The 119,218-nt window shown below is 40.9% G+C and overlaps 3 protein-coding genes and 1 long non-coding RNA gene across 24 annotated transcripts; 2 read left to right on the forward strand and 2 right to left on the reverse strand.

Annotated features, from left to right (window-relative positions):
• Nucleotides 1-7,357: 7,357 nt before the first annotated feature.
• On the reverse strand, nt 7,358-18,340 carry LOC110958129 (rho-related GTP-binding protein Rho6-like). Its single transcript, XM_022204489.2, has 5 exons — nt 18,082-18,340; nt 17,289-17,376; nt 11,987-12,096; nt 11,745-11,879; nt 7,358-10,851 (listed from the first exon to the last, which is right to left on the reverse strand). Exons 1-5 carry the CDS (start codon nt 18,199-18,201, stop codon nt 10,606-10,608), a joined length of 699 nt encoding a protein of 232 aa, XP_022060181.1. The 5' UTR covers nt 18,202-18,340; the 3' UTR covers nt 7,358-10,605.
• A 6,254-nt stretch (nt 18,341-24,594) lies between these two features.
• Nucleotides 24,595-33,623, forward strand: prim1 (DNA primase subunit 1). Of its 2 annotated transcripts, XM_022204488.2 has the most exons (13): nt 24,609-24,865; nt 25,553-25,710; nt 25,802-25,908; nt 26,003-26,076; nt 26,173-26,309; nt 27,357-27,415; nt 27,766-27,875; nt 28,016-28,107; nt 28,196-28,328; nt 29,435-29,504; nt 29,583-29,695; nt 33,132-33,230; nt 33,318-33,623. In XM_022204488.2, exons 1-13 carry the CDS (start codon nt 24,757-24,759, stop codon nt 33,335-33,337), a joined length of 1,281 nt encoding a protein of 426 aa, XP_022060180.1. In that variant the 5' UTR covers nt 24,609-24,756; the 3' UTR covers nt 33,338-33,623. The 2 variants fall into 2 exon arrangements, with proteins under 2 accessions (XP_051806015.1, XP_022060180.1); XM_051950055.1 differs by lacking the exons at nt 33,132-33,230; nt 33,318-33,623 and adding an exon at nt 31,672-33,125 and having other exon boundaries at nt 24,595-24,865.
• Nucleotides 33,624-38,823: 5,200 nt separating this feature from the next.
• LOC110972849 (cytosolic sulfotransferase 3-like) lies at nt 38,824-111,344 on the reverse strand. Of its 20 annotated transcripts, none has more exons than XM_051949532.1 (9): nt 88,666-88,777; nt 88,158-88,360; nt 61,488-61,626; nt 61,258-61,380; nt 60,978-61,078; nt 60,669-60,795; nt 60,480-60,577; nt 60,208-60,382; nt 59,583-60,114 (listed from the first exon to the last, which is right to left on the reverse strand). In XM_051949532.1, the coding sequence occupies exons 2-9, from the start codon at nt 88,335-88,337 to the stop codon at nt 60,002-60,004; spliced, it is 1,056 nt and encodes a 351-aa protein (XP_051805492.1). In that variant the 5' UTR covers nt 88,338-88,360; nt 88,666-88,777; the 3' UTR covers nt 59,583-60,001. The 20 variants fall into 20 exon arrangements, 17 of the variants coding, with proteins under 17 accessions (XP_051805492.1, XP_051805491.1, XP_051805489.1 ...); XM_051949531.1 differs by lacking the exon at nt 61,488-61,626 and adding an exon at nt 87,132-87,270 and having other exon boundaries at nt 88,666-88,771; XM_051949529.1 differs by lacking the exons at nt 60,669-60,795; nt 60,978-61,078; nt 61,258-61,380; nt 61,488-61,626 and adding exons at nt 81,846-81,972; nt 86,618-86,718; nt 86,898-87,020; nt 87,132-87,270 and having other exon boundaries at nt 88,666-88,689.
• LOC127534423 (uncharacterized) lies at nt 79,666-103,183 on the forward strand. Its single transcript, XR_007942594.1, has 2 exons — nt 79,666-79,918; nt 102,740-103,183. It is a non-coding gene; the product is annotated as an uncharacterized LOC127534423 (long non-coding RNA).
• Nucleotides 111,345-119,218: the final 7,874 nt, after the last annotated feature.

Genomic DNA, 119,218 nt, shown 5'->3' on the forward strand with positions numbered 1-119,218 from the left:
AAGAATGTTCAGAAATTTCCCAAAAATATTGAAAATGTGAGGCATCGGAAGTTTCACTGTTGAAAATGTATTTTTTCCCACATTTTTCAAACTTAAACAGGTCATTTTGACCCGCAGGATGGCGCGAGGGTTAAAAGATGGAAACTGCTCCACTGATCAGTGAATATTCACCACTTTTGAAGCCCTAGAAACAGCTTCTGCTGGATTCACATGATTGGATGGCACAGATATGACTGTGTTTAACTGTTCTCCAGATGTACGCATTTTATCGCTTACATCTCCCCTAACTACCCCCATCCCAGGCGCCCCATGTGCCCCAGCCTGGCTCCCTTCCCCCCATGCTCCTCGGTGCCAGGCGTGGTCGTCTAATTAAACTGCTAGAAGAGTGTTCACTCCTGACATGCCCTCAGGGTGTGCCACACGGTGCACGTATGTGTGAAGGAGCAGGAGGACGGGGTTGGATGTGGTGAAGGTGAGCAGCGCCATTAAATGGGTGTTTCAGCCAGAGGAGGAGATAAGGGGTGGGGGGGCACACGGTCACACCAGGGGAGTTTATTTACCTCTAGGAGGACACAAGGGGGCTTATCATTCCAGCAGACCTGAGCTGAGCGCCGGCTTGTGTGAACCTGGTTCACCTTGCAGCACTTGGAGCGAGAAACAATGCAGAGATAAACTACTTAGTATACACAGCACACACCGACACACATTCATACGCCAATTCACATGTATATATTCACACATGGAGGCCTGTAGCTGGCTAATTACACAGCTCTCAGAATACCACAAAATACTGATAATCAGCACAATTGGCTCCGTGACCAAAAATCATACTCAGATTTAAATTACAGTATTTGATTTTCAACATGTATGCGCTGTATGCTAACGCTAGTACAGTGGGTTAATATTATATGAATGTGCCCTCAGGGTTGGGACTATACTGTGCTGTCTGGTGAAGCCTGTGTGGCTGATTTAGTAGCCAAAAGCTCACAGACAGACAGGCTGAAGGCTGCCTTGAAGCCGTCACATCAGAGCAGCTTTGGACTGAGCAGTCAGACAGGGAGGAGGAGAACTGATTGAACAAAACTCACTTCATAAATCCGAACAATCAGAGAAATTCTGCCTCTGATTTTTTTTGGTGCCGGCGGCTGCTGGTCTGGTCTTTTGTTTAGAGGAGAAATGACAGAAATCAACATAACTGTGACACGAATACACAGGACAGTTTGTATTTGAAAAGATGAACAAGCTGCTTAAAGGAATAGTTTTGTAATTTGTCCTACTGTTGATATATACTGTAGATGAAGAAGATATAACCCAAGCCAGCAGGTGGTAAGCTTAGCCTAAACATTTGAAGCAATTGGCACCATAAAATCAAGTGATTCATCATTTCTAGGGGGGAAAAAACACAGCTCTTTGGTTTATTTAAGCAAACAGTCTGTTAGGGAGATGCTGTCAGATGCATATCAGCTCTTTCTAAGCTAAATCAATCAGCTTCTGACTGTAGCTTTATATAAAATATCTTGAATAGATAAAATAATTTGGAAGGACATCAGAGTGGCCACGTCTGTCAGACTATACTGAACTACAGCGAGGCAGATGTCCATATAGGCCACTCTACTCTTCACCCAGCTGAGCCTTTGACATACAATCCCATTTTCCATCCAGAGACAGGAGTTATGAGACTGTCAGAGCAGCTGTGGCAAGCTCACTGCCTATGAGGGAACGTAACCTAGATGTCAGTGTGCAGATAGCTCATCAGTAACCAGGCTGCAAAGCTTTTCCAACCCCATTCTCACATCAGCTTCCTCCTCTGCTGCTGCGGTGCGAGACACGACTGATAGGTTGATTGCACGAATGTGTGTGTGTGTGTGCGTGTGTGTGTGTTTATAGTGTGTCTGCCATGTCTGATAGATGGTGTGCTTATGTGGTAATGGAGAGCGCTTGTACAGCGACCATTTCTCGAACTCCCCGAGAGGGTTTCAGATGGCAGCTCTCTTTCTTCAATCATCGTCCCTCTGCTTCCTGATCCTGGTCCTCAGCAGCCTCACCGTCCTGCTGCAGGCTCCGATCCATCCAGCAGAGGAAAGACGGATGTCTAGACTGCACAGATCACTTGCTGCTGACCTGCTCATCATTTTACATTAAATATGTCAGTGCCACATATGTCTCTGTTGGCCTGTACAATCTATTTTCATGTTCAGGTTGAGTGCAGAACCTCCAGTAGACATGGAGGTAATTTTATCAATAAATCAAAAAAATTTGTGACTTAAACATGAGAACAGTCCAGGTATCTACCATCCATGGATACAGTGAACCAGATTTTATATAATATTTTGTTAAATGAGAAGATCCAAACAACTTTTATTACTGTATCTGCTGGGTGGCCAAAAGTTTGCTCGACACGCAACCTTCCATCAGATTACACAGACTGTTTCCACACTTCCACAACTAATATAACCTGCAAGATAGTGAGCTTTAGTCACAGACACTGGGCTCTTCAGTCAATATGCACATTTCTGTTAAAACTGCGTGTTTACTTGTTTAAACATGTAGCCTAAACATTTGCAGCCTTGAGATTTAATATTAGACAATGCATTTTGTTAAGAAATTTAATAACTACATGTTTAGGCTGTTACTGACTGTATCAGTGTTGCAAACTATACCAAGACTTTCTGGAAGTTCACTTGTTTCACTTTTTCTTGGTCAGATGGGGCAGATACAACATTACTAAAAGCAATAGGTTGCATTTTTATTTGTTATTGTCCCATTAATGGGTATATGAATAATAGAAACAGATTAATAGTTGCACTGTTGCCTGTGTTGTTAATATTAATTTACAATGCTGCACCTACACACATGTTGCATGGTGGTCATTGACATTGTCGCTTGATCTTATCACTGCTGTTTGCAAAGTTAGATCGGATCCATACTCAAACTCTCAGGATTTTGAATTACAGCACACTGACACAGTTTTCTCAACAGCAAAAGCCTGCATTGAATTATTGCATGAACTCAATCAGAACTTTATGGTACCAACTTAACTCCAATTGATTTGTTACATTTTATTCATCCTTCCACTCCACGACTGGGTCCATTGGATTGGAGGGCTGGATTGGGTGCTGGTCCAATCAGGATCACTCTCTACCGTGGGTTGGAGTTGAGATAGTGGAATAGACCACACCTTAGGAGCTAAAGTTAATCTTGTGCAAGGGACCACACATCCTAATGTATATATACATGAAGAAGTCAGATATAAGTCAGTCTTCCTCTTAAAAGAAAGCAGTTAAATAGGCCATATTTCCTAAATCGTGAACTTTTCCATGTTCCATTGCAGTGTGGGTTTTCCAAAGACAGTAACAGTTTGACGTTTCTGAAAACACATTTTTATTTTAAAGGGGAGCATTTGATAACCTATACGGTAAAGTTACAGCTACAGCTATCAGCAGGTTGTGTCACCTTATCATAAAGACTGGAAATGTGGGAAAACTACAAACTTATGTCTGTTAAAGTACAAGAGCATTAAAGGTGCCAGAATGTAGTTACTTTAGACAATGCCAGGTCTCCCTTTTTAGACAAGGAAACAATATTTGTCAGTGCCTGTAATGAGGGCAACAGAAGGGTTAAATATGAAGCTGCAGTCTGTTTCTAGTTGGTTTAGTATTCCTGAAAGACAGCTGGAGAGGGGGAACCTGGCATTGTCTAAAAGTAACTACATTCTGGCACCTCTAATGCTCTTGTCCTTTAACAGAAATAAGTTTGTAGTTTTCCCATGTTTCCAGTCTTTATGACAAGGCGACACAACCTGCTGATAGCTGTAGCTATCAGCAGGTTGTAGCTATCAGCATTTGAGGGATATAAATCCCCCAAATGTGGCAAGAAAATTCTTGTATTTTCCAAAATAAATACAATTCTTCCAAAAAAATCCCAAAAATATCTAAAATGATTACATGTATATCACTAAAACTTCAAAACAAAAAAATCAATGATTTTCTGGGTGAATGTTCTCAAGAAACATTTTTAACATCTTTTTTTCCACCCAAAAACTGTTCAAAGATTTTCCAAAAATGTTGAAAATGTGGACATCAGAAGCTTCGTTGTGAAAATATTTTTTTTACTCACATTTTCAGACCTCAAAAATGAGTCCGTTTTGACCTGCAGAATGACACGAGGGTTAACAGAAGAGTATCAAACTTCTCCACAAGAAAGCAGGTCAGTGCATTTACATACAAATGCAACCATCCTTGTAAACAAAATCTACAGCAAAACCAGAATGAAAAGCTGAATAGCTTCATGCTGAAAGGTGCAGTTTCTGTCAGAGAACCATGGCAGTGCTTGTTCCACATCCACTAGTCTGTGATTGTGCAGTATAATCATGCCTTGGAGCAACCTGCCATGGATGACAGGCTCAGTACGCCTTTGTCGGAGGGTTATCTGATTTGCAGAGACATGTAATGTACATGGGCCAATTTTTGATAAATGTGCAGGAGATAGACAGACAGACAGAAACTGCAGAAAAAGATAAGAGAGAGGAGTGTCGCAGTCAGACAGGCTGGCAGCCCAGTTTATCCAGCAGATGATCAAAACCACTATTCCATTTCTAGCTGTAGAAAATCAATGTGGGAGCAGCCAAGAGATGAAATTTATCTGAGGCTGCTGGTGCAGAGAATATTCCCACAAACAGTAAGGTAATCCTGTATCCTGTGTGTGATAGCTCAGCAATGGCAAACATTCAGGCACTTCATCCATGTCCTATCATCAGTGGGACAGCAGGACGCAGTCAGGGAGAACCTGATAACAGCCAATATCAGTCAAGTGACAGACTAAGCAAATACAGGGATGGAGGTCAGGAAGGAGGGGTAGTTACATAAGCAAAAGAAAAGGAAATGGCAAAAATAGCATAGCAGTGGAGACACCTTTTGAAAGGAAAGCTCAAGTTTTGAGTCTTGCTGGAATGTTTTGTCCTTTATGAAATCAGTCATTTCAACTAAATTTTAGCCTTTTAGTATAACATGATATTTAAGAGTAAGTAATTACACCAATTAACTGGGTTCAAACTTAGCTTAGTTGTAGAAAAATGGCTGTTAAGCTGAGATTTCGCACATTCATAAGTTAATAAAGGTTGCACCATACAAACTATATACAATGCCTTTAAAAAATTGTTAGGTTTCCTGACACTTTGCTGCATTCATTTTACCCTCTACCTTTACAAGCCCACCAGGGCCTACTCCTGAGAAACATCTCCACATCTTGATGCTGCCACCACCATGCTTCACTGTGGGGATGGTGTGTTTGTGATGAGCTACAGTGTTTGGTTTCTGCCAAATACTGCATCCAGACTGATGGCCAAAAGCTCAGTTTTGATGTCATCAGACCAAATAACCTTTTTCCAATTGATTTCAGAGTCTCCCACATGCCTTTTGGTGAACTGTAGTTGAGATTTAAAATGGGCTTTTTTCAGCAGTGACCTCTTCAAAAAAGTTTTGACTGGTGAGTTACAAGTGACAATATTGTATCTGTGGTCTCTTCTATCTCAGCTGCTGAAGCTTGTAAGCCCTTTAGAGGAGTCATCGGTGTCTTGGTGGCCTCCCTCACTACTCTTTTCATGCACAGTGACCCAGTGTTTGAGGACGGTCTGTTCTATGTAGATTTACATGTGCAGTATTCCTACCATCCAAGACCTTTTGTTAGAGTTGTTTGGGGTGTTCTTTTGTCTTCATGGTATCGTTTTAGCCAAGAGTACCAATTCGCCAGTAACTGGACTGTTCAGATACAGTTGATTGCTTCAGGTGCAATCACTGCAATCTGATGATTGCCATTTCACTGATTGTGATTTCTGGTGACAACTTTTCTAAATACTTGTCAGAAAAGCACAGTTAAATTGACTGTAAGTTGGTGTCAAATAACAAAAAAGGAAACATTTTCAGGAGGAGTGAATAATTTTTATATTCACTCTAAATTGTTAAATATTTACACCCAGTAACTAACAACTCTTACGTATGGTTAGCTAGCGGTTTTAGCTAACTAACATTAGCTTGCAAACAACTATAAAACACAGACAACATATGGGAACACGATTTAAAAAGCTATTTAATAATGACATAAAACTCTCAAATCACAAAACATAGTATATTCTGATATTCTAACTCTAAACTACTTAAATATTATGTATGAAATGCACATATTTTTCTGCGTATTCATATGAATATAAAAGCTCTCAAAAATGCTATTTTGGAAGGTTGATCTCATGGTACCGTCTACATAATCCTTTATTCAAGTAATTTCTTAATATTTAAAGGTGAAAGTCTTCACTGTATCCCTAATAAAACTGCCCAGTAGTTGTTAGGATCAAAATGTGGACCTAATTCAGTATATTAGTGAAAGATTTATGAATAGCAGGTGCATGCAAATCGGTTGCTAAACAAAGACACACTGATAATCTAACAACAAATGCATTTCCCCTCCAAATAATACATACAAAGTGGCAAGTTTTCAGAATTAATCATATTTGTACAGTAATGTATGCATGTGGCATTGGATGTGTGTTTGTGTGTTGGGGGTAGGGTTGACCCCTTAAGGCTGCGTTCATGCTTCGGTGGTATAACATCCACCGGCTTGCCGCCACACTCTGTAGCTGTCGTCATCGTGTTATTGTAGGCCACACAGTCCTCAGGGACCACACAAAAAGTTCACTGTGATTCCCAGAAATCCTTGTGAACTACACATGTTTAGTGCATTTTTTTTAGATTGCGTGGAGCTTTTATTCAGGCATGCAGTAGATTCATGTGCTATCAGTATGTTGGTATATCTTAGTGAGGAATGTAAATTGACCATGCCCTTGACCAGGAAGATATATTATCATTTATTCTTAAGACAAAATAGATAAAGTGCTGCCAAGTTATCATCCTTCTCTTCTCTGGAAGCCTTGAATTTGGTTAAATACACCCAAATAATCTTTTGCTTGAATTTGATACAGCTTCCAACACTGTGTGAAAAGTGAAAGCTGGTGTACTTTGACATGACTGAAGAGATAGAAGACAAAGTGTGCCTCCCAAGTTGAGGCTATCTCGCATTGAAAGTCTATAATAAATAATTAGTATGTCACTGTTACATGTATTTCCCCATTATCAGTGACTGATGGAGCCATAGCCTGTTGCATGTCTGTCTGTCATGGAGGAAGGAACCCTAATAAGTTGCAAGTATTCTTTCATTAATTTGCATAAAATGGGTTTTTGGAGAGTTTTTTGCATGTGAATTTGGACTGAAGCTATAAAAATACAACTGATTTGACTTAACACTACATCCACCAATGTTTAGCCTAACTTGAATCACTTCATCACAGAAATGAACACCAACTAGTAAATTAACTTCAGACATATTTATTTAAATAAAAGAATAAAAGAAAGTAGCATATGACAATAACAAATACAGAATTCAGTTAATAATTTAAGCCATGGTAGGCAACTTCACACAAGCATTTTTTTTTTGCTCCAGTAACATTCTTTTCAGGGATTTCTAATAAACAGTTTTAAGAGGAAGGATATGTACAACAAAACAAGTCTGTTTGCAAAAAAAACAAGACAGGAGGGAAACTGTGCCATGATGGTTGTATATCGGCCAACTTATTTACGGCAGGATGCTCCAGACAGGACGGAGAAGTGAAGGATGACTGCAGCAGAGCTACAGAGCCACACTTCAGATGTCATGTTGCTTCCAACAACCCACTCGTGGGATGCTGCTAGCATGGGGTTCTTCCAGCCAACGCAGACATCTCCAACAGTCCGCTGTTGCCTCATATGTCCAATCATCACCTTCGCTGTGGCTTCTGTTTAATGCTACAAATAAAAGGTGAGGCGCCCTCTCCGAGACCCATCCCTCCCTCTCTCGGAGAGGCAGGAACTGCCCCTGCTCACACTGTTGCTAGGCAACGCGTTAAATTCCAGTGTTCTGCACATCGCCGGGCTTCTCGGTGCAGACCTACAAATCATCAAGTCCTCCATTAGCCGAGCTGTCAACAGCTGCTAACGCCAGAAGACTCCAGTGAATACGAGACCAACATCAACAGCTACAAAAACACCAGTGACGGCCACAAGCAAGTAGAAAGAAACATCCAGCAGGAGGAAATTCTGTTTTAAAAGTGAAAAATGAGAATACTTTTTTAGGGTAGTTGCAAAATGAAATAAAACAGATCTGATGCATAAAAAGAGGAAGGGAAAAGACAGGACCAGCCTGTTTGTGTGGTTCACCTCAACCTTTCCCTCCACTGTATCCTTTCAGGGACATTTAGTCTTATTGTTTGATCACTGTTAACGCGTATTTTAGCTTGAAGGTGAACTCCACCATTTTTGCACATCGAGGTCAGTTAAAAGACTTGGGGTATATTACTGTTTAGGTGGGAAAAGTTGGATGAAGCTGCAGGAACTCTAAGAAAGTGCCTGAAATGAGGTCACTTGAGTCAGCGTGGGGTCTGTGTGGAGTTCAGAAGTAGTGATGAGCTCAACACACCTCTGTAGTGTGCTGCTCATCTTTAAGGTCAGTGGGCATGAATGCACTAAAGAGAGAGCAGATGAAAGCTTTTGCAGTGGTCACTTACAATTTAGCTAAAAAAAACTATCCCCATAGACAAAAATTACAAATGAGACGTCTGTAAAACTGTTGACAGGACACCTCCACCTACAAACAAGGTCAGATTTTAATCTTTTGACAATGATTTTTTAATCCTCAAGCGTTTCATTTTCGTACAACATCTGCAGCCTCTAAAAAAGGTCTCATTTGCTCCAATGTAAAGTCTGCAGGCTGAGCAGGAAAAGGTAATAACACATGCAATGAGCTGCAAAACATGGAGGCAAACCTGGAAGCTACAAAACTCACTGTGGCTCGTGCACCAGGTGAGCAATTTTCATTCAAGTGAGCATTCATCATTTTCTGCTATCCGGTGTCCTGAATACATCAATAGCTGCAAGGCTACATTAGCTGGATGCATTAAAAAGAAGTGGATAACTGATGAGATGGCTCCTCATTCATTAAAATGAAAGCTGCTCAGTGGTGCATTTGGATAAAGTTTTCCAAGTGTCCTCCATGAATTAGCCGGATGTTCTGCAGACATTCAACATTTTAGGCCCACAGACAAAGAGCATTAGCCTAAAAAAAATAATCAAACAGCTTTTTTGTGGAGTTTATAATGCTCAGAAGAATGTATTCAGCTCTATAGCCACTCCTTAAACAATGACTGTGTGGTAAAAATGTGTCATGTTCCAGTGTGCATTACGTGATGAAGTTGGAGTAACGTGGTTTGGCTGCAAAATCAAAGTCGGCACAGAGCCCAGGGCTTGAGCGTAACATAATTTGAATCTTTGATCAAATTGGTGTCACTTGAGATGCACTGTGGGTAATGTAGGAGCCAAGGATGAGCAAGTGTAGAAAAAAAAAACATTTCTGGTTCTGCTGAATCAATTTGGATTGTTCTTTTAAAAGTGTCCTAGCTGAGAACTCGGAGCTTGTGAAGCACTAATTTATGGTCCCAAGATGTTAAAAGTCTCTGTGGTACATTAACATTATTTAATCCAGAAAAGAAATCTTTGTCATATCTCTAAACAGAAAGAATGACTTCATTTTCACAGAGACATGCATAAAAAACTGTTCCATTCAGCAGGCTACAGAGATGATTCATCAGTGTAACACCACTGAAATCAAGGCTTATTGTTAGTAACACTGAGAAAATAAAGCTGCTGTGGTGATGGCTAATGGGAGGGAATCTTAGAAAGACATGTTCAGAGAGTGTTTAGATGGCCCAGTTTTGTGTGTGTGTGTTTGTTATTAACAGCAAGTCCCCCGTTTTGTAGCTCATGTGAGTGCTGAGTCACATTGCGCTCCTTGAGATGTGCTCGCGGTGTGTCCTCCCACTGACTTTGCAAATGAACACTGCTTGCCAAATCCCTCCCTTCTCGCCACCTTTTCTCCACTGTCAGCTTTAATTTCCAAACGAAATACCGTAAGGGGTCAGCCAGGGAATAATTTCCTTCAAGGAACGCTGTTTTAAATTCCGCGAGCCGCATTTCTGTAGATACCAGTTCCTGTCACTGTCAGATTTTACATTTCATCTCGTCACTCAGCCCATAGCGTGACCTGAAGCAGACATTCAGATAAAGAGATGGATGGGAAAGGGCACTGCTATCGGAATTTCAAACGGGTCTCATCAGTTTAATGCAGTCAAATGCAGTGTTTACAACCACTTCCTCCACGGTAAAGCGAAGGTACCGACCTTATTCGAGCTGACTCACTGCAACCTTTACGTGGGTCTGCACCTTAAAGTGCCTGTTACGCTCTGCTTGTAAAAAATGGTTTAACTGAACATCAAACAATTTCTCTCTGCAGAAATTGTGCGCTGGTGACAAGTCATAATGAAAACTTGAGCGTCAGAGCTGAATATAGAGAGTGTACTGATCTTTTTGGAATCTGGGGAGGATGCTGCAAAGGAGAGAGAGGCTTTGCAGAAATCCACATCAGGGCTCTCTCTCCGTTGCACACCCCACGTTCCCGCTGAACCAGCTACAGTATAGTTCGCTTGTCCTTTCTTTCTCTTTTTTTTCTGCAGCGTGGTCTCAGCAGCATTCACATGATGGAGCAGCTCTTGGACTTGTCCTTGCTGAAAGTGGAGGAGAGCAGCTCCGTCTTGCTGGGCAGGTGTAGGAGTCTCTTGGAGAGGCGGCGCACCGGGCTGGGTTTGCTGGCAGGCTGGAGTTTGTTCATGCAGGCCAGAGCCGCAGTACGGAAAATGCTGTGGATGCTCTTCTCTGACGTGAAGGCTGAACACTCCAGGTAGGCCTCCGCTCCGAGCTGCTTGGCCAAGGACGAACCCTGTGAGATGACGGAAGAGATGAGGCAAAATAAAGATGCAAGTTGAAGACAGGTAGTCCATGGGCCCGGACTCAAAATTTCCAGTAGCGGTACCACTCGAGGTGACCGATTCTTTTTGGTATTTTTAACTTGCTGTATGTCTCTAGTGTGCATTTTGGTATGATAGCTGTTGCAGACTCACAGCTTAATATCTGTTGTCACTCGTTTAATGGTCACAATGAAAGAGTGTGAGCCTAAAGTCCTATCAACGCGACGGGACGGAACTCGATAGGATTTTTCCTCATTACTAAAAAATAAGAAACGCCACATGCTACACATCATCTGTATTAATAACTTTGCAGCACAGAACAATACTGTAACATACTACAGACTGAGAAAGATTTCGTTGCTATGGTAACAAGATTGTCTGACAAAAGCAAGATACAAAATAACAAAGCAAGACATAAAACAACAAAAACAAGACACAAAATGACACAAATGAGACAAAATGTCAAAAACGACACAAATTACAAACGACACAAAATGACAAAAACAAATAAGCATGAAAGAAAGTACAGACAAACAAGAAATGTATTCATTTGGGTCTGGTGTTTAATTATTAAAACATATTACTCTTTCTCAGTTTTATTTGATCATTGACTCATATTACATGTGATCTTTGCATACGGTCCGATTTAAATGAATTGTGCCATACCACGGTTATAGTGAATGTGAGCGTTTCACAAAAAAGTGACGAAGCTGCCAGTATGGAAAGGCTATCACACTCTAATGTACTTAAAATGACTCAATGTACATTTTAGTACCACTTAGGTTTGGTCACCTGAGATGGTACCAATATCTGGTCTGGCCCATGGACTAAGGAGACACAAGGTCTCAACAGTCAGGAAACAAACCTGCTCATGGGAGATGGGAGCCTGTTTCTGATTGGACAGCTCCATGCGTGTGCATACGTCTGTGCGCAGGTCTGTCTTGCAGCCTATTAGTAGAATTCGAGTGCTGGGGCAGAAGTCCTGGATCTCTGCTTTCCACTGCAAAGACAAGAAATAGGTGTCACCAGAGTGAAAGTATAAAGAGTGAATGTGAAGGAGGGCAGATTATTGATCAGCCGCCTAGAATAAACTGCGACTATTCATACCTTTTTCAGAGCTCCGTCTACTGTGTCTGGTCGGCTGATGTCGAAGCATAAGAGCACCGCATCCGAGTCGCTGTAGCAGAGCGGCCTGACGTTGTCGTAGTACGGAGAACCTAGCGGGACAAAGAAGTGTCAGAATAAAGCTTTGGTTTCATAACAATGCAGTTTAGGACACATCTTTGAAAAGGCAAAGTTTTTTTTCCCCCTTTGTCAGCAAGCACAAATAGAAACAAAACTGCTCTTTCTCCAGCTGACACTATTATAATGTTCCTTCACAACCATCCTCCTCAAATTAACACGTTACAAACACATACACCCCTGCCAAACTCAGCAGAAAACAAATAATTTCACTCAGCTTCAAGCCTTCCCACGGTGGGGAAATTTTCCAAAAACTAAACTAACTAACTGAGTCAACCGGTGCAACTCTTTATTAGTCAGCAGCAAACTTTATTTACAAATGTTGACAGAAATCCTGCATGAATTATGCTCTTTACATTTTTACTTGTCATATGATTTCGATCAGAGCAAAATATGTGAAATTGAATTTGTGTTTTGAAAAATGAAAATACATATTGAAGACAACTAGATTAGGTCTCATACAACAAAAGCTTAAAGCAAAATTGAAAAGGGAGCTTAACCCCACTCTCATGTCTCTGTGGAAAATAGAAGCAGGTTAACTTGGCTTAAAAATGAGGAATTGCTTGACTGGCTCTGTCCAGCAATAAAACTAATTAACAGTAACAATTTCTGTTTTACGGTCGGTCAGTCCAAAGAAAAATGGCACATTTCTGAGGACTGTTTTTTTAGTTAGAAACTGTAACAGCTCTCTGCTGGTTGCCTGAAAACTGCATACAGTCCCTGTAAAACTGCATTTTTTACACAGTTGTCTTTGTAGGGATTTCACAAACAAAATAAAATATGTTAATTTGTGAGCTTTAACTGTAATTACAGGATGATTTTTTTTATCTACTTAATGTTTCTATAGCCTGAGCTAAGTTGAATTTCAAATTGCAAAGCTTCTGTTTGACAGTGCTAAGCTAACTCCTGCCCCAAGTCATTTTGCTAAATAAAACTGCTGTGACATGTAGCCACATCATTAGCACACACATATTAGACTGGTAGAAATCTTCACATAACACTCATATTCCCAAAATGTTTCTTTCAAGATTAATTCAGAAGTTGCCAATTGTTCCTAAGCTTTACATTTGCACATGCTGACAAACTTTCACAGCCCAATACAATGACAAGTTGTGCAAAATTGAATAAAAACCAGCACAGTGGGCATGGGATTACACTCATCTATGTGGAAATATCATTAAATTTTATAAAACCACTGGATGATAATGTGCATGTCGACCACATTTAGTTTGCCAAAACATCCTGATGTCATGTCTGAGCCACTTGTAGAAATCACACTAATTAGAAGCAAGAAAGTCATTCGTTGCTCCGTGTAAACTTCAGCTGCAACAGGGAAGGTGCATCTTTTTACATCTCAGACATTACTGACACACATTTAGCCACTTATAAACTAAACACACACCCTTCATCATCTCCTTCAGACAGTCTGATTATTGTCCCATAAATGCAACACCTTGGTTGTGAGAAAGTGAACTGATGGCACGCGGGAAACACACTTTGCTCACATTTCCATAAACAGCACAAGTTTATGTTTAACTCTCAGGAAGGCCCCTGTGCTAAAAACAGACTGACAGGATGTCCGCTCTCTATTGTCTTCCCTCTGCCACCTAATCACTCAGCACACCAACACCGAGATTTAATTTCCTACTTCTGTCCTCAGGGGCCAAATGTGCACAAGAAGCATTCCTTGCAAACACCATATGAGAGGATCTAATTGTACCAGGAATAGACACTTTCCTTGGGCTCCTACTGGGGCTGGCCAACAATCATGTAGTCTTGATGAGTAACAAAATGTTAAACTTCCATCAAAACATTGCAAAAACTGAAAATCTTACCAAGTCTATTTGTCTTATTTTTAGTCAAAATTTCTCATCCCATTTAAGATAAATTCACTGAACAAGTGGCATTTTTGCAAGATGGAGGGACTTGTTTTAAGACGATGCATCTTAAATATCTTGTTAGTTATCTTGTTTTGAGTTGTATTTTACAAGAAAACTCAAAACAAGTTTAATACATCTCAAATTAGGAGGTTACAAGAAAGCAAAAATCTATTTTTGAGTGAAAAAATGCCATTTTTTTTAGCATGTCTGGCTTATTTTAAGACACTTAAGCTTGATAATTCTGTTAAAATATAGCTTAAAATAAGTTTTCCCAGCTAATTTTAAGATCTCAATATTCTAAATATCGTATCTTATTTCAAGGATTCTTACCAAGCCATTTTTCGCTTGTTCTATTGGCAGTTTTTTTTCCCCACTTATTTCAAGATAAAAGTTCCTTGAATTTTTTTTTGTTCTTGTTTTGAAAGGGGCATTTTTTCAAGTGAACACACCGTTATTCAAGAAAACCCTTCCGGTTTGCTCAGCTCCTCTCAGTTTTTGACTGGAATCTGCAAAGTAGGACGACTTACACAACGACTATCAATAACATTTTCTTTTAGAGGGAATCAAAGCGGTCGTCACATAACCATACAGGGTGATGTAAGGCTTGAGAAAGAGGAGGCAGACGGATCTAAAGAGGACACAACTTGGAGCACCTACCACCTCCCACACACGAGCAGCCCCCCGCCTGGACACACAAACACACTCACACAAACACACGAGCCTTTTAGTTGAGCAAACATGAGCTGATCTGTTCAAAGTATCTGCACCGCTGTCAAAGAAAGAGCCGAACGTCTTCGTGCACCGACAGAAAGATGAGAGTGGCTTGATAAAAGATGCAACACAAACTGGAATACACACAATGGAGCTTTTTAATGTGAACAGGCTTGTTTTAAATGTTAAACTTTAGGTGAAAAATCATTGAGAAGGACGCTTAGAGTGATATTATTAGAGCTCAAACAGTCAATCAACAGAAGCTGAATGGACAATTTTAGTAATTAACTCAGTGATTTATACAAATTGTCAAGCAAAAATGCCAAATATTCTCAAGATACAGCTTCTCAATAAGAGTACAATATTTAAAGCCCTGACTGTTATAAATAAAGTCAATAAAGAAGGAGAATAAACCAGTAATAAAGACTGGTGGGAACTCTGTGTGCATATATGTGTGCTGCAAATGTAAATCCAGCTTATGCAATGTTTCCTCTAGAAAAGGGTGAGTGTCCAGAAAGTTTTTCCTTCGTGGGAGACAAACACACAAATCTACATTAGTTCAGTGCCGGTTTTGGTTACATAAGACTTTTTTTTCTTTAGGCAGCACACACCATAAGGCAGCGAGGAGGTCATGCATGTCTTCTCTCTCAGTGTCCCTCACTTGTGCCTTCTGTTCGCAGTCATTGCATGCCACACAAACACACACATAGTAAAACAAAGCACACGCACACACACACACACACACACACACACACACACACACACACACACACACACACACACACACACACACACACACACACACACACACACACACACACTCGATCGCAGACTTCCACCCCCTGCATGGACGAGGCTTCCCCCTCTCCCCTGTGAAACAACCCCTCTGCAGGCCAACTGGCACTGCTCGACTTCCTCCCAACACAAAGCCCGAGTCCACACTGTTACGAAACAAATCCATACAGCGCCGGACGGGTTTTTCCTATTGATCTCATTTACATAATTTTTCTGTACATTTAAGGTCAGTAGGCTGCAGTCATTAACCTACTCACCCACCACACTAGCCATCATCAAACAATATGATCCAAATATCAAAATTGATTATATAAATGATATAATTTTTAGTTAAACTGCATTTTTTTTGCCATTGATTAATCATTTCAGCTATAAAACATTTTAAAATATCTATTTTAGACTAGCATAGGTTGTGCTGACATTATATTTTGTGTCGTTTTGTTTGACCTAGATCCAAAATTCAAAGATTTTCAGTTTAAAATGATATGAAACAGAGAAAATCCTCACATTTAAAAACATGGAATCAGAAATGCATTGATATTTCCATTAGAAATATCCAAATCAAAAGATTATTTGTGTCTTAAAACAACTTCAGATTAATTTTCAGTTGATTAACTATTTGTTTTAGCTCTAATATGTGTTTATGTGAAGAATCATTTAAAACGGGGTGTGACTTAGGGCACATAGTATATGACAGCTTGATGTTTGGACTTGGAGCCCAGAGGTCAGATGAATTAAATGCAGCGGATAAGCTAAATCTGAGCTTTACTCACTCAGAAGGTTCACACCCTGATGTTTCTGCACCAATATAACCAGCATACAAAACGAAGACACGACCATTAACTCCTTCAAACTAAAGTCATTATAAAGGTCAGTTCATGCCACACCCTTGCAAGGACTGCAACAAATGATAAAGTTAATTAACAGGTAGACAGTTGATTAGTACTTTAAGTTATTCTTTAGGTCAACTTCTCTTTAAGATTTGCTGCTTTTCTTATCCGTATCCTTCTAAACAGGGTATTTCAGAGGTTTTGATGCCATCTTCAGCTTCTGGAAATGATAATTTTTTTTTTGCGTTTTATTAAGCAAAACAATCATGTTACAAAAAATAAATATTAGTAGATTAATAACAAAAATGCTTATAGATCCAGTAATACTGATTTATTCTTATTATCACGAGAAAACAGTAAGATTGCTGTTGGATAACTTCACATAAAGTCATGAATCAGATCTTTGATCCGATTTTCCTGTTCCTCAAACACTCGGATCCCTTTTTTTTTTAATCCAGATCTGGATCATTACATGCAAAGCTGTGGATTTCAGGCCCCAGATGTCCTGAAGTTAATCCAAGCAGGCTTATTTCTCAGGCCTGTGGTTCTCTGCTTTTACCAACCCACCAGGGAAGATCTCTCAGCAGATTCCACAGTAGTGAAAAGCTGCTTAACTGCATCAAAACAGGATGGACAGATAGTGACGTCTGGGTAAACAGCCCTAATAAGACTGTAAACAAAACAATGGCCCAGAGGTGGTTTCATTTACAGTCATTACCGACTCCAGGCCGGCTGTGATGTTGGGAAGGTAAACAATCCCCCATCTTAACTCATTAACAAACACTGAAACCGACTGCTTTGACTCGACGCTGGACCTTGGATGTAAAGGTTTGGGGAGCATTTTAGACTGGCAGCGAGTCAAAGACTGAAGGACGAGGAGACCACAGCTTTCCATGACATGCAGCTGCAGTGAATTCAGATTAAAATGGAAACGCAGATCTTAACCCTCACCTGATGTGTCCCAGAGGCTGAGCTCCACACGCTGGTCTTCAAGCTCCAGACAGGCTGTGTAGTTCTCAAACACAGTAGGGACATAAGTCTGGAAATACAGGCAAACATACAAAAAAATGATTAACTTATTCACCATTAATAGTCAGAAATCCTAAAAACAACATCACTAATGACCACTGACGGACCGTATGAGTCTGGTCATCCTCAAAATGTGTGAAATACGTTCAATGTAGACAGCATTTTAGGTAAAAAATGTCTGTATTCATCAACATTTCTGATTTTTTTTCTGCTTTTAAGGGAATGTTTTCACCATGTCTCACTAGTCACTTTGCATTTCACTGCTTGTACAGTCTGAGCATGTGGCAAATAAAATCTATTAAATCTTAAATGTAGAATTATTTGGCGAAAAGGACAAACAGATCTGAACAGTTGTGTATTTTTCTTTAATAAAAATCAGCTTTTTTTCTGTCAAATGTGCAGCTCACCTGGTGTCTTTGGATTATTTTATGTGTTTAGGATGTAAGATTGGATGAAATTAAAGCTACATTTACTATTAATATTGCATCCAGTAATTCTACAGGCTCTGTATTAACAATGCTTACAATATGATTTAAATACATGTAAATTAAGGGGCAATTACACCTGAAAACACCAAAAAGTGTAATTTACTGCAAGAATCCTCTGAGTATTCTAATTGCATTAAAATCCTACAACACCAGCTGTATATTTATAATGATTTTTCACTCCTGATGCTGAAATGACTGCAGACAGGATGTGAGCAGGAACCTCGTACCTCTGGGTAGCAGTCCTTCACCAGGACCTGGAGCATCGCTGTTTTACCGCATTGGACGTCCCCGACCAGCACCAGCTTACACCTCGCTACGAAAGGCTGCGGGAGTCTCCTCTCCTTCATGGTGACGGAAACAAACACGTTCAGGGGCAGAAAGCGGCGGAAAGTTTCGGTAAATCCTCCCGGTGAGCGGCTCGGTGTGACTCTGCGCTCGGTGAGTCGGTGCTGAAGCGGATCAGCGAAGGAGTCACTGCGGAACTTTATATTGTGGCGCCAACCAATGAGCGCTGCGCAGAACGAGCACGGAGGAGGGACGTGCACGACGCCCTGTTGTTACTAACAGGGCTGGAGGAAGCATTCACCTAGCAAACTTCAGAGAAAGTACTAATAGTGTGACCACAGACTGTAGATATGACTTTACATACAGTCTATGTATGACTTTTCAGATGTATATTTTCGTGTGGCTATTATGTAGAGTTCTTTATTATACAGTAAATAAATAACATTAACATTAACACCTCTTTTCAGCCATTTTTAATCTATAATCACATATTCTTTATTTGCCAAGTATCTGCAAAACAACAATATTTGTACTGATAGAAATAAAGTTTTTTAAAAAAGAAAGAAAAGAAAAGAAAAAGGGAAATTGTAATCGTACGGTCATATGTAAAAAATAAATAAATAGAAAATGAGCAATGGTAATTATGTTAATTATTAACCCTCATGTTCTCCTCATTTACAGGCACCAAAAATATTGTTTCCATGTCTGAAAAATAAAAATAAAAAAATTCAGCGAAAAAATCCCCCAAATTTGGCAAGAAAATTCTTGTAAATATTTTCAAAAAAATCTATAAAAATCTTCCAAAAAAATCCTAAAAAATATCTAGTGATTCCATATATATATCAGTAAAATTTCTAATATTCTCTTAAGAACATTCACATACAAATCAACCAAAATCCAGCAAAATTCTATCTATCTATCTATTTATCTGCACACACACACACATATACATATATGTGTGTGTGTGTGTGTGTGTGTGTGTGTGTGTGTGTGTGTGTGTGTGTGTGTGTGTGTATGTATATGTATATATGTATATACATGTATATATATAATGAATATATGAATGGGAATTTGTTCTTTTACAATGTTTGAAGATGAAATTCCATAATGTTTTTAATTTTTTAATTTTTTGCAAAATATATAATTTTTTACAAACTTTTGCCAGTATTTAAAAGAAGCATTATGCATATTACTGAGTGGAAAAAACTGAGTCATTTCTAAGTGTTACTTTACAGATGTTCCTTATTTTGCTAAATTACAAATTTACAAATTTAATATTTACACATTGACTTTAAAAAATAGACCAAAGATGTACATCAAGTCCAAATCAAATCCGTTTTTTTAAAACAAATAGTAGTGTGTTATATTTTTTAAAAATGCCTATATTTTTACTAGTTTTACCATTTTTGAACACTGTATTATTTTATGGGATCCTGGCTGCCAGATTTGGATGTTTTTTAGTGGAATTTTAATGTGCATTTCCTGATTTAATGAATTACAGATAAGCATTAAACAGCGTGATTTAGAGGCGCTGCTTGAAAGATTTTTATTACCTTTGAACAGATTCTGGCCAGCTGCTTTCCTGTTTCCAGTCTTTATGTTTGCTAAATGTGTCAGGGCTCTACCAGCAACAAAGCAAATAAGTGACATCAGTGTAATGTTTGCTGAAACTATTCCTTTAAATAAAGACTAATCTTCCAATGACAGTATCAATGCACACGTTTAAGGGGATTTTTGCTGTTTCATGTCCTCTTCTCTGGCTGTAAGCCGGAATCTAATTCTGTCACTCACAGATATATCTCAACAACCTTGCAGGAAAATGTGATTCATGTAAATTTTTCTTCCTCTTCTTCCAGCAGTTTGTGTAATTTGAGCAAACAGTAACCATCACACAGCACTTGATCCACTATCTGACTTGTGTCAATAGCTTTTGGAGTTTTCTGTTCTGAAACATTGTAGTATCTCAGGCCAGAGGTCAGCTGGTCTGTAACTTTAGTGTTTCTGCAGGTAAACTGAATGTGTGTGCTACAACCACAGGAGGACGGATTCAGTTCATTGACACACAGAACACATGAGTGACTGTATGTGTACATGTGTTTATGTGACTCTCAGTGTGGAGCAAACAGGGCCGAGCGCCGCCTGCCAAACCCGACCAGATGACAGATGGCTTCATCAATCTGAAGTATAACACAGAATTCAAGAGTGTCAGCCATGTGGAGGGTAAATGGAGCATGGTGAGTTGTGCAGAACATAAATGGAAAAAGCCGCTCAGCTGTCACAGAGAGCTTTTAATTCCATTAACGTAAAGTGTGAGAATCTGAATGGACTTGCTGAGTACAGAGAGAAACAAGGTAGACATGTCCCGTTGGCTTGCTTCATTAAAGTTTCCGTCTTCCTGCTCTGTTCTCTGCCCTCAAACGCATATACAGCATACAGTATTAACAACTCTTAATGCTTCAATCCTGTGACGCTCCTTTTCTCCCTCTTATGGCTCTTAACATATCTTTACATGAAACACTTTCCATATTACTGCATCAATCTGCGTTTGCAAGATTTTAGAAAATACCGCTGTCAGTCAGAGTCGAAACTCTTCCCACATAGAAGACAAGGCGTCAATCAAAGTTTTATGTGCAGTTTTTGTTAAATGTATCACCCTTTGTTAGAGCTTCAATTAAGCTTCAAAGACTTCTGCCCTGAAATTCTGTTAAAATTTGGCCTCAAAATCCTCCAAATTTGAGGAATTTCCTCTAAAATAATATCGAGAAATCAGACAAAAACAACAATATGTAGCTGACTGTAAACTCCTCATTAACTGCACCAAAAGACATACAGTGTTAAGAACTGAATGTCTTTAATAGCAGCTCTGCATGAACATTGTTACACACTTACAGGCTCACATTTGTTCATTGTTTTCAGATTTCCTTTCCATCTGCGTAAAGCTGTTTTTTGAGATTTTGCTTTTGGAATGTTTGTTGTTTTGGGGCTCTTATGACAGTGACCGTGAGCTTTACATGTTATTCATTATTTACAATGGACAGATGAGAGAGAGTTTACTGATATAATCTATACCACCCTCATTTATGTACTTCAAAACACTGCTAGAGCTTAGGCACACTTAGCTCAGTTTAGCCTAGCTGTAACGGAGTTAAAATTAATCACATTGATTATTATTTTCAATTCATGTTTGTTGTTGTTATTTTAAATATTGTTGAATTTTATCTCAATGAGTTGTTTTAATTTGCCATTATTTTATTGATTTTGTAAATATGAATTGCTTTTCCGCACCTTGCTCTGTTGGTGCCTTCTCAAATAACGTTTTGTCATTGTTCACTGCACAAAATTATCAGCAAACCACAAATTACAAGTTTGCTCCTGCCCTTTTTTGTTATGTCAGCAGTAGCAGTATCACAAACAGTCACCTGATAAAAATCCAGGAAATTTTGAATTGCAGGCTATGATTATGCTGAGAAGAAAGCAGACAAGCATGGGAACAATTTTAAAATCTAAGTAGCAAAATGTCTATAGCATAGAGTTCTGGTAATACCTGTGTACATGATGATTCAATAAAGATTTTCTTTCCATTTATATAAAATCAATAATTACAGTAATTCGACTTGAATTCGTTTTCATCTTTATGATTTATGGAATTAGTGGTTAGGTATGTTCCAAGGCTGCATAGACTTTTCTGATGATGGGACTGCTGCAGAATTCAGAAAGGTTAACGTATGCTGAGCCACTCAGTCATATTTGGTCTTTAGCGTCACAGCAGACTGTTTCGTCAAGGTTTTCTGCTGGCCTCTGTGTCACCAGTGTTTTCCTGATGAGAGGTGACAGTGCTCAGGGAAGGTGGCACACTTTGGTCATCTGAAGATGCAGTGACTTTTATCTGATCCCCGAACTATGACTCCTTGTGTACAGCTAACATGGTGACCTATAGTCTGGCCAACGTGCTGTCTGGGCACCTGACGGCGGTCTGACCCACATTTATCTGGGTAGTCGCTGCTGAAAGTTACATTTTCACCCCATGTTTCCTCCTTACCTAACTTGCCCCACTGACATTTAGTGTTGAGTGTGCGTGTGTGTGGATAGGTTCTAGTGGTATTTGTCTACATGCATCATGAGCCACTGGGAGGCTAAAATAAACCACTTTCGAGAAGGACAGACAAGCTTCAGATTAGGCTGCTTGTGTATGTAATGTGGACAAATTTGCACCTTATTTGTAAAGACAGGGTGGGAATGTCGGTAGAAGAAGACACACAGAGGGCATAAATCCCTATTCTGATTTGAATAATTTTAAGGAAGGACTCAAAAAGGAAAAATCCATCCCATCCAATGTGCTTTGCAGTGAAAAATTTGCATAATTCAAGTAAGATGAGGTTGAGAGCTCTTGCGTTATGTAAATCAGGGTGTGATGAAAAAATATTAGCATAAACACGAGTGCAATCATGAAGTGGAAATGTATTGGAAATGCCTGTCTATTAATTGTTCACTGATGCTGCAAAGATGAAACTAGTTCATTATCATAAATCTGGAGTGCAGGTATTTCACATACTGTGCCATATTATGCTAACAGCTGTATAATTGCAGTGGTGGAGCGTAGTCGTCCCTCTCAGCATCTCAGTGCCTTTGACAGGGGAGCAAAAGATTAAGTGGAGTGCACATGAAGGTGTTTTGGTTTATCGAATGTGCACAAAGTAACAAGATTATTTTCCCTTAAAAGCTTCCTGTCCATGTCAGAAGTTGCAGGTTAAGTTTCCCTTCAATGAGAGAAGATGACTTTTGATTTAAAGCACCTGAGAGCAGCTGCACAGACATTAAAAAGGGTTTGCGTCCAAAATGTCTTTGTCCTTTCTGAAATAAACACAAGATGACAGCAGACTTACAGGGAGGAAAATCAGGAGATACGACGGAGCGAATTAAATTACAGAGCCAGTCATATTTGATGTACAACAGTGCAAAAGAGGAGTGTTATTTCAGATTAGAGGTACAATAGCTGACGAGGACTCTCATCACTGCACAGCTCTCAACCTTCAGTGTGAACAGTGCCTCTTCAGTCAATGGAGTTTGAGACTCGCTGCATGAAAACACAACAGTGAAGCCACAACATTATTGAGCAATGAACTGAATGAACCATCCCAGAGTAGTGGGCAGGACGAAAGGGGCGCCACCTCTGCCCCATTTTCTTCTCTTGAAAGCAAAAGTGCCCTTTTCAAATGCCAAAGTTGTTCTTGCACACAGTATTTGAAGAGGAAACGACTTTAAAAGGACCAAAACTAAGACAAAGGAAGATGCTGTGTCTCTGTTGGTCTGGATCTTGTATCAATAGTTTGGTCCACACAGAAAACCAAAGTGTCTATTTGAATTATTCCTCGTCTTACTTTAGCCCCAAGAAACAAAATAATGGAGTGGTTAACTACATCTGATCTGCCATGAGGAAAACTACCCTGTGGTTTCCTGAGATGCGGCTCTCAGTGACAACCCTGAAACTGTACTGCCCTCTAAAGGTGTAGGGTGCAAATTACACCCAGAATGAAAGAACAGGGTGCAATAATCGATTTATTGCAGGCACACGTGTCACAGAAACACCATATTTCTACAGCTGCAGCCTCAGTAGGCAACACACTGCAGCCACTCTGCATTTACAGCAAAAACAAGCTTAATGTTTCCCATAAATTTGCAACAAAAATGCACTCACTGCAAATTAGTGTCAAGAGATATATTGTGTTTTATTATATTTATTTCATTATATAAATGAAATCCTGGTCTCTTCATTTAAGATATTGTCTTTATGCCCAATTGCAAATTTTCTGTATAGATATTTTCAAATGATTCGCAGCAAAAGCAGACAGTTTTTGTGGAAAGCAGTGGCCTGATGTCAACATTAGCCCTTTCTTTAGCTGTCAGATATTTCAAAGACGATAAAAATGTAAAATTGAGTTGAGGTAAACAAAAACAATGGACTACTGAAGTAAACATATAAAGCACACATTAATCATATAACTCTTTGAAGATTTACATTTTCACTATTTTTTTTAAAGGTGATTGCAACGAGGGAACCTTTACACATTATAAATAAACTTCTCCAGAAGTAGCGGTATGGAATTTTTTTTAACCAAATTACTAAATTTTTACATATACTGTGTAATTTTATCGACTTTTGTCTTAGTGACCTCTTAAGACTGTTTGTAATTATTCTTAACAAAAAACTACAAGTCCCGCGAGCCTCCCGTTGTTGGCGTCACTTCCTCTTTTAAAATCGCCGTTGGACAAATATTACAAGGTTGAGTTCATCTTCGAGGAAGACAGATGTGTAATACGAACAAACTGAGCGTAGTAATCACTCAAATTCACCTCATCCGTTATAATTTAGTGTTGTATTTCCTTTCTGTCGACCTAATAGATAAACTAAAGTCGGAAAAATCAGATTTCCTACTAACAGACTTCCTGGTTCTGGCTACGTCATTGTCCTTACTTTGTCTCATTGGTCGTGTCTGTTCCTTAAGACTTTTCCCGCGCTGCTCTCTGTAAACCAACATACAGCTGTCAGCTTGTAGATAGCTAACGTCTCGGCGATATTTTAGCACGACGTTGCATCGGTGCCGGAGCTGTAAGTCATAATGCCGTCCTCAGACTACGACCCGGCGTCTCTACCCGACTTATTACCGCTGTATTACCGCCGGCTGTTCCCCTTCTCACAGTATTACCGCTGGCTCAACTATGGAGGAGGTGAGTCTCCTCAGTTCACTGCAGAATTAATGTTAGCAAGCTACAAGACAGTTGCTGTTAGCCAGCTAGCTGCGAATGTTTACAAAACTGTGTCCTGAACTATTGTTGGGAGGTGTATTTTACTTGAGTATTTGTTCTACATTACATACTTGCTCCACTATGTTTCACAGAGAAATATTGTACATTTTACTGCACTGAGTTTGTTAGCTGTTACTGTTCACATTGAGATTTCAGATGAATGTGATTATCTTAAAACCAGCTACAGCAATGAAATGCTAGTTGTGCATAGGCACTTCTGAGTGGTGTTGATGGTCATCCAGTTCTATTGCCCCGACTGTTTTATGTACAATCACGGATTGTTTATTAGGTTTTTGTCTTAGAAAACAATCAGATTTCCTCATTGTTCACTACAGAAATTCAAAAGTAGAGTAAAAAGTGTTTTTTTGTTAAAATATTGTCCTCTGACACACAAATATAGATTGATGGCATTATATAAATTGTATAAATCAAAATAAGGTAATATTTGTCATCAACACGAAAAAGGGAAGCAGAAGAAATACACAAATGTTAAAATCAACAACAAAATCTAACCAGAACTAAAAAGAAAAGTTGATAAATCTGTCTTATACCTTTCCAAACAGCTCAGGAAGGCACTGATGTATTATTTTTTTCCTTCTGCAACCTCAGTGCAGAAGAACTACTTTCAGAATCGAGAGTTTTCCTTCACGCTCAAAGACGACATCTACGTCCGCTACCAGTCGTTCACCACCCAGAATGAGCTGGAGAAGGAAATGCAGAAAATGAACCCTTACAAGATTGACATTGGAGCGATATACAGTCACAGGGTGAGACTTTGTTCTCCCGCCACACGCCTTAGAGAATCTGTGCATCACTGCAGACACATGGAGGAACTTTTTCCCTGTTTGTTGCTTACAGCCGAATCAACACAACACTGTGAAGTCAGGGACCTTCCAGGCTCTGGAGAAGGAGCTGGTGTTTGATATTGATATGACAGATTATGATGATGTCCGAAGCTGCTGCAGGTAAGTGAATTACATTGCTGATTACTGTGATTACTGGTGTAGTTATTCAGAATATCCTGACAGTCACATCACTGAGATAAAACTTTAATTTCAGCGCTGCAGACATTTGCTGCAAGTGCTGGACTTTGATGACCATCGCTATTCGGATCCTGGATCGAGCTCTTCGAGGTTTGATTGTCACAGATTTAGTTTCAGGTTTCTGCCTGTATTGATTGTTGGTAATCAGCATCCAACACTTTGGTGTGTGTTTTATGTCATTTCCAGAGGACTTTGGTTTCCAGCACCTACTGTGGGTTTATTCTGGCAGAAGAGGAGTGCATTGTTGGGTTTGTGATGAAGCAGCCAGGAAGCTCTCTGTAGCAGCTCGCTCTGCTGTGGCAGAATATCTCAGCCTGGTCAAGGTAACAATATTTTAGCTTTTAATAGATATTTGTAGCCGAAAACCTCTATTAAAAAGTGCAGCCAAGCACACTAAACAGGAGCACAGGGAGTTTTCAGAGAACTTCCTTCTACTTTCTTTACAGCTTCGTACTTCTAGACCTTATCTTTTTTTTATATTTAATAGGTGATATTGGGTATAACCACAGTGTTTTTGCGTGTATTAATGCGGCGATTCATTCATTAAGATAATTTTTCTTTATCTCCAGCTAGAAATGTCTGAAGAAATCAGTGTCACTGCAGTTAACAGCCCGACATAACAAAACTTTGAAATTTATCTGAGACTCATGAGTTTGTTTGTTTTTTTAATCGGTGTGTTGTTTACAGCAAAGTGGTCACAAGTGAGAGTTGGTGGAATGGTAAATGCTTAAACATAAATAGTCATCAAGTCAGTAAATCGGCTTGTAAAACGATAGCTCGCGCCAAAAACACCGTGTTTTGGCCCGAGCTATCGCGCGATTTCGGAACGAGATATGCTTTCTAGGGTCCCGAAACTTGGATACAGACCACAACAAATAGCGATCTCCAAGTAATGTGGAGGTTTTCGTTCACTTCTCATCTCTAGTATGTTGTGGGACACTCGTTGAGACTATCCGAACTGGTCAGTGTGGGAAAAAAAGCACGTTAGGGCAGACTTTGACGCGGGGGGGGGGGGCAAGTTGCCCCATACCTTTCGCTGGCTAAGCTGCTAAGCTGCCTGCCTGGCGAAATACTGGAGCTATGTCGAAAATTCATTTCTCCATCACTCACATGTATGAAATGACATATGAAAACAGACCCCAGGTTGAAAAAAAACGAAGTTCCCCTTTAATAAAGCAAAAAAAAAGCCAAACAGAAAAGCATACAATAATCAGTAAATAATGTTGGCACAGATAAACTTAAAAGAAACTAGCATTAATTAAATCTGGGAAGGCTAACTGATATAAAAGTAAGTATTGATCTTCTATGTAAAAACATCACTGTCTTTGCTTGCCTTGTGTCAAATGTGATGTCCTTATTCTGTTTTCTAGGGTGGTGAAGAGACGGTGAAGAAAGTAGTGCTGACGGATCCAATTCACCCTTTCATCAGGTATCTGTGTACTCAATGCTATTTTCACATCTGTCTCTAATTACAACAGCTGTTATTCTCTATTCTATCAGGTAAGATCAGTAGAGAACAATTTCTCATTTACAGTGACCTGGTAAGAGGCCCCAGCAGGAAGAAAGATAACAAATAAACAATACATATACTCAAAAGAACACACAAGTGTTTAAACGGAGATTAAAAACACCCTAAATCAGTGCTAGCAATTCAGTGAAAACAGCATGTGCAGTGGTCAGCTAGGATCTGCTGCAGCTTCTGCTTAAAGATGTAAAAATGTTCTTGTTGACTGCCTGTGGTTTCTGCTGTTTAATAGTTTGTACTTGTCATCTTCACAGAGAGTCTTTAGCAGTGGTGGAGCGCTACTTTCCAAAATATGCACTACAGGAGCAGGACATACTCAGCCACAGGGAGTCTGTAGACAAAGTTCTGTCGCTCGTCCCTGAAGATATCCTTTTCACAGTGTGCTGCATAATAATCTGATGAATACATGCAGTAGGGCTGATAGTTGCTGGCAAAAACTCTCTGATGTGATTAAATATGAGTTAAAAAATGGACAGAAATACTTGTCCTTAACTCATCCATTACATGTAAGAAAAGAGCTACAGCAGGATTTCCAAAATGAGAAGAAGCCAGAGACTCGTTGGAAGCTGCTCAGGGACCAAGCCACTAAGAAGCAGGTGGGGAATCTGTTCATATCGCATCAACAGTATTTTACACATTACAACATTACAAAGGCTTATGGCTACAGTCTTTTATTTCCTCCAGGCTACTGCCAAAAAGGGCCAGTACTTCGAAAAAGAAGTCATGCTGCAGTATTGTTACCCGCGGCTCGACGTGAACGTCAGTAAAGGCGTGAACCATCTGCTGAAGAGTCCTTTCAGCGTCCATCCCAAAACAGGTGACTATGTGGTTCAAATCTATCCAAAGTAGTTTAAATCAATCCACTGGACTTTAAGAAAGTTCCTTGAAGACGTTTCACCTCTCATCCAAGAGTCTTCTTCAGTTCTGGTGGTTGGTGTTGCCTCAGCTTTTAAACCTCTGTGAGGTGTGTACAGAGCTGTTATTCCAACGACCGATACCAAAAGTCATCTGTTGGTCGTTGGAATAATAGCCCTGGACACACCTCACAGAGGTTTAAAAGCTGAGGCAACACCAACCACCACCAGAACTGAAGAAGCCTCTTGGATGAGAGCTGAAACGTCTTCAAGGAACTTTCTTAGAGTCCAGTGGATTGATTTAAACTACTTTGGATAACCATGACCTGGATGAATGAGAACCTACACAGAAATATGTGGTTCAAAGATGGAAAAATCTGGAGTGCGTTCATTTTTAGTGAAACTATGGCCCCTTTCAGACATACACTCTTTTGTTAGTCATTCTAAATGTTATTCATTATATCTGCACACTTATTTGCACATCAAAGCACGCTCTCATTTGTACATTTCTGGATCATTCTTGTAAATTTTGTTAATTTTTTTTCTTTCTATAGTATACCTTCACTTTGTACCTTCCTGAAATATTCTGTATTATCTTATTGTTTACCCCCTTGGTGAATATCCAGCTGCTGTAACAACAGAATTTTCCTCTGGGGATTATTAAAGTCTCTCTAAGTCTAATCTGACAATATCTGAATGTGTCGGCTTCATGCCTGAATGAGCACGCCGGTCACTTTTCTGTCAAAAGTAATCTTAGGTTGAACCTAGTAACATTTCAATATTATTATCAACTCTGTACAAATCTGTACCACATGACTCGATGAGTTGTGTGAAGTTGAGGAAAGGATTTTCCACATTGCAGCAACAATACATTTCCAAAAACCGCAGAATAAAGCAAAGAAAGACAGTTTGGATTTTTTTAAAAAGCCACAATGTATCAGTGTTAGCCATGTAAACTTCTCATGTAAAAGACTTGAGGTGGGCTGGATTTCTTTCCCTTCTTGGTTTTCAGGTGATCATCAGGTAAACAGTAAATACACCACTGACAGTCTCACTGTGTCTTTTCCAGGACGCATCTCTGTTCCCATTAACCTCAAAGAATTGGATGTGTTTGATCCTTTTGCTGTACCCACAATCAGGTAAGTGATCATTTAATGATTTTTTGCACTATTGTGTGATCCTCATGACAGCTGTAAACTTTTTTTTGTCTTTTTTAGCCTGATTTGTGAGGAGCTGGATCGGCCACGGGCGGGCGAAGATGAAGAGAAATCAGAAGAATCTAAGGACAAGGAAAACGAGAAGGATGCAGCAGAGAGGCGGAAGATTCGAGGTACTGAAGGCTAGGTTTTTCCTGTCTCTAAATGAGATGAATGTGGCACTGTAGCAGTAACCACTAAAGTAGTTACGTTTGCACCAAGTCTGTTTTCCGCAGTTCGTCTGAGGAAATCATTAATTTGAACAAAACCTCAAGGAGACTGATTAAATTGAAGTTTATCAGTCTGATGTCTGAAAGTCTAGAATTCTGATTAAACTGACCTCAGTTCCACACATAGAAATGCATGAGACTGTGACTTGGTCTTAATGAAAAACATTTATTAACTATTCTACTCAGACAGGTGAGCTATATACAGTGGAAGATATAGAGTGTGTGTGTGTGTGTGTGTGTGTGTGTGGTGAATGAGTAGAATCAGCTTAAAGGAAGGAGGATTATGGTGAGATGAGGGTAGATAGCGAACGATATATCACAATGAATCTGTAATGTAGGTTACGATCGATACGCTTAGGAGTGAATAAATTTAAATATCGTCAAGTTATTAATAACATCGACCCAAAGCAGGAACAGATAGAGGGTAGCGTTTCCTACTTCGCTCAGCGCTGATTAGAGTTGGAGAATCCGTGTATCATTCGTTCATTCGTTTTTCAAAATAAAACCAAAACCAAAAAAACGAAATAACGACTCGTTTTTTTCAATATTTGTTTCCAGACCCAAAACGAAAAAGCGGATAACGAATCTTTTTTCCGATTTTGTGCACAATTGGAAAATGGACAAAATGGATAACAGGGTTCGAATAATAACTCTAATTTAGCTATTATTGGTACCCATTTCCCAATGTGCTTTGCTCACGCAACAGAGTGAACGCTGCTCGGGGTGCTGCGCAGCGAGAAATACGGCCGCCCTCTTGGTCCGGTCACCCACTCCACTCAGCGCTGTTTGACAGCGCATTTAATCCATCTTAACTCTGAATATTAAACTGATTTTCACGCGTTTTTATTTTTGTCTGTCTGGCTTGGCGCGTCGTGTGGTCGCTAGGCAACGATATCTGCTGTCGGAGCTCTCAGCGCAGTGTCAGAGGTCTGCCAGCCGACGTCTGAGGTGTAGGCACACAGGTGATGAGCGTCTGGTCAAAGAAGGAAAAAATGATTTCTATTATTTCTTATTGAAAAGCAGATTAAAACATATAAGCTCAGGCTTGTGATGAAGTTGAGCAGCGTCTAAATCTGTCGCAAAAATAAAAAGGTGACAAAATGAGTCAAATAAAAGAATGCTGAGACAAAATAAAATTTCAGAGGCTGGAAAAGTTAAAGAAACGACACATGTCTAGACGAGGGCAAACTGAGATGAGACGTCGAAGCGGCGTTCTGGACAAGAAGGAGAAGCTAAGAGTGAACAAAGGCATTGTCCGACCTTTTGTCCTCTGAGTGGTCTTCTGAGGGAGGAGGGAAAGTTTCCCGTGACTTTTAGTAATCTGATTACTCTTTCTTTGTTGTCCAGACAGAGGACAATCTGCATTTGGTAAATCGGATCAAAACATATGATATTATACGCACAAACACAATCTGTCCGTCTGTCACCATGATCCATCAATAGAACATAAGCACAAATCAAGATTATACATTTTAACAACTAATTGAGTTACCTTATTCATACAAACTATATATCAGATGTGCTTTAGATATTAAAATATATGGTATTGTGAGGATATGTGCTACATTTCATGTGTACAGTTATGAATGATACCAACTTCACATTTTACTCTCTTCATTAATGATGATACAATGGTTATTATAGATTTTGTCCCGACATCATTGAAGGTTCAGATGTCACCAGGTGGCGCTGTGGGTCCATGCAAGAAATGTGTTTATTTCATTAAAATCTTGTCTTTGTACCCATATCACCAAACTTTGGGATGCATGAAAACATAAAACAGATATCAGAAAACCGTTGAGTCCATGTATGTCTCAGTGTAAAATCAAACCAGGCTCTTCTCAGGTATGTGGCAGAAGTTTTATGACTTTTCTTATCAGATGTCCTCCCTGCAGAGGAGATGGGGGTGCTTGCATTCCTAAGAAGAGGTGGGTTGAACTTGAATAAAGTATTGATTAGGAACATTCACTGCTGCATGAGAGTCACTGTGTCTTTTAAGTTGTGTTCCTAAAACTGTTAATGTCCTGGGTGAAGCTTCATCCCGCCGTAAGAGGTCTGAGATTCACACTTATGCATCAAAAGAAACAAATGTGGCAGGATTTGCTCCAGAGGACTGTAGATGGTGGGGGGAATCACAGCGGTCTTGCCTCTTGACACTAATTTAAGAGTTTCTTCCTGAGAACAAGAAGGTTGTTCGTCCTGTGTATCATCCAAAGTGACAGTTTGATGTGGGCTCTCGGTCCACAACCTAAACAAAAAGATTATAATCTGGTTTGGCCTCTCCCTTGGCATTCCAAAGAGCCAAGCCGTGTCTACTACAGCACATTCACTATGACACGCTGGAAATCAAGCGATTCTTCTTAAATTGATATCATCTTTAACACGCTGCATGTCCCGACCAGAAGCAGGATTCCTCTTTTCCCTAAAACACCTGTAATATGATAAGATAGTAATTGCTAAATCAACTGAACCAGTGCAGTTTATTTTTCATCTAAACAAACTTTGCCCATTTTGCACTTGGGAGTGAAAAATCTTTGCAGTTTTGTGATTCAGACATTTCTCCCTAATGCAGTGTAGTTCAAGATGGACATGTTTCGAAGCAGTTCTAAAGTGAACACAACAATTAATTACCTGTGTGCTCTGGGATGCAATACCCAATCTGATAAAAGGATTTTCCCCAAACTTTGCTTCCATATAGTTTAATTTCTCTGAAACTTTCACTATGTGGAACCTTTCATATCTCCAGTAGACATTTACATGTGACACTAACAATAACCTGTTGTGTTTAGAATCTATAAATATCAATAAAATGATGTGAAATTAGGAAAAAGGGAGAATAATACTGAGAATAGTGGAAGATCACTCGCTCATAAAGGGAAAAGGGTGAAAACGTCTTGTAGTTTGAACAATTTAATCCCACACTGACTAGTGTAGACAATTAAGATGCAACAAAATCATTACTATAAGACACTGAGGGGAACAATTGATGTAACATCATATCAAATTTGCAGCAGCTGCATATAGTAATCTAGAACTACTCCATTCTGAATTATTCAGTCACACTGAACATGTATGAGTAGGTATGTGCTGCCCCTTTAAAGTCGTCTTCTAAGATGAAAACACAAGATTAGAGTATAATAGAGTATTTTTAAGTCAAAGCAGATTTCATATTTAAGGTAATATTAGCTCAATCTTTCCTATTTCATTTTACCAGTAGGGTTAAAAGTGATGTTTTATCTTTCTTTAGACTTCCAACTTTCCTTCCAGCTATTTGAACAAAGATGTAAATTCTTAAATATGTCTCTGAATGTCTCAGCTATTGGATTCTTTTTCTTCACAGATTACAAGCGGACTAGCTTGGCGAAGTATGTGAAGTACTTCGATCAGTTTCTCGATGCGATGGCTCGTTCGTGGAAAGGAGAACTTCTCAGAAAGAGTGGTAAGTTTCAGTTGTTTTAGTCTCAATGAAGACAGAGCAACTTTTGAGTGTTTATAATTTAACCAGTTTGCTTTCTGTCCCCTTCAGATCTTCAGAAAGAATTCTGAACTGGACCAACAATCAGAAAATGGTGCCTAAAGGGAGACTGCTTACAGCTCTTTGTTACTTATTGGGCTGATGATGCAAACTTGGGCTTCATTTTATGGTGTAATTGTGATATTTTTCTCATTTATAATAATTTCATCCAAGTCTGTTTATTATCGTGCTCCCATTTAACTCAGTAATTTCATACTAAAATGACAGTTTTATATTGTTTTTCTACCCGTTGCCTTCTATCTGCTGTTGTACAGGCATTTGTGAAAATAAATTTGGTGTCTTGTAAAAACTTGTAAATGCTTTATTTTTTTCTTAGTACAGATTTTATGGATTTTGTTTTTCCACTTAAATGAGGTTATTATTTCATCAAAGTCTGATTTCACCCAAATCTTCAATAAGGAAATATTTTTATTAAAGATAAAAATGTAGAGTATGGATTCTCTTCATGGTACCTGCTCTGCTACATGTGGCACTTCATAATGTATATACACTAAAGGTTTTAGAGCATCCCACTTTTTCCATTTTTTATTGAAATTCAAGTCGCTCAAGTCCAATGAATAGCTTGAGTAGTTTGTGGAGTTCTTTTGCTCCTTTGTAACTTCCACAAAATACTCAGTTTAGTGGGGGAAAATATGACACATTCACAGCTATATACTATTAATAAATATTCAGAGATTAATTGCATAAAGTGGGATGTGAGTTTATTATCTCCTACCTGCAGTCACTTCACTTGAGCCTGATGACCTGTAGCCCTGGTTGGTCCTTTTCTTCTACTGTTTTCTGTTGATCCCACTGATCTCTGCTTGGAATAGCTGATGAGTTTTAAATAAATCAGATATTACAAATAACTTACTCAGGTCATTTTCTCAATTATTGTAATTCATTTTCACAACTTATTTTTCCACATATTTAACCTTTGCACACAAAAATGATTAAATCAGAAAAGTTATGTGTGAATTTCAGGGCTGACTCGACATTGAACCACGCAACCTGCTGCTCTGTTCTCTGTGAAATAAAGTCTTCAGCTGTATTGTACATCTGGAAAAACATCACTGATTGTGTTCAGAAGCATCTTCCTACAAGTGTATCACAGTTATTCAGTAATGATTCACCTTTTGGAAGTAAAAAAAAAACAGAAAAATCTAATTTTTGAATGTTTTGGAGAAGAGTTTACGTGCTGCTGATGTATAACTGCTGTTGGAACCAAAATATAATATCTTTAGTTTTGATTGCTGTGATCTGGGATCTTTCTGCATGGAGTTTGCATGTTCTCCCTGTGCATGCGTGGGTTTTCTCTGGGCACTCCGGCTTCCTCCCACAGTCCAAAAAATATGCTGAGGTTAATTGATCACTCTAAAATTGCCCGTAGGTGTTGTTTGTCTGTATATGTGGCCCTGCGACAGACTGGCGACCTGTCCAGGGTGTCCCCTGCCTTCGCCCGAGTCGGCTGAGATCGGCTCCAGCACCCCCTGCGACCCTCGTGAGGATAAAGCGGTGTATAGAGAATGGATGGATGGATGGATGGATGTTGTGAGTGGGGTGTGACTGTGTGTAGGTGTGGCTGTAGGGGCTGGCTCACCTATTACCTGCTAATGAGTAAATGAAGGCAGGTGTGCAGTTTGGGTAATAAGCCAAATAGTTTTCAACCGTGCGTAAATGCTGTGTCAGGCAGGTTCGTGTTCTCAGTTTGTATTTTTGGTTCATTAGAAACTTAATGTGTGAAGTGAATGATAACTTACCTGCAACTACCCTAAATAAGAGAGCAGACACGCTGTTTTAATTTGAAGAGGCAGGCCTCAGATTAAGCAGACCTAACTGGGCCTCGCAGTGACTCCGGATAAAGTCACTATATGAAGTGGAAAACTGGCTATTGTTGAGAACATGAACTATGAAGCTGAAAGCCAGGAAGAGGATCATTGTTGAACAACTGCTGGTCGCTGAGGACAACGTTGGAGTCAATTGGAGCTTGAATGTATTGCAGTTTGTGAGGACTACGCTGTTTGGTTATGCCGTTTACTTCATTTACCCCCATGCATAGTCAACCGCGATAGGTGCTGTTTTGGACATGGACAGTCAGCACATGTGGACAAGAGGTATGTTGCACGCTACCAACACAATACATGACCGTAATAGACTATAAATAAGCATGTGCATGTAAAGGATTAAAAATGTTTATTTCAGAGATGAATAGAAATACAGTTAAAAGGTTAAATGTCATATGAGAAGGTTAAAAAGTCACTGAGACTGGTACAGCTAATTGCTGAAAATAAGTTATGTTAAAAATGTGTTTAAAAACAGATACCCCATATATAATTTAAAAAAAAAATATTTCATTGTGTTTACGTACCTGTAGCATCAACCTATGTTAAAAGACTGAATTTCATGGTGTATTACTGGTTTCTGTGTCAAAGCGATTTTCAAACAGGTCACTAGATGGCGCATAGTGCCAGAGAGGAGCATAACACCACATTGAGACACTTGCTGCAGGGTAAATCCTGCAGCAGAGCTGGATAACAGTTAAAACGTGGTGTCTCTTTGTTTATGCATTCAGGTGGGTTTATATTCCTCAAAACCACATGCATCTACCCAAGAATAAGGGCATATTGTGCTGTGACTTCGTGGATATAAGGTGCAATGTTTAGAGTTTTATTGAAGTTATTTCTTGAGATGCAGCTGTTTTGCCGCGTGCGACCATGCTAGGCTAGCGGACCTGTTGCTAGTAAGTTGCTAACACAGAACTAGTTAAGTTTGACACTGTTAGTTCATAGGCGTCAGTTTAGGGGGGGACGGTGGGGACGTGTGTGTGTCCCCCCCCCACACACACACACACACACTTTTTGTCAGGGGTCATTTTGTCTCCAACACATTCAAATTCTTCACATGTAAGCCGTTGTAAACCCAGTTATTTTCAGTAGTATAGAAAATTCCGATGCTCCTGAACGCACCATCCGCACTCGGCCAAGAGTTGCTCAGACACGCAGCACACCTTCGTGAGGTTAAAAAAAACAAAACGCGCAGATGCTAAATTTGCGCCTGTGCCAAGTGGAAGCTCCGACCAGAGGTGTGCAGGGGCAAAATTTCGGCCCGAGAGAATTACTACTATAGTGGCCCACAGACCCCTCTACCTGCATGTACCAATAGCTTAATAGCTTGAGTCTCCGCCTTTAGTGCGGTGGTTGTGAGTTCAATCCCGGCATTTTGCCGCCGTTCTTCGACATTTACTCAAAGTGCTGTGGTCTCCATCCCCCCCACTTTTAAAAACAAACTGACGCCCTTGTGTTAGTTTATATATGGTTTCATGTGTAATTTGGTGACAGAGATAAGTTTGCATGGAGAGATTTGGTACATTTGTTTTGTTAAGCCCACAGTTGTCTATGATGTGAAATTAGAGGTACTGTCTATACAGTTGGTGTACTTTGCACAATTAATAGAACATTTTGTCATTATTTGCTTGTTAAAGAAAGCAGAATAAATCCTGCACCCGAGCTGGACAACAGCTAAAACGTGGTGTTTCTTTGTTTATGCATTCAGATACAGGATTTATAAACACACCCACCTGACACCTGCTGGGCCAGAGGGTTACATGCACACACAGGAAATTTAAAGGAAAGGGAGAAATCCAGTGCATTGGTGACCAACTGAACTCGCAAAATAATTGTGATGTTCTATCTGTGAACTGAAGTGTGTTATATTTGTGAAGGTATTTTTGGTTCAAACTTGAAAACAAAAGTCTGGTGTAACTGATCCAATGAAAAGTGCTGTTTTTTACTCCACCAAGGAAATGGCAGAGACTACAGTTCCAGTAAACGGTTTCAGAAATGGCTTCCACAAGTCATCTGTATTGAGGGAGACAGGATGAGTTGATTTACAAATCTGTTCTGATCAGCTCCCAAGTGATATTTTAGACACTTGTCTTCGTAAGCTTGTACAAGTTAAAGTAAATGTCACCCATAAATTTACTTTGCAAATGATTAAAGAGAAGTTTTGAAAAGCAAACAATTTACTGCCAGTAGAGAACTGATGAAAAATTTGTCATTGTTGTGTTTATTGTATTTCTGACAAACAAGACAATATATCAAAAGACCAGCAGTAAAAACAAGCATTAAAGTATAAATAAAACGAGGAAACTTCCACTTCCAATAACTTCCAGGTTTAAGATGAGCAAAGTTCAGTCGTTAATCAGGAAGTATGCAAATGTAGACTAGCAGAAAATTGTCTGTGATTGACCTTACTTTGATTTTTTTTTTTTTTTTTTTTTTTTAACTGCAATTTGTTGTAGTGCAGCACATTTTGGTGCGTTTCCTTCAGTACATACCTATTGTCAGAGACATAAAACACACCATGTTGAATCTGTACTTTTTTTACTCACTACTGACTTGTCAGGAACGTGCAGATTTAAGAAACGGTTTGTTGTCAAACTCACTGTCAGGCTGCACAATTTCCTGCAAAGAGTGAGTCCATGCAAACTGTGTTCAAGTCAGACAAATCTGGTAAAATCAGGTCATCCAACATCAGCATAGATGTGACAGTTTCACAAAATGGGCTTGATAGAATACAACCAAATAAGAATGTGAAATAATGAAAACTCTGAATACATCTTACATTTAAACGATTAAAACAGATTGTATGGTGCTTAAATATTGGAGAGACAAAGCTTCACTGGAAGTTCAGTCGTTCACAAAAGAGACATCGGTATCATCTGTTGATCTTCAGTTTATTCACAATAAGCTCCAGCAGTTCTACTGTGTGATGCACATTCTAGTACACAGCTTTAATTCATGTCTGATTAGTTATAAGTAGCACCCGTACGACTCTCCAGAAATGCCACATTTAGTCAGTAATGAACCTTCTATTTACACACAATGTATCTGGCTGTTTAGATTGTAGTCCGGAACTGAAGTGTGGGATCCTTCATCTTTTGCTTGTAGTCTTCATCAAACGCTTCACTCTGGGCCACAGTGAAGTAGTTCTTCCAGTCACCAACCTTCCCTGCAGGACCACAGAGAATTAGTCAGGTTTTTAAATGGAGCTCTGATTTTGTCACATATATTGTGTATCATTACTCACTTCACCTTTTCTGACAAAGGAAGACTTGTTGAAATTGAGCCCTTTGAAAGTTGTGTAGTTGACCATGGTGTTGTCTTTCATGGCACTGAACTGCACTTTGCTTCTGATACTTTTCTTCTCTTCAGTTGATAGAGACAAACCCAGAAAGCTGCAGAGTTTGTCTATTTCTCGTTCTGTATCCTGAAAATGTGGTCACAAATAATCACACTGTTGCCTCTTTGGTAAAGTAACTTTAACGCCCCTCTCCAGTGTCTGATCCAACCCAAAAAAGAATTTTATCAAAGTTGCATATTTAAGAGAGATTAATAGATGCCTTCATAACAACACAATGCCTCACTTATAGCCACTAAAAGTAAATTACCTCAATCAGATCTTCATAGAACATGTAATGAAGGTTTGAATAAGTGTGCATCTTCTTCCACCAGCCATTCACGTGGTCGTACCAGGATCCAAACACCACTGAGGTGACAGAATCATACAGAAATTAAAGCTCTTCAGTAATGCATGAAAACCCTGCATACAGTTCTATTGTGGGATTTAATACATACCCTTTCCCTCCATGAATCTGTGGAGGAAGGTGTTCCAGTCTCCAGGCTCTGGGTGAATTCTTATTATCATGCGATTCAGGTGAAAATATGACACCACAGTGTCTTTGGCATTGCGGCCAACATAAATGATCTACAGAAGAAGAAAACACCAGCATGTCACAACAGGTTATGTGATTTGAAGTGAGTTAAATGCAAAGGCTACATTACTCTGCTGTTTTGCTCCCAGAAGGACTTTGGCACAAACTGGACTGGAAGATGGGTTTTAATGATTCGAGGAGACGTGAGCAATTTGTCTGCCAATTCAGTTCCTTTTATCAGCGCTTGAGTAGAGCCTTAAGAAGCAGAAATTCATGGACATGGTTTATGGAAGTATAAACATTAAAAAGTGCTTTTCCATTTGTGACATATGCAATACTTTAAGTATGGTACTGTTGATTCAACCTGGCTGCTTCACAGGGAGAGTAACCTCCAGAATAGGCACTCTTGAATAAATAGGGATGGTTTCCTGATGCTCTTGACATTTCTGGCCAAAATGCAGCAATTCAAGGATGTAGGAGGTCCATGTATTCCCTAAGAAACAGAGGGAGGAAGAGGAAAACAATATTCCAGATGCTCCAGTCCTTCATCAACCTGCATTAATTCAGAACAAAACATGTCCTGCTCATGCTTATGGACTGACCTGCTCTGGGGTATGTTGCAATAAGTATATCATTTGGTCTGGACTGAAAGTTCTGAACTCCATCCCAGTTGTCGGTGTAGTAGTGAACCATTGGGACTCCGAGGAAATTGAAAAGTTCTGGTCTCGACAATGAATCCATCTAGAAAAGAAAACAAAAAGTGAATATCCTAGAGATAGATTTTTAATGTCAAGCATAAGTCATCTTTGCTGAGGTAGACAAGATGGGTTGATTTCCAAATCTGTTCTGATCAGCTCCATATTTCTTCTTGAAACAAGTATTAGACCTCACTTGAAAGAAAAGCCTAACATTTCAGTATGTGGAGGTCTACCTGGTGAAAATCAGTGATCCTTCAGTCTGTGTTGTGACTCTGTGTTAGGCCTGCTGAAGCAGGCTCTAGATGGGGCCCCTCCTTCCCTGTGTTTTTTTTTTTTTTTTTTTTTCTTTCAGGTGCACTGGGTGCTGTGGTGCCAGGTGAGGCCAATCACTGATTGCAATCAACTGAAGCAGGTGCACCAGTGCCACTCTACTCATCTTGCCTCACAATATAACCAGGCTTCAGTCACCTCTTGGATGCTGGATTGTAAACATCCATTGTCAGTTCTCTGCACATGGTTTGTTCGGCTTTTCTCTATGGAACCTCAGTAACTGTTTTTGTTTTTTCCTGTCACCCTTCCTCCTGATCTGACTCACCTTCGTCTGGTTATCTGGTTTTGTCTACGGCCCAAACCCATTCCTCCCTCTGGACACGTTGCGTGATTCATCTCCGTCATCTTCACAGCTTCCAACCCCATCAGCCTTCCCCTGCTGTTGCAGCCCCCTCCACAGCTCCTTGGGCCCCAAGCCCCCCTCCAGCTTCCCAGTTTCCCTAATCTCTGGTCACAGTAAGTCATGCCTCAGTCAGGGCGTTTAATTGTTTATAGAAGCCCAGTTTACGAGAAGTTGTAGAATTAACCCTTGCCACCCGAAAAACGCTCTGGAGCGTTTTCTTGTTGCGCCGCTGTAATCAAAACAAAGCAGGAAAATGAAGCGTCGGCGAGTCTCCCTTTAAACGTGTGCTGAAAGTGCAGATTTTGGACTTTCTACCAGTTTTTGAATCATTTTGATCTGCCAAGTAAAACCAGAGATATGATCAATAATTAACGCCACATTTTTTAGCGAACTTCACCAGAGCTATTGCCAGCATCTTTTATGCATGGCCAAACTTTGAACTTTGGACTCAGTGGAGAGTCCTCTCTGCTGAAAGCATCTGGCGAGAAACACAGACCTTTGGAGTTATGCTTGGTGTAGGAAGGAAAATGTGGACCAGATTTTCACAAACCTGGCGTTCTCTGGAGTAAAAACGCAAACTGGATTTCCCCAAAGGTGACTGAGAAACTTGGAGCTGAGTGACAGAGACGCTCTGAGGGGGAGCGGCCGCACAGACACGCCCCCAATCTCTGTTCATAGTAAGAGAGTGGAATATTCTAGAAATACACAGAGGAGAGATGGCCAAAGTGTGGATTTGGAACTTTCTATCAATTTTTTTTTTTTTTTTTTTTTTTTTTTTAGTTAGGTGATAGTTATAACTCTTTGGGAGAGCAGCACGTCCTTCACTGGCTTTGGCCACAGATCACTCTCTCTGCTCGACACCAAAGATGCACAGAAAATGAAGATTTTGTTTCAGATGTAGTATATTACTACTACTACTAACAATAATTATAATAAAAATCTAATAATAAAACAACAACAATAATAACATTCATAATAAACATATTCTAGCAATGGAGAACACCAGAACTCTGGATTCTCCCTGTGGTCCTAAAGCCTGTTTCCATTGTTTTTGTCATTGTATAGATTGTGGCGGACAGAAAAAGCTTTTTGGAATGGTACAAATTCATTTATGTAAAATTTTTATTTTGACTCCTCATGATTTTGTAAATAGTTGTGCAAAAACGCCTAAAAAAATTCCTGCATTTTAGTGCAAATAGTGGTATATAACTGTGTTAACTGCTAAATTTGTACATTATTTTATGACAAACAATTTATATTTACATTATAAGTTCTGAAAAAGATTCATTACACGTTTATGGTGTCCACAGCAAAAAAAATCAAACTTTTTTTCTACTCGGACTTTGTATTTTTTCTGCTATTTTAGGTCAAGTGTGTCCATACATTATATCAAAATGTCTAAATAATTACAGAATCGCACAGGTGAGGTTGTGCTGAAAAAAGATACCAAGCAAAGCAAGATCAACAGCTTTTAAGGTGAAATGTAAAGGTAAAATCAGAATGTCAAAAAAACGGACCTAAACCCACCCAGTTTTATAGAATTTTGAGATTTATCCTACAGTTATCGTCGCCCTGGCACTTCCTTAGTTTAGCCCTGTACAATCTTGTGCTGTTTTTGCCTTGTTTTTTGAGACCCTCCTATTATAGCGTCCTTGAGTATTTTCCTCCCTTTGAGCAGTAGTTCTTTTGAACTGCTCTCTGACCTTAGTTATAGTATCAGCACAGTTATAGTTCCTTGTATAATTCGAGTAATCGCAATTAGCTCAACCTTAGTTTTAGTATTATTTTGTGCTAAGCATTCCTTTCCAGGTTTTACCTGCTGAATGTTTTGTTTAGGGTTTTTTTTGTTTGTTTGTTTTTTTTTGCCCAACCCCTAGGCACACCATAGTTTCCTAAAGCCCATTGAGTTCTGTGCCTGGGATTTTCCTATTACTAGGAATTGTAGTTCTGTATCCTAGCCTTTTGAGAATAAATCATTGTTAATACATCACCTTTCTCTTCCGCTCTCTTCTCCTGCATGTGAGCTCACTCTACAAAAACCTAACACTTGGTCCGCCTGCTAAGGGTCAGTGATGGTCAGGCAGCTTCTGGATCACAACTTGGAGTCTTCAAAAAGTTTTCAAGAAAGAATCTTCAGAGTCTGATGCAAATAATGTTTTTTCAATACAGAGGCTGTAAGAACAAACGAGCAAAATCTGGAGATTTTAAGTGACTACACAAAGTGTTGCATTGTCTTATATCCTTTATAACCTTTCTCCTAAACACTCCTTTTCTGTTGTGGAAGCCACAACCCATCGTCTCAAGACCCAATCAGGATGCGTATGAAGTAATGGTATCAAAAGTTAGATCACCTCCTCTTTTTTCATTTCTGCTAGGTTGGCATTACTTCAGCTTAGATCAGCGTGATTTACATTTCAGCTGTCTAGTGCAGATGGAGAGGGCGTGAACTCCCTGTCTTATATCTTATATGGGCCCCATAGGCTTCCGTTGGATTGCCGCTTTCCACAGGATTATTTGGTGTACTTATAACTTCAGTTGACGTGTTTGGTCTCCAAATCTTATCATTGTTGGCTCTTAAATTTGATTCACACGTCGTATTTGTCTAATTTTATCATTTGTTCATTCTTGAAATTCCACAACATGTGCTCTCATCATTATTTCTCCTTTGTTTGTTGCTCACTATTTTTTACCAGCTCTTTTAAACCTCTGGATTCGATGGACTCCCCAGAGATGGACAGATGACCACATTCATGTGTACATTCCACTGTCACAGAAGCTAGTCAAAAAGCCATCACAGGCAGACTGAGGAGCAAACACTGTCTCCAGGTGGACATTGAGGAGAGACTTATAAAAATGTGGTTTGTTTTACTGATAAGAAGTTGAAGCTGCTCAAAAACTGCCAGGTTAGACTACCTGATATCAGGCGAGTCATGAGGTGAACAGGAATGGAAAACGTTCGTGACAAAGTTTTCAACTGTCATATCACTTGTCCAGGGGTGGACCAGGCATTTCCATACCTAAGAAATGTACATCTTTTATGCTTCAGCCTCAATTGTGCTTATGCAAGTTCACCTACAGTGGAAACACCTATTGATGTTTTCAAAACAGTGGTAATTGTATAGAGCACATTATATAAGTAAAAATGTTTGTCCAACATAAAATGTTTATTTTTCCTGTGTATGGAAACTTCTGACCCACCCTGTATAAATGTGGATTTCAGAATCTAATATTCAGACAACCCTGTACCTTTGTGTGAGGTTTGTCTCCTTGTTGTAAGAATTAAAGAAACTGTGCTTTGACTTCAGTCAAAATCTATCTCCAGTGACTGTGAATCTTCCAGAAAATTCTCCTGACATCGTGGTCCTTTGAACCAGATCGCATCAGCCTTTCCCCCATCCAGGATCGGAGCTGAAAAAGTACACAGCTGAATTGCTGTTAGGCAGAGGCCAGACGGCTCTGGAGGGGGAGGGGGGAGGTAATGGGAATATAGGAAACCGAAGCACAGATTCTCTGAAATTGAGGTAAGGGAATTCAATGCAAAATTCAAAGAGAAATGTTATGTAAGAGCTGTGAGATACCAGTGAACATAAAAGGGTAGTCTTTAACAAGATCCTGGTTAATAGTTTTATGGAAGACCTGTTGAAACCAGTGTGTAGCATTTAGGACAATGTTTGATCCAAACGAAGTTTCTCAAGCAGTATTGGCTAATGATCACATCTTGTCTTGAGTGCATAGAGAGAACCTATCTGAGCTAGGGATGGGAATTTCGACTAATTTCCGAACCGACTAGTCGCTAATTTTATTGGCGACTAGTCGGTTCGGAAAACTTGCAATTTAACCCTTTAAGCGCCAAAGTCGCAATATTGCGACAAGCAACATTGCTGAACATAACAAGCCATAGTTTCAAATATACTGCCTCGTGTGCCTCATGTACTGTACACCAGGAGATGGCGGACATCTGGAGCTTCAATCTGAGCATCAGTTGCGAGCGTGTTTTCATTCAAAGTTTTGGAGTTTAGAGTTTGAAAACCGAGGAGATGAGACTCGCCGTCGGAGCACATCAGAGCGCAAGACGGCACATTTTAGAGTGAGAAAACTCACCATACCGAGAGGTCTGGTCAACGCTGACAAAGTACTTTGTCAAGTAATGGCTTACTCATATTCTGAAGTGGAATATTCACCCTCTGATGAAGATGTTCAGTTGTCCACTGAGACAGAAAGTGCCGCTGCGTCTGTGGATAACGGCAGCGGGTCGGTGCGCTATGACAGTCCATGATCAGCACATACTGGAGCCGATGCTTTGCTTCGGGGTGGCAGGAGGGGGCGTGGTGGGTGTAGCTGGAGTGGTCAAAAAACCGCTAATGATGAGGGGGATAGCGGGGGTTGAAAAAGAGACAAGCATGTGTTACTGGCAGGATCAACCAGGTAGCCCAGACGGGACGAGCGTGCGGCGCACGCCCGAGCATAGAGCTGCATGGCGGCGCCCTGTCAGGACCGGGGGCCGCGAAGCGTGGCTGTGCCGGGGGCGGGGGGCACACTAGCGTTTAACCGACTAGTAAAATACTAAACGTTTAATAAATGAGTAGGCGGTTAAATGATTAAACGACTAGTCCGCACATCCCTAATCTGAGCAGACTGTGTTGTCTAAAGTACAGTATGTCCATGTAAGCTTTTAGGGGAAGACATGATGCAAAGTTTAAACATTGCAACAGTTCCAACTGAGAGAGGCATGAAAGCTCACAGGATGATACAGTGTCTGGTAGTAGAAGGTGAGAATAAACTCTACTATTGGTACAGCTTAGATCCAACAGCAACAGGGCCTAGCTCAGTTACAACTGCTCTAACACAGACAGTGAAAAAGAGATTTCCCTCTGGCACTGACACAGTGAAGGCTGAGGATTTGCACTGCACAATGTATTAACAATACATGTCAGGGCAAGATGAGGAGCACTGAGGGAAAGTTTTTCAAACACAAACTGCACCTCCAGACTTGTACTGGGATGAGAAAGTAAATTGTGTTGCTAGCTGTACTCTCAAACCAGACATGAGGAACGTGGATAAAAATTCGGCCATGGCAACGTTATATGTTTTGCTCTTACAGAGCTACGACATAAAATGGAGAGATCTGTGGAAATTTGTGAAACGAGAGAAAGGAGCCCTAGATTGGAAGAAAATTAATGATGGCTGTTTTTACAGCCCCTGCTTGAAAGTACATTTTTGCTGACTAAACTGGACAACACATGCAAAAAGCGGTGTACACCTGAGAGAAGGACCAAGGTCAAGATACTGATAAATACTTGCATGAGCAGACAAATAAGAAAATGCCTTCGCAAAGGTCCCACAGCAGCTTTGGCCAAAAAAGAAATCAGATGTAGAAGTAATGAAAAGAATGGGACCAATCCACATAACTTCTAAATCATCATTTAGACCTCATCAAAGACATAAACCACAAAGATCTTATTCTGTTAGTATTAGGTGTTGTATATTTACATATGTGTAAATGTACAGCGCACACAGGTAAAAATGACCCTGTCTCACGTGGTAATGCTAAAGCAGACACAGCAGCTAAACAAGCAGCCTTTAAAGAAGTGCTAAAGTTGAGACATCCCTAAATTTGTAGATCAGGAAGTGCTAAAAGATATGCAGAAAGTGTCTCCCACCTGAGAAAAACAAAAATGGATAAACAAAGGAGGAAAACAAGAAGATGGCATATACAAATGACCAGAAAGAAAACTCATCCTATGAAACAACCTTTCTAGATTTGTTGCACTATTGAGCCATGGACTAAGACATGTCTGAAATGGAGGCAAGGCAAGTTTATTTGAATAGCACCCTTCATGTCCAAGACATTTCAAAGTGCTTTACATGAAACGGTAAGAGCATTAGTGTTGGAATTCAGCCTATTCTACAATTAACCAAGCCAACAGAATATGTGTAAGGCTATTTCCACCCAGTTCTTTTGATGGAGTAGTCAGGAGACTTTTTCTTAAAATCGAAAGTATTTATTACAGCAAAATTGAATGTGCGATACAGAGCTCTGGGCCTGAATCCTCTGTCCCTAACCAACAAGTGCTCGGTCAGTTCGGATGGAATCGGACCGCTAACTGTACCTGGCCAGTCTTCTTATACTCTAACAGCGTATGTAGCTATCTAGGTCAAGTTGCTGGCCGCCCCCTCCAGTACTGCTTTGGTCCATTCTCCTCTTTCACAGCAGATGTTTTGTCATTATCGCTCACGTAGGAATGACTTCACCCCTACAAAGCAATATTAGAAACTGCATACACAACAAGCTTATGTTCTTTACTGATTACGGCTGATGTCAAAAACTGTCTGTATTTTTATTATCAAAAACTGTCTGTACTTTCATTATCAATCACCTTATGTCTTGATCATTCTTGCATTCAAACACATGAGTAATAAGTAAAATAAAGCTGGACTTTTCTTCTTTGTTTCATTACAGTCACACCGTGGTAATGATGCTCTTGACCTTCCTATTCCTCAGAACCAATACAACTCTTTAATATGCACTCTTAGCAAATTATAAAACACACCATTTCCCACAACAGTGATGTGCAGATAGTTAAACAATATTGTGCAGATTTCACGGACAGGCGCATGAGAAAAGAAATGTTTTTAACCTGAATTTAACAGTGTCTACATTTGGTGAAAGTTTAATGTCCACTGGCAGTTTGTTCCACTTTTTTGCAACATAACCGCTAAAATCTGCTTCTCCACATTGATTCCGGACTCTACCTGAAAGCATCTACAGTGATAATGGAAGGAATTTTGTCAATAATGCAATATAATTGATGGCTCAGAATGTTAAAATAGAGCTGACCAATCACTGTGTTTATTACCCACAGTGTGCACGGTTAGTGGAGAGACACAATGACATCCTGAAAAACAAATGAAGGAAAACCATGGAAGAGACAGGAAAGAACTGGGTATATTGCCTGCCCTTAGTGGTCATCAACATGCAAATAATACCATCCACAAACAGACTAACACCTTTTGAACTGATGTATAGCAGACGTTATATCCATCCATCCATTCTCTATACACCGCTTTATCCTCACTAGGGTCGCGGAGGGTGTTGGAGCTTATCTCAGCTGACTCGGGCGAAGGCAGGGGACACCCTGGACAGGTCGCCAGTCTGTCGCAGGGCTACATACACAGACAAACAATCACACTCTCATTCACACCTACGAACAATTTAGAGTAACCAATTAACCTCAGCATATTTTTGGACTGTGGGAGGAAGCCGGAGTGCCCGGAGAAAACCCACGCATGCACAGGGAGAACATGCAAACTCCATGCAGAAAGATCTCTGGTCTCTGTGGACTCAGAGGTACTGAAATGTATTGCAGTTAAAAAAGAGAGCTAGTCCACTTTACATTTGCGTACTTCCTGATTAATGACTGCTTTAGGATAAGTAACTATAAGAATATGATGTGGTCTTGATTTGAAGTCCCGTACATTGTCCCAGTATTTGTTCAGTTATTTTACTCAGTGACTTTTTAACCTGGTGGTATCTTTTTAGACCAACCTCTTAGAACCCAGGCCCACACACAAAGAGCAGACTGAGACTGACGGAGTATTCAAAAAGATTTACCAGAAACAAACTCAAACCAATTCAGGTTGGGACAACTAAGTTCTGGGGAAAACTGAACCAAACATCAGTCAAAATTTTAAAAAAAACAACAAAAAAACAGGCAAAACTACAACAGCTTCCAGAAACTCTGAACTAACAACATAAGGGAAATCTAAGAAAACCTCTGATGTAAGAACTTAACTGAGCTTACAAAACAGGGTACTCAAGAAAGGGAGCTGTTGGGGGACCAGCAGGAATACAGGGTGAACATGTCTATGGTCTGGCAGAGAGGGGATGAATGAAGTGGGCTTTTATGGCACATGGTGATTGTTCACAGGGGAGCCAGTCAATCTAGCTGTCTCCAATCCCTGCAATAGTCTGAACAAGAGGAGAAAGACAGACAGGGGGCTGAAGCGTAGTTCCTGACAAATAGTTATGGTTTCCTGACACTCTTGATATTTCTGACCAAGATACAGCAAGTCAAGGGTGTAGGAGATCAATGTACTCCATATAAAACAGAGGGAGGAAAAGAAAACAACTCTAGATGTTCCCAGTCCTTGACCAACATGCATTAATTCAGAATATGCCACGTCTTGCTCATGCTTGTTGCAATAAGTATATTATTTGGTCTGGCCTGAAAGTTCTGAACTCCGTTCCAGTTGTCTGGGTCGGTTCTGGTCTCAAAGGCAAATTCATCTCTATAAAAAAATACAATAAAATCTGATGTTCTGGAGATTTAAGATATCAAATGTTATGCATTCAATTTCTATTGAGTTTTTCACACGCAGTTCCAGTAAACAGTTTCAGAAATGGCTTCCACAAGTCATCTGTATTGAGGGAGACGAGATGAGTTGATTTACAAATCTGTTCTGATCAGCTCCCAAGTGGTATTTTAGACACTCACTTGTTGTCATTGTAAGCTTGTACAAGTTAAAGTAAATGACACCCAGGAAATTTGGTCTGCCTCCACCTCCTCTCTGCACTCCTGCAATTTCTTTTGAGTTTTTTGATTTCGTCATTATTTCTCCACAGTGGTGTAGGTTTTGTTTTTATGGTTTTGGTTAAAAGTGGAGCAACTGAGTCCAGTGTTGTTTTCAGTTTGCTGTAAAAATTGTCAACAATAAAATCACAAGATGCAGGTAAAATTTCGGCAGGAGTGCTCTTTAAAATCTCCATAAAATTTGCAGCCACTTCAGAAGTAACATAGCGTTTCCTCACCGTTCCCACCGGGGCCACCTGGTGGTTAAAACTGGTGATGTTAAAATACACACAGTAGTGGTCAGACACAGCCAGGTCTATGACAGAGGACACACCAGTGGACAGGCCATAGGTTATGACCAGGTCCAGGGTGTGTCCTCTATTGTGAGTCGGCTGTGTGACGTGCTGTTTAAAATCCATGCAAGTTAAAAGATTTAAAAATTCATTGGACATTGAGTCAGAGCTATTATCAACATGTAGATTAAAATCACCAGATATTAAAATTCTGTTATAGTTGGTGTGTATGATTTCCAATAGTTCAGAAAATTCACTGATAAAAGAGGTAAAATGATGGTGGGGTGGTCTGTAAACTGTGATGCAAAGAATAGGAGGACTGCTAAAAACAAAGGCATGATGCTCAAACGATATATAACTGTTAAAGGAGACTTCATTTGAGTTCAGTGTGTTTCTCGTGATAGAGGCAGTTCCACCCCCTCTTTTACCACCCCTGGTCGAAAATAAAAAATTAAAATTTGGTGGGCAAGCCTCGGTGAGAACAACTGATGCGTCAGTGCCAAGCCATGTCTCTGTTAAAAAGATGCTGTCTAACTTGTTATCTAAAATCAGGTCGTTTATGATAAAAGTTTTATTTAAAAGGGAGCGCACGTTCAACACGGCCAGCTGGAAGTTCATGGTGAACGTGCGCTCTTCATCACGGTGTGAGGAGGTTGAAGCAGGTGTGACAGGAACTAAGTTATTTCGCTTTTTTTGATCTGTGATGGGTGGTGGGAAGGTGAGATTGTCCTTGTTTATAGTTCTGATGCTGCGGCAACTGGGTCTGAAACTTTTTCTGTTTGTGATGATGACGGGAATTGATAAGTAGAGTATGTCACCGGTGAGACTGCAGGTGGAGCCAGTTGTGTTGTGAGTGGTGGTGACAGTACCTGGATCGTGTGGCGTCTGGAGTCAGGAACGTGAAGAAGAAGGTGGTAGTGACGTGAGTGATAATAATCCAAGCTGAACAGGTGGATGGTGATTGACCATGTGGTTATTGAGGGAGAAGTGAATGTTGGAGGAGAGCAGCCAGGCGCCACGGGAATTCAAGTGGAGGCCATCCTGTCTAAAAGCGTCCCTGCGCTCCCATAAAAGATTAAAATTGTCAATAAAAAACACACCGTGCTGGCGACAGGCGGTGGAGAGCCAGGTGTGGAGGCTCAGGAGCCTGGAGAAGCGGCCGATCCCGCGGCCGACAGTCGGCACAGGACCAGAGATGAAAGTGAGTACATCAAATTGTTTTAGGGCCTGAAAGAGCTGGGTGAAATCATTTTTAAGGATTTCTGATTGTCGTTTCTTTGTATCGTTTGCGCCCACGTGAACGACCACCGCTTTGACAGAGGGGTGTGCCTCCAGTACTTCGCGGACCTTGGTGGCGATGTCATTCACTGTGGCAGCGGGGTAGCACAGTGTGGTGGAGAGGCGAGACCTCACATGTCTGACGGTGAAGTCTCCGATGATCACCCGGCGATGTGGACTCCTGATGGCATCCGGTGGCCTTTCGGCGGTGGCCTTTCGGCGGTGGCCTTTACCGGAGCGGGCTGAGTGGCCGTCTGAAGGTCTGGTAAAGTTTCTCCTGGGCTCCTGCTCCTGGGAACCCGAGGGCAGGATGGACCAGACGCAGTCGGGTTTGGCCGCGGGGTGAACACAAAAGCTGCCGGTTTTCGGAGAGTAGAGTGAGCCGCTGCCGAAACTGTGCTCCGGTGCAGCGCCGAGGGGCGAGCAGACCATCTTCGCCCGGGCGGGCACAGCGAGTCACGAGACAATGGTGGAAATTCCTCTTCATCCAGGACAGCAAACCTGTTTGACAGGCAGATATCCTGGGCTGGTGGAGGAGGACAGGGTGGTGAGAGCCTCAGTGATCCGCCGCGGCGGTGAACTGGGCGCCATGGGGCCGGCTGCCCCGGAGTAGAGCACCGGAGAGACTTGGGCTTGGCTCCTAGAGGTGCCCACTGGTCCCCGGTGGGCGAGCCGGTCCACGGCACGGTGTCGTCCAGGGGTCCTCCGGCAGCTCCAGCAGCGCTGGATCCCTGCGCTAGCATGGAGTCAATGAGGCGCTCATCTTCTCCGATCTGATGGAGAAGGGAGACCCTGGTTTCCAGTTCGGCGACTTTTTGACTGAGTCGAAAACAGCCATCGCAGGAGCCAGGTGGAGAGGTGAGTGGTGGCATGCTCCGTTGTAAGTAGGTAGCTTGTTTTGCTTTTGCTAGCGAAAAGTAAGCTCCGCGGCTAGTGCTAGCAGGGGCCAACGACAGCTAACGCTAGCCCAGTTGACAGAGCCAAATCGTTTGCTTCACTCTCGTGCAAAGATGTTTGCAAGTCCTTCGTGTCTCGGCAATCCCTTTCCAGCAGAAAAGATCTGATTTATCCTGTGTTTTTGCTGTGTTGCAGTGCTGGACCACGGGGACCCAGCGAGTGTAGAGCTACTGAAAGGTCCTGGAGGGGTTGGCTTTACTTTGGAGAGAGGAAAGGGTTTCAAAAGAAATTGCAGGAGTGCAGAGAGGAGGTGGAGAAAAAACAAACTGACAATTCACTATGAAATATTACGTGAACAACTGAAAATCTACAATAACTCAGTCAAATTGGCACGAATCTCTCATTTCTCAAGACTCATCACAGACCATAAAAATAACACCAAATTCCTGTTCTCCACCATCGATCTTTTAACAAATAGTAATTTTAAAAAATCTTACAAACCCCCATCAGATGACCTCTGTGAGGACTTTGCAGACCACTTCAGAAGTAAAATCGATAATATCAGATCCAGTCTTTTACCCCAACAGAATTCATTTTTAACATGCCTGTACCACCACTTTTACCTGAGGAAACACTGGAGAGTTTTGCCCTGGTGGACGCTAGGACACTTGGTCGAGTTTTCTCCCAAGTACACCCAACAACCTGCCTTTTAGACCCAATTCCCACATCACTTTTAAAAAAATTTTATGGCTTTTTTGAGGAACAGATTTTAAATATTGTAAATTACTCTCTTCAGACGGGTGTCTTCCCCGCCGCCTTTAAAACATCAGTGGTGAAGCCCCTTCTGAAGAAGAGTAATTTAGACCCCAACATTTTTAATAACTACAGACCTGTGTCCAACTTACCATTTTTAAGTAAAATTTTTAGAAAAGCTGGTTTTTAATCAAGTAAATGATTTTTTAAATAGTATCAATATTTTAGAGAAATGCCAATCTGGTTTTAGGATGAACCACAGTACAGAGCCAGCCCTTTTAAAGATTTTAAATGACATTAGGCATAACACAGATTCACAAAAACTTACAGTCTTGGTACTACTGGATCTAACTGCTGCCTTTGACACAGTAGATCACCACATTTTATTAAACAGACTGAGAAACCTTGTCGGCCTCTCTGGTACTGTTTTTAACTGGTTCAGCTCCTATCTCACAGATCGATATTTCCGTGTAAGTTTGGGCACATGTTCCTCCAGAACTCATAAAATAAATTGTGGGGTGCCCCAAGGGTCAATTTTAGGTCCAATTCTTTTTAATCTATATATGCTTCCCCTTGGGGACGTCATCAGTAGGCACGGCATCAGCTTCCACAGTTATGCAGATGATACACAGTTGTACATCGCCGTGTCTCCTGAAGACACAGGGCCAATTGATGCTCTTTTTAGCTGTATTTTAGATATTAAGTCATGGATGGCAGAGAATTTCCTACAGCTCAACCAGGACAAAACAGAGGTCTTAGTCATTGGCCCTGAAGGCAAGAGAGAGAAACTTTTACCAAAACTACAAGATTTTAAACCAACACAATGTGTAAAGAACCTGGGCGTCATTTTTGACTCTGAGTTGAATTTTATTCCACATATTAAAAATGTAACAAAAATAGGTTTTTATCATCTTAAGAATATAGCCAGAGTCCGCCCATTTCTCTCTCAAGCTAACACGGAGGTGCTGATGCATGCTTTTATCTCCTGTCGTTTAGACTACTGTAATGCCCTGCTCTCTGGTCTCCCCAAAAAGACCATCTCAAATCTGCAGTTACTACAGAACTCAGCCGCACGTGTGCTGACGAAGACCAGAGGGCGGGCTCACATTACACCGATTTTAAAATCGCTGCATTGGCTCCCCGTGTGCTTCAGGATCGATTTTAAGGTTCTTTTATTAGTTTTTAAATGTCTTAATGGTCTTGGGCCCTCTTATTTATCTGACCTGCTTTTATCATATCAACCCTCGTGGGTCCTGAGGTCCTCCGGCACTGGACTTTTAATTATTCCTAGAGTAAATACAAAAACCCACGGGGAGGCTGCTTTCAGCCATTATGGCCCTCGAATATGGAATAGCCTCCCGGAGAGCATCAGGACTGCAGAGACTGTTGATGTTTTTAAAAGGAGGCTCAAGACTCATCTTTTTGGTTTGGCTTTTAACTGATTTCTTTTAAACTTTTAATTCTTCTATTATGTTATTTTTAGTTCTTATATTTTTATAGCTCTTCTGCACTTCTGGATTTTATCAGTATTATATCTTAAAACCTAATTATTATTATTATTATTTATTTACTATTTATTTATTATTTACTATTTATTATTTATTTATTTGTCTATTTTATCTCTACATTTTTAACTTTCTTAAAGCTTTTAATTTTTATGCATTATACCTGCTTTTTTTTTTTTCTCGTTAGTCTTTTAGTTCTTAGCTTCAGTGTTTCCTCATGGGAGGCCTCCACACTGGGATGTATGCCCGGTCTGCCCGCGGGGGGCGTTACCCTGGAGGCCTCCTGGGCCCGAGGGGCTGGGGCGGCTCTGCATTTAGTGCGGGGTCTGCCCCTGCCCATCGGCGTCTGGGTGGTCTCTGTGGCGGCGCTCTCTGTGGGCTGTGGCGCATCTAGGTGTGGAGGGCTCCAATAGGTGTTTCCCCACATGGTTCCTCAGTGCCCTGCCGTGTCTCAGCACCGTGTTGTGTGTGAGTGTGTGTGTGAGCGCATGTGTATATACATTGTATATTGTGTATGTGTATGTATATATATGTATATATATATATATATATATATGTATGTATATATATATGTGTGTGTGTATATATATGTATATATATTGTTGGTTACACTATGTTTTTTATTCTCTCTGTTGTTTTATTCTTTTATTTTGTGAAGCACTTTGTGTTGCATTTTAAATGGATGAAAGGTGCTATATAAATAAAGTTTGATTTGATTTGATTAAAGAGAAGTTTTGAAAAAGTTAACAATTCACTGCCAGTAGAGAACTGATGAAAAATTTGTCATTTCTGTCTATTGTATTTCCGACAAGAAAAAGACAATACAGCTCAGGTCTTCCAACATTAGCGTAGATGTGACAGTTTCACAAAATGGGCTTGACAGAATACAACTAAATAAGAATGTGAAATAATGAAAACTCTGAATGCAGTTCTACTGTGTGTGATGCACACTGTAATACACAGCTTCAATTCATATGCGATTAGTTAGAAGTAACACCTCTACCACTCTCCAGAAATACCACATTAGTGATAAACCTTGGACTTCCACACATCGCGTATCTGGTTGTGTTCAGATTTTAGTCCGGAACTGAAGTGTGAGATCCTTCATCTTTTGCTTGTAGTCTTCATGAACAGAGAGGCCACTTGCGTCCGCTGCCTGCCGCTTTTTCTCATTGGCTGGAGGAGAGTGAAAGGAGGTGACAACCAATCATAATGTGGGACATGGTTTCAATTTGCGTGAAACGTAAAATGAGAGAGAAATGCTGTGCAGTCCTGTGCAATGTGGGATGCCTGGTCACCCTACCCCTGTCCCTTGCCCAGGCTGCCCCAGTTAAGTCGAGAATAGTGTTATTGGATTGGACTTGTATTGCAGTGGGATTTTGTTTACTTTTTACTGTGCTGGCGTTCCACGTCTGAATTAATACTCATAGTGATATTCTGTTGCTCTTTGCTGTGTTGGGATTTGGTCATTTGTACCTGCCGTAGCAGTATCTTAGTTCATGTACTCAGTGGATTTGTGCTTTTTATATGATCGTCCAGAGGCGTCACTGGGTTTTAAGGACAGGGGGGCTTAGCCCCCAGGAGATGCACAGGATGTGAGCAAACATTTAATTTTACAACTAACAAAAACTGAGAAATTGCTTTTCCACATTAAGATTTAGATCTATTCAGAGATACTTTACTGTATAAATGTTTTACACCACAGTGGCCATGACTTTTGCTCACAATAACTCAGCGAACTTGTGACCAGACCTCAGAGTGAGATTTGGTTTGTGCAGGATGCTGATGGGGGGTCTGGGGGTCCTCCCCCACAAAATTTTGAAAATTACTGATCCTATTTCCTGCATTCTGGTGTATTTTAAGAACATTTTGTTAAAATCTTATTACAGAGGGATAATAAAAAAAACAACACTGAGCCAAAAAAAAAAAAGGCAAAAAAAAAAACTGCAACGGCAGGCAGTATTGAAAATGGTTCTTCATGTAAAATATGGATGAAAGTTCTGTGGCTGGATGTGCACAACACATTTCAGTATTTTCCATAAATATCTGCATAACTGAAATAACTCCAGCAACCACTTTGTAACATTTGTCTTGGAGGATTCTAATGCACAACAGCTTCAATTTGACCACATCAGCAACTAAACAATAAAAAGTGCTTAAGCAAAAGCAAAACATCTTTATAACTTAAGTTATCTATTCACTGAACAGAATTACAATCACACACTACACTCTGTCTCACAGGAGCAGGGTGACATGAACTAAAATCAGGACTAAACCAGATCTGACTAGATATCACAGGAGCAGGGTGACATGGACTAAAATTAGGTCTAAATGAATGAATAACTTATTAACGAGGCCCAAAAATAAATAACAAAGACTGTAAATTCAGAATAAATGGCACAACTGTAAACAGGAACAGGAAAAGAACAGGGAAAAATGAATTTTTGTGAGCCATGTTATACTCCCTGGTGGCTCTTTTTTGAAGCCTTGATGATCTCTGAGGTGGGTTCCCACTTATTGCATGGCTCCAAACCAGCCATTTTAATAGTCATAATAGAGGAGAGTGTTCCCTCTAGAGCCACAGTGTTCCTGGTCTTAGTCTTCTTCAGTCCAACCAGTGAAAACAGAGTCATATTAGGTCCAAAACTAGCAAAATTATTTATTTATTTATGACATATATTTGGACTGGGCGAATTTGGCTTATATATCTCTCTCTTGGCTATCTCCACTTTCCAATCATTACTCTAATAAATAAAAGCTCAAGTTAAATAAGTCTTATATGGTGCACCTGGACTGAAATGTTTCATATATCATATTCATATCAAGTTCCATGAAAATCCAAGACTGTCTGCATCACAAATGACTCTCTCCTGTAAAATCCTTCAGACTCACCTTTCCAGTAGAGGTTTCTCCCCTCTCACTCTCTCTGCTCCTCTGCCCTGACTCCTACAGGTCAATAGGGGTAGTGGAGTGATTATTATTATTATTATTATTATCATCATCATTATTCACATAATCATACGTGAATGAGCTCAGCTCCTGTTTCACTGTGTGCATCTGATGCTGGAGCTGATGCTCCAGAAGGAAGTCACCCCAAAGATAGTATATGGTTAAAAAAAAAAAGAGTGCACACCTAACTCTATGAATACGTTGGCCGACAAGGAAAGCTGAAGCCCCCCTAAAATAGGCCTAATGACGCCACTGTGATCGTTCCTGTCCGTCAGCTTTCCTAGCTCAGTTGTAACCATGCTTTGCTTCCCTTCTCCTATGTGTTCAATTATCCAGTCTGTTTTGAGTTTTTCTTATCTAGCCTGCATTAGTGTTTTGGTCCTGTTCATCTTCCATAGCTGTAGTTCTATTCTTAGTTGCCCTTTCACTTTGTTTTCTCAATTACGCCCTCTAGTGTTCAGTTTTAGTTCTTCCCTTCCCTCAGTTTATTTACCTTCCCCTATCTCTCCCCAGATCTGTTCATTACTTGCATTTCATAATAAATTCCTTGATATTATTATTATTTTTTTTTTTTTTTTGCTGTGCTGAGTTTTCTGTCTGTGCCTGGGTCTCTGACTCCCCGTGACATAATGGACAACTTTAAAATAAGATTATTGTCCTTTAGCTAGACTCGGCAGTCGTCTGGGTCTGGCGCCCAGTCGGGCTGGGCCGCCTGTCGTGTCTTCTTCGTGGGGGTGGCCGCTTTGTGTGGTGTCGTTGGCCTCCCGTGGTTCCTGGCGGCCGTCTGGATCGGGCGCTGCCCCCCGGGTCTCTGCTGAGTCGCGCTGCGTCTCGGCCGTCTCCCGGTGCCCGCGGCGGGTGCTGTGCGGGGTGTTGCCTGGGGGCTCGGGGCGGCGCTGTTCCGGCGTGGCCTGTTGCTCTTCGGCTAGCGGTTGCGGTTGCGGCTCCGGCCTGGTGGGTCTCTGGTGCCCCGTGGTACCCTCTCCTCTCCCCCTCCTCCTCCTTGCCTTTTTTCCCATAGATATATACAAACTTGTTTGTATATTGTATATATCTATGTTTTTCCCCCCTCGCCTCCCTCCTCCCGTCTTCCTCCACCTCCTTGTCCCCTCTCCCTCGCCCCCTCCCTCCTCCCTCCTCCTCGTCCTCCCGCTCTGCTGCCTGTCCTCTCCTTTCTTGTCGTCTCCTCCTCCCCCTCCTTCTCCTACCTTCTGCCCTCCCCCTGGGGGGTGGGGCGGGGGATGGGTGTGGGATGGGAGGGCGGGTGTGGGACGGGGTGGGGGGGCCTGGGGGGGCTGAGGGGGAGGAGGGTAGGGGTAAGGGGACCGGGTGCGGTGCACGGGGGTGTTCTGGCCTGGCCCGCGCCGTCTGCCCGCTGGGGCGCCGGGGCTGGGGGGGGGGGGGGAGTGGGGCTGTGGGCCGGTCTGGCGCCGTGGGGGTCCGCTATGGCCCGTTCTGCTGCGCGGGCCTTGGAGCTCTGGCTGTGTCGGCGGGGGTCGCTCCGGGCTCCTGGGCTGGGTCTCTGCTTGGTGGCTCCTGCGGGGAGGCTGTGTGGACTTCCTTGGGCTGGAGGGGACAGCTCCCTCCTTTTGGTGGAGGTTTTCATGCATGCCAGACTCACCACACCGGCACCTACCAAAACTCAATAGAGTGTGTTCCTCCGGTCGCTGAGTCAGTGGAGGTTGCTGGGTTAGTGTCTGTGGATCTCACTCTGCTTTATCTATCCTTCCTGTGGCCTCCTGACATCTTCATGATTGATCCAGTTGAGATTTTGTCGTATTAGGTGTTTGTGAAGGGTTTTAGATTTGTAAATGGTTTTAAGGTGTGAATTAAAGAGCACAAACAAATAAAATGCACCTTTTCTCTTAGAACACTGTCTATGCCTCACCTTTCTGTCTGTCCTGTTTTTGTTTTATGTTTCACTTGGGTGTGCACAGCCCTCAATGGCATAATGTAGGAAACAGCTTGAAATAAACATGATAGGTTAATTTGCCAAGAGGGCAGGTGATGGTCACAGTCACAAAGAAGAAAAAAATTGCACATGAAGCTTAAGCAATGACACCATGGGTGGTTGGTGTCATTTTTGAGCGGACTTGCAGACAAAAAAAAAAAAAAAGAAAAGAAAAAAAAAGCAAAAAAAAAAAAGCTAGACTCTCCAGAAAAACGCAATTATGCGATCGCATGAATTCCCGCATTAATCACCAAAATGCTGCTGGTTATGCGGGGGTCAATTATTTCCCGAAAGGCCGCATAATCCCTGTAAAACAGCGCATAATTCCCGCAAGAATGTCACATTTCCACGGAAAAAAAAAAGAGAAATATGCGGGTCCCCCTTGATTTCACAATTTCCACATAAAATGAGAAAACTATAACCAATATAAATGGAGTTGTGATTGAGTTTTTACGTGACACCCGGCCTGACGTCATCAGTTCGCGCATTCACACACACACTAGAAGCACGAGCTGATGCGGCGCGTGCGGCGAAAAACAAGAATGGCGAATGCTCAAAGATCACATTTACCTATGAGTATTTCAGCCAGGGACCGGGCAAAACAGTACCCAGATTTACTGCACGAAAGTGGGGGGGAAACTATTTTGCACCCCGTACAACATCGTTCTGAGCACCGAAGAAAATCAACCGTGTTGCAGCACTTCAGAAGCGAGGAAAAACGTAAGGGAAAAGGGTAGCCTAGTAACAGGATGTAGGAGAAGAATCACCTTGTTTTTTTCCCAGTTCTTACATATTTGGCATCTTTTTGCATATTTCACAACTATTCGCATACTTTGCAACTTTCCGCAATTTCCCTGCATAAAATGGCATTAAAACCCCCCATATTTATTCGCATAATCAAGGATTTTTGCCCGTGGAATCAAGGATTTTTGCCCGCGTTTTTCTGGAGGGTCTATTTAGCACATATCAAATAATTTCAATTCATTCCATAAGTGCATTCCTGTTTCTTCATATTTAATTTTTTTCTTTATTCTGTTTTTTTTGCAGTGACTTAGTGCTCTTTTGTAGTTTTTGTGCAGCTAAACCAAAGAGCTGTCTTTGTTAGTTAACAGTGGCAATAAAGATCTATTCTAGTCTACACAAGTTACTTTCATCTCAATGTATCAGTCAGCACAACTTACAGTCATATAGCTTTTTTGTTCATTGTTTAATTAGTTTACTGCACATGCATTCTGTTTTTTCAGATCTATTTGTTTTTTGTGCTTCATAATATGAAGTTTCTGGTTTTAATTTATATGAAATTGCACACGCATGTGCACACACAAAATTGCTGAACACCTCTACTACTCTCTAGCAGTGCCACATCTGGTCCGTCATGGACCCGTCTTCACATACACACAGTGTGTCTGGTCCTGCTCAGATTGTAGTACGGAACTGAAGTGTGGGATCCTTCATCTTTTGCTTGTAGTCTTCATCAAACTCTTCATTCTGAGCCACAGTGAAGTGGTTCTTCCAGTCACCAACCTTCCCTGCAGAACCACAGAGAATCAGTCAGGTCTTTTTGTTCAATGTGAAATGTCAGGGTTTTTTTCCTCCTATTCTCATATTATTGTCCACCATACCTTTTCTCATGAAGGGAGAAATTTTGAAATCCATCACTGGGATTGCGGAATAGTTGACCATCTCATTCTTTTTCATGTTATCAAACTGTGTTCCACCAACTATCATTCTCTTCTCTTCAGCTGAAGGAGACAAACCAAGAAAGGAGCAGAGTTTGTCTATTTCCCGTCCAGTGTCCTAGAAACACAAGGTTGAATATCATCGCTGCATTCCAACCAGATAAAGGAGTACTATAGAAAAGTTGCCTGAATAGATAGACTCACACAAAAACTACCTCAATCATATCTTCATAGAACATGTAATGAATTTTTGGATAAGTCTGCTTCTTCTTCCACCAGCCATTCACGTGGTCGTACCAGGGTCCAAACACCACTGAGGCCACAGAATGACACAAGAAAGTAGTATTGAAAGCAAAGTGGAATAAATGGAATGAATAATATGCACCATAGTATTTCATACTTACCCTTTCCTTCCATGAATTTCTTGAAGAAGCTGTTCCAGTCTCCAGGAGCTGGCTGAGCCTGGTTCATGCGATCAAAGTGGTAATAAGACACCATGTTGTCTTTTGCGTTGCGGGCTACATAGACAATCTGGAGAAGAAGAAAACACATCATACTTAACCAGAACCAGACATATTTTAAATTCTAATATTTTTTGTTGATGTTTTTTTCCCTTCAAATAAATTATGATAGGCTTCTGAACCTGTTTGTTCGCACAACATCAGTATTATCCAGTATTCATTGATATTAGTACAACGAAGAGGCTACTGTACCCGGCAGTTTTGCTCCCAAAAGGACTTTGGCACTAACTGGTTTGGCAAATGAGTTTTAATCAGCCGAGGGGAGGTGAGAAGATTGTCTGCTTGCTCTGTTCCTGTATGAAGAGATGAAAATGGAGTAAGCGAAACCCTGATCATATGAAGTACTCCTGTGGTGTCGTAGAAATATGATAAAAGACAAATGGATTTAAGATATCGGTAATAGCCAAATAAAGATGCAGTGATGGTTTAATAAGTCCTGGTTTTAAATACGGTGGTTTTGGTTGACACTAACCTGACATGTTAGGTGGGATGTGGATCTCCAAGAAAGGCACTCTATCATAGATAGGAATGGTTTTGTGACGCTCCGTCTGACCAAAATGCAGCAGGTCAAGGATTTGGGAGACCCATGTGGTCCCTGGAGAGAGAGAGAGAAAAAGGTAAAATGAGGTAGTAAGGTGACATAATCCCTTAGACACACATTTTATGAGCTACAAAGCCTTTTACACATGATTGTAGACTGACCTGCTTTGATATATGTCGCAATAAGTATATCGTCTGGCCTGGCCTGAAAGTTTTGAATGTTCTCCCAGTTGTCAGTGAAAATTTTGGTCATTGAGATTCCATGGAAATCAACCAACTCCGGTCGAATGGGTGCATCCATCTTTAAAAGTAAAGAAGGAAATTATTCCCAAACTATAAATATATGATCACTGATTAGAGGAAAAAGGGAAAGTCATGTTGTCTGTTGTAGATAGTGAAGTCAGGTTGTCTTAGATGCTTTTAACAGTCATTCATTTAAAAATAATGAAAGGAGACAACAAATATTTAACAGTCCAAAAGTACAGGCGTTTAAAGACAAAATCTCATAAAACAAACGCACAAACATTGGTGTTGACTGAGGAAAAGAGGGCCTGTAGGGTCTGTTGGTGAAGATGGCGGCGCGTGTGCACACAGCGGTTTGAAGCTCTCGGCTTTTTTTCTATTTTTTCTATTTATGTGCCTTTGTTTTGTTTGGACAGTTACCTGTAGCAGCAATAGTGTACAGTTGGGTTAAACTGTTAGAGATGGGGGAAAATGCACACCACCAAACATCTTCAAAGCTGGATTTTATTCCACCAGAGATTCAGTGAACTGATCGACAGCTTTGTGGCAATTGTTACCAAGACCTGGCTGGACAACAACATCCCAGACGCGGCAGTGGAGCTAGCCAAGCTAAAAGCAGTTTTCCCCAAATTTCACCGCTTCATAAACTTTCCCACGAGAGACAATAACATCCTGGATCGGGTTTACTGTAACATAGCTGGGGCATACAAGGCTGTTGCAGCACCACACCTGGGCATGTCAGATCACGCCTCTGTGGATCTGATCCCAGCTTATAAACCTCTGATCTGTAGGGCGAGAACATACAGGTATGGACTGATGAGGTGTCCTTGGCATTACAGGACTGCTCTGAGTGCAGTGACTGGGGAGTGTTCAAGGAGGGCACATATCTAGATGGATACACATCATCGGTTCTGTCGTATCTGAAGTTCTGTACTGATGCTGTCCTGCCCACAAAGACCACCAAGGTTTTCCCAAACCAAAAACCATGGCTGAATAGCACAGTGAAGCCTCACTCAAAGTCTGTGATGCCACCTACAGGTCAGGTGACAAGCTGGCCTACAGCAGGTCCCAGAAAGAACTGAAAGAGGGCATTCAATTGGAAAAGTGCAGGTACAAACAGCACATTGAGGAGCACTTTGCTAATAACAACCCATAAAGTATGTGGAGAGGCATTAGGACCATAACAGACTATAAGTGCACTAATCAGCTGGTTATCCACGATTCCACTCTATGCTCGTGTCCATTTACCCCGACTGGAGGAACAGCATCAGTCTCTGGTCCTGCAGCTGCACCCAGTGAGCTCTTCCACGAAGAGAATCTATACCAACAAAGCTGAAGGACAAGATAGGGTGTCGGGTCGTACTCTGAAATTGCAAGCTGACCAACTGGCAAGAGTTTTTCTGGACATTTTCAACCTGTCCCTACGGCTTGCCACAGTCCCCGTTAGCCTCAAAACCTCCATCATTATGCCTGTACCTAAAAAAGTCTGCAGTCAGCTGCCTGAATGATTACCGTCCTGTCGCTCTGACTCCGGTGATTATGAAGTGCTTTGAGAGGATCATCCTAAAGCACATCAAGGACGTCATCCCTGCTGGTCTGGATAGCAGTTCGCCTACATCGAGAACAGATCAACAGAGGATGCTGTCTCCATGGCACTTCACACGGCCCTGACCCACCTGCAGCTTCCTAATACCTACATTAGGATGCTCTTTGTGGACTTCAGTTCAGCTTTTAATACGGTGTGCCCGGACAAACTGACACTGAAGTTCAAATAACTTGGAACTATCCGCATCGCTGTGTCACTGGATCGGGGACTTCCTCACCAACAGGCCTCAGATGGTGACAATGGGAGACAGTACGTTCTCCACACGGGTCCTGAGCACAGGAACACCACAGGGCTGCGTGCTCAACCCAGCCCTCTTCACACTCTTCACCAGCGACTGCACTGCCATCCACTGCACAAACATGGTCGTGAAGTTTGCCACTGACACCACCGCAGTGGGTCTCATATCAGACAATGATGAGACCCACTACAGAGAGGAGATTCAGCACCTTATTCAGTGGGGTTCAGACAACAACCTTGTTCTGAACACCAACAAGATCTAGGAGGTCATTGTGGACTATAGGAGGTCCAGGAGGACAGAGCCCGCTCCTCTCCTCATCAAAACGGAAGCAGTGGAGCGTGTTGACAACATCAAATTCCTGGACGTCCACATTACATCTGACCTGACCTGGTCCCTGAATAAAGCTCACCGAGTGAAGAAGGCTCAACAAAGACTCTTCTTCCATTAGGAAGCTGAAACATGCTGGTCTCTCCCCTCAGCTCCTGGCAAACTTCTACAGGGCAACCATATAAAACATCCTCTGTCTTGGTGCAACAGTGTGGTACAGGAGCTGCAGCTCAGGACAGAAAGATCTTATCTAGGCGGTGAAAACAGCACAGGGGATTGTGGGAAGTCCTCTTCTAGACCTGGGCTGAATCCCAAACTGCCCCCTACACACTATCCCTACACACTACCCCTCCGTTTGCGCGTTCCTGCAGAGGGTCCTCCATATTAAGGGCCATCCCAAACCGCGTAGTGCGGAGGGGGAGTGGACTGTTCAGCCCTTAAATAGCGAGTCTGCATCGATGCTCACTCTGGACAACTTTTTCAGGAAGTGCAACGTCGAAATGGAGGAGGAAACAACATATCGATGTAAGTTCCACATGCGTCCATTATTTCTCCCACGCCTTTTTCACAATGACAGAACATCACAAAAAGAGTGGTGAAAAAAGATAAAACAAAAGAAACAAATCTTCTTCTCTGCTGACGTTTGATTTAATTGTGCACCCCCTGACACCTTAAAATTTGAACACAACTGACAGAATTCATTTATTCATTCATTTGTTGGATTTGAAATGCCAGATAATAGGATTGGAAAAATGTGAGTGAAAAAAAAGTGGGACACTTTCGTCTTCTGGAAGCAGCAGCGATCCTTGTTAGTTGCAATCTGTGCCACAGTGCTACAGCCATACACAGTAGGCGTCTTTGTGTTACCATGGCGATGACGTCTTCCGTTTTCCGGTGAGGCGACAGGGCGTCCCATTCCTGACGATTGTATTTATACCCTGCCCCTTGAGTTAAAGTGCCCTCCACAGCTGCGAGTGTGACTTCTTTTGGAGTGACACTTGGTAGTGTAGGGGGAGTGTGTAGGGGGCGGTTTGGGATTCAGCCATTGACTGAGTATACGCAGGCCGGATCAGAGGAAGGCCCGACGTATCGCTGCTGACCCCATCCATCCGGGAAATGGACTGTTTGTTCCGCTTCCCTTGGGCAAACGGTACAGAAACATAAAAACTCTGACCTCCAGACTGAAAACAGTTTTTTTTCCAGACCTGTACAATCCATCCCCCCCTACACACACAAGCAGACACACTGTGTGCAATAAAGTCTTGCACTGGACGGCACTTTACACTCCTACTGCTCATGTGCACTAACATTGTTTATATATTTATATTTTTGAGGATTTAAAAAAAAAAGTATATAGTGTGCCATTTTCTATTTTTTATCTATAGCTCGGAGTTACCAAGCGTAATTTCACTGTGTGGAAACACAATGACAATAAAGATTCTTGATTAATAAATCAAGAATCTTTATCTCATAAAACAAACAAGCAAACATTGGTGCTGACTGAGGAAAAGAGGGCCTAAAACCTTTAAAGGTTTGTAAAAGCAGCTGAAGCTCCACAACTCTTTCGTGCACTTCAAACACGTCCATTCACAAATCCTTTGTCATTAATTCAGCATTACATGCTTAGCATGATGAAAATAAAACAGTAGAATAAAACAAAAGTTGGTGTTGATATCAGACATACCTTGTCTTGATCAAAGGATATTCTGTTTGCTGCTGGTTTTCTGTCTGTCTTCTCTGGCTCCAATGTTTCTCTGACCTGTGTGGTGTTTTCTTTACCCTCTTTTCTTGTTACATAACTCTCTTGTGGCAGAAAGCATTCACTTCCAGATGTGAGACGAAAGTTTAGCTCCTCCCAGGCCATAGACTTTTCCTGACCACTTTTATCTCCAGTTTTATCATAAACATACAAAGCACACAAAATAATTGTGTATTTATTTGTTGAGACAAAATGTAATCATGGCTAAAATAGTACAGAGAGTCTCAGAGTACAAGTACTGAATTTGATTCAATGTAGCCTTTAAACATAATGAGACTGAACTGGTGAGCAGAATAACCAGAATAATTTGATATGTTTGATGTGGAAATTAAACACAGTTCCATCATCTCTTAGTTCCTGTCTTTACTGAATAACAACAAAGTGTTGGATTATTCTGCTGGGGTGCAGCTGATTTTGCTGAACTTGGAGAAGTCAATTTTACACACTGTGCTCTTCCAATCTGGAATAACAAGCGAAGCAATGTTAAGTTTACGTCATTTTTGTCATTTTTTTATTTTAAGTATTTTATTTGTGTGTCTTTTTACTCCGTTACTTTGTTGGTGAGGTCTGTACCTCAGTGTAATCCTGAGTTAAAATAAATGTCGAACAAATGAATGAATGGATTAATTTACCTGAGTGTGTAGAGGTGTAGTCATGTGACATGCAGATGTGTGGTTGTGGTCAATGAATATGTGCAAATGAAAATACAGTATCAGCAATAAAATATAATAAGATTTGAAAGGCATGTAAAAACAGGCTATAAATGTGACCTATGACCAACACCTGAATGTGACCTGAAATTACTCTTGGACCGAGGTCAGAAACAGACGTTCACTTGTAGTACCTTATGTAAAACAAATCATAACCAATAAGAGGCCTTCTTGCCAAGCATAATAAAACAGATTGGATTAATGAAACCAAGCTCTATGCTCCTTTGTAAGTTAAACCCTGACAATCACTGTCTTCACAGAGCGCATGTTTCATCTACTTGCATGTTTGCCATTGTTTCTCCTTTAGCGTGTCTTTGTGGTTGCACTAGTTACATGAGAAGAAAAGCTGAAGCACATTACAGCATTTTCAGTGAGTGAATAATTGATTGAAATGCCACTTTTAGAAAGTAAAATTCTTTAACAATACTTTACTTTCAAGTCAAAACAAGTCCAGTTAGAGCAAAGAGCGTATTTCCATAAGGACACAATCAGCTGGAAAAGGACAAGACACATGCTGCGTATATACACCCCACTCCAAAAGTATTGGAAGCAGTGAGGCCAATTCCTTTATATTTTTTCTATAGAGGTGTAACCAACAAGAAATCCAGAAGGTTGTTGATGGGTGAAAAACAAGCAATTGTGAAGCTGAGAGAATAAGAAAAATCGATGAGAGCCATTGCACAAACATTGGCCATATCCAGAACAATCATTTAGAATGTCCTGAAGAAGAAATAAACCACTGGTGTACTGTAACAGATGTTAAACGGGTAGACCGAGTAAAACAGCAGCAGCTGACAACAGAAACATTGTTAGAGCTGTAAAAAAAAAAAAAAAAAAAACACCCTAAAACTACTGTTAGTAACATCAGCAACAACTTCCAGAGGACAGGAGTGAAGGTATCAAAATCTACTGTTCCAAGAAGAATTTGTGAACAAAAGTACAGAGGCTACACCAGAAAATGCAAGCTATTTTGTCATGGCCCCTCCCTCCTCTGCACTTCCAGCTGGCAGCCCTGGTGGATTGGACTCAGCTGTGGTGAGAGCACAGGTGAGTTCAATCAGTGATCAGGGGCAGTTAAAGCCTGGCTCGCCCCACCACTCCCTGCTGGATCATTGCTCCTGTTGGCTCCCTGTGAGCCACACTCTGCCCTGGCCTGCTTCAGCTCTGGACTCTCCCTGCCTGCTCTGTTCCTGGAGCTTCCCCCACCCCTCTGTCCCTGTCCTCTGACCCCTGCCACTGAGCCCCGTTCTCGCTGCATATTTGCAGCCCCGCGCTCTCCCCTGCACGCTCCGCAGCCCCATCGCCCGCCGCCACTACCTGTTGGCTTTCTAGACTGCCTGCCTCCTTCCTTGTTCAGACTTGTGGGTTGTGAGTTCAGCCATTTTGTTTAAGTTTAGCTCTTTGCCCATGTAGTGGCCCATTTAGTTTACGATTCCTTGTTCTGTTAGTGCTCTGTTTGGTTCTTTGTTAAATTCATTGTTTTTTGCATGAAGTTTGGTTGCCTTGGTTAGTTCAATCTGTGATTAGTATTTCTTTAAAAAATAAAATCCATGTTGCAGTCGTAGTCTGCCTGCCATCTGTGGTGCCTGTACTCTTTGGGTTCAACCCCCTGGGTCTTTGACATATTTATTAGCAAGACGAATAGGAAGGCCAGGCTGGAATTTTCCAGAGAGTACGGAGAGCCTCAAATTTTGGGACAAAGTTTTATAGACTGATGAGACAAAGACTAACCCTTTTAAAATGAAGGAAAAGCTAAACTTTGAAAGAAAGAAAGGGATCTATTCATGATCCCATACATACAAGTTCATCTGTAAAACACAGTGGAGGTGACATCATGGCTTGTGCTCTTCTGGGACTGGCTCATGAATCTTCCTTGATGATGTAACACATGATGGCAGCAGCAAAATGAACTTGGAAGTGTACAGAAACATTTGGTCTGCCAATTTAAAGAAAGATGCAACCGAACTGATTGGAGAATCTTTCATCGTGCAGCAACATAATGACCCACAACACACTGCCAAAACAACAACGGAGTTCATCAGGGGCAAGAAATGGAAGACCCAAATGTCTTCATTCTACAGCAAAAATAAAGGAATTGGCCTCACTGTTCCAACACTTCGTACGGGAGCGGATGTTCCCCATCAACACTAAAAAAAAACAAAGTAAAATTTGCAAAAGATAAATCAAAACTGTTTGACTTTTCTTTATTCTTAATGTAAAGGCATGGCATTATTTTCCTGAGTTACTCCTCTGACCTCAAATAACCTCCAGATTTAAGATAAGGCTCATAACTGAATTATTAACCAGAAAGTACGCAAATGTGGAGTGGACCAGCAGAATATTGTCTGTGTATGACCTTACTGCTGATTACTTTTTAACTGCAATATGTTTCAGTGCAGCGCATTTTAGTGTGTTTCCTTGAGCAGATACGTGTCTTCAGAGGCATTAAGTACACTCACCATATTGAACCTGTAGCTTTTTTTTATTCACTATTGACTTGTCAGGAATTTCAAGATTCAAAAAAGTGTTTGCTGTGTAAAACTCACTTTACCATGCTGCACAATTTCCTGCAAAGACTGACAGAGTCTGATTGGACCATTCTGATTCAAACCACTGCATTCAAGTCAGACAAATCTGGTAAAATCAGGTCATCCAACATCAGCATAGATGTGACAGTTTGACAAAATGGGCATGATAGAATACAACTAAATAAGAATGTGAATAATCAAAACTCTGAACACATCTTAAATTTAAACAATTCAAACCGATTGCATGATGCTTAATTGAGACAAAGCTTCATCAGAAGTTCAGTCGGTCACAAAAGAGACACATCGGTATCATCTGTTGATCTTCAGTTTATTCACAATAAACTCCAACAGTCCTGCTGTGTGTGATCCACACTGTAGTACACAGTTTTAATTTATATCTTATTAATTAGTATTAACACCTCTACTACTCTCCAGAAATGCTACATTTAGGTTTGGTGTGTGTGTGTGTTTGAGCAAGGTGGACCATTTCTCCACAACAGGAGCTGGCAGCACCACACAGTGCTCGTCATACAGGGCATCCATGTCCACCAACTTCCTCCTCCTTCCAGATTGTCCCATCCTCTCTCTCTCCAGCAGCAGCACAGTATCATGGAAAATCTTCAGCACATTGCTGAGGAAGGACAGGTGGGCCTAAGAGAAGTAAGGACAATCAGTGCTACTGTAGTTTTAGCATATTTTCATTATGCTTATGTGTTCATTATCCTGAGGTTTTTCTATGGATAATGAAATAACTTGATTTGTTTCAAATATAAAGTGCCATAACAAAAAATGAAAAAGTTAAAGTGCAATAAATTTAATTATCTGCAGCTTAAGGAGTTTCCCATCACCATCCTGATTGGCTTTAAACAGCAGCCACAGTGACTTTGGGCACTGCTCCTTTCCCAGTGACAGGAAGTAGCTTTTGACTGCTACCCAGCTGTTAGGAAGTCTCTTCACTGCAGGCCACAGACTTAACCATCTCGTGGGAAAATGTCCCCACATAGACTGGTATTCTTCCCCTACAAAACCAAACAGTGATTTCAATTCTTCTGTGCGTTTTGCAGATGGTGATGAGTGACTGAAGGTTTTGCTCACCACACACTCAATGTCAATGCTCGACTTTTCTCACTGTTGTGGACAATGTGTGCCATGCAGTTTGCCTTTATGATATCACTGTTGTCCCCTTTCAGCTTCTGGAACACTGAGTTGTTTCTCTGGTAGTTTATACTCGCCTAATCAGCAGTGTATGCTGAAATAATTTCAAGTCTCAAGCCATTTTCTTTTAACTTGCCTGTCATCTGGTGGTGGATTGTAGCAGCTGACACACCACTATCCTCAAAGAAGTTAAGGATTTTATTTGCAAACCCAACTCTGGCATCCAGTGACTTCAAGACAGTCTGAAGAGTTTTGTGGTGCCATGATTAGAAATGTCTGAAGCCACCAAAAAGAATGGCGTGCGGGCTGTGGAGACATACAGGAGATGATGATTAGTGTAAACACAAAAATGTTTATTGGACAGAATTACTTAACACAAACACATACACCAGTGGCATCATTAGGTCTATTTGAGGGGGGCTTCAGCCCCCCTAAAATATTCTCAAGCCCCCCTAAATAATTTTATGTTCATTTATTTTTAAAAAAAAGTTTTTTTTTTTTTTTACAAAAAAAGTACCAAAAAGTTCCATGTAATGTGACCAGAATATGAGTTTAAATACATAATCACATAACCAGTCATTTTTTAACTTAGATACGATCATAAATCTCTTCACTTCATAGTGGAAGGTAGAGTCTGAGTCGGTGCGTCGTTATCCAGTCCATTCCACTTGTTCATATGGAGCACGCCCACATCACTGAAATCCAGTCCACGTTTTTCCTGCAACCTAGGCTGCTCTCGGTACGTGCAGCACAACGAGCACACAGAACGGAGGAGACCAGCATTAGGAGAACGTGAACAAGAATGGATATGCGAAATGTTTTCAGGAGAGTAAGTATTCATCACTGCTGATAGTAACAATAAGTTAGCTCCAGCCCCCCAGCTAACAGCAGAAAGTCCCATGTAATTAATGAACCAAATGCTCCCTGTTTGACAAATAAAAACCTGGCTTGTTCACTCTGTAGGAGAGAGTCCCTGTAAAGGAGGCAGCATGAGATGCTGCTGTATCTCTGTGCACGTCTTAACTTTGTTGTTCTGCGGTCAAAAGTTACATTTCAGCTCTAAAAGAACACTGCTACTTAGCTAGCTAGTTAGTCTGAAATGCCCTGTGAAGGTTCTGGTTGTTCATAGAGTTAGGTGTGCACTCTTTTTTTTTTTTTTTTTAACCATATACTATCTTTGGGGTGACTTCCTTCTGGAGCATCAGCTCCAGCATCAGATGCACACAATGAAACAGGAGCTGAGCTCATTCACGTATGATTATGTGAATAATGATGATGATGATGATAATAATGATAATAATAATAATAATAATAATCACTCCACCACCCCTATTGACCTGTAGGAGTCAGGGCAGAGGAGCAGAGAGAGTGAGAGGGGAGAAACCTCTACTGGAAAGGTGAGTCTGAAGGATTTTACAGGAGAGAGTCATTTGTGATGCAGACAGTCTTGGATTTTCATGGAACTTGATATGAATATGAAATATGAAACATTTCAGTCCCGGTGCACCATATAAGACTTATTTAACTTGAGCTTTTATTTATTAGAGTAATGATTGGAAAGTGGAGATAGCCAAGAGAGAGATATATAAGCCAAATTCGCCCAGTCCAAATATATGTCATAAATAAATAAATAATTTTGCTAGTTTTGGACCTAATATAACTCTGTTTTCACTGGTTGGACTGAAGAAGACTAAGACCAGGAACACTGTGGCTCTAGAGGGAACACTCTCCTCTATTATGACTATTAAAATGGCTGGTTTGGAGCCATGCAATAAGTGGGAACCCACCCCAGAGATCATCAAGGCTTCAAAAAAAAGCCACCAGGGAGTACAACATGGCTCACAAAAATTCATTTTTCCCTGTTCTTTTCCTGTTCCTGTTTACAGTTGTGCCATTTATTCTGAATTTACAGTCTTTGTTATTTATTTTTGGGCCTCGTTAATAAGTTATTCATTCATTTAGACCTAATTTTAGTCCATGTCACCCTGCTCCTGTGATATCCAGTCAGATCTGGTTTAGTCCTGATTTTAGTTCATGTCACCCTGCTCCTGTGAGACAGAGTGTAGTGTGTGATTGTAATTCTGTTCAGTGAATAGATAACTTAAGTTATAAAGATGTTTTGCTTTTGCTTAAGCACTTTTTATTGTTTAGTTGCTGATGTGGTCAAATTGAAGCTGTTGTGCATTAGAATCATCCAAGACAAATGTTACAAGTGGTTGCTGGAGTTATTTCAGTTATGCAGATATTTATGGAACATACTGAAATGTGTTGTGCACATCCAGCCACAGAACTTTCATCCATATTTTACATGAAGAACCATTTTCAATACTGCCTGCCGTTGCAGTTTTTTTTTTGCCTTTTTTTTTTTGGCTCAGTGTTGTTTTTTTATTATCCCTCTGTAATAAGATTTTAACAAAATGCTCTTAAAATACACCAGAATGCAGGAAATAGGATCAGTAATTTTCAAAATTTTGTGGGGGAGGACCCCCAGACCCCCCATCAGCATCCTGCACAAACCAAATCTCACTCTGAGGTCTGGTCACAAGTTCGCTGAGTTATTGTGAGCAAAAGTCATGGCCACTGTGGTGTAAAACATTTATACAGTAAAGTATCTCTGAATAAATCTAAATTTTAATGTGGAAAAGCAATTTCTCAGTTTTTGTTAGCTGTAAAATTAAATGTTTGCTCACATCCTGTGCATCTCCTGGGGGCTAAGCCCCCCTGTCCTTAAAACCCAGTGACGCCTCTGGACGATCATATAAAAAGCACAAATCCACTGAGTACATGAACTAAGATACTGCTACGGCAGGTACAAATGACCAAATCCCAACACAGCAAAGAGCAACAGAATATCACTATGAATATTAATTCAGACGTGGAACGCCAGCACAGTAAAAAGTAAACAAAATCCCACTGCAATACAAGTCCAATCCAATAACACTATTCTCGACTTAACTGGGGCAGCCTGGGCAAGGGACAGGGGTAGGGTGACCAGGCATCCCACATTGCACAGGACTGCACAGCATTTCTCTCTCATTTTACGTGTCACGCAAATTGAAACCATGTCCCACATTATGATTGGTTGTCACCTCCTTTCACTCTCCTCCAGCCAATGAGAAAAAGCGGCAGGCAGCGGACGCAAGTGGCCTCTCTGTTCATGAAGACTACAAGCAAAAGATGAAGGATCTCACACTTCAGTTCCGGACTAAAATCTGAACACAACCAGATACGCGATGTGTGGAAGTCCAAGGTTTATCACTAATGTGGTATTTCTGGAGAGTGGTAGAGGTGTTACTTCTAACTAATCGCATATGAATTGAAGCTGTGTATTACAGTGTGCATCACACACAGTAGAACTGCATTCAGAGTTTTCATTATTTCACATTCTTATTTAGTTGTATTCTGTCAAGCCCATTTTGTGAAACTGTCACATCTACGCTAATGTTGGAAGACCTGAGCTGTATTGTCTTTTTCTTGTCGGAAATACAATAGACAGAAATGACAAATTTTTCATCAGTTCTCTACTGGCAGTGAATTGTTAACTTTTTCAAAACTTCTCTTTAATCATTTGCAGACCAAATTTCCTGGGTGTCATTTACTTTAACTTGTACAAGCTTACGATGACAACAGGTGAGTGTCTAAAATACCACTTGGGAGCTGATCAGAACAGATTTGTAAATCAACTCATCTCGTCTCCCTCAATACAGATGACTTGTGGAAGCCATTTCTGAAACTGTTTACTGGAACTGCGTGTGAAAAACTCAATAGAAATTGAATGCATAACATTTGATATCTTAAATCTCCAGAACATCAGATTTTATTGTATTTTTTTATAGAGATGAATTTCCCTTTGAGACCAGAACCGACCCAGACAACTGGAACGGAGTTCAGAACTTTCAGGCCAGACCAAATAATATACTTATTGCAACAAGCATGAGCAAGACGTGGCATATTCTGAATTAATGCATGTTGGTCAAGGACTGGGAACATCTAGAGTTGTTTTCTTTTCCTCCCTCTGTTTTATATGGAGTACATTGATCTCCTACACCCTTGACTTGCTGTATCTTGGTCAGAAATATCAAGAGTGTCAGGAAACCATAACTATTTGTCAGGAACTACGCTTCAGCCCCCTGTCTGTCTTTCTCCTCTTGTTCAGACTATTGCAGGGATTGGAGACAGCTAGATTGACTGGCTCCCCTGTGAACAATCACCATGTGCCATAAAAGCCCACTTCATTCATCCCCTCTCTGCCAGACCATAGACATGTTCACCCTGTATTCCTGCTGGTCCCCCAACAGCTCCCTTTCTTGAGTACCCTGTTTTGTAAGCTCAGTTAAGTTCTTACATCAGAGGTTTTCTTAGATTTCCCTTATGTTGTTAGTTCAGAGTTTCTGGAAGCTGTTGTAGTTTTGCCTGTTTTTTTGTTGTTTTTTTAAAATTTTGACTGATGTTTAGTTCAGTTTTCCCCAGAACTTAGTTGTCCCAACCTGAATTGGTTTGAGTTTGTTTCTGGTAAATCTTTTTGAATACTCCGTCAGTCTCAGTCTACTCTTTGTGTGTGGGCCTGGGTTCTAAGAGGTTGGTCTAAAAAGATACCACCAGGTTAAAAAGTTACTGAGTAAAATAACTGAACAAATACTGGGACAATGTACGGGACTTCAAATCAAGACCACATCATATTCTTATAGTTACTTATCCTAAAGCAGTCATTAATCAGGAAGTACGCAAATGTAAAGTGGACTAGCTCTCTTTTTTAACTGCAATACATTTCAGTACCTCTGAGTCCACAGAGACCAGAGATCTTTCTGCATGGAGTTTGCATGTTCTCCCTGTGCATGCGTGGGTTTTCTCTGGGCACTCCGGCTTCCTCCCACAGTCCAAAAATATGCTGAGGTTAATTGGTTACTCTAAATTGTTCGTAGGTGTGAATGAGAGTGTGATTGTTTGTCTGTGTATGTAGCCCTGCGACAGACTGGCGACCTGTCCAGGGTGTCCCCTGCCTTCGCCCGAGTCAGCTGAGATAAGCTCCAACACCCTCAGCGACCCTAGTGAGGATAAAGCGGTGTATAGAGAATGGATGGATGGATATAACGTCTGCTATACATCAGTTCAAAAGGTGTTAGTCTGTTTGTGGATGGTATTATTTGCATGTTGATGACCACTAAGGGCAGGCAATATACCCAGTTCTTTCCTGTCTCTTCCATGGTTTTCCTTCATTTGTTTTTCAGGATGTCATTGTGTCTCTCCACTAACCGTGCACACTGTGGGTAATAAACACAGTGATTGGTCAGCTCTATTTTAACATTCTGAGCCATCAATTATATTGCATTATTGACAAAATTCCTTCCATTATCACTGTAGATGCTTTCAGGTAGAGTCCGGAATCAATGTGGAGAAGCAGATTTTAGCGGTTATGTTGCAAAAAAGTGGAACAAACTGCCAGTGGACATTAAACTTTCACCAAATGTAGACACTGTTAAATTCAGGTTAAAAACATTTCTTTTCTCATGCGCCTGTCCGTGAAATCTGCACAATATTGTTTAACTATCTGCACATCACTGTTGTGGGAAATGGTGTGTTTTATAATTTGCTAAGAGTGCATATTAAAGAGTTGTATTGGTTCTGAGGAATAGGAAGGTCAAGAGCATCATTACCACGGTGTGACTGTAATGAAACAAAGAAGAAAAGTCCAGCTTTATTTTACTTATTACTCATGTGTTTGAATGCAAGAATGATCAAGACATAAGGTGATTGATAATGAAAGTACAGACAGTTTTTGATAATAAAAATACAGACAGTTTTTGACGTCAGCCGTAATCAGTAAAGAACATAAGCTTGTTGTGTATGCAGTTTCTAATATTGCTTTGTAGGGGTGAAGTCATTCCTACGTGAGCGATAATGACAAAACATCTGCTGTGAAAGAGGAGAATGGACCAAAGCAGTACTGGAGGGGGCAGCCAGCAACTTGACCTAGATAGCTACATACGCTGTTAGAGTATAAGAAGACTGGCCAGGTACAGTTAGCGGTCCGATTCCATCCGAACTGACCGAGCACTTGTTGTTGGTTAGGGACAGAGGATTCAGGCCCAGAGCTCTGTATCGCACATTCAATTTTGCTGTAATAAATACTTTCGATTTTAAGAAAAAGTCTCCTGACTACTCCATCAAAAGAACTGGGTGGAAATAGCCTTACACATATTCTGTTGGCTTGGTTAATTGTAGAATAGACTGAATTCCAACACTAATGCTCTTACCGTTTCATGTAAAGCACTTTGAAATGTCTTGGACATGAAGGGTGCTATTCAAATAAACTTGCCTTGCCTCCATTTCAGACATGTCTTAGTCCATGGCTCAATAGTGCAACAAATCTAGAAAGGTTGTTTCATAGGATGAGTTTTCTTTCTGGTCATTTGTATATGCCATCTTCTTGTTTTCCTCCTTTGTTTATCCATTTTTGTTTTTCTCAGGTGGGAGACACTTTCTGCATATCTTTTAGCACTTCCTGATCTACAAATTTAGGGATGTCTCAACTTTAGCACTTCTTTAAAGGCTGCTTGTTTAGCTGCTGTGTCTGCTTTAGCATTACCACGTGAGACAGGGTCATTTTTACCTGTGTGCGCTGTACATTTACACATATGTAAATATACAACACCTAATACTAACAGAATAAGATCTTTGTGGTTTATGTCTTTGATGAGGTCTAAATGATGATTTAGAAGTTATGTGGATTGGTCCCATTCTTTTCATTACTTCTACATCTGATTTCTTTTTTGGCCAAAGCTGCTGTGGGACCTTTGCGAAGGCATTTTCTTATTTGTCTGCTCATGCAAGTATTTATCAGTATCTTGACCTTGGTCCTTCTCTCAGGTGTACACCGCTTTTTGCATGTGTTGTCCAGTTTAGTCAGCAAAAATGTACTTTCAAGCAGGGGCTGTAAAAACAGCCATCATTAATTTTCTTCCAATCTAGGGCTCCTTTCTCTCGTTTCACAAATTTCCGCAGATCTCTCCATTTTATGTCGTAGCTCTGTAAGAGCAAAACATATAACGTTGCCATGGCCGAATTTTTATCCACGTTCCTCATGTCTGGTTTGAGAGTACAGCTAGCAACACAATTTACTTTCTCATCCCAGTACAAGTCTGGAGGTGCAGTTTGTGTTTGAAAAACTTTCCCTCAGTGCTCCTCATCTTGCCCTGACATGTATTGTTAATACATTGTGCAGTGCAAATCCTCAGCCTTCACTGTGTCAGTGCCAGAGGGAAATCTCTTTTTCACTGTCTGTGTTAGAGCAGTTGTAACTGAGCTAGGCCCTGTTGCTGTTGGATCTAAGCTGTACCAATAGTAGAGTTTATTCTCACCTTCTACTACCAGACACTGTATCATCCTGTGAGCTTTCATGCCTCTCTCAGTTGGAACTGTTGCAATGTTTAAACTTTGCATCATGTCTTCCCCTAAAAGCTTACATGGACATACTGTACTTTAGACAACACAGTCTGCTCAGATTAGGGATGTGCGGACTAGTCGTTTAATCATTTAACCGCCTACTCATTTATTAAACGTTTAGTATTTTACTAGTCGGTTAAACGCTAGTGTGCCCCCCGCCCCCGGCACAGCCACGCTTCGCGGCCCCCGGTCCTGACAGGGCGCCGCCATGCAGCTCTATGCTCGGGCGTGCGCCGCACGCTCGTCCCGTCTGGGCTACCTGGTTGATCCTGCCAGTAACACATGCTTGTCTCTTTTTTCAACCCCCGCTATCCCCCTCATCATTAGCGGTTTTTTGACCACTCCAGCTACACCCACCACGCCCCCTCCTGCCACCCCGAAGCAAAGCATCGGCTCCAGTATGTGCTGATCATGGACTGTCATAGCGCACCGACCCGCTGCCGTTATCCACAGACGCAGCGGCACTTTCTGTCTCAGTGGACAACTGAACATCTTCATCAGAGGGTGAATATTCCACTTCAGAATATGAGTAAGCCATTACTTGACAAAGTACTTTGTCAGCGTTGACCAGACCTCTCGGTATGGTGAGTTTTCTCACTCTAAAATGTGCCGTCTTGCGCTCTGATGTGCTCCGACGGCGAGTCTCATCTCCTCGGTTTTCAAACTCTAAACTCCAAAACTTTGAATGAAAACACGCTCGCAACTGATGCTCAGATTGAAGCTCCAGATGTCCGCCATCTCCTGGTGTACAGTACATGAGGCACACGAGGCAGTATATTTGAAACTATGGCTTGTTATGTTCAGCAATGTTGCTTGTCGCAATATTGCGACTTTGGCGCTTAAAGGGTTAAATTGCAAGTTTTCCGAACCGACTAGTCGCCAATAAAATTAGCGACTAGTCGGTTCGGAAATTAGTCGAAATTCCCATCCTTAGCTCAGATAGGTTCTCTCTATGCACTCAAGACAAGATGTGATCATTAGCCAATACTGCTTGAGAAACTTCGTTTGGATCAAACATTGTCCTAAATGCTACACACTGGTTTCAACAGGTCTTCCATAAAACTATTAACCAGGATCTTGTTAAAGACTACCCTTTTATGTTCACTGGTATCTCACAGCTCTTACATAACATTTCTCTTTGAATTTTGCATTGAATTCCCTTACCTCAAATCATAGGCGTTTCTAGACCATTTTTGGGGGTGCTCAAGCACCCCTAAATTGAATCCCAGCACCCCTAAAGATTGAGAGATTTTTTTTGGATTGCATGTCCTTGTTTTTTTTTAAACAAACCAGAAAAGTGTAAAAATCATACAGCACTTGGTTGATACGTAATGTTTTAACAACAAAAATACAGCACTCCTCTCCCCCTATCTTGCCTCAAAAATGGTTTGATCCCATCGAACTTTCCCAACTCGGGCTCTGAGCCTTTACGCTTTACCTGCAGAGCTAAGCACTGCCTCCGACAGAAGGACATCTTTCGTAGCAGTGCAAGTACCTGGTTTAAATCAGAATACGTGGCACAATTCTTAACTTCTACCACTCAATACCAACACATTATTATCATTACAAGTCCTTGTTTTTGCTGCATTTAATCACAGGTTACTGTTTATGTTGTTAGGTAGGAGTTAGCTGACGTTTTTTCTAGCTAGCAAACGTTACAGGTGGTCAGTGTCTGTTTGAACTGGACTGAGAGAAGCTAGCTGTTGTGTCAGTGCATGTGTTAATATTAAAGCCAAGGTGCTACTGACTAGCTAATTGACTGGATGCCCATTAACATGATAACTCCTATTGTGTGTGTGGACAGACAGACAGCCTCATCATGGACATAAGACTGCTTCTTAAAAAAAAAGAGCCAGGATCAGGTAAGAGTGTAAGATGAAATGGTTTATCTATCATGAGTAATGTTGGACAACTTGAAAATAAGATCATTCTTATCCTTTTGCGCATTTCAGACAGTTTTATTTACATACTGTGGGATGTTGCACAATCGTAGACAAATACTTTGTACATTCCTGTACAGCAGCTCACTGATAAAGCACTGTAAATATTTTTGTTGTATAACAGCTTTGATTTGCTCCACTTGTTTATATTTGACTCCTTAAGCATACTTTAAAAATAGTTTTATCCTTCATTAAATTTGTCTGCTTATCAGTGTTTTCAGTTACGCACTAAACACCGAGTCAGATTCCTATTATGGCCAAAGAAACTCAATGGTATTATCAAGATTACAGCATTTTTACTCGTCAACGACACATCATAGTATGAAATTACAAATATCTTTAACTTTTTTGCTTTAAATCATTATCTGGTTTTCCTTGGTGTCTGAATTCCTCGTGCTTGATTGTTAGGAAACATTAGACTAAGCAGAAAGTGGTTCACAAGGCTGCCTCAGGAGTTTTAGGCATCACGAAGAAAAGATACATTTCATGGATGGCTTTAAAATCCTTGCACTTTACCACTCGATGTCATTAAAACGTCACACAGACATCATCAGTGGTCTCTCTGTTTGCACGCTCTCAGTCTCTGTGATTTTGACACATATTTTGTTAACATAGAAAATCTACAGCTCCCGTCAAATAACAGCGTACTAACAAGGATATTATTGAGCTCATTTGAGTGGAGCCAACCTTGAAAGAATGGCTACAGTTTTTAGAACTAGGTGTTGAAGTTTGTTCTTTATGCAGAATATTTGATAGCTGGCTCATAAAAATCAGACATCCAATAACTCAAATTATGAGAAAAGTTCCCAAGATCAATCAAAAGAAGGATTTGCAATAGAGAAATCTCTTACTTCTGAAAAGCATATTCATTTATACAGTCAATTCTTGGTTAGGGCTCCTTTCCTACAAACGTCTACATCAATGCGGTGTGATGTAGAGGTGATCAGCCTTTACTACTGCTCAGGTGTTACAAAAGCACAGGTTTTGATAGCGACCTTCAGCTCGTCTGTGTTTTTGAGTCGAGTGTTTTTCATCTTTCTACTGACAACACCACTTATGGGGTTCATGTCAGCTGGTTGTCACATCAAGCACAGTAATATTATGGCCAGAAAAACACAGTCTTCTGGAATCTCCATAAAGCTTGTCAGCAGATGGAAGCACTGAGTGCTCTGAAGTCCTGTACTAGACATCTCTGGACTTGATAAAACAAAACAGATCAACCTCAGCAGATGATGTAGCACCCAAAATCATTGCAGATTGAAAACTTCACACTGGACTTTAAACTCCTTGGACTCTGTGCCTCTCCATTCTTCCTTCAGACTCTTTGACCTAGATTTCCCAATGAAATGGAAGATTTCTTTTCATGGATGTCTAAATAGTACATCACAAGTTCTCATATATGCATTATTGTCTTCGACTCAGAGATGGCAAGAGAGATTGAATCAAGTACAAGAGTCAATATCCTTTGTTTCTGTTACCTTATTTTTGAAATGTCCCACACATACAGTAGAAGAAAATAATATGAACAACAGAAATAAGGTATTGTTTTATTGCACTATATACTACTATAAATGAAAAATATGGATGTAATTGAATTATTTTCAATTGAATTCTCATACTAAAGTTATTTTCAACTCAAAGTATCAGTGTCAACACAATTTACGGTCATACAGCTTTTTTGGCTTATTGCATAATTGTGCATTCCGTTTATTGCACATATATTCTCTGTTTTGAAAGACATTCATTTTGATTTTTTGGTGCTTCATAATATAAAATTTCTAGTTTGAATTTATATAAAATCACAAAAAATATAAAATCCCTGAACACCTCTACTACTGTCCAGCAGTACCACATCTGGTCCGTCATGGACCCGTCTTTACATACACACAGTGTGTCTGGTCCTGCTCAGATTGTAGTACGGAACTGAAGTGTGGGATCCTTCATCTTTTGCTTGTAGTCTTCATCAAACTCTTCATTCTGAGCCACAGTGAAGTGGTTCTTCCAGTCACCAACCTTCCCTGCAGAACCACAGAGAATCAGTCAGGTCTTTTTGTTCAATGTGGAATGTCAGGTTTTTTTCCTCCTATTCTCATATTATTGTCCACCATACCTTTTCTCATGAAGGGAGAAATTTTGAAATCCATCACTGGGATTGTGGAATAGTTGGCCATCTCATTCTTTTTCATGTTATCAAACTGCGTTCCACCAACTATCATTCTCTTCTCTTCAGCTGAAGGAGACAAACCAAGAAAGGAGCAGAGTTTGTCTATTTCCCGTCCAGTGTCCTAGAAACACAAGGTTGAATATCATTGCTGCATTCCAACCAGATAAAGGAGTACTTTAGAAAAGTTGCCTGAATAGATAGACTCACACAAAAACTACCTCAATCATATCTTCGTAGAACATGTAATGAATTTTTGGATAAGTCTGCTTCTTCTTCCACCAGCCATTCACGTGGTCGTACCAGGGTCCAAACACCACTGAGGCCACAGAATGACACAAGAAAGTAGTATTGAAAACAAAGTGGAATAAATGGACTGAAAAATATGTACCATAGTATTTCATACTTACTTTTTCCTTCCATGAATTGCTTGAAAAAGCTGTTCCAGTCTCCAGCTGCTGGGTGAACCAGGTTCATGCGATTGAAGTGGTAATAAGACACCATGTTGTCTTTTGCATTGCGTGCTACGTAGACAATCTAGAGAAGAAGAAAACACTTCATACTTAATCAGAACCAGACAGGCTTTAATTCTCATGTTTCATTTGACTATTGTTCCCTTCCATTAAAATATGATTCCTATTTGCTTCTGTACCTTTCTGGAACCTGTGCCTGTGAAAGCAGCTACAAAGTTTGGTGTCTCTTAACTGTTTTAAATTTTGGCTGTATTTTTGCTGTATTTGTTATATTTTGTCGGCTGCTGATGGAGGTTTCTGCTTGGAGAAGAGTTTATTCAAGAGAGGAGGTTTTTTCATTGAGACAGAACAAATCTGGACGGCAACATCCAATTCCAGTGGACATCTTGAGGTGTTTTCGTGCTGGTGCAAAGGTGAAGGCTAGGAAATGGAGATACAAGCTCTTTCTTCCATCAGTCATCATGGGTAACGTCAACTCTTTGTCAAACAAAAGCGATGAGCATTGGTGAGGACTGACAAAACATACCGTGAATGCAGTCTCCTGTGTTTTACTGAGACCTGGCTGAATCAAAACAACTCAGACTCAACTGTGGATCTACCTGGCTTCACCCTCATAAGGTCAGACAGAGATGCTAAAGCTAGTGGCAAGAAGAAAGGAGGGGGTCTGGCTTTATTTGTTAACCAGAGATGGTGTAACTCCTCACATATAACTGTTAAGGCGAAGTTGTGTTGTCCAGATATTGAACTGTTGGCAGTTGCCCTTCAACCATACTATGTTCGAAGGGAGTTCAGTCACATCATAACAATACTTGTATACATTCCACTCAAGGCAACTGACTTGGTTCCGTGTCATGTTTTGCATGATACTGTAGCTAGGACACAGACTCAACATCCTGAGGCACTTGTAATAATATCAGGAGATTTCAATCATGTCAGCCTCTCCTCTCATCTGACTGGATTTAAAGTTTGTTAACTGCCCTACCAGAGAGAATAAAACCCTAGACCTGCTGTATGCCAATGTCAAAGAAGCTTACAGAGCTACTGCCTTACCACCGTTGGGCAGGTCAGATCATAACTTGGTTTATCTGCAGACCTGTTGCAAACCTTGTGTGCTGAGGCAGACTGCAACTAAAGTCCAAATTTCCCCAACATATGGAAATCCCCACTATAGCTCCTCCTTCTCCTCCTCCATCTCCTACACATGTCTCCACAGCTGCAGTCACTTCCCTTCTAGAAACTGTACCCTTCTCTGTCACAGAGACAGGGGTGATGCTGGAGCTTGAGAGACTTTGCTCTGGGAAGGCAGCTGGCCCAGATGGTGTATGTCCAAGACTGCTTAAAGACTGTGCTGTTTGGGTCAAAAGTCGCGCGCGCTACACTCTCTCGCGCGCGTGAAACACGTACCCCGCGCGAGTGGAAAAAAGTCTCCACGGGCGCAAAAAACACTCTGCGCGCGTGTGGCAATGTCTCCGCGTGCGAGGAGCCTCTTACGCGCGTGGAGACATTGCTACTCGTCCGTGTATGGTGCCATAATTATCCGTGGAGCTCTGATTTACATGCGCGAAGAGAAGACTTTTGACCCTTTGTGGGCGGATACCAGTGCTCGCCACAATCTCCCTATGATTGGCTGTCTGCGACAGCAAGAACTGGAGCCCCTTTGATGTTGCTGCCGCTGTTCTGCAGCTCCACCGAACACACACAGAACCGAGCCCGGATCTCCAACTGCCGGTGGGTGAGTGTCTCCACGTATTTCTGGCTCTAACCGGGAGGTCTCAGTGCTCCATTGCGGGGTTGTCAGCCTTTAGTACAGTGATTAGACGTTAGTTAGCTCCATTGCTAACGGCAGTTACCCAGGTGGACTGGCCGGAATCGGCCCAGAAGCCCAACGTGTCTACTCCAGTGATTCTGACAGGGAGTTTAAGAGTGATTCTATAATTAGGGGTACATTTCAAGTCCATGGGGTGTAGACACGCTGGGCTTCTGGGCCGATTCTGGTCAGTCCACCTGGGTAACTGCCATTAGCAATGGAGCTAACTTCGCTGTACTAAAGGCTGACAGCCCTGCAATGGAGCACCGAGACCTCCCGTTTAGAGCCAGAAATACGTGGAGACACTCACCCACCGGCAGCTGGAGATCTGGGCTCGGTTCTGTGTGTGTTCGGCGGAGCTGCAGAACAGCGGCAGCAGCATCAAAGGGGCTCCAGCCGACTGTGTCATTTCCCACGTGGGGGGGTGAGTTCTTGCTGTCGCAGACAGCCAATCATAGGGAGGTTGTGGCGAGCACTGGTATCCACCCACAAAGGGTCAAAAGTCTTCTCCCTGCGCGCGTAGATCAGAGCTCCACGCACGCAGGAGGAAAGTTTCATGAGACACTGGATGCACGGAGCTTGGTCTGCACATGCGGAGACATTGCCACGCACGTGCAGAGTGTTTTTTGCGCCTGTGGAGACTTGTTTCCGCTCGCGCGCGACTTTTGACCCAAATTTGACGCTATAGAAAACATCCTGTATTGTATCGGTACCAAAAATCAAATGTCCTTCTCAAGTAAATGACTATAGACCTATATGTAACACTCTAAGTTTCATTGTTCATTATATGAAAGAACAGGTATTCAAAAATGTTCAATGTTTTATTTATGTTTACAAATTGTGTGTTATTTTAATTTCTACAGCGTAAATTTATTTGGTAAGTGTTGTTAAACATGTTCTGTGTGTAAACAGTTATGTTGCAGTTAATTTGGGAAGACTGGTGTAGTTTTCGGAAATGGCCAGCAGGGGGATCGAGCGGTCCGGGGAGGAGTGAGAGAAGAAGAAGTGAGAAGAGAGCGGACGAGGAGGAAAGCGGACGAGGAAGAAAGCAGACGAAAAGTCAAGAGAAAAAGGCAAAGCCGACAGTGGTGAGCTTTGTAGTAAAAGTAACGGCTACATGGGGGAGAAGAACACTGTCCGACCGTCCACCCGACGTCGGCTCGTCCGTTTTTCCGTCCGTGTAGTATGAACTGTGTCGTCGGACTGACGCACGGAACGCAGTGGCTAGCTGTTAGCCTTACTAGCACAGCAAGGACTTCCTAGCTACACGTGTGAGCCGCCTTTTGTTATTCTCTTGGGCGACAAGAGGAGTCAAGTGCAGGAGGACGGACATTGGCGAGGAGCTTTCTACCTACTGTCGTATGCTGAGAGGAGCGGAGGACTGGAGCCTACCCCTGGAATCAGGCCTGAACTTTGCTTTTATTTTTTTTGCCGGCTTTAGTTTACTTTGGTACACATAAAGGGCCCATATGTATATGTGAATGTGACATATTGGTTGATTTTCATTTTATTTTATTATTTTTCCAAAAAATCAGTTCTTTATAAATGTTTGCTATTTTAATTATTTGAGTATTGTGTATTTACTCTTAGTGGGACAAAGGGATATGATATAACAGCTTGGTTATCAAGGACCCAGGGCCTTGCTCTTCTATAGTATAAAGAGAGCAAGCGCTACATATAGACCTCACACGTCATGAAAATTCTGGAGTGGCTGATTCTACACCTACTGAGGCTTGAGGTCAAAGACAAACTCGATTCCCTGCAGTTTGCATACAAAGAACACATTGGAGTGGATGATCTTCTTCATGCTTCACCTTGCCCTGTCTCATCTGGAGGAACCTGGAGTTTATGTGAGAATCATGTTCTTTGATTTTTCAAACGCATTCAACTCCATCCAACCCACCATCCTCAAAGACATGCTCACAGAGATGGGAGTGAATCTTTCCTGTGTTTCATGGATCACAGATTACCTGACAGGAAGGTCGCAGTTTGTCAGGTTGGGGAACTGTGTTTCTGGGACATTAATGAGTAGTACTGGGGCTCCACAAGGAACAGTCCTGGCTCCATTCCTGTTCACTCTGTTTACATCTGACTTCAAATACAGCACTGAGTCCTGCCACATTCAGAAATACTCTGATGACACTGCTATCATGGCATGTATCAGAAATGGACATGAAGCTGAATACAGGGATCTGATTAGTGCCTTCAGTGACTGGAGTCACAAAAACTGTCTGCTGCTCAACGCCTCAAAGACAAAGGAAATGATCATAGATTTCCGCAGATCCAAAGCCCCTCTTCAGCCAGTGAATATTTGTGGCGTGGACATCGAGGTGGTGACACTGTATAAATATTTAGGGGTCCACCTTGATAATAAGTTAGACTGGTCTAAAAACATAGACTCCATCTACAAAAAGTGCCAGAGCCGACTTTTTTGCCTCAAAAGACTTCGATCATTAGACATGTGCAGTAAGATGCTGTCGATGTTTTAACAGTCCGTGACAGCAAGCGTTCTCTTTTATGCTGCAGTCTGCTGGGGAGGAAGTCTAAAAAAAACAAGGATGCAGATTGAACACATTGGAGGATGAAGTGGAGAGACGGGCACTGAGCAAGATGGAGGCCATTCTGACAAACATGGATCATCCACTTCATATCTGCCTCAATGAACAACAAAACATCGGTGGTGGGCGGCTCCTATCCCTGCGCTGCAGGACAGAATGATTCAGGAAATCTTTCCTACCATCAGCAATTAGATTATTTAATTCACAAGTAAACAGATGAGACACCAGACAATTGAATTTCCCTTTGGGGATTAATAAAGTTGTTGCATTGTAGGTCTTTGTTTGCACAACATCAGTATTTTCCAGTATTCAACAGTATTAGGACAACAAAGAGGCTACTATACCCGGCAGTTTTGCTCCCAGAAGGACTTTGGCACTAACTGGTATGGCAAATGAGTTTTAATCAGTCGAGGGGAGGTGGGAAGATTGTTTGCTTGCTCTGTTCCTGTATGAAGAGATGAAGATGGAGTAAGCTAAACCCTGATCATATGAAACACTTATATTTTGTTGTTGAAATATGATAAAAGGCAAATGGTATTAGAATTTCAGCAAAATCTAAATAAAGATGCAGTGATGGTTAAATAAGTCCTGGTTTTAAATACGGTGGTTTTGGTTCACACTAACCTGACATGTGAGGCGGGATGTAAATATCCAAGAAAGGCACTCTATCATAGATAGGGAGGGTTTTGTGACGCTCCGTCTGACCAAAATACAACAGGTCAAGGATTTGGGAGACCCATGTGGTCCCTGGAGAGAGAGAGAATGAGGTAAAATAAGCTAATAAGGTGACATAATCCCTTATCTCTGTACACACATTTTATGAGCTACAAAGCCTTTTACACATGATTGTAGACTGACCTGCTTTGGCATATGTCGCAATAAGAATATCATCTGGCCTGGCCTGAAAGTTTTGAATGTTCTCCCAGTTGTCAGTGAAAACTTTGGTCATTGAGATTCCATGGAAATCAACCAGCTCTGGTCGACCAGGTGCATCCATCTTTAAAGATAAATAAGGTAAAGAAATTAATCCAAAACAAAAAATATATGATCACTGAATAGAATAGATCACTGAATCACTGAATAGAAGAAAAAGGGAAAGTCATGTTGTCTGTTGTAGATAGTGAAGTCAGATTGTCTCAGATGTTTTAACAGTCAGTCATTTAAAAATAAGGACAGGAGAAAACAAATATTTAACAGTCCAAAAGTACAGGCGTTTAAAGACAAAATCTCGGTTTGGGATTCAGCCATTGACTGAGTATACGCAGGCCGGATCAGAGGAAGGCCCGACGTATCGCTGCTGACCCCATCCATCCGGGAAATGGACTGTTTGTTCCGCTTCCCTTGGGCAAACGGTACAGAAACATAAAAACTCTGACCTCCAGACTGAAAACAGTTTTTTTCCAGACCTGTACAATCCATCCCCCCCTACACACACAAGCAGACACACTGTGTGCAATAAAGTCTTGCACTGGATGGCACTTTACACTCCTACTGCTCATGTGCACTAACATTGTTTATATATTTATATTTTTGAGGATTTAAAAAAAAAGTATATACTGTGCCATTTTCTATTTTTTATCTATAGCTAGGAGTTACCAAGCGTAATTTCACTGTGTGGAAACACAATGACAATAAAGATTCTTGATTAATAAATCAAGAATCTTTATCTCATAAAACAAACAAGCAAACATTGGTGCTGACTGAGGAAAAGAGGGCCTAAAACCTTTAAAGGTTTGTAAAAGCAGCTGAAGCTCCACAACTCTTTCGTGCACTTCAAACACGTCCATTCACAAATCCTTTGTCATTAATTCAGCATTACATGCTTAGCATGATGAAAATAAAACAGTAGAATAAAACAAAAGTTGGTGTTGATATCAGACATACCTTGTCTTGATCAAAGGATATTCTGTTTGCTGCTGGTTTTCTGTCTGTCTTCTCTGGCTCCAATGTTTCTCTGACCTGTGTGGTGTTTTCTTTACCCTCTTTTCTTGTTACATAACTCTCTTGTGGCAGAAAGCATTCACTTCCAGATGTGAGACGAAAGTTTAGCTCCTCCCAGGCCATAGACTTTTCCTGACCACTTTTATCTCCAGTTTTATCATAAACATACAAAGCACACAAAATAATTGTGTATTTATTTGTTGAGACAAAATGTAATCATGGCTAAAATAGTACAGAGAGTCTCAGAGTACAAGTACTGAATTTGATTCAATGTAGCCTTTAAACATAATGAGACTGAACTGGTGAGCAGAATAACCAGAATAATTTGATATGTTTGATGTGGAAATTAAACACAGTTCCATCATCTCTTAGTTCCTGTCTTTACTGAATAACAACAAAGTGTTGGATCACAGTCGATTAAAACAAAAGTTGGTGTTGATATCAGACATACCTTGTCTTGATCAAACGATATTCTGCTTGCTGCTGGTTTTCTGTCTGGCTTCTCCGACTCCAATGTTTCACTGACCTGCGTAATGTTTTTTTTAACCTCTTTTCCTGTTACATAACTCTCTTGTAGCAGAAAACATTCACTTCCAAATATGAGTTGAATGTTCAGCCCCTCCCTGTTCTTGCACATATCCTGCCCAGATAGCAAACTATGGGTGAATCAATGTTGAATCTATGTTGAGACCTAACGTAGAAATTATACAGAAAGCGCAAGGTTGATAAAATGTTGAGTCAACGTTTGCTTTTCAACCATAAATCACACTTTACCCCGATAGCAAAAGATGTTAAATTAATGTTGAATTAGGGTTAAGAAGGTTGAATTGTGGTTACGGTTGAAGACTGATGGTTGGATCAACGTTGATTCAACAACATTTTGTCAACATTGAAGTTTGTGTTTAAAAGATACCATTGAATCTACATTGTATTTTGGTTTAATTAAAATGTTTGACAGGTCAATGTTTAATTAATGTTGAATCTATGTTTGCAAACATGTAATCTATGTAAGCAAACGTTGACTCAACATTTTATCAACCTTGCGCTTTCTGTATAATTTCTACGTTAGGTCTCAACATAGATTCAACATTGATTCACCCATAGTTTGCTATCTGGGTGGCCACTTTTATCTTCAGTTTTATCATAAACATACAAAGTACACAAAATATGTAACTGGGTATATATTTGTTGGGACAAAATGTAATTATGGCTTTGAATATTACAGAGAGTCACAGAGTACAAGTACTGAATTTGTTTCAGTGTAACCTTTAAACATAATGAGACTGAGATTTGCTTGAGTTGTTCTTAATGTCTTATTTTTTAACTAATTTGTCTTCTCATTATTTTTAATGGCATTTTTGAAAGTATTTCATAATTATTGTGTGTCTTTTTAATCAGTTACTTTGTTGGTGAGGTCTGTACCTCAGTGTAATCCTGAGTTAAAATAAACAAACACATGAATGAATGGATTAATTTACCTGAGTGTGTAGAGGTGTAGTCATGTGACATGCAGATGTGTGGTTGTGGTCAATGAATATGTGCAAATGAAAATTCAGTATCAGCAATAAAATATAATAAGACATGGAAGGCATGTAAAAACAGGCTATAAATGTGACCCATGACCAACACCTGAATGTGACCTGAAATTACTCTTGGACCGAGGTCAGAAACAGACGTTCACTCATGATACCTTGTGCAAAACAAATCACAACCAACAAGAGTCCTTCTTACCAAGCATAATAAAACAGATTGGATTAATGAAACCAAGCTCTATGCTCCTTTGTAAGTTAAACCCTGACAATCACTGTCTTCACAGAGCGCATGTTTCATCTACTTGCATGTTTGCCATTGTTTCTCCTTTAGTGTGTCTTTGTGGTTGCACTAGTTACATGAGAAGAAAAGCTGAAGCACATTACAGCATTTTCAGTGAGTGAATAATTGATTGAAATGCCACTTTTAGAAAGTAAAATTCTTTAACAATACTTTACTTTCAAGTCAAAACAAGTCCAGTTAGAGCAAAGAGCGTATTTCCATAAGGACACAATCAGCTGGAAAAGGACAAGACACATGCTGCGTATATACACCCCACTCCAAAAGTATTGGAAGCAGTGAGGCCAATTCCTTTATATTTTTTCTATAGAGGTGTAACCAACAAGAAATCCAGAAGGTTGTTGATGGGTGAAAAACAAGCAATTGTGAAGCTGAGAGAATAAGAAAAATCGATGAGAGCCATTGCACAAACATTGGCCATATCCAGAACAATCATTTAGAATGTCCTGAAGAAGAAATAAACCACTGGTGTACTGTAACAGATGTTAAACGGGTAGACCGAGTAAAACAGCAGCAGCTGACAACAGAAACATTGTTAGAGCTGTAAAAAAAAAAAAAAAAACACCCTAAAACTACTGTTAGTAACATCAGCAACAACTTCCAGAGGACAGGAGTGAAGGTATCAAAATCTACTGTTCCAAGAAGAATTTGTGAACAAAAGTACAGAGGCTACACCAGAAAATGCAAGCTATTTTGTCATGGCCCCTCCCTCCTCTGCACTTCCAGCTGGCAGCCCTGGTGGATTGGACTCAGCTGTGGTGAGAGCACAGGTGAGTTCAATCAGTGATCAGGGGCAGTTAAAGCCTGGCTCGCCCCACAACTCCCTGCTGGATCATTGCTCCTGTTGGCTCCCTGTGAGCCACACTCTGCCCTGGCCTGCTTCAGCTCTGGACTCTCCCTGCCTGCTCTGTTCCTGGAGCTTCCCCCCACCCCTCTGTCCCTGTCCTCTGACCCCTGCCACTGAGCCCCGTTCTCGCTGCATATTTGCAGCCCCGCGCTCTCCCCTGCACGCTCCGCAGCCCCATCGCCCGCCGCCACTACCTGTTGGCTTTCTAGACTGCCTGCCTCCTTCCTTGTTCAGACTTGTGGGTCGTGAGTTCAGCCATTTTGTTTAAGTTTAGCTCTTTGCCCATGTAGTGGCCCATTTAGTTTACGATTCCTTGTTCTGTTAGTGCTCTGTTTGGTTCTTTGTTAAATTCATTGTTTTTTGCATGACGTTTGGTTGCCTTGGTTAGTTCAATCTGTGATTAGTATTTCTTTAAAAAATAAAATCCATGTTTCAGTCGTAGTCTGCCTGCCATCTGTGGTGCCTGTACTCTTTGGGTTCAACCCCCTGGGTCCTTGACATATTTATTAGCAAGACGAATAGGAAGGCCAGGCTGGAATTTTCCAGAGAGTACGGAGAGCCTCAAATTTTGGGACAAAGTTTTATAGACTGATGAGACAATGACTAACCCTTTTAAAATGAAGGAAAAGCTAAACTTTGAAAGAAAGAAAGGGATCTATTCATGATCCCAAACATACAAGCTCATCTGTGAAACACAGTGGAGGTGATGTCATGGCTTGTGCTCTTCTGGGACTGGCTCATGAATCTTCCTTGATGATGTAACACATGATGGTGTCAGAGCGGATTCTTTTGTTACTGCTACTGAGGAAAAAACACGATGCAAGGAAGACTGAGTCAAAATATTCAGTCAAGAATATTTAGTAAAAAAATGCAAAGGATGAACAGAATGCATGCATGCAGATTCTAACTTGCTCATCGCTGACAGCAGAATTGCTAAAGCTAAGACAATGATTTTTCTGCATGCAGCTGTGATCACAAGAAAGAATGAATTTCTAAGCTAATACATGAGTTTTTAAACTAAGAATTTGCAGTCTTCTGATTGGCCCCCGCCGAGAGATGCCTTTTCCAGATGTCTTGGGTCTCGTCCAATCACCGCCGTCTTCCTCCTGAAAAAGGTGTCTCTGAATGTGTGTGTATGTGGCCGCTCCCTGTGACCTTTACACAGTTTTTTAAGAGCTCAGTTCTGCTGAGATCTGCAGATTTCTGTTCCATTTGGTGTTGAATTAAACAATTTACTGATTCAGTTTTATTCAACTTAACTTTGAACAACAATTTAATAATTTAATCACACCTATATGGCAGATTTGAACGATCCCATCCCCTTTATTGATTTACTTTAATCCTTATTAATTAATATAAGATTTCTATGTTCTTCCCCATTTTATTGTTAATTTAATACATTGCTAATTTAGATTCCTCTATAGTATTTTCTCACGAAGCTTAATATTTTGATCTTAATTCTCAACATTGTTTTATGGTTCAATACTTTAACTTTTATTCCTGTTTAAGCATCTAGCTGCTGTTTGAACTTTTCACCCTTTCTCTGCCTTTCTGTGCGTACGTGACAACCTGCACATCTCTGTAACCGCACACGCCTCTTTCTTCCAGCTATCACAAGTTTTAATGGATGTTCTTTTTTTTTTCCACTTTTTTTTAATTGATATTTTAAAGCGAGCATATAAAACAAACACTGAACAAAGAACAATAAACATGGAGGCATTGGAGGAGGGTACTAACCATATAAAAGCAAAAAAGTCAATAAAAAAATCCCGGTTACAGTTCTTTACATCTTGTATATCAAAGTCAATGATTGTACAGACTCTTTAAGAATGCAATGTCAGCTTAAAATTAAAATTGCATTACATTTCAGCGATAATATAGTTTGTCAAACTAACCAAACAGTTTCCAGCTGTATGGGAAAAAAAACAAAGACAAAAAAAACCCAAAACAACATAAGAGGTTAAGCTTTGTCTAAAGATAGAAATATATTCCATTTTTCCCATCTTTTCTGAAATGCCGATTCCTTTAACCTTATTGTGTAGGTTAATTTTTCCATGTAAAAGATATTCTGAATTAACTTTGTCCATTGATGTTGATCTGGGGTATTAGGTTTGAGCCAAAGTCTAGTAATGGCCTTTCGAGCTGCAGTCAGTAGAATCTTGGACAAATAATGGTCCTCCTTCTGTACACTTTCTGTGATGTTCCCCAAGTACAGAACCTTAAATTCCTTTGGGATATTGTATCCCAACACCTTTTGTAATGTATTGTTGACAATTGTCCAAAACGGCTGAATTTTAGAACAAGTCCAGGAAATGTGCGAGTGGTTTGCATCCATACTACCACAGTTCCTCCAACAGGCTTGTGGGATCCCAAGCTGTTTACTTTTCACATGAGGGGAGATAAAGAACCTAATAAAACATTTCCAATTGAATTCTCTCCACTGCTGGGAGCTGGTGGAAGACTGAAGTAAGCTGCATATCTGATACCATTCATCATCAGTGATATTAACCTTCAATTCACGCTCCCATTTTTCTTTTACATACAGTGAGGTGTTTTTCAAATTTTTTAACAAACCATGATAGAATTGTGAAACAACCTTAGTAATCTTCTGTTGGTAAGCACCACACATTATTTCAATGAGTGGGTTAACCACCTCACCAGGGTACATCCCCTTTATTTCCTTATTGTAAAAGTCTCTCAACTGGAAGTACCTGAATAAGTCCTGGTTCTTCAGATCAAATGTATCCTTCAGTTCCGTAAAACTCTTCATTTTGTTATTTTTAGTAACTATACAGAAAGCTGTCAGACCCTTATTCATCCAGTCTTTAAAGACACAGTCGTAGTTAGCTGGCTTAAAACTCTTGTCAAGAGCTATCCATCTCACTAATTTTTGCTCGTTTTTCAGTTTAAATTGCTTAACCAGAGAGAACCATGTTTCTAGTGAGAATATAACGATGGGATTGAGACGACTCCTAAGAGTGTCATCTAAACCCTCCTCTCCCAACAGAGTTTGGACATTGCAATTGGCTACAGATGTCTCAATGTCTTTCCATCTTGCATAATAAAAGTTATCACACCAAAGACACAAAGGTCGTAGTTGTGCAGCCAGAAAGTAGAGTTTTAGGTTCGGTAAAGCCATTCCACCTTTCTCTTTTGGCAGTTGCAAAGTAGAGAAACGTATTCTAGGTCGTCTACCCCCCCAAATGAATCTTGACACCATTTTATCCCAAAGTACAAATTGTTTAGTTGGTATTTCTAATGGAAGAGATTGGAATAAATACAATAGCCTTGGCAATATATTCATTTTTATTACATTTATTCTGCTACTAAAATCCAATGGGTACGTCGACCACCTCTCCAAATCTTTTTTTATGTTGTCATTTATGGGGTTGTAATTAGCCTTATATAATAGCTGTGGTCTTCTTGTTATATTTACACCTAAATATTTAATTTTATTAGTTTCCCAATTTACTTTAAATTTAGCTTTAATTTCTTCTCCTGGTGAATAATTAAAGTAAATAATTTGAGTTTTTGTGATATTTAGCTTATATCCTGAGCACAAATGAAACTGATCTATTACTTCCAGAAGTTTGGGAAGAGAAGTGTCCAAGTCCTGCAAGTATAACATGACATCATCAGCAAATAGTCCTATTTTGTGTTCATTTTGTCCTATAATAACCCCCTTTAGTCCCTCCTCTTGCCGAATCGCCTGTGCCAGTGGTTCAATGTACAGAGCAAAAAGTGTGGGGCTAAGGCAACAGCCTTGTCTCGTACCTCTGCTTAGCTGAAAACGATTTGTTAACGACCCATTTACTTTGATTCTGGCAGTAGGTTGTTCATAAATTGCCTTAATAATTTTAATTGAGTCTTGACTGAACCCAAATCTTTCAAGTGTCTGGTACAGGAACTCCCACCCCACCCTATCAAACGCCTTTTCAGCGTCCAGGCTTATAAGGGCTGCACTTGTATTATCGCTGTTCATCTTTTGAAGTATATGTAAAGTTCTTCTTATATTGTCATGTGTCTGTCTACCTGGCATGAACCCACATTGGTCCTCATCAATCAAATCTGTAATAAACGATTCCAATCTTTTAGCAATAATTGAAGTAAACAGTTTGTAGTCTACATTCAGAATGGATATTGGTCTGAAATTTGTACAGTCATCTCTATCTTTCCCTTCCTTAGGAATCACAGACACAATTGCATCGTTCCAAGATGGAGGAATCCGGCCTTCCTTTATAGTCCAATTAAAAGACCTTAATAGAATTGGGTTTAATTTGTCACGAAATGCTCTGTACCACTCTGCAGGAAACCCGTCACTGCCCGGAGTTTTATTAGTCCTCAGTCTTCCCAGTGCTTTATTTAATTCTTCCAGTGTAATCTCTTTAGTAATTGTTTTATTCTGTATTTCACCAATACAAGGCAAGTCTAAGGAGTAAAGAAAGTCCTTTATATACAGTATATTTACTGTCCCATCTTGTGAATAAAGCTTTTGATAATAATCCTGAAAAATCTTTTCAGTCTGCTCAGGTTTAGTTTCTATTTTCTGCGATAGTGGGTTTTTGATTCTATGAATTGCTGTATCTGTTTGTTGTTTTCTCAGTCTACGGGCAAGTAACTTGGCCGATTTAGGACCAAGTTCGTAATAGCTTTGTTTCACATATCTTGCCTTTTTCTCAACTTCTTGATTAAGTAATTCTTCTATTTGAGCTTTTACTTCAGTCATCTGTTTTTGTACATCAAGTTCTCTTTTAATCTTGAATTTTTGTTCTAAAGCTTCCAAAGTATTTATCAATTTTTCATATTTTTCCTTCCTGAGTCTCTTAAGTTTGGTAGTTTTTGATATTAACTTTCCCCGCAGCACAGCCTTCAAAGAGTCCCAAAGAATTAGAGGATCAACTTCCCCATTGTCATTCTCTCCAAGAAATATATCAATGTCTTGCTTAATATCATTCACTATTGTCTCATTGTTGAGAATGCCCACGTTGAGCCGCCACACAGAGTTCTTGGGAGGGGTGTCAATTTGAATAGTCAAAAAAATTGCGTTATGGTCAGAAACATCAGCAACCCCTATTTTACAGTCCAAGATTCTATAACATGCTTCTTTTTGCATTAAAAAGTAATCAATTCGTGGGTGCACTGAATGGGGAATGGAATAATGTGTATAGTCTCTTTGTGATGGATGTAGTAGCCTCCATACATCTACAAGTCCAATTTCTTCAAGGGTTGTGTTTAGAAATTTAGTTAATTGCTTCCTAGTTCTGTTTTGACTTGTTGTGTCCAGATTATAGTTTAATATTACATTAAGATCCCCACCACAAATACAAATTCCTTCTGTTTCTAATGAGATCACATCAAAAAAATCTTTAAAGAAATATTTATCACTGTTTGGAGGTGCATATATACAAACTAAAGTCAAAATGCTATTTTCAACCTTCCCCTTCACCATAACATAACGTCCCTCTGTGTCCTGTATTTCTTTATATATTTCAAATTTCAAAGAGTTTGAAATGAGGATAGCTACACCTCTTTTGTTACTATGACTATGGGAGCTGTAGTACATTTTCCTGTATCCAAATTTTTTTAGTTTCTCATGCTCCTGCAGTGACATATGGGTTTCCTGCAGAAAGATGACATGCTTATTTTCTCTCTTTATTTTTGTCATTACTCTGGCTCTTTTAATTGCATTACCAAGGCCATTAACATTAAGTGACATTATTTCAAGTTTCTGTGACATCAAAAAATATGAGTAAAATAAAATGATCCTCCTCCTCCACACACCTCCATAACAATGATGTACATGAATGAACTAGTGAACAGACAAACTGGTACTTATGAAAGGACTTTAACATGTCAGCATATTGACTTCCAAAATGAGGTATTTGCAATACACTCTGGGTTTTAATCCCAACAATAACTGAGGGGGAAAGTCTCGCACACTGCGAGGGCCCCTACCCAGAACTAGTGAGTAACCCCTTATGAGTCTCACTCATTCCAGTTCAGATTTGTTATCCTCCTCGAAGTCGGGCAAATAAATGTATTAAGCCTACTGTAGAACCATCATTACTGTCCATAATTGTAAATGTAACGAACACATAATAGCCTATGTATAGAGCCCAATGAAATAAATGAAAAGTACCTGCAGAGCATTCTGATATGTAGTTAAACTGGGTGACGTTGAAACTCCTGGAGTCTCTGGCGTACGCGCTGGACAGTGGCCTTGTCTCTCTGCGGAGGGACGAGTTGCCATGGTGACGCCTTCTCCAGCTGATCCAGCAGGGAAGCTGTGTCGAATCCTCCTCGTTCCTGGAAATCGTCTACCGCGATTCCTCGCCGTCTCATATCACGCACAGCTTCCCCTGGGTTATAGTATAACTGCGGACCCTAGTCCCAATGAATACGAAGTTTGGTGAAAGGTGACTGAAATCGGATGCCTTTTGCCTTTAGAGCGCTCTTTACATGTTTGTAGGCTCGGCGCTGTTGCACCACTGTCGCTGTGTAATCGTGGTCAAAAGCTATGGGCTTGTCTCGTATGGATATCTTCTTCCGCCAGGCATTTCTCAGGACAGATTCCTTAATCTTAAACTCAAGAAAGCTGACGATGATGGACCGGGGCGGAGCATCCGCGCCTGGCTTGGGTCCAAGAGAGCGGTGGGCTTGTTGTATTTGCGGTTCCGTACCTTCGTTAATTAGCTTTTCACTTCGAAGCAGATTTTCAACAAAAGTTACTGGAGAGTCACCTTCTTCTCCCTCAGGTACCCCATATATCCTCAGATTGTTCCTTTTTCCTCTCGATTCCAGATCGTTGATCTTGTCAATCATCTTCCTCTGCTCTCTCAGTGACTGCCTGAGTGCATCGTTAGCCGCCGCTGACCAGGTTTCAAGACTCTCAATTCGAGTCTGCGCTTCTTCGAGTTTTCCGCCCTGTTCCTGCACCGCCAGCTTGGTCGCTGATAGCTGCTGGTTGATGTCATGTTTGAGTGTATTCATGTCTTGTTTCATGTCCACTTTGAATGAATCCAAATTAGATTTTAGCTCTGTCTGCAGGACACTTATTTGTTTGCTAATGTTTATCATAGTCTCATGCAAGGCCTGCGTTGTCACCTCGCCGCCATCGCCCTCTTCTTCATCCGTGTTAGCATGTGCTTCGTCATGTTCGAAATCTTGCTGTTCTGTCGGTTCTTGCATTTTCCTTTGCTTTTTCTTATATCCCCCAGGCATATTTTAAAAGAAAATGTCTCTTTCAATAGCAGTAAACTTGAATTTCAGGGGAAAATACCGCCCTTCCTCGAGGAGCTCAAAGACTAGTTAGCCATTTTGGTTCGCCGTAACTCGGAAGTCCTTAATGGATGTTCTTTACTTTTAATTAAGAAGTTGTCACCTGACCACGCTAAACTGCCGTCCTAGATGTTATTCTTATTTCAGTATGTCAGTTTGAAGCGAGGGGGAAAAGTTTTCCCCTCAGCTCTTTGAAAGGTCAGTTGTAACCACAAGCCTTTTAGTCAAGTGGAGCATGAAGCATTTACCTTAAACACACTTTCCTTTAAGTTAGATGTTGAAACCTGCACAACCTGCTTAGATCAACACTTTTTCCAGGTTATGAGCTAGAAGTCAAACATGCATTCATAAGCACCTTAATATAGTTGATTATAGGGTTAATACAAGTTGCAAGCACACATATGATCAACGAAGGTTAATGATGAATATAAGTAATAAGTAAAAGAGTAATTAAATGATGATTGTAAGTAATGAATAAAAGTAATAACATCATGATCATAAGTAATAAGCAAAAGTAATTAAAATGATGATTGCAAGTAAAAGTAATAAAAATGATGATCATAAGCAATAAGTAAAAAGTAATTAAAATGATGATTATAAGTGATAAGTAAAAAAGTAATAAAATGATGATTGTAATTGATAAGCAAAAGAGTAATTAAAATGATTATAAGTAATAAGCAGAAAGCAATAAAAACATGATAGTTTAATAGATATGGAAAATGAATATTCCCCACAATGGCAGCAGCAAAATGAACTTGGAAGTCTACAGAAACATTTGGTCTGCCAATTTAAAGAAAGATGCAACCAAACTGATTGGAGGATCTTTCATCGTGCAGCAACATAATGACCCACAACACACTGCCAAAACAACAACGGAGTTCATCAGGGGCAAGAAATGGAAGACCCAAATGTCTTCATTCTACAGCAAAAATAAAGGAATTGGCCTCACTGTTCCAACACTTTGTACGGGAGCGGATGTTCCCCATCAACACTAAAAAAAAACCAATTTGCACAAATTTGCAAAAGATAAATCAAAACTGTTGACTTTTCTTTATTCTTAATGTAAAGGCATGGCATTATTTTCCTGAGTTACTCCTCTGACCTCAAATAACCTCCAGATTTAAGATAAGGCTCATAACTGAATTATTAACCAGAAAGTACGCAAATGTGGAGTGGACCAGCAGAATATTGTCTGTGTATGACCTTACTGCTGATTACTTTTTAACTGCAATATGTTTCAGTGCAGCGCATTTTAGTGTGTTTCCTTGAGCAGATACGTGTCTTCAGAGGCATTAAGTACACTCACCATGTTCAACCTGTAGCTTTTTTTTATTCACTATTGACTTGTCAGCAGAGCCGGCTCGCCCAATAGGCAATATAGGCAAATGCTAAGGGCGCCGTGGCCTCCGGGGGGCGCCACAAAATTAGGGGGGAAAAAATCCATCCATCCATTTATCCATTTTCTCCTAACCGCTACTTCTTTATACCTTCAATATTATTAAAACTAGTTAGTAGTTATTAATATTAACTCTTAAAATAGAAAGGCTGACATAGATTCAAATATTTAGTAATGCCCCCCTTCCACAAACCCCCCTCCTCCGCTAGCTGATGGTACCTGCTCGCTCTCTGTGTGGGGGGAGGGGCGGATTTATTGACGTGACCCCAAAGTTTGTAAATATGTCGAAACGACCAAAGCTGTCCGGAGCACAAGGAAGAAAAAAAAGAAGAGGAGGAAAAACGGGAGAAAGAAAGAGGTAAAGTAAAGATACAGTGATGACATGAAGCAGCCGTCAGGTGTACTGCCTCAGGTGTTCTGCAGTCTACTGTTAAATTGATAACTTGCTTCTGAGCGATTAGCCACAGTTGCTAACAACTGCTAATCACTTTCATATTTGTGTATCTGGACTGCATGGAAGGGTCTTTACTGTTCTGGATCATTGGTAAAGGTTAAACCTTCTCAGTAGGTTCTACATGAGCCTGACCTACAGTTTATTATTTGTTTTATTTACATCTGGCTCGCTCAAGTTTCTCCTGCTTTTAATAGTCATCAAGATGCTAGTCCCTTTAACCCCTTTATATATCAGCTTTAACCCTAGTTGTTTATTCTGTTACAGTTCATATTGTCTAAAGCACGTTATTTATTTTAAACTTTATGTCAGTGTTAAAGTGTACAACAGTGTTAAAGTGTTAAACTGCAACAGATGATACCGATGTGTCTCTTTTGTGACCGACTGAACTTCTGATGAAGCTTTGTCTCAATTAAGCATCATGCAATCGGTTTGAATTGTTTAAATTTAAGATGTGTTCAGAGTTTTGATTATTCACATTCTTATTTAGTTGTATTCTATCACGCTCATTTTGTCAAACTGTCACATCTATGCTGATGTTGGATGACCTGATTTTACCAGATTTGTCTGACTTGAACGCAGTGGTTTGAATCAGAATGGTCCAATCAGACTCTGTCAGTCTTTGCAGGAAATTGTGCAGCATGGTAAAGTGAGTTTTACACAGCAAACACTTTTTTGAATCTTGAAATTCCTGACAAGCAGAGCCGGCTCTACCCAATGTGGCGCCCTAGGCGAGATTTTAGATGGCGCCCCCCCATCGGCGATTTATATGTTTACAAAAGAAATCGAATACCATTGTCTTTAATTTACAAGATGTCACCTAATTTATTTGCTTAACAAATTCCAAATAAATCACTCAGAAGCAAGTTAAAAAATAAATCTGAAATAAAATATAAATACCTTACGACAAAATAAAGATCCTGTAAATAAGTGAATAAATAATAATAGCAATAAATTATAAGTACAACAATCAACATCAAAGAACTTAAATAGCCACAGTTTGCCCACAATAACTCTAAACATAAGCTACATTTACACTGTGCAATAACTATATACAAAAACTAAATAAAATAACTATACAACTATATGTAAAACTATGTACAAAAAAGGCATATAGACCTAGTGGTGATTATTACTGCATCCACTAGCGTGATGCCAGTGCCACCACCTGCTCAACCTCCTCTCTCTTGCTAGAACTGTACTTTCCTAGATTTTTTTCCTTATCTGATCAGTTAGAGTAGCTGGCCAGTCAGCAGGGTCCAATGGTGCAGCCTTTGTTCCTGATGCTGCATCCCTGGGCTCTTCTGAGGTGGATGGGACAGAGAGAGGGTGTGAAGCTGCTGCATCCCTGGGCTCTTCTTCTGAGGAGGATGGGATAAAGTGAGGCTGCTTCCTTCCTTGGCTCTTCTGAGGTTGACAGGACAGAAGGAGGGCTTGAGGCTGCTGAAGTTGTTTGAAAATGAGTTGTTGTTCTCAAGCATTTTAACCTCGTTAAATAAATCTTAAAAAAATAAAAAAGTTGTACCTGATGATGGCCCAACATTTGCAGAGGCTGAACTGAGATATCTCAAAAGTCCACCTAAAGACAAAACAGCAGCGTTACAGCTATTATTTAAAAATTATAATTCCTAGGAAAATAAATGAAAAACCTAATAGATACATGTTGTCAATTATGTATGTTTAATATACAATGTATTTTTTCTACTATATGCATATTAGATGAGATACAACTTTATTGCTGTTACAGTGAAATGTTGAGTAGCAGATTGAAAGAAGCAGTAAACTGCAGTTTAACACTGTTGTACACTTTAACACTGACATAAAGTTTAAAATAAATAACGTGCTTTAGACAATATGAACTGTAACAGAATAAACAACTAGGGTTAAAGCTGATATATAAAGGGGTTAAAGGGACTAGCATCTTGATGACTATTAAAAGCAGGAGAAACTTGAGCGAGCCAGATGTAAATAAAACAAATAATAAACTGTAGGTCAGGCTCATGTAGAACCTACTGAGAAGGTTTAACCTTTACCAATGATCCAGAACAGTAAAGACCCTTCCATGCAGTCCAGATACACAAATATGAAAGTGATTAGCAGTTGTTAGCAACTGTGGCTAATCGCTCAGAAGCAAGTTATCAATTTAACAGTAGACTGCAGAACACCTGAGGCAGTACACCTGACGGCTGCTTCATGTCATCACTGTATCTTTACCTCTTTCTTTCTCCCGTTTTTCCTCCTCTTCTTTTCTTTTCTTCCTTGTGCTCCGGACAGCTTTGGTCGTTTCGACATATTTACAAACTTTGGGGTCACGTAAATAAATCCGTCCCTCCCCCCCACACAGAGAGCGAGCAGGTACCATCAGCTAGCGGAGGAGGGGGTTTGTGGGAGGGGGCATTACTAAATATTTGAATCTATGTCAGCCTTTCTATTTTAAGAGTTAATATTAATAACTACTAACTAGTTTTAATAATATTGAAGGTATAAAGAAGTAGCGGTTAGGAGAAAATGGATAAATGGATGGATGGATTTTTTTCCCCCTAATTTTGTGGCGCCCCCCGGAGGCCACGGCGCCCTTAGCATTTGCCTATATTGCCTATTGGGCGAGCCGGCTGTGATCAGTGGTCTCTCTGTTTGCACGCTCTCAGTCTCTGTGATTTTGACACATATTTTGTTAACATAGAAAAACTACAGCTCCCATCAAATAACAGCATACTAACAAGGATATTATTGAGCTCATTTGAGTGGAGCCAACCTTGAAAGAATGGCTGCAGTTTTTAGAACTAGGTGTTGAAGTTTGTTCTTTATGCAGAATATTTGATAGCTGGCTCATAAAAATCAGACATCCAATAACTCAAATTATTAGAAAAATTCCCAAGATCAATCAAAAGAAGGATTTGCAATAGAGAAATCTCTTACTTCTGAAAAGCATATTCATTTATACAGTCAATTCTTGGAAAGGGCTCCTTTCCTACAAACGTCTACATCAATGCGGTGTGATGTAGAGGTGATCAGCCTTTACTACTGCTCAGGTGTTACAAAAGCACAGGTTTTGATAGCGACCTTCAGCTCGTCTGTGTTTTTGAGTCGAGTGTTTTTCATCTTTCTACTGACAACACCACTTATGGGGTTCATGTCAGCTGGTTGTCACATCAAGCACAGTAATATTATGGCCAGAAAAACACAGTCTTCTGGAATCTCCATAAAGCTTGTCAGCAGATGGAAGCACTGAGTGCTCTGAAGTCCTGTACTAGACATCTCTGGACTTGATAAAACAAAACAGATCAACCTCAGCAGATGATGTAGCACCCAAAATCATTGCAGATTGAAAACTTCACACTGGACTTTAAACTCCTTGGACTCTGCATCAGGGCTGCAGCGTGTGGAGAACCCAAATGTAGACACAATAGACAGTCAGCCTTAATTTATGAAAAAAGATTTATTAAAGTAAAACAACGATTAACTGAAAACAAGACTGAGATGGCTTCTATAACGAAACAACAGCAAACTACAGAACAGAGGGAAATACTCACAACACAAGAACAAACTAAAGGCCAGATGAAAATCATTGAGTCCAAAATGTGATCCACAAACGGGGGAAAAACAGAGTAATCCTGTGAGCGATGATATCCAGGGGAAAGGAGGGAACAGAGACAGGAACAAGGTGAGTCCAAGACAAGTGAGCCAGCGACCACTGAGAACAATGGCCGGGCTTAAATACAGAGGGGAAACAGGTGAGATGAATCTGAGATGATTGTGTCAGGTGACAACAATCAGTGACCAAGAACAGAGAAAGCAGAAAGCAACAGACAGAGGGAGACAGAGAAACCAAAACACAGAAGGAAAAAATGACAACAAATGCAAAATCCTAACACTCTGGCTGAATCCCAAACCGCCCCCTACACACTCCCCCTCCACTACCGAGTGTCACTCCAAAAGAAGTCACACTCACAGCTGTGGAGGGAACCTATTATTGAAGGGTGAGGGTATAAATACGATCGTCAGGAATGGGACGCCCTGTCGCCTCACCGCAAAATGGAAGACGTCATTGCCATGGTAACACAAAGACGCCTACTGTCATGGCTGTAGCGCTGTGGCACATGTTGCAACTAACAAGGATCGCTGCTGCTTCCAGAAGACGAAAGCATCCCACTTTTTTTTCACTCACATGTTTTCCAATCCTTTATCTGGCATTTCAAATCCAACAAATGAATAAATGAATAAATTAATTCTGTCAGTTGTGTTCAAATTTTAAGGTGTCAGGGGGTGCACAATTAAATCAAACGTCAGCAGAGAAGAAGATTTGTTTCCTTTGATTTATCTTTTTACATCACTCTTTTTGTGATGTTCTGTCATTGTGAAAAAGGCGTGGGAGAAATAATGGACGCATGTGGAACTCACATCAATATGTTTGTTTCCTCCTCCATTTCGACATTGCACTTCCTGAAAAAGTTGTCCAGAGTGAGCATCGATACAGACTCGCTATTTAAGGGCTGAACAGTCCACTCTCCCTCCGCACTACACGGTTTGGGACGGCCCTTAATATGGAGGACCCTCCGCAGGAACGCGCAAACGGAGGGGTAGTGTGTAGGGATAGTGTGTAGGGGGCGGTTTGGGATTCAGCCTCTGTGCCTTTCCATTTTTCCTTCAGACTCTTCGACCTCGATTTCCCAATGAAATGGAAGATTTCCTTTCATGGATGTCTAAATAGTACATCACAAGTTCTCATATATGCATTATTGTCTTCGACTCAGAGATGGCAAGAGAGATTGAATCAAGTACAAGAGTCAATATCCTTTGTTCTTTTTACCTTATTTTTGAAATGTCCCACACATACAGTAGAAGAAAATAATATGAACAACAGAAATAAGGTATTGTTTTATTGCACTATATACTACTATAAATGAAAAATATGGATGTAATTGAATTATTTTCAATTGAATTCTCATACTGAAGTTATTTTCAACTCAAAGTATCAGTGTCAACACAATTTACGGTCATACAGCTTTTTTGGTTTATTGCATAATTGTGCATTCAGTTTATTGCACATATATTCTCTGTTTTGAAAGACATTCATTTTGATTTTTTGGTGCTTCATAATATAAAATTTCTAGTTTGAATTTATATAAAATCACAAAAAATATAAAATTCCTGAACACCTCTACTACTGTCCAGCAGTACCACATCTGGTCCGTCATGGACCCGTCTTTACATACACACAGTGTGTCTGGTCCTGCTCAGATTGTAGTACGGAACTGAAGTGTGGGATCCTTCATCTTTTGCTTGTAGTCTTCATCAAACTCTTCATTCTGAGCCACAGTGAAGTGGTTCTTCCAGTCACCAACCTTCCCTGCAGAACCACAGAGAATCAGTCAGGTCTTTTTATTCAATGTGGAATGTCAGTTTTTTTCCCCCTTCTAATCTCATATTATTGTCCACCATACCTTTTCTCATGAAGGGAGAAATTTTGAAATCCATCAGTGGGATTGTGGAATAGTTGGCCATCTCATTCTTTTTCATGTTATTAAACTGCGTTCCACCAACTATCATTCTCTTCTCTTCAGCTGAAGGAGACAAACCAAGAAAGGAGCAGAGTTTGTCTATTTCCCGTCCAGTGTCCTAGAAACACAAGGTTGAATATCATCGCTGCATTCCAACCAGATAAAGGAGTACTATAGAAAAGTTGCCTGAATAGATAGACTCACACAAAAACTACCTCAATCATATCTTCATAGAACATGTAATGAATTTTTGGATAAATCTGCTTCTTCTTCCACCAGCCATTCACGTGGTCGTACCAGGGTCCAAACACCACTGAGGCCACAGAATGACACAAGAAAGTAGTATTGAAAGCAAAGTGGAATAAATGGACTGAAAAATATGTACCATAGTACAGCCATGGCCATAAGTTTGGACACAAGTACCATGACGCTTGTGAATCTTAGAAAATACCACAAAATTGTCACTTACAATATACTTATGTTCTGTAATAGACATCAAAACAGACATAAGTCATGCTGTGTCCAAACTTATGGCCATGGCTGTATATTGTAAGTGACAATTTTGTGGTATTTTCTAAGATTCACAAGCGTCATGGTACTTGTGTCCAAACTTATGGCCATGGCTGTATTTCATACTTACTTTTTCCTTCCATGAATTGCTTGAAAAAGCTGTTCCAGTCTCCAGCTGCTGGCTGAACCAGGTTCATGCGATTGAAGTGGTAATAAGACACCATGTTGTCTTTTGCATTGCGTGCTACATAGACAATCTAGAGAAGAAGAAAACACTTCATACTTAATCAGAACCAGACAGGCTTTAATTCTCATGTTTCATTTGACTATTGTTCCCTTCCATTAAAATATGATTCCTATTTGCTTCTGTACCTTTCTGGAACCTGCGCCTGTGAAAGCAGCTGCAAAGTTTGGTGTCTCTTAACTGTTTTAAATTTTGGCTGTATTTTTGCTGTATTTGTTATATTTTGTCGGCTGCTGATGGAGGTTTCTGCTTGGAGAAGAGTTTATTCAAGAGAGGAGGTATTTTCATTGAGACAGAACAAATCTGGACAGCAACATCCAATTCCAGTGGACATCTTGAGGTGTTTTTGTGCTGGTGCAAAGGTGAAGGCTCGTTAAATGGAGATACAAGCTCTTTTTTCCATCATTCATCATGGGTAACGTCAACTCTTTGTCAAACAAAAGCGATGAGCATTGGTGAGGACTGACAAAACATACCGTGAATGCAGTCTCCTGTGTTTTACTGAGACCTGGCTGAATCAAAACAACTCAGACTCAACTGTGGATCTACCTGGCTTCACCCTCATAAGGTCAGACAGAGATGCTAAAGCTAGTGGCAAGAAGAAAGGAGGGGGTCTGGCTTTATTTGTTAACCAGAGATGGTGTAACTCCTCACATATAACTGTTAAGGCGAAGTTGTGTTGTCCAGATGTTGAACTGTTGGCAGTTGCCCTTCAACCATACTATGTTCGAAGGGAGTTCAGTCACATCATAACAATACTTGTATACATTCCACCCAAGGCAACTGACTTGGTTCCGTGTCATGTTTTGCATGATACTGTAGCTAGGACACAGACTCAACATCCTGAGGCACTTGTAATAATATCAGGAGATTTCAATCATGTCAGCCTCTCCTCTCATCTGACTGGATTTACAGTTTGTTAACTGCCCTACCAGAGAGAATAAAACCCTAGACCTGCTGTATGCCAATGTCAAAGAAGCTTACAGAGCTACTGCCTTACCACCGTTGGGCAGGTCAGATCATAACTTGGTTTATCTGCAGACCTGTTGCAAACCTTGTGTGCTGAGGCAGACTGCAACTAAAGTCCAAATTTCCCCAACATATGGAAATCCCCACTATAGCTCCTCCTTCTCCTCCTCCATCTCCTACACATGTCTCCACAGCTGCAGCCACTTCCCTTCTAGAAACTGTACCCTTCTCTGTCACAGAGACAGGGGTGATGCTGGAGCTTGAGAGACTTTGCTCTGGGAAGGCAGCTGGCCCAGATGGTGTATGTCCAAGACTGCTTAAAGACTGTGCTGCACAACTGTGTCAACCTCTCCACAGGATCTTCAACCTGAGGCTCCAGCTGGGGTGGGTGCCTGCTCTATGGAAAACTATGGCGTCAAATTTGGGTCGAAAGTCGCGCACACGCAACACTCTCTCTCGCGCGAAACACGTACCCCGCGCGAGTGGAAAAAAGTCTCCACGGGCGCAAAAAACACTCTGCGCATGCGTGGCAATGTCTCCGCGTGCGAGGAGCCTCTTACGCGCGTGGAGACATCGCTACTCGTCTGTGTATGGTGCCATAATTATCCTTGGAGCTCTGATTTACGTGCGTGGGGAGAAGACTTTTGACCCTTTGTGGGCGGATACCAGTGCTTGCCACAATCTCCCTATGATTGGCTGTCTGTGACAGCAAGAACTCACCCCCCATGTGGGCACAGTCGGCTGGAGCCCCTTTGATGTTGCTGCCACTGTTCTGCAGCTCCGCCGGACACACACAGAACCGAGCCCGGATCTCCAACTGCCGGTGGGTGAGTGTCTCCACGTATTTCTGGCTCTAACCAGGAGGTCTCAGTGCTCCATTGCGGGGCTGTCAGCCTTTAGTACAGCGATTAGACATTAGTTAGCTCCATTGCTAACGGCAGTTACAGAGGTGGACTGACCGGAATCGGCTCAGAAGCCCAGCGTGTCTACTCCAGTGATTCTGACAGGGAGTTTAAGAGTGATTCTATAATTAGGGGTACATTTCAAGTCCATGGGGTGTAGACACGCTGGGCTTCTGGGCCGATTCTGGTCAGTCCACCTGGGTAACTGCCATTAGCAATGGAGCTAACTTCGCTGTTCTAAAGGCTGACAGCCCCGCAATGGAGCATTGAGACCTCCCGTTTAGAGCCAGAAATACGTGGAGACACTCACCCACCGGCAGTTGGAGATCCGGGCTCGGTTCTGTGTGTGTTCGGCGGAGCTGCAGAACAGCGGCAGCAGCATCAAAGGGGCTCCAGCCGACTGTGTCATTTCCTCTCTTGTATACAGTGGCATCCCACGTGGGGGGGTGAGTTCTTGCTGTCGCAGACAGCCAATCATAGGGAGGTTGTGGCGAGCACTGGTATCCGCCCACAATGTATCAAAAGTCTTCTCCCCGTGCGCGTAGACCAGAGCTCCATGCACGCAGGAGGAAAGTTTTGTGAGACACTGGACGCACGGAGCTTGGTCTGCACACGCGGAGACATTGCCACACACGCGCAGAGTGTTTTTTACACCTGTGGAGACTTTTTTTACTTCCTTCTCAAGTAAATGACTATAGACCTATAGACCTCACACATCATGAAAATTCTGGAGTGGCTGATTCTACACCTATTGAGGCTTGAGGTCAAAGACAAACTCGTTTCCCTGCAGTTTGCATACAAAGAACACATTGGAGTGGATGATCTTCTTCATGCTTCACCATGCCCTGTCTCATCTGGAGGAACCTGGAGTTTATGTGAGAATCATGTTCTTTGATTTTTCAAACGCATTCAACTCCATCCAACCCACCATCCTCAAAGACATGGTCACAGAGATGGGAGTGGATCCTTCCTGTGTTTCATGGATCACAGATTACCTGACAGGAAGGTTGCAGTTTGTCAGGTTGGGGAACTGTGTTTCTGGGACATTAATGAGTAGTACTGGGGCTCCACAAGGAACAGTCTTGGCTCCATTCCTGTTCACTCTGTATACATCTGACTTCAAATACAGCACCGAGTCCTGCCACATTCAGAAATACTCTGATGACACTGCTATCGTGGCATGTATCAGAAATGGACATGAAGCTGAATACAGGGATCTGATTAGTGCCTTCAGTGACTGGAGTCCCAAAAACTGTCTGCTGCTCAACGCCTCAAAGACAAAGGAAATGATCATAGATTTCCGCAGATCCAAAGCCCCTCTTCAGCCAGTGAACATTTGTGGCGTGGACATCGAGGTGGTGACACTGTATAAATATTTAGGGGTCCACCTTGATAATAAGTTAGACTGGTCTAAAAACATAGACTCCATCTACAAAAAGGGCCAGAGCCGACTTTTTTGCCTCAAAAGACTTCGATCATTAGACATGTGCAGTAAGATGCTGTCGATGTTTTAACAGTCCGTGACAGCAAGCGTTCTCTTTTATGCTGCAGTCTGCTGGGGAGGAAGTCTAAAAAAAACAAGGATGCAAGGTGTCTGAACAGACTGATTAAAAAAGCTGGCTCTGTGGTTGGAATCGGATTGAACACATTGGAGGATGAAGTGGAGAGACGGGCACTGAGCAAGATGGAGGCCATTCTGACAAACATGGATCATCCACTTCATATCTGCCTCATTGAACAACAAAACATCGGTGGTGGGCGGCTCCTATCCCTGCGCTGCAGGACAGAATGATTCAGGAAATCTTTCCTACCATCAGCAATTAGATTATTTAATTCACAAGTAAACAGATGAGACACCAGACAATTGAATTTCCCTTTGGGGATTAATAAAGTTGTTGCATTGTAGGTCTTTGTTTGCACAACATCAGTATTTTCCAGTATTCAACAGTATTAGGACAACAAAGAGGCTACTATACCCGGCAGTTTTGCTCCCAGAAGGACTTTGGCACTAACTGGTATGGCAAATGAGTTTTAATCAGTCGAGGGGAGGTGGGAAGATTGTTTGCTTGCTCTGTTCCTGTATGAAGAGATGAAGTTGGAGTAACCTAAACCCTGATCATATGAAACACTTATATTGTGTTGTTGACATATGATAAAAGGCAAATGGTATTAGAATTTCAGCAAAATCTAAATAAAGATGCAGTGATGGTTAAATAAGTCCTGGTTTTAAATACGGTGGTTTTGGTTCACACTAACCTGACATGTGAGGCGGGATGTAAACATCCAAGAAAGGCACTCTCTCATAGATAGGGAGGGTTTTGTGACGCTCCATCTGACCAAAATACAACAGGTCAAGGATTTGGGAGACCCATGTGGTCCCTGGAGAGAGAGAGAATGAGGTAAAATAAGCTAATAAGGTGACATAATCCCTTATCTCTATACACACATTTTATGAGCTACAAAGCCTTTTACACATGATTGTAGACTGACCTGCTTTGGCATATGTCGCAATAAGAATATCATCTGGCCTGGCCTGAAAGTTTTGAATGTTCTCCCAGTTGTCAGTGAAAATTTTGGTCATTGAGATTCCATGGAAATCAACCAGCTCTGGTCGACCAGGTGCATCCATCTTTAAAGATAAATAAGGTAAAGAAATTAATCCAAAACAAAAAATATATGATCACTGAATAGAATAGATCACTGAATCACTGAATAGAAGAAAAAGGGAAAGTCATGTTGTCTGTTGTAGATAGTGAAGTCAGATTGTCTCAGATGTTTTAACAGTCATTCATTTAAAAATAAGGACAGGAGAAAACAAATATTTAACAGTCCAAATGTACAGGCGTTTAAAGACAAAATCTCATAAAACAAACAAGCAAACATTGGTGCTGACTGAGGAAAAGAGGGCATAAAACCTTTAAAGGTTTGCAAAAGCAGTTGAGGCTCCACAGCTCTTTCATGCACCTCAAACACGTCCATTCACCAAACAGTTCTCATTAACTCAGCATTACGTGTTTACCATGATGAAAATAAAACTCACAGTCGATTAAAACAAAAGTTGGTGTTGATATCAGACATACCTTGTCTTGATCAAACGATATTCTGCTTGCTGCTGGTTTTCTGTCTGGCTTCTCCGACTCCAATGTTTCACTGACCTGCGTAATGTTTTTTTTTAACCTCTTGTTACATAACTCTCTTGTGGCAGAAAACATTCACTTCCAAATATGAGTTGAATGTTCAGCCCCTCCCTGTTCTTACACATATCCTGGCCACTTTTATCTTCAGTTTTATCATAAACATACAAAGTACACAAAATATGTAACTGGGTAAATTATGGCTTTGAATATTACAGAGAGTCACAGAGTACAAGTACTGAATTTGTTTCATTGTAACCTTTAAACATAATGAGACTGAGATTTGCTTGAGTTGTTCTTAATGTCTTATTTTTAACTAATTTGTCTTCTCATTATTTTTAATGGCATTTTTGAAAGTATTTCATAATTATTGTGTGTGTCTTTTTAATCAGTTACTTTGTTGGTGAGGTCTGTACCTCAGTGTAATCCTGAGTTAAAATAAACAAACACATGAATGAATGGATTAATTTACCTGAGTGTGTAGAGGTGTAGTCATGTGACATGCAGATGTGTGGTTGTGGTCAATGAATATGTGCAAATGAAAATACAGTATCAGCAATAAAATATAATAAGATATGGAAGGCATGTAAAAACAGGCTATAAATGTGACCTATGACCAACACCTGAATGTGACCTGAAATTACTCTTGGACCGAGGTCAGAAACAGACGTTCACTTATGATACCTTGTGCAAAACAAATCACAACCAACAAGAGTCCTTCTTACCAAGCATAATAAAACAGATTGGATTAATGAAACCAAGCTCTATGCTCCTTTGTAAGTTAAACCCTGACAATCACTGTCTTCACAGAGCGCATGTTTCATCTACTTGCATGTTTGCCATTGTTTCTCCTTTAGCGTGTCTTTGTGGTTGCACTAGTTACATGAGAAGAAAAGCTGAAGCACATTACAGCATTTTCAGTGAGTGAATAATTGATTGAAATGCCACTTTTAGAAAGTAAAATTCTTTAACAATATTTTATGTATTTACTTTCAAATCAAAACTGGTTCAGTTAAAGCAAAGAGCGTATTTCCATAAGGACACAATCATATATATATACACCCCACTCCAAAAGTATTGGAAGCAGTGAGGCCAATTCCTTTATATTTTTTCTATAGAGGTGTAACCAACATGAAAACCAGAGAGCTGTCTGTGGGTGAGAAACAAGCAATTGCGAAGCTGAAACCTAAATAAAAGCAGAAAAAAATACTCCAGACGTTCCCAGACCTTTACTGACACACATAAATTCAGAACAAAATACATCCTGCTCATGCTTATGCACTGACCTGCTCTGGGGTATGTTACAACAAGTATATCAACTGGTCAGAATTTCTGAACCTCATCCCAATTGTTGGTGTAGTAGTGAATCATTGGGACTCCACGGAAATCGAACAGTTTTCATCTCGAAGCCAAATCCATCCATCCATCCATCCATCCATTCTCTATACACCGCTTTATCCTCACTAGGGTCACGGGGGTGCTGGAGCCGACCTCAGCTGACTCGGGCGAAGGCAGGGGACACCCTGGACAGGTCTCCAGTCTGTCACAGGGCTACATATACAGACAAACAATCACACTCACATTCACACCTACGGACAATTTAGAGTAACCAATTCACCTCAGCATATTTTTGGACTGTGGGAGGAAGCCGGAGTGCCCAGAGAAAACCCACGCATGCTCAGGGAGAACATGCAAACTCCATGCAGAAAGATCCCAGGCCCACCCCGGGATTTGAACCAGGGATCTTCTGGCTGCAAGGCGAAAGTGCTAACCCCTTACTCACTGTGCAGCCCAAACACAAATCCATCTATTAAAAAAAAAAAAAAAGCTGACATGCTGTCGATGGAAGAATTCTAATGTCATGCATTCAGTTTATATTCAGTTTGTCACGTGCAGTTGCAGTAAACGGTTTTAGAAACGGCTTCCACAAGTCATCTTTACTGAGGGAGACAAAATAGGTTGATTTACAAATGTGTTCTGATCAGCTCCACATTTCATCTTGAAACAGCATTAAACCCCACTTGAAAGAGACGCATAACATTTTAGTAAATGGAGTGAGACAGCCACTCTACCCACTGAGCTATGCATATATCACTCACACCTGGAATCAAACTCCGGCCTCCTGGGTGTGAGACAGCCACTCTACCCACTGACCTACGCCACCCATTGCATATCTCTCTCACACCTGGAATCTCATGGGTGTGAGGCAGCCACTCTATCCACTGAGCTACACCACCCGATGCATATCTCACTCACTCACACCTGGCATCAAACCTCAGCCTCCTGGGTGTGACACAGCCACTCCACCCACTGAGCTATGCCACCCTATGCATATCTCACTCACTCCCTCACACCTGCAATCGAACCCCGGCCTCCTCGGTGTCAGACAGCCACTCTACCCACTGACCTATCAGGAGATTTTAATCATGTTAGCCTTTCCTGTCAGCTGACTGCATTTACACAGTTTGTTAACTGCCCTACCAGAGAGAATAAAACCCTAGACCTGCTGTATGCCAATGTCAAAGAAGCTTAAAGAGCTACTGCCTACCACCATTGGGCAGGTCAGATCATAACTTGGTTTATCTGCAGACCTGTTGCAAAACTTGTGTGCTGAGACAGCCTGCAACTAAAGTCCAAATCAGAAGATGGACTCCTCAAGCTAGTGAAGCTCGAAGAGACTGCTTTGAATCAACAGACTGGAATGTGCTGCTAGAAACAGATGAGGACAGTATGAACATTGTCAGACAGGTTGATTGTTTACTGAGTACATCAGCTTCTGTAGAGACACAGTCATACCTGCAAAGACTGTCTGCTGTTTGCCCCAAAATAAACCCTGGATCACGAGCAACATAAAGGCAATCCTCAGCCAGAAAAAAAAAGATTTTAGAGATGTTGACAAAGAATGGCTCAAAGAAGTGCAACATGAGTTGAAGAGGAGACTGAAGATGGAAAAGATGGAATACAAAAAGAAGATAGAAAGGAATTTTCAACACAGCAACATCCATGATGTGTGGAGAGGAATCAGTACCATCTCTGGACACAACAATAAAAAGAAAAGAGAGCCAAAAGTGGGTGTTCCCCTCGCTACCTCCAACACTGCTGCAGAAGCTGAGCAACAATTATTCACAGAGATACACACGTGGACAAAATTGTTGGTACCCCTCAGTTAAAGAAGGAAAAACCCACAATTCTCACTGAAATCACTTGAAACTCACAAAAGTAACAATAAATAAAAATTTATTGAAAATTAAATAATCAAAATCAGCCATCACTTTTGAATTGTTGATTAACATAATTATTTAAAAAAACAAACTAATGAAATAGGGCTGGACAAAAATGATGGTACCCATAACTTAATATTTTGTTGCACAACCTTTTGAGGCAATCACTGCAATTAAACGATTTCTGTATTTGTCAATGAGCATTCTGCAGCTGTCAACAGGTATTTTGGCCCACTCCTCATGAGCAAACAGCTCCAGTTGTCTCAGGTTTGATGGGTGTCTTCTCCAAATGGCATGTTTCAGCTCCTTCCACATATGTTCAATGGGATTCAGATCTGGGCTCATAGAAGGCCACTTTAGAATAGTCCAACGCTTTTCTCTCAGCCATTCTTGGGTGTTTTTGGCTGTGTGTTTTGGATCGTTGTCCTGTTGGAAGACCCATGACCTGCGACTGAGACCAAGCTTTCTGACACCAGGCAGCACATTTCTCTCCAGAATGCCTTGATAGTCTTCAGATTTCATCGTACCTTGCACACTTTCAAGACACCCTGTGCCAGATGCAGCAAAGCAGCCCCAAAACATTACTGAGCCTCCTCCATGTTTCACCGTAGGGACAGTGTTCTTTTCTTCGTATGCTTGGTTTTTGAGTCTATGAACATAGAGTTGATGTGCCTTACCAAAAAGCTCCAGTTTGGTCTCATCTGTCCAAAGGACATTCTCCCAGAAGCTTTGTGGCTTGTCAACATGCATTTTTGCAAATTCCAGTCTCGCTTTTTTATGAGTTTTTTTCAGCAGTGGTGTCCTCCTTGGTCGTCTCCCATGAAGTCCACTTTGGCTCAAACAACGACGAATGGTGCGATCTGACACTGATGTACCTTGGCCTTGGAGTTCACCTTTAATTTCTTTGGAGGTTGCTCTGGGCTCTTTGGATACAATTCGAACGATCCGTCTCTTCAATTTGTCATCAATTTTCCTCTTGCGGCCACGTCCAGGGAGGTTGGCTACTGTCCCGTGGGTCTTGAACTTCTGAATAATATGAGCCACTGTTGTCACAGGAACTTCAAGCTGTTTAGAGATGGTCTTATAGCCTTTACCTTTAAGATGTTTGTCTATAATTTTTTTTCGGATGTCCTGGGACAATTCTCTCCTTCGCTTTCTGTTGTCCATGTTCAGTGTGGTACACACCTTTTCACCAAACAGCAGGGTGACTACTTGTCTCCCTTTAAATAGGCAGACTGACTGATTATGAGTTTGGAAACACCTGTGATGTCAATTAAATGACACACCTGAGTTAATCATGTCACTCTGGTCAAATAGTTTTCAATCTTTTATAGAGGTACCATCATTTTTGTCCAGGCCTGTTTCATTAGTTTGTTTTTTTAAATAATTATGTTAATCAACAATTCAAAAGTGATGGCTGTTTTTGATGATTTAATTTTCAATAAATTTTTATTTATTGTTACTTTTGTGAGTTTCAAGTGATTTCAGTGAGAATTGTGGGTTTTTCCTTCTTTAACTGAGGGGTACCAACAATTTTGTCCACGTGTGTAGCTGAGATTTCTCCTCTCCAGATGGCACTGCCAATTACAGATTTTAAAGCTGAATGTGAGGACTGTCTTGAACTTACAAAGCTGCGACGAGTCATTCAGTCCGGATGGCCTAATTCAAAAAAAGCTCTTCCAGATGATGTGCAACCTTACTTCCTGGTGCGACATGAACTTGCTGTTGAGGCGCCGCTGATCTTCCATGGAGCTCGCCTGGTGGTGCCTCAGTCTCTTCAACAGAGGATTGTTCAGCTGGCACATGAAGGGCACCAGGGCGTGGTTCGCACGAAACAACGCCTCAGAGAACTCTACTGGTGGCCACGCATGGATGATGTGGTTCACACAGTTTTGTCGGCCTGCACAATCTGCCAGTCTTGTGACAAAACGCCTGCGGCCCCAATGCAGCCTGTGGAATTTCCAGGGGGCCCTTTTCAACATGTGGCTGTAGATATCGTCGGTCCTTTTGAACTGGGGACCTGTGACTGCAGATTCGCCATTACTCTCATTGACTATTTCAGTAAATGACCGGAAGTTGCCTTTACTTCATCTGCAACTACAGACACTGTCATAACGTTCCTGGCTTCCACCTTTGCACGTGAAGGAAATCTCTGTGCCATTACAACCGATAATGGCCCACAATTCACGTCCTCTGCCTTCACTGCATTTCTCAAAGAGAGGGGCATCAAGCACATCAGGACAAGTGTTTACCATCCTCAAGCAAACGGATGTGTGGAACGCTTTAATAGAGTGCTTAAGGACTGTGCTCAAGCGGCTCAGGTAGCTCAACACCCATGGAAACCAGCAGTCACTGAAATGCTGCAGAGCTACAGAGCAACTGCTCATGCAACGACAGGTGAATCCCCTTTCCAGCTTCTGAGAGGACGACCGATGTGGGCAAAATTGAATGTTCTGCTACCACCAACAGACAGCGGGACATATGCTCACATTGCAACCAGAGTTGCCATACAACAGAAAAAAAGTAAACGCTACACAGACAAGAAACGAGGTGCAAAAACTCCCAAGGTCACAGTCGGTGCCAAGGTCCGAGTGCGCAAGCCTTTTCGTGTGGGAAAAGGAGAGAGACAGTACGCTGACCCGATGTCTGTGGAGCAACAGACAGGACTGACCACCTTTGTCCTGAGTGACGGGGAAAAAGTGGAATGCAGCACATCTTTCTCTCTGCCCAGACGGCACAGAGGAAGCACAGAGAGCTGGTACTGAAAAGATCAGTAGCCCAGCCAAGAATATGGCAAGACAAACTACTCACAGAGACAGACAGAAACCAGCTTGGACAAAAGATTATGTAATGAAGTAGCTCCAAGCCTAAAGTAAAACTAAGTTGATTAGGCGACAGTAATTTTAATTTCAGTTGCTACATTTTGAGTTTATAAGTCACATTTTCAGTCAGTCTTATAAGTAGTAAGGTTATTTGGAAATGCCTGAATAATTTATGTTTGTTATATAAACTGTATGGAGTCAGACCTTATTTCATTGCTAAAGGTAATACATTATATGGATACAGTATTTCATTTGAGTTTGAGAATATTCGACATACAGTACGGCTACTTTCCAAAGTGTGTTTTATATAAATAAAAAAAAGAAAAATATAGATTATTTTGGTTTGCTTGGAATAACAGTTAAAATACAGTAATGTTAATTCTACGTCAGTTAAAGATTGTTCATAAAAAGAAGTATTCTTTCTGAGTAACAGGGGAGATGTTATGTTTACAGACACGTGCAATAACAGTTATATTGTGACACTACCAGATATGGCCAGTGAGTGGCGCTAGGAGAGAGTGTAAGATATACTGCGCAGAAGACGTGAAGGAGAGAGAGCTTTTTTCTACCATGCTACGTGATGTCTGTATGTGCTCACTGCTACAGTAGATGATTAACTGGTTTATATGACTCCTTCTTCCTGAATAACCAACACAACAGTGGTCAATGAATATGTGAAATGAAAATTCAGTATCAGCAATAAAATATAATAAGATATGGAAGGCATGTAAAAACAGGCTATAAATGTGACCCATGACCAACACCTGAATGTGACCTGAAATTACTCTTGGACCGAGGTCAGAAACAGACGTTCACTCGTGGTACCTTATGTAAAACAAATCATAACCAATAAGAGGCCTTCTTGCCAAGCATAATAAAACAGATTGGATTAATGAAACCAAGCTCTATGCTCCTTTGTAAGTTAAACCCTGACAATCACTGTCTTCACAGAGCGCATGTTTCATCTACTTGCATGTTTGCCATTGTTTCTCCTTTAGTGTGTCTTTGTGGTTGCACTAGTTACATGAGAAGAAAAGCTGAAGCACATTGCAGCAATTTCAGTGAGTGAATAATTGATTGAAATGCCACTTTTAGAAAGTAAAATTCTTTAACAATACTTTATGTATTTACTTTCAAATCAAAACTGGTTCAGTTAAAGCAAAGAGCATATTTCCATAAGGACACAATCAGCTGGAAAAGGACAAGACACATGCTGCGTATATACACCCCATTCCAAAAGTATTGGAAGCAGTGAGGCCAATTCCTTTATATTTTTTCTATAGAGGTGTAACCAACAAGAAATCCAGAGAGCTGTCTGTGGGTGAGAAACAAGCAATTGCAAAGCTGAAACCTAAATAAAAGCAGAAAAAAATACTCCAGATGTTCCCAGACCTTTACTGACACACATAAATTCAGAGCAAAATACATCCTGCTCATGCTTATGCACTGACCTGCTCTGGGGTATGTTACAACAAGTATATCAACTGGTCAGAATTTCTGAACCTCATCCCAATTGTTGGTGTAGTAGTGAATCATTGGAACTCCGTGGAAATCAAACAGTTTTTGTCTCGAAGCCAAATCCATCCATCCTCTATACACCGCTTTATCCTCATTAAGGTCGTGTGGAGGCTGGAGTCTGTCCCAGCTGACTCGGGCGAAGGCAGGGGACGCCCTGGACAGGTCGCCAGTCTGTCACAGGGCTACATATACAGACAAACAATCACACTCACATTCACACCTACGGGCAATTTAGAGTAACCAATTAACCTCAGCATACTTTTGGACTGTGGGAGGAAGCCGGAGTGCCCGGAGAAAACCCATGCATGCACAGGGAGAACATGCAAACTCCATACAGAAAGATCCCAGGCCCACCCCGGGATTTGAACCAGGGATCTTCTT

Source organism: Acanthochromis polyacanthus, chromosome 6, assembly GCF_021347895.1.
Source record: "Acanthochromis polyacanthus isolate Apoly-LR-REF ecotype Palm Island chromosome 6, KAUST_Apoly_ChrSc, whole genome shotgun sequence".
NCBI classification, from domain to species: domain Eukaryota; kingdom Metazoa; phylum Chordata; class Actinopteri; family Pomacentridae; genus Acanthochromis; species Acanthochromis polyacanthus.

Bases quoted from the DNA above. Each gene is read 5' to 3' on its own strand.
- LOC110958129 (XM_022204489.2), bottom strand. From the start codon at position 18,201: ATGAAGGAGAGGAGACTCCCGCAGCCTTTCGTAGCGAGGTGTAAGCTG. The intron at 12,097-17,288 runs GTGAGGGTTAAG...TTGTCCCGCTAG, and splicing joins CAGCCTCTGGGACACATCAG to GTTCTCCGTACTACGACAAC. The intron at 11,880-11,986 runs GTATGAATAGTC...TTGTCTTTGCAG, and splicing joins TAGACGGAGCTCTGAAAAAG to TGGAAAGCAGAGATCCAGGA.
- prim1 (XM_051950055.1), top strand. From the start codon at position 24,757: ATGCCGTCCTCAGACTACGACCCGGCGTCTCTACCCGACTTATTACCG. The intron at 27,876-28,015 runs ATATCCTTTTCA...CTCATCCATTAC, and splicing joins TCTGTCGCTCGTCCCTGAAG to ATGTAAGAAAAGAGCTACAG. The intron at 29,696-31,671 runs GTACTGAAGGCT...TTTTCTTATCAG, and splicing joins AGAGAGGCGGAAGATTCGAG to ATGTCCTCCCTGCAGAGGAG.
- LOC110972849 (XM_051949532.1), bottom strand. From the start codon at position 88,337: ATGGCCTGGGAGGAGCTAAACTTTCGTCTCACATCTGGAAGTGAATGC. The intron at 60,796-60,977 runs GTACAGTAGCCT...CTTCTTCTCCAG, and splicing joins TTTGGGAGCAAAACTGCCGG to ATTGTCTATGTAGCCCGCAA. The intron at 60,578-60,668 runs GTAAGTATGAAA...CTGTGGCCTCAG, and splicing joins GAAATTCATGGAAGGAAAGG to TGGTGTTTGGACCCTGGTAC.